The sequence below is a fragment of the Fundulus heteroclitus genome, chromosome 16 (assembly GCF_011125445.2).
Source record: "Fundulus heteroclitus isolate FHET01 chromosome 16, MU-UCD_Fhet_4.1, whole genome shotgun sequence".
Taxonomy (NCBI): Eukaryota; Metazoa; Chordata; class Actinopteri; order Cyprinodontiformes; family Fundulidae; genus Fundulus; species Fundulus heteroclitus.
In genome coordinates this window covers 27183641-27327407 of record NC_046376.1, presented here as the reverse complement: position 1 = coordinate 27327407, position 143767 = coordinate 27183641, and the positions used below count along the sequence as shown (strand labels likewise).

General features: G+C 41.7%; 7 protein-coding genes across 11 annotated transcripts in view; 3 read left to right on the top strand and 4 right to left on the bottom strand.

Moving 5' to 3' along the window:
* Positions 1 to 6090, bottom strand: part of wipi2 (WD repeat domain, phosphoinositide interacting 2) — an 11669-nt gene extending 5579 nt beyond the window's left edge. The window contains exons 1-8 of one of the 2 annotated variants that reach the window (XM_012850373.3): positions 5850 to 6090; positions 5090 to 5172; positions 3646 to 3815; positions 3472 to 3568; positions 2035 to 2132; positions 1782 to 1874; positions 1599 to 1669; positions 1360 to 1473 (exon numbers count right to left, since the gene is read on the bottom strand). In XM_012850373.3, coding sequence (XP_012705827.1) covers positions 1360 to 1473; positions 1599 to 1669; positions 1782 to 1874; positions 2035 to 2132; positions 3472 to 3568; positions 3646 to 3815; positions 5090 to 5172; positions 5850 to 5923 — 800 coding nt within the window. In that variant the 5' untranslated portion in view covers positions 5924 to 6090. The remainder of the gene's footprint in view (positions 1 to 1359; positions 1474 to 1598; positions 1670 to 1781; positions 1875 to 2034; positions 2133 to 3471; positions 3569 to 3645; positions 3816 to 5089; positions 5173 to 5849) is intronic. The other variant, XM_012850374.3, reaches the window with a different exon arrangement.
* A 15949-nt stretch (positions 6091 to 22039) lies between these two features.
* mmd2a (monocyte to macrophage differentiation-associated 2a) lies at positions 22040 to 31441 on the top strand. The gene is made up of 7 exons (XM_012850383.3): positions 22040 to 22386; positions 27865 to 27946; positions 28579 to 28739; positions 29320 to 29394; positions 29772 to 29873; positions 29977 to 30046; positions 30952 to 31441. The coding sequence occupies exons 1-7, from the start codon at positions 22358 to 22360 to the stop codon at positions 31150 to 31152; spliced, it is 720 nt and encodes a 239-aa protein (XP_012705837.2). The 5' UTR covers positions 22040 to 22357; the 3' UTR covers positions 31153 to 31441.
* Positions 31442 to 34437: 2996 nt separating this feature from the next.
* ap5z1 (adaptor related protein complex 5 subunit zeta 1) lies at positions 34438 to 52926 on the bottom strand. The gene is made up of 18 exons (XM_012850378.3): positions 52795 to 52926; positions 50913 to 51050; positions 47148 to 47328; positions 46921 to 47071; positions 46703 to 46815; positions 46437 to 46611; positions 44996 to 45043; positions 43858 to 43998; positions 43729 to 43766; positions 41664 to 41826; positions 40430 to 40608; positions 40209 to 40351; positions 39996 to 40114; positions 37387 to 37514; positions 37215 to 37312; positions 36983 to 37115; positions 35164 to 35378; positions 34438 to 35056 (listed from the first exon to the last, which is right to left on the bottom strand). The coding sequence occupies exons 1-18, from the start codon at positions 52833 to 52835 to the stop codon at positions 34804 to 34806; spliced, it is 2457 nt and encodes an 818-aa protein (XP_012705832.2). The 5' UTR covers positions 52836 to 52926; the 3' UTR covers positions 34438 to 34803.
* An 8613-nt stretch (positions 52927 to 61539) lies between these two features.
* On the top strand, positions 61540 to 105283 carry card11 (caspase recruitment domain family, member 11). 2 transcript variants are annotated; one of them, XM_012850376.3, is made up of 25 exons: positions 61540 to 62120; positions 77021 to 77220; positions 77910 to 78047; positions 80339 to 80515; positions 81066 to 81214; positions 81957 to 82136; positions 82421 to 82567; positions 83179 to 83304; positions 83405 to 83599; positions 85478 to 85618; positions 85881 to 85950; positions 86045 to 86241; positions 86766 to 86872; positions 87000 to 87040; positions 87180 to 87288; positions 87393 to 87594; positions 88774 to 88900; positions 90367 to 90610; positions 91573 to 91657; positions 92344 to 92439; positions 93600 to 93717; positions 98560 to 98742; positions 99430 to 99551; positions 103077 to 103192; positions 104869 to 105283. In XM_012850376.3, the coding sequence occupies exons 2-25, from the start codon at positions 77031 to 77033 to the stop codon at positions 105071 to 105073; spliced, it is 3465 nt and encodes a 1154-aa protein (XP_012705830.2). In that variant the 5' UTR covers positions 61540 to 62120; positions 77021 to 77030; the 3' UTR covers positions 105074 to 105283. The 2 variants fall into 2 exon arrangements, with proteins under 2 accessions (XP_012705830.2, XP_012705829.2); XM_012850375.3 differs by having other exon boundaries at positions 87177 to 87288.
* A 1771-nt stretch (positions 105284 to 107054) lies between these two features.
* Positions 107055 to 120156, top strand: chst12a (carbohydrate (chondroitin 4) sulfotransferase 12a). Of its 2 annotated transcripts, none has more exons than XM_036148326.1 (5): positions 107055 to 107210; positions 111364 to 112002; positions 113222 to 113374; positions 114037 to 114190; positions 117152 to 117700. In XM_036148326.1, the coding sequence occupies exons 2-5, from the start codon at positions 111637 to 111639 to the stop codon at positions 117577 to 117579; spliced, it is 1101 nt and encodes a 366-aa protein (XP_036004219.1). In that variant the 5' UTR covers positions 107055 to 107210; positions 111364 to 111636; the 3' UTR covers positions 117580 to 117700. The 2 variants fall into 2 exon arrangements, with proteins under 2 accessions (XP_036004219.1, XP_012705839.2); XM_012850385.3 differs by having other exon boundaries at positions 107064 to 107210; positions 114037 to 114216; positions 117152 to 120156.
* Positions 120157 to 122249: 2093 nt separating this feature from the next.
* Positions 122250 to 132433, bottom strand: c1qtnf6a (C1q and TNF related 6a). Of its 2 annotated transcripts, none has more exons than XM_021309441.2 (3): positions 132288 to 132433; positions 127847 to 128068; positions 122250 to 123699 (listed from the first exon to the last, which is right to left on the bottom strand). In XM_021309441.2, the coding sequence occupies exons 2-3, from the start codon at positions 128031 to 128033 to the stop codon at positions 123152 to 123154; spliced, it is 735 nt and encodes a 244-aa protein (XP_021165116.2). In that variant the 5' UTR covers positions 128034 to 128068; positions 132288 to 132433; the 3' UTR covers positions 122250 to 123151. The 2 variants fall into 2 exon arrangements, with proteins under 2 accessions (XP_021165116.2, XP_021165117.2); XM_021309442.2 differs by having other exon boundaries at positions 127847 to 128047.
* A 9042-nt stretch (positions 132434 to 141475) lies between these two features.
* The window catches only part of il2rb (interleukin 2 receptor, beta), an 8192-nt gene continuing 5900 nt past the window's right edge, over positions 141476 to 143767 (bottom strand). Inside the window, exon 9 of the mRNA XM_012850384.3 lies at positions 141476 to 143473. Coding sequence (XP_012705838.2) covers positions 142718 to 143473 — 756 coding nt within the window. The 3' untranslated portion in view covers positions 141476 to 142717. The remainder of the gene's footprint in view (positions 143474 to 143767) is intronic.

Here is a 143767-nt window from a genome sequence, read left to right as displayed (position 1 = left end):
TTGCGTGGGCTCTTTGTACAAACCAGAAAAACCCACAACCGTTCTCCACAAAGGCAGATTTTGGTGCTCCTCCTTGTTTTACGGACGCTAACGTAAGCCACGCCCGCCTCCCATCAACCACCTGAAACCACTTTTCGCGTCGCCGTCACTAACGACTTGTGTTAAAAGCAAAGATGCCCGAACGTCACGCTCGTGTCAACCGCTCCGTTGTTGGTCGCTGAAATAAAACGTTTTCAGTTTGCCTGCATTTGTGGACCAAACTAGCAGCAGAATGAGTTCATCTCTGATAACGATGCTCCGGTGATTCCAACAATCAGGGACTCATCTGCAGTGCAGTCATCTGCAGTGTTGTGTAACTTTTTACCTGTTGTGTAAGAGACCGGGAAAACGATAGTAAACGCTAATGCTGCTAACGTGACATCCCCATTTGTAGCGTTTGGTGTTTAAAACCCCATTTCAACGCTTTGCTATTCATTGATTTTCTGCCGGCTCTGCACCAATGTTTGGTTTTTGTGTCCTTTGACAACCACTCAGCATAGCTTTCTATGGCAAGCCGTGCATCCTGAAATTTGCCTTTTCCAGGCATGGCATCACGTGCAGACCTGATGAGTCTGACTCAACGTGACTGCCGATTCACAGATTCACCTGCGCCGATACAGGCGCTGATAATTACGTTGACAGGAAACCCCAGCATGCCGAGTCAAACAAACAATAAATAATGACATCGGTCGTGATCCATGGGAAATCACTGACCCCAAAAAACACATTCAAGGACATATAGACCCGCGTATATGTACGTATTTTTTCAAATTCACAAACTTTCAGGGATTTCAAGGACTGGTGGGAATCTTTTAATCTCAGTATGACTCCGGCTGTTCTGTGAAGGCCTCAGAGGTTTGTTGGAGAACCTTAGAGAACAAACAGCATCGTGGAGACCAAGAAACGCAGCAGAAAGCAACGAAACAAGGGCAGAGGTTCACCTTCCAGCAGACGACGACTCGGAACATACAAGCAGCGTTTAGATCAAAGCATGTTCATGTGTTGAACTGGCCTAGTCAAAGTCCTGAACTAAATCCAATTGAGAATAGAGGCAAGACTTGAAAGTTGATGTTTAGAGATGCTCCGCATCTTCTGCAAAGAAGCACAGGCAAATGTCCGTCTGTGCAAAGCTCAGAGATATAACCCCAAAGGGAACAAGTCTACACTACAATTTGAGATTTTATTTGATTAAAAGAAAGAAAAAAAGGCTAATTTTTCTCTCACTACACAGTGATGCGCTACATTCTATAACAGCAGACACTCTATTCTCTAGGATTAACACAAATGGACAGAGAAAGGAGGAAGAAAGAAGGCACTTACACATACTTCTCCTTCTGCGTCTCTAATTTGAAGATGTGGACCGTCTCCGTGTTGCTGGAGGCAGACAGGTACAGGCCTTCCATGCTGAACGCCAACGAACAGATGCTCACGCACCTAAGGCGAGACCCACACGTGTACAAGGGAGCTGCAGAATCCAGCGTTCAGCACGTACTAACACGCACGGACACAAAATAAACACTCGACTCCTCGCTCATTTCCTAACGTCGGTCCTCTCCTACCTCTTGACGCCCCGCCGGAACTCAAACAGCTTCTGTCCCTCGGGGATGGAGAAGACGCGGATGACCGTGCCCTGGGAGGAAGTGAAGCACACGAGACGCGGGCTGAGAAAAAGGAAGCGGACACGAGGAAGCCTCCGCGCTCCGGGCGGAAATGGGCCACAAGGACAATGAGTGGGAGGATACCTTCTCTGAAGCGGTGGCCAGTTTGGTGCCGCTGGCGTCGAACGCCAAAGCCGCTAAGGGGCTGTCGTGAGCTGGAATCATGTTGGCCGCCCGCTGAGGAAAACACCACAGTTTACGTCAGACTGTGCGAGATAACAAAACGACAACCAGACAGAATTCCAGCTAAATTGCTGCAGAGGAGAGCGTGTCGATAATTCAGCCATAGAGTGGATCAGAGAGCAGCACAGCTGGAACTGCGTTATCGTTTTCCTACCAGGTTGACCGTGTCGAACACCTGGACCTCGCCTATCGTCGCGCTGCCGGGATACGCCAGGTAACAGTTATCGTTGCTGATGGAGAGAGCACAAAGTCCTGTGGAGAAGCACAAAATACAATAAACTACAGAAAAAAACTGAAGCTCCGTGACATTTCAGATCTAAAGCTGCAAGAACAGGAAAGCTGAAGGCGGAATGAGTGAATGTAGAGGAACAAAATGAATTCAAATATCCTCAAATTGGGAACTTCTATCAATAATTTAGTTTTACGGAGCTAAATTCAACGGATTTATTACACAAGGTCAGGGAGTGATGAATGTCAAGCGTTAATTTTGATGAGTTAACTGCAAAAGAAAACCCCATATCCGGTTTTGAAAAAATCTTGAGTCTTATTGAAGACTGATAAAAAAGACGCTCTATTCAGAGATGTTATGTCCATGTTACGGCCTGAGTTGGCAGATGTCTGCAGACAGACTCAAAGTCTCCATAAGGAGGCTAAAAATGGTCACTGCTAAAAAAGCTGGCTGTTTAATGAGTGCCGTATTAGAGCATAACAACGGATCAATGGATCAATGTGTGCTTCTGTGCTTTTTTGTCTCTCTTGTTGTGTCTCTGTTCTGTCTTCTCTAACCCCTAGTCGGTCGAGGCAGATGACCGTTCATACTGAGCCCGGTTCTGCCGGAGGTTTTTCCTTCCCGTTAATGGGGAGTTTTTCTTCCCACTGTCGCTTCATGCTTGCTCAGTATGAGGGATTGCTGCAAAGCCATGTACAATGCAGACGACTCTCCCTGTAGCTCTACGCTTCTCCAGGAGTGAATGCTGCTTGTCAAGACGATGCAATCAACTGGTTTCCTTATATAGGACATTTTTGACCAATCTGTATAATCTGACCCAATCTGTATAATATGATTGAACTTGACTTTGTAAAGTGCCTTGAGATGACATGTGTCATGAATTGGCGCTATATAAATAAAATTGAATTGAACATGCGGGTCACTTTGGAGCCGCAAACTGTTCACACTGGAAACCCCAGAATTTTAAAAGTAATGAGAAGGGCCTACGAAAAAACATCAGATTTCAGAAAAATAAAAATGAGAATTGAGCATTAAGACTTGCAGTGGGAACGCAGCCTTAGACGCGACTCTGCTCTGCGTTTTGTCAGGAACTGATTTTTGTGGTTTTCATTAGCTGTGCTCCATAATCATTAAAAACAACTTGAAACGCGTCACTGTGTGCGTAATGAATCTACAGACATAAACACACAAATTTCACTTTTCTATCCAAGTTAAATTAGTATTCAAATTTACTGAGATGCACCAATATTCTTCTAGTACATGTTCTTGTGGAGAAAAAGTGACCCATTTTTTTTTAATTCTGCTGTAAACAAAATGAATGACATCATCTTTTTTTTAACCTGGTTTCTTCTAGGAACTGACCTGACGGGTTAGGCGGAGTCTCTCTGATAGTGTGCAGCACTTTCATGTCTCGGATGTTGTGAATGTAAAGCGACTCTTCCAGACACACAATCAGCCTCTGCAGGAGAACAACGTCAACGTGAACGGACGAGCCAAGCATTCGGCGGCAGAATGTTCTCGCCGGCCTCCACCTACCTGTCTGTTAAGTTTCACAGCCAGTATGGTGTTGGAATACGAGTAGTTGCAGATCTCGGTTCCCTTCTTGAAGTGACAGACTTTGAGCTTCCTGGGCGCCTTCAGGCTCACGATGGCCACCAGGCTGCTGGAGAACAGACGCTCCACAATGCAGACGTCCTCCGTGTCAGCTGCAGAGATGCAACAGTCGGCTCAGTGGCGTGGCAACGGAAACTATCGGCCCGACGTTGATGCATCTTTGCACCTTTAAGTCTGAAATCATCCATACTCCTTGAAACTTTTTTCCCCCCACTTTGTCACATTCCTACAACAACTTTGATATGTTTTGTTGGGATTTTATGCAGGGGAAAAACCAACACAAAGTAGTACGTAATTATAAAAGTGTAAGGAAAAATTGTATGTTTTTCATGGATTTGAACAAAATCTGAAGAATAAAGCATCCCCCACAGCATGACGCTGCCACCAGCAGGCATTATGCTGGTGTCCAAATATCTGTTATAGTCACTCTATGGGTTTCCTTAGATAGGAAGCTTTTTAACCAATCTGTATAATCTTATTGAATTTGACTTTGGAAAGCGCCTTGAGATGACATGTATGATGAATTGGTGCTATGTAAATAAAATTAAACTCAATATGGCTTATGCCAAACTGGAAACTGGACTTCTTATGGCTTCTTTTTTGCCACTCCTCCTTTTTCACCCAGGCTGTAGAGTCCACAACCAGCAGCTGTCCTGTCACAGGAGTCTCCACCCTGAGCTGTGGGTCTCCACTGCTCCTTCAGAGATAACCTAGGCTCCTTGGCCCACCAGTTGTGCCACGGTTTCCGTTTTCTAGTAACGGATTAATCCATGCCTCATGAGATGTTCAAAGCGTGGGGCGTGGTTGCACAACCGACCCTGTACTCCGTTTGTTTAACGATTCTCTCTGACAACCTTCTGAAACCTTCAAAGAGGTGACTTGCGAAGCCATTTACCTGCACTGGACTTTATCCCGCTGCACAGGAGTAAACAGGGCTTGCACACACACATCGGTTTTATTTGTAGGAAGTATTTAGTAAAGCCATATCTAAGTTCTCTCCCACTTTTCAGCCTCGCTATGCTTTGTGTTGGTTTTATTGCCTGACATCCAGGTAAAACTCCATGACAGGTTTTGGCTGTGGTGTGACAAAATGTGAAAAAGTATGAGGGGTGTGAATGCTTTTATGGGACACGGCGGCTTGCCATAGGTAAACGGATAAAAAAAAAAATGCAAAAGAGAACAGGAAGGATTTGCCAGCCTAGAGGTCCAAGAGGAAGTGCTAGTGATATTTGATATTTTAGATAAAAAAAACAAAACATCCAGTCTAAACAAACTGCATTACATACAACCATTGAAACACGTGACTGTGGGTTAGGGTGTGTGATGCCTGATGACCTGCTGGGGAGAAAAAAAAGACAATACTTACTACATTCATATATCTGCTCCAGTTTGTCCACAGAGGACAAGGAGAAAAACTTGTATCCTGATTTGGTGCCGACAGCCAAGGACCTGCGGAAACACCGGGAGGAGAGGGAAAAAAGGGACAGCTGTAGTGTGTGAGGGTTGCATCAGCGGCTTCCAGCCCTCACACCGGGGCTGCATGGAGCTGCCCTGTCTCCGTGTCACCGGATCCGCCTGCCACGCTGCGGCATTTAGCCACACGGCCGAGCTGGTTCAGCCAGAACCCCGGGCCTGTCCACGGCATACCACAGCACCTAAATGCAGTGGGCATGTTGGGCTTTTACCACTTTTAAACAGCTGTGAAGCTAGCTAGCCCCCTGAATCCCACCGACATGTCAGTCAGTCCGCACAGCGACGCTACACGGCTACGACTTCTGACGCTTTAGCATAAAACACTCAGTAACCTAAACCCAACACCACAATAAGCCCAGTAGAGGCTAACTTAAGATGGCTAAAGTTAGCCCCCGACATCGCAGCATCACGTTAGCTAAAAAAAACCGCTAAGCTAGTCTCTGGTGAATTAAACCCTAAATGACCGCTTTGCTTAACAACCTGTCTGGCGTTTATTTTCATTTTGACAAACAGAAACTTGGTCCTGCGTGTTTCACATGAGCACCTGTCACCCGGTTAGGAGCCCTGGGAGGTACAAGCTAAGCTAACAGCAGCTAGCCTGGAAGCCCCCACAGGCCGCTGCATCCCCGGACTCTCTCCCGGCCCAGCCTTACGTGTTGTCCTGGTTAAAGTTGGCGAAGAGAAGCTGGCTTCCGCCAGCATCCCCGCTCAGACTGGCCAGGTTCATGGACTCGACGCCGTCGACATATAAAGTTTGTGGTAAAATAGCAGCGGGACTTGAAATGTTTACGGGGAAAAGAAGTAAAAGTGTTGCGTTTTTCACGGGGCCATCTCTGTTTCCAGCCCCGCAGTTCGGATTGTTGTTGTTTTTCACTGGGGGATGTTGCGCACCCTCTGCGCGCATGCTCAGTGTGAGGCAGCGTTTAAAGGGCCAGCCTCACACAAAGCGGCAAAACATGTAATAACCTCACAAATGTCAGAATGCACGATTGTGTTGTGCCACTGAAAAGGGGACAGAGAAAGAATTATAGATTATACTCTACTGAAAATACAATAATGCAAAAATAACTAGTGATTGAATCTACCAGCGCCTTCTTCAGTCACTTAAAATATATTTTTTTCAGGATGGATTGCGATTAATACCAGTACGTCCAACATTACGGCAAGGGACGGCAGCAAGAAATTTGACATTTAAAGTCAGCTGATGAGCATTTAGACTTTTAAATTAATTCGTCTGGTGTCTAAACTGGCTTTAATTGACTTTAATTCATTTAAAAAGAACCAATTTACCACAACAGGGGATCTCGTGGCGCTTTACGGACAAACAATAAAATATCAAATTTGGACAACAAACATATCTATTAAGTCAAATCATACCAGCAAATTCATAGTCAATTACATGCATTCCAATTTGAATATTGAGTGCAACATTTTTTTGTTCTTTGTGCCAGTCAGAACCCCCCCTTCGACCCTGCAGGCCCAGGAATCAAGCCCGGCTTTCCCCAGGGATGTGTGCTGAGCCTCCTACTCTGTCCCCTCTACACCCATGCTTCAAATCATCACAGCAACACCAGCATAAAGTTTGCTGATAAGAACGCAGAAGTATAGCTTCTTAGTTCACTGCTTTATTCATGAGATACAAGGCCAATGAACAAAAAACAAATATACAACATGTAGTCAGAACTGCAGTATCATGGCCTCCCTTTTCAAGACGGTTTAGGCATTGGCAGAACAAATCCATGCATTCTAAGGTGAAACCATCCTGATTCTCACCAGATTTAAAACACTGAATCAGAAAGTAGATCAAAACAAGATGCACAGCAGACTGTATAACACTCCTGACATGTTTGAGAAGATTTGTTGGCCTGTGTAAAACATATCTCTTGATAAGGTGTAGCATGGTAATAATAAATCGTGCAGGATGGAAGTTTGTTTCCAGTTTGTCTTCGAACATGGTGATAAATCTAATGTTGAGAACGAGAATCCAGCAGAGGGCAGCATTTTGTTAAAAACTTTTTCACCTGGTCTGGTTTTAACTCCAAGCATAGAACTAAGCACATCCTGTTAATTACCAGCTCAGAGGACCGTCTGTGGCACCAAGAACTATAGGTGGTTTTATCTAGATGATGCTTTACAACTTGGCTTTGTTTCTGGTCCCTTAAAGTCCCACTACAGCACCTCAACCGAGCTGAGGTCCATGCTTTGACCGGCTCATTGCAGCAACTCCGTTCTATTGATTAAAAAAAAAAAACTCTGCAACTTCTGGTGTATTTGTAATCATTATTCTGTTGCAGACCCAGTTTGGGACAGCTCTTTGGCTGCTGGACAGATTGCCCATGTCCACCAGCAGACTACCGCCATATTTAGGAGTTCAGGGTCAACTCAGTCCCAGCTAGGTACACAGATCCTGTGGCAACAAAACAAACACAAACCATCAACGCTCTATCACCATGGTAGATAGTTAAAATACGATGTATGTGCTGATATGCTATGCTCGTGTTTTGTCTATCCAAATAAACCTTTCCTGGTGTGTTGAGGTTCATTCAGATGCAACTGTGCAAACCTAGGTTTTATGCCATGTTCCCTTTAGAGACCGCCGGGTTTCTGCATCTGAACAAGTCAGTCTTGTTTATTGATTTTTTTTAATGTTCTGTCATGAACTTTTAGATTTAAATTACTGAAGTGGGTGTGTAGAGTTTAAAACAGCACTCTTGATTTTTTAATTTTTTATTTCTGTACATTGACCAGTCTGAAACCCTGGCTGAATTTACTGGTACTTCCACTCCAGGGAGCACATACTGTGTGGATTGTCTTACGTTGATAGAGTGATATGGAATAGGGGCCTTCAGATTGTTGGAAAATGGTCTCACCAACCAGGCTTTCATAGCTAATTTACTGTATATCCTGGCATTGTGTTGGCAAATATGGCAGCAAAATGTGAAAACTCCTGCTTTTATCGAGATAGTTGTACTGGTGATCAGTTAATAAAGCGGACACGGGTCACCAGCACCCTACTGATAGGTTTCCTTTTGAAATACTCTGGATGTTTGAGGATGTACTAAGTTTTGGACTGCCAGTCAACATCCCATATCTTGCTCAGGTCTTTCATAAACAGTGTGAGTTTACTGTCTGCGCATCACATTACTCCAGCCACAAGATGGAAGCCTGTCAATGAGCAATTCTCACTTCTGATTTAAGTTAACCTTGAGACTGTTATAGCAGCATAAATATGTAATGTCAGTCAAGGGAATTTAGAGTGATATATTCTGGTGCGTATGAAAACCTCAGATAACAAACTCTTGCATACTCTGACTTTTTTCAAAACACGTTTATCATAATCTTGGTCAATTTTCCCTCCTAATCACGCCTGTTTGTAAAACGTTGCCAAGCTTTTGATGTCTGTCACTACAAAGGTGTCCTTTAAACTAAATTATCTCTTTCTGGTAGTTTTATAACCAAGACAGCTTTCAAAACAATTCATAATTAACTAAATATTATGTTTATACACGGAGAACCCATTTCTAATCATAGAATAATCCATAAAATCAAGATCTGATCCTTGCTTCTTGATGTCTAATAAGTCATACATATATATATATATATATATATATATATATATATATATATATATATATATATATATATATATATATGTATATATGTGTGTGTATTAAAAATTAAAATTTTCCTCAACATTCTTCTTATGTTCAGCAGAATTGAAGGGGAATCTAGGATGGTAAGCTTGCCAGGTGCAGCTGCAGGAAGCCAGGCACATCCACCTCCATACTTTGCAATTATTGGTATGAGGTTCTTTTAACAGAAGGCTGAGAACATATCCTTTATTCTGGTGTTCAGGTAAATGTCCGTACTCACTGAATTAACTTTATTCAAGATGTCCTGGTCTTTGTCTGTGTTCTCTCTGGTATACTACAGCCTGTTCTTCAAGTTTTTCTCAGAGAGCAAAGCTTTTCTCCGTTGCCACATCCCACAGCAGTTGAGCTGACATGGGAAATACAGTCATGCCCTTTCACATTAACATTATAACGCCTGACTGGGTCCAGTGAGGACATTTTTGTAATATTCTGGTTTCTGTTCGGGTTTTATTTTTGAGTCATTTTACTCTCCTGCTTTAGGTTCTCTGCTTTCTTTGAGTTTTTGTCCTGTCTAGGTTTTTATTTACTGTTAGGTTATCTGGTTTTGTCATCTGTTTTAGTCTAAGCTTTATTTTCTGTTTTTAGGTTTTTTCTTTAGAGTGATTTTGTTTCTTTGTAAGTTGTGTGTGTGTGTAGTTTGTTTCTGTCCACTTGTCTTGTCAGCTATTTATATTTGTCTGTTCTTGTTTTGAGCCTCAGCACTGATGTCTGGTCTAATTACTTCTTCTTCTTCTTCTTTTCTATTATGGCGGGTCGCAATCAACTTTGAGGTGCATACCGCCACCTACTGTACACGAGTGTGTAGCAACTGTATTCTACATCAGTCATATTCTATTTTTTAATTTTGTGTTATGAAGAAAAATAAATAACGCTTTTCTTATCATACAAATATCCATTATATTTCCATCATTTCCCAATATTCCTTTCAAACTCCATTCTTGATCTGTCTTTCCAACTATTCTTCTCAATTTCTCCCTTTCACGTTCATATGTTTTACAGTTCAATAGTATATGTTCTACATTTTCTTTCTCTCCACATTTTTCGCATTTATCATTATTTTTCTTCCCTATTAAATATAAAGTATCATTTAAATATGTGTGCCCTACTCTCAATCTACTCATTATTATTTCTTCCCTTCTATTTCTCTCCTTAACATTTCTACTAAATATTGACTTCTGTATTTTATATAATTTCCTTCCTTTCTTATCTTCATTCCATCTTTTTTGCCATATTTCCATTTCTTTATTCTTAATAATTGATTTCCCTTCCCCTTTGCCAATAGGTATTTTAATCGTTATTGCCTGATCTAAAGCCCTTTTTGCTAATTTATCTGCCCTTTCATTGCCTTTTACACCTTGATGTGCTGGTACCCAACAGAACCAAACATCAATGCCACCTCTGTATAATCTAAATAAGCTATGTTGAATTTCTAGTACTAGATCTTTCCTATTGTTTCCTTCTCCTTGAATACTTTCTATGACTGCTCTGGAATCTGTGCAAATTACTACTCTTTCTGGTCGCACCTCCTCTACCCACTGCAAACTGATGATAACTGCCACCATTTCTGCCGTAAATACAGACAGTTGATCAGATAGTCTTTTAGATATGTCAATTTTAAACTCAGATATATAAATTCCTATTCCCACACATCCTTTTGAATTCTTAGAACCATCTGAATATATTTTAACATAATTATAATATGAGTTTCTTAAGTATATATCGGTTTTTACCCCTATTTCTTTTAAATACCAATCGTTTTTCATTTTAAGTAGTTTTATGTCTACATTTACTGCCGGAAATATCCATGAAGGGCTAACGTTAATTGGATTAAATTGAGCTATTTCTTTATCTTCTAATTCATATATTTTAATCCATTTGTTTATGATCCATCCAAATCCATTACTATGGAACTTTGAATATTCCCAACAATATTTTAATATTGTTGCATTTACATTTTCATCTTTTTTACTTTTTATTTTCATCCAGTATGTCAAAGCTAATTTTATTCTTCTTATTTCTAGTGGAATCTCTCCAGTCTCTACTAGAAGGGCATTAATAGGTGTCGATTTTACTGCTCCTGTACATATACGTAAAGCCCTATTCTGTAAAGTATCTATTTTTTGTAATGTTGTTTTAGCTGCTACTCCATATATAAAACTACCGTAATCTATTGTTGATCTCATGAGAGCCCTATATATGTTTAATAATGACTGTCTATCTGCACCCCAGTTATTTCCAGCCACAGCCTTTAATAGATTTATCACTTTCTTACATTTAGTTTCCAGATTCTTTGTATGCGTTTTCCATGTATATGATTGATCCAACCATATTCCCAGATATTTAAATTCTGCTACCCTTTCCAATGGTTGTTCATATAATGTTATTGTACCTATGTCTATGTTTTTCTTATTTGTAAAAATCATATAACAAGATTTACTTGTTGATAATTTAAAACCCCATTCAAAGGACCATTTTTCTACTTTATTAATCGCTTTCTTAATTTTACCTATAACAAATCTTGTATTCTTTCCTCTCATCCATAAAACTCCATCATCAGCATATAATGCAGATTTTATACATTCTTCTGTTTCAGAAAAGATATCATTTATCATAATATTAAATAGTATTGGGCTAATTGCACTACCTTGTGGAATTCCATTTTCAATATTCAATTCTTTTGAGTAATCATTTCCAATCTTAACTTTTATTTTTCTATCCTTCAAAAAATTTGCTATCCAATTAAACATTTTCCCTCCTATTCCCATCTGTTTCATTTTTATAAGTAATCCTTCTCTCCATAATGAATCATACGCTTTTTCTATGTCAAAAAATACTACAATCATAATTTCTTTCATTTTTAAAGCTTTCTCTATATCATTACTAACTCTAGTTATTGCGTCCATTGTTGATCTTCCCTTCCTAAATCCGCACTGATTTTCATTGATTAATTTCTTATGATCAAGAATAAATTCTAGTCTATTAATCACTATTTTCTCCATCCACTTACTTAAGTGTGTAGTTAATGCTATTGGTCTGTAATTATTTGGATTTGTAGGATCTTTCCCTGGTTTATTAAACGGTAGAATTATTGCTCTCTTCCATCTATTTGGTATTACACCTTCTTTCCATATTTTATTAAACAGTTTTAATATTAATTCTAATGTTACTTCAGGAATCTGTTTAAACATAGCATAGCATAACTGATCTTCCCCAGGAGCTGAATATCCTGTCCCTTTCAATACTGCTTTAATTTCCTTCATAGTTATATTTATGTCTAATGTTGAATTATATGTTTGACTTTTTCCCAAAATATTTTTATGTTTGCTAATTTTTTGATTCATCTGTTGTCTATGAATGTTTGTAAGATGTTCCCCACTATGTACTGCCGCAAATGCTTCCCCCAACAAATCTGCCTTATCTTTATTTAACACTACTACTTCCTGATCTCTGACTAAGGCTGGTATTTTAATACCACTCCTTTCCCCAATCATTTTCCTAAACATTGACCATACATTTTGCAATTTAATTTCAGATCCTATTGAGGAAGTATATTCTCTCCACGTTTTCTTTTTGGCTTCTTTAATAATTTTTCGAGCTACTGCTCTTTTCTTTTTATAATTAATAAGAGTTTCAAGTGTTAAATTTTTCTGCAGTATTTTAAATGCCCTGTTACGATCTTTAATCGCTTTAGTACATTCATCATTCCACCAAGGGACTACTTTTTTCCTTCCTTTTATTATTGTTTTTGGTATACTTGAATTTGCAGCATTTAAAATATGTTTTGTTATCTGGCTTGTACACTCTTCTATGTTACCTTTTAATGTAACCAAATGTCTGCTTTCCTCACACTTTACTTTAAATTTTTTCCAATCAGCTTTATTAAAACACCATCTTGTGATTATGACATCTTCTTGCCTCTTTATATTATCATTAATTATAGTACTTACTGGAAAATGATCACTCCCTATTGTGGATTCCCTATTGACGTTCCATTCACATGATCCTACAAGACAGTCAGATACTAATGTAATGTCTAGACATGATGTTGTATTTTTATGTACATTAACTCTGGTACCTTTTCCATTGTTAAGACAAACTAGTGACCTTTCATCCATTATTTCTTCTATTATGTTGCCATTTTGATCTGTCTTTTTGCTGCCCCAGAGACTATTATGAGCATTAAAATCACCGCACCATACTTCTCTTCTATGTAATTTCCCAGCCATTTCCTTAAGCTTTTTACAATCAAGATTTTTACATGGATTATAATAGTTTATAATTTTAATATTACCATATTTTCTTACATTAAATATTTCTATAATAACACATTCTAATTCATTATTCATTTGGATTTTCTTATAAGCTATTCCATCTTTAATTAAGGTAGCACATCCTCCTCCATTACAATCACTTCTATCCTGTCTTTCCATGTTATATCCAGGGATCTTAAAATCTAGATTTGGTTTTAACCATGTTTCTTGTATACATATAATATCAGGTATTATTTCTAATTCATAAATATACTTTTTAAATTCTTGTCCATTGGCTATTAAGCTTCGAGCATTCCATTGAAGTATATATAGAACCATTAAAAAGAACACTTGAATCCTAGTCCTGGGTATTTCCTGTAGTTTCAGTGGCACTTAGAATGGTATGTATTTGATCTGCTTGTATTTCTTTCATATCTAAAAATCTTCCAGCTGCTGTAACTATTTCCTTTATTTTATCACTTTTCTTCTTCATTTGCACTGTTACATTAACAATATGGCATATAAATGCTACGAAGTTTTCTTTTTTCACCACCATCGTATCTTCATCCACTCTACATTTATGCAAGCATGCATTTTGGATATTTGGATTTGGAGCCAGTATTTGTCTCTGCCCGTTCTGCACTTGATTTATATTCCAAGCTGAGTTTCTTTGACCTGTTTCTCCCATTCCTCTATTACTGTCTTTCTTTACTCTTTTTAAGGCTTCAGCATATGAAATTCTTTCTGTAATTTTAACTCTTTGAGCTTCCCTAGCTTCCTTTTGTATTTGACATCCACCATAAGCTGCACTATGTTCTCCTCCACAATTACAACATTTGATTTTTGCATCTTTCTCACATTTTCCATATTCATGTGGACCTCCACATCTTGCACACCTGATTTTTCCTTTGCATTCCTTTGCAGTGTGTCCCATTCTTTGACACTTGAAACAGCGGAGGGGTTTAGGGATATACTCTCTAACTTTATAGTTCATGTAACCCAGCTGGATATTTCCAGGCATACTATTTTCAAACTGTAAAATTACTGCCATAGTATCTTTAAGTTCTCCGTCTCTTTTACTTTTAATCCTAGTGGCATCAGTTATTTTCCCTCCTTTGATTTCTGCTTTTACATCTTCCATTGTCATTTCCAGCGGAACTCCTGAAATCACTCCTCTTAGCCTCGCTAACAATCCTGGTATATGAGTTCTAACTCTTTCCCCCATTAGGTTTTTCATTTTCATGATCTTTTGTTGCTGTGATTCGCTGTTAGCATGTATCAACACTCTTCTGTTGTTCATGATTCTAGCCATTTTTATTTTTCCTATTTCTGCCTCTATTGCTTTAGTCAGTTTTATGGGATGTATAGCTCCCCCCTCTTGCTTGAATTCTACCACAACTTTATATTCTGCTTCTAAATTAACTTGACTGTGTTCATCTGAATTCGCCCTTTCATTTGTTTTTGTTCTTTTGCTAATGTCTGCTCTTGTCTCACTTTCTTCTGACCAACTTCTTGCTCTTTCTTGTCTTTTCTTAATTGTTCTTTTCATTCGTGATGATCTAGAAATCATCCATTCCATCTCATTCCCACTATTTCCTCCTGATGTAGAAGCCATGTAGCTACAGTCAATGTACAGTTTATGCTAACCGCCAAAATTCAAATCCTACCGCCTTGTTTGTTCCGTTCACTCTCCGACCAACTCCGCTTCCGTGTGTCTCCACGTCCTGTCGTCTCACACACGTCTAATTACTTATTCTGCACACCTGCCTAACTCCACCCCTGCTGCAATCACTTCTCACCGGTTTCACCTGCTTCCACCTCCATATAAACTGTTGAGACCAGACATCAGTGCCAGGTCGTCTGTTTGAGTATGGGTGAGTCTCCTGCTGCAAGTTTCTGTTCATTGGTTTAATTTTGGATTTGTGACCCCTTGTCTCCAGTTATCTGAGCCATCCTGTTCCTGTCGGTTCCTGTCCTGCCTGCCCCGTTAGTCTGTTTATTTTGGTGCCGTCTTTTGGTTGTGAGGTCTTTTTTGGTTTTTGCCTCAGTCTTTGATTTTTGTTAATAAAGAACCTGATCTGAACCTCTGCTGGTCTGGCTGAATTCTGGGTCCGTTTCCTCTGATCATTACAATTTTAGGATATTTGGGGACTTCTTTTATGATCTTGTGGTGCACTGCAGGGGTAAATGTACTTGAACGGCCAGACCTAGACATGCCGACAGTTGCGAACGTCCTCCATCGATAAACTATTTTCCGTACAGTGGGTCAACGGATTCAAAATTCCTTTGAGACCACGTTTCCAGACACAAATGCCGTAACAATTTTCTTCCTGAAGGCCTCAGACATCTCTTTTGACCCCAGCATGGTCACTCTCACTTCAGCAGTCGGTGAGCACACCAGACTATATGTCCAAGGTTCAAATGAGTCCAACCTCTGTTAAAATGCAGGGTAATGTTTATGATGCTAAAGGTCTGTGTGTATATGGGAACAAATGTGGGAATATTTGAATTTATTCCTCACCAGAAACTGTATTTTGTTTTCATTTCATTCCATTCAAGAGATTTTTAGGTACTTTTTCCAGCTTTTATTCTTTATTTGTATCTGAGGACTTTTCTGCACTGTTTGTGTTAATATTTAACATTCACATGTCTGAATGTGCTAAGGTTACAGGCTGTTGCAGGGTGGCCTATTTTTTCACATGAGTGAGAGCTGATCAATATTAAACGAGAACGACTGCTCGCGGATACATGCATTAATATATTTCCAGAGGCCTGATAATTGCCATCATATGATGTATTTTACACTGTATCTCTGTTTATTTATGTTTTTCAAATGAGCATTACAAGCAAAATGACACATTTAAAGGAACATATGCATCGTGTGAAAACTGCCTTATATCTGCCCCCACTCCCAAACCGTTTTGAATATCCTGACAAATGCAATGAATGAACTCGATTTCACGGCACCTGAATTTATTAGCACTGACATCACCTCTTCCTCATCGGCAGGCAGTCCTGTGCTTACATGCAGTAACTCAACGGGATCTTTTTCATCAAGCCCTGACTTGCCATGAGAACCTGCTGCGCGACCATAATTTGCAGTTTCGCTTTCTGTAGCCGGTAACGAGTAGGGAACATGCGAAGGAAGCAGTGAGTCATGCCAGTGAAATTTCCAGTGTCAGTTTGAACATGTGGGAGGGTGATTGCCAGCGGAGAGAGTATCTGGGAGGAAAGTGAAAAGGGAACTGGCAGCCGGAGGCAGGCTCTGCAGAACGCTGCTCATTCAGTGCGAGGATCTGGCCAAACAAAGGAAGGATGTAGAGCTCAGACACGGTCAGACGACTGGCAGAGGCACAGAGGAAAGAGAGCAACAAATAGGCAACACGGCTGAGGGAGAAAACAAAGCGCCATTGTTGTTTGTGTGAAAAGGCACCTGCAGGGTGTTGCATTTTAAATTACATTTCTCAGAATTACTGGATTCTTAGAGATTAACAAATTCAAAATCAGCAGCTTATTAGCGTGTACATGCAACGGCTTGCGAAAATATTGAAATCCATCAAACTGTTTCCCCATTCTTTCACGTTAGGATTTTATTTGCATTTTTTTTTGTGACAGACCAACACGGTGCATAATTTCGAGGTAAAAAATCTGTGAAAAGTTATTTCATCTGAGGATAAATCCAGTTGTTCTGTAAATGAACTTTTAAAGCACTTTTCCAGTTATACTGACCACTGAAAGTGCTTTACACTATAGCCACATTCATCCAATTGCACTCACTAACGCACACACATTCATACAACAATACAATTTGGGGTTAAGTGCCTTGCCCATGGGCACATCAACATGTGATAGGGGGACAGTACCCATTAAGCCACAGTCTGCAGTCACTTGCGAAAGGCCTCAGAGGTTTATTAGAGAATATTAGAGAACAAACAGAACCACGAAGGCCAAGGAACGCAGCACACGGGTCATAGAGGCAGAGGTAGAGAAGTTTAAAGCAGAGATAGGATATAAAACGACATCCTGAACTTTGACCATCTCACAGAGCTCTGCTCAGGTCTCTGAAAGTTAAAAGAGGATGGCAGGACTGCAAATCTAGCAAGATGTCAGCTAAACTGACAGGCATTAGTCAGAAAAGCAGCCCATGGACTCACGGTAACTCTGGAAGAGCTGCAAAGATCCACTGCTCGGGTGTCAACCCGATGACAGAAACTATCAGTTGTACACTTGACAAACTGGGCCTTTATGGAAAGTGGCAGAAAGAAATAGAACCATCAGAAGCCATGTTTAAAGTTGCAGGAGACACAGCGACACGTGCGGAAGGAAATGTTTGGGTCAGATGAGACCAGAATTGAACTTTTTGTCCTTGCCAATGCGAAAGGCTGTGTGTGGCGGATAACTAACACCACAACATGGTGGTGGCAGTATCATGCTGTGGGGATGCTTTTCTTCAGCAGGAACAGGGACGCTGGCTAGAGTTGACGAGAAGATGGGTGAAGCCACGTTTAGGGCAATTAAGAAAAAAAACTGTAAAAATCCCTGTTTAAAGACACTGCTGCGCATTTGGAATTAACTTAAGATAATTTGCAAAGAAAAACAGGCAAAAAATGTCAGTCTCTAGATGTGTAAAGCTGGTAGAAACATAATTGAGAAAGACCTGGAGCTACAACTTTGGCGAAAGGTGATTCTATAGTATTTATTGTGGATGATCATTACAAATGTACACCACACTTTTCAGATTTTCTATTAGAAAGTTTAGAAAACAACATCATGTTGTCTACCAAGTCACAGTATACCTGACTTTTATTTTAGTCTCTCACACACAATCCCAGTAAAATGCACCAAAGTCAGAGGTTCTGAGGTGAGAAACGTCTCAAAAAGATAAATACGCATACTTTTCCAAGCACCGCAGGTACATTTGGCTTTGCTCTGTTCAACTTCCTTTTGGGATTTCCAGCATTTCTTCATTGTCATCACAATTCAGAGTAAGCGGTTCCTTTCGTCCAGCCTACTGTTTCCAGGGCTAGTGTGGCCTCTGCTGATGTTGAGGTCTGTCAGCACGGGCGCCGGTCCAAACCAGACTGTCCAAACAAACATGATGGACAGCAGCAGAGAAACCAGGGCCTGTGAAACCGTTTTTTTGCCAAGTTGTAAATCAGAAACCCGGCTTCATTTTGTGCCGGACAACGTCCTCGAGGATATAAATGAACTGACTTTCTAAAAGCTTTTTCCACAAGCTGCGCACGTTCCCATCCACCTGCTGCCTCTGACATGCATGTGTGTTTGTTCCTGTATGTAAACCACTCGCCGTGAACCTCCATACATCATGGGCCTGCCCCCTTTGTACCGGTGGGAGTGTTATTTGCCCTGAATATTTGGTTGCTTGACCACAACCACTGATACTGAATCTTATCTTTAAACACAGCGTGGGGTGAAACGTGTCACGTGTTCTGCCTGAGCTCTGGAAAACGTGTTTGGATCTTCATGTGTGTTTGCATATTGTTTCTGTGTTGTTTTTCTCGCAGCTGCCGAGCTCTGCCTCGACCGGCTTCTGCTGGCTGCGGTTGCCACGGGATAGTTTAATTTTCCATCCACTGTCAGAGCGTGCGTGAGGGTGTGTTTGAGGACAGGCATGAGCGGATCTGCACAAAAGATTAACTACTGATGATATTTTTTTCAGCACGGATGAAGAACAAAAAGACGGGCACCATGATGAACGATCCTCCCCTTCTTGTGTACATTTCTACTCAGGATACACATTCCCTCATCATTTGCATTTGTTGGTGTTGCGATTTTAATGCTCTATTATTGGGAGGTGGAACAACACTCCTCCTCACAGAACTGGTGTAGCTCTGCCCACAACCTTCCTATGGGACTGAGAACAGGGCTTTATGGTGGCCACTCCGAAACATTGACTTTGTTGTTTTTAAAGCCACTTTGCAGCCAATTAGGTGGCCTTCTTGGAGTACTTGGAGGAACTGTTTGAGCTTGAGCTTTAACTTCCTGGCTCATGTCTTGAGATGTTCTTATCTGATGATGCCTCCTTGTTTTGTGATGTGTAACACTCCTTCGTGCAGCAAAAGTCTCTCAACATGAGGCTTCACAGCTGAGATGGTGCACTCAGACTCACAAGGGGCCTAAGGCCTCAATTATAGTTTTAACAGACCGCAGGTAATGTCACCTAAAATTCAGATCTTGCCCCTGAATGGATGACTAAACTGTAATCTGTTTTTAGCGATGCTCATGTGATGGCCTCTTCCTTGCTGAGCGGCCTTTCAGCCCCTATCAGAACTGGACTTGTCTCAATGTGGATTATGGCAGCATCTTCAGTCAGAACCCCCCCCCCCCCCACCCCCTTTTGCTTTTGCTTTTGCTTTTGGGAAATTTCCCACAAGAGCCCGTTCATATCTGGGACACAGAACCAGTCTCACTCCTGATGACAACGTTACGATGGCTGGACATCCTCATGGTGCTCACACTTTTACACATGACAGTTTGAAAAGATGTATGAGGAACCTTTGTGCATTTGGAATCTGTCCACGAGGATGAACAGAACTTATTATCTTTCTGATATCTTTGCTGATTCTATTTGATATTCTTGTGATGTCACTAAACGAAGGGATTCAGCCTAAAAATATATCAACATATATGCCTCCATTTAACTTAAATGTTGGGAATTAAGAAGCTTAACAAGCCATGACACTATTTGGGCTACTCCAAATTGCTTAAAATAATTAAAACGACTCGTTTTGGCAGAGGTGGTAGAAGTCACCTACACTGGTTGGGTTATTTGCTCTGATCTCTATGCACTGTCACCAAACCTTTTCATAGGACTGAGCTGGTGGTTCTGTGAATGCCTGTTGGGTGACTTAATGTCAGCCTGTTTTATCCATTCAATAAAATGATTTTGCATGACTTGACTTTATTTTTTGTCCTTAAAAGTTTTTCTATATCAATTATGAATATAGAATTTTAATATAGTATATAATATAGTATATAATTTTAATATCTAGGATTCTATATTAATATAGAATAACACAGAATTGTATTAATTATTATTAATAAAAAACAGACTATTGTCTGTTTTTTTTTGCATCTCCAAAAAAATGCAAAACCAGAAAACAGACTGCGACAGACTGGCGACCTGTCCAGGGTGTACCCCGCCTCTCGCCCAGTGAACGCTGGAGATAGGCACCAGCAACCCCCGCGACCCCATGAGGGATAAAGCAGTTTGGAAAATGGATGGATGGATGGGATGGCAGATAACTCAAGAATAATTGACAAAAGGCATTAAACACTAATAATGATTTTTGAGCTCATTAGCAAAAGACTTTTTCTGAATAAATTTTACTATAGCATAATTTTTCAATCTTAAAATGCAAAAATAAGCAAAAGTTGGAACAGGATCCTTCTGTGATAAACTAAAAAGAGCTACACATCATGTCCATAGTTTGGAGGCATGTGAAGATGAAGGTAGTGCTCAAATTAAATCGTTAGCATTCCATTTAGTTGGTGAGGAGACAGTTTGGTTTAAAGGGATTTTCATTCTTGATAAATGCTTTAATCACTCAAGGGTTCTCAGTCTTATGTACATTTCTGTCTCTGCCGACTTTTTATGATGTTTACTCTGGAGGCCATGGCAAAAAAGTACTTGCTCGGGCCTGTCCAAGTTCGTTAATGATTAAAATCTGGTTTAAGGAAGCAAGATGTCACTCTCAGCGGGTTTTTTTTTTTTCAGATGGGAAGTTTCTGCGTAGAAAGTTGTGGTTTTCATTGGAATGCTTTCTTCTTTGCGTTGCCTTTGGCTGTAACTCAAACCCATATCATGAACTACCCGCCTTTTTAGGAAGGTGTGTTTTCACTGAAGGTCTGCATCATTTCTACACCAGAAATATCACAGTTTATGACAGCATGTGTGTCTGATTATCTCTAAATGGGTTTTCCTTGGTTTTTATTCGTTTAAACCTATTATCCTAAGCCTTGGTTCCAAGACGTTTTACGCTAACTCTGCCATGGGGATGATATGTGTATGTGGTGCAGCGATGCACAATGACATCACAGGGACTGCTAAATCGGCAGCACGCAACATCTAGCCTTGACATTACCTTTTTCTGTCATTCCTATATGTGGTTATATCAATGCCCCAGGGAAGCGGATCAAAGTCCAACATAATCTACATATGCAATTTTACATGCATCGTGACTGCATGGTGCCGTTTTTCCTGCTTCCACTGAATAAAAGGAACGTTGGATATTAGCAACAATGTTTCTCCAATGTTTTTTGTCCTAAAATTTTGAAAAAGGACGATTTTTTAAAAATTTTATTAAGACCCGAACTTTTTTGTCCAAATATATACTTTCAGACCTTTATGGTCTAGCAGTCAAAATATTATGGAGGGAACGGATCTGCACAAGAATCCTGCAACCTCTGATTCAGTTGTTGAGGAGATATACCAAAAAATCTAGTAAATGCTTTGCTCCAAGTTTCCCTCTTTATTCAAACTTCTTCAAACATGTCTGTATTTTGTCTCTTTGCATTTACTAAAGGTAACTGGTAACCGATTCTTGCGCCTACTGTGACGTCATTGGCTTAGATCCGTGCAAAGCAGGGCTAGACTTTTTTATGTAAGATTTTGTGAAAAATTGTAGTGGAAATCCACGTTTCATTACCCAGGTACAGTTTTATTGTTAGTGTACATGTGATAGTGAAAAGAAGCCACAAAAGCACTGGATAGTATCTTTAAGCTGTTGCCATGTGTTTGCATAACAGAACCCGTCTGGATGTGTTGCGTTAATGTCCCACCAGGCTCTCTGTTCACATGCGGGCAATGTGCAGCGCAGCGAGGAGGAGCTGCTCGCTGCTGATGCGTTATCACCAGGAGAGGAGAAAGAGGAGGGGAGGGGAGGGCTCACAAGCCCAGTTCCGGGGAACATCCTGCCAACAAGTCCGGGAGTCGAAACCAAACTCCGCGCAGTTTTCCCCCTCGCAGCGCCTCGCTCTCTCCGTGCTCGTGTCGGGATGCCTCTCCGTTTGGAGGAAGTCTCAGCGCCTCGGCTCTAGCCGTCCCATCCCGCAGGTCGGGTTTCTCTGCTGGACCTATGAGTGTGCGCCGTTTTATTAATATCATCTCCGCACGCACGGCGGTGGGACATCCGGCATGGGGAATCCGTAGTCGGAGGAGGAGGAGGAGACCACGGTGGGTGCTGGTTTGAGAGCGAGAGCGCACCGACGCACGCGCCCGCTTGGCCTGCGCGCGAGATGGACTTCAAGAAGACAAAATTTGGGAGGTAATCATGTCTGAATAAAAAAAAAGAAAAAAAAAAGGTTTGTGCTCATACTGAAACCAGAATCTCTCACAGCGACAGATGTTGTGCATCCAGGCGCACTGACTCACCAGCGCGAGGACAAGAGTGATGTTCTAGATTAGTGAAGGCGCGCGTGCGTGTGCGCGAGCAATCGTTTCAAACTTTAGTCTTTCTTTCGGTACCGTCGTACTTTTTTTGAAACTTTTGTTTTTGTAATATAGAAACTACGAGCCTCATTAAATTTTACCTGGCTTTGATGTGTAGACCAACACTAAAGGCCATAATGTTGGAACAACACAAGATTTTCATCATATTTATTATTATTATTATTATTATTATTATTATTATTATTATTATTATTATTATTATTATTATTATTAATAATAATAATAATAATAATAATAATAATAATAATAAAAACAGGAAGAAAACGTTGCGTGGATTAACACTCTGCTCCCTTCAGTCAATACTTTCTGAAACCACCTCTGGCTGCATCTACTGAAAGTCTTTCGCAGAGAGGTTGGGCCACATTACTTAAAAAAAAAAGAAAAAAAAAAGCAACAACCCAAAAACAAAACATATAGATCAGTCAAATTCGATGTAAACAATCTGTAAACATCAATATTCAAATTTTAGGCATGGACTATAACTAGGCCATTGTTACACATGAAGATATCTCCACCATGTCATTCCGTTGCCCCGTCTCACACGTACAACCTGAACGGCAGTCGCAGACCTGAACTATTTTTTTCAGGATTGCTCTGTATCGCTGTCCCTGCTGGAGAAAAACATTCCCACAGCATAATGCTGTCACCACCAGTTCTGGGTGATGTGCAGTATCTTGCCACATAAAGTCGATCCAGAGCTGCGTGCTGCTCTGATTAATGCCCTCTTTGCTGGGCCTGTCAGTTTAAACGTCCTGGTAGGTCAGCAGCTGTGCCATGTTCTGTTTATTCTGGGTTTTTGGATTGAAAGGTTCTCCTTAAGAAGCTCCAAGCTCGGGAAATTATTGTGCACCCAAACCTTACTTTAAACTTCTGCATAACTTTAACCCTGATGTGTTCCCTGGTCTTTATGCAGGCCCGTATTAAGACAATGTGGTGCCCCTGGGCACTATACCTCAAAGCCCCCCCCCCCCCCCCCCCCCCCTTACCCGTGCTGTCCTCCGGTCAAAAACATCAGACATAATCAAGGGGATTTCTGTAATGTAATTTACTATTTACTAACTTACACAACTACATGTAGGCATATGAGCAGTGAGCAATATTCAAATATCTCATTTTAAAATGTTGAAATAAAAAAATCTTTATTTATCATTTATTATTATTTTGACATCAGTGTTCACAAAACGAATAATGCATGGTCTTTAAACAATTTCAAGTAAATAATATAACAATTTCTGAAAAATATATTTTTAAAGCGTGTGTCATGTGGTGCCCCCCCATGGTTGGTGCCCCTGGGCACTGGCCCACTGGCCCTTATGGATAATCCGGCCCTGCTTTATGATGTTTGTTTGCCAGAGTTTTCCGAGAAAAGCCACTAAAATTAAACTACCCACATGCAGGTAGACTGATTAGGCTCTTCATCAAGGTAAGATGTTGCCCCGGGTTTTGTTTAGGGGTATACATCAAAGATGGCTGGGAAAAAAAAAAAATAAAAAACTGTATTCTTTTTCTTCCGTCACAACTATCTCCTACTTTGTGTTGATCTATCAAACACAAAAAAGGTGTTAGGGCTGCAAATCTGTTTCTTAGTCCCCCGATGCGGGTCATAGTGCGGTGCCGCAGAGTTTGTGACACCAGGTCACAGTGTGTCAGGCGCAGTCCTGCCCCAGGACGTTCGTGGTGTGTCAGCGGGCGCTTGTACTCGTGTTGGACTGGGAGCTGGCTATAATCGTGAGAACCAGAGTTGGACTCCCAGAGGGAGATTAACTTGATCTCTGCAGTGAAAGGAATAGCCTTGGAGTTACACGCGCGCGCGGATTCCTGCCACGGCACACACTGGAAACCCAGAGGCTCTGATCCTTACATTATTACGTACAGCTGATCCTATTCATGCGCGCTATGTGGCGCAACGGGCTCTCTCCGTGAGGTGAGAGCTGGCGTCCCGCACACAAACACGTGGGAGCGTTTAGCCAGCATGTGAAGCCCGTCTGGTCAAAGAAGAAGAATCAAGTGTTTTGTGGAAAGGGAGAATCTGAATAGAAGACAGATTACGCTGCCATCCTCTCAGATCAGCCCCCCCCCTTTTTTCCAGTTGATTACACACACTCTCTCTCACACACACACACACACTCAGAGGTCTGTCATAACTGATTAGAGGACAGCAGAGCGCCACATAAAGCCACAACACAGCAACAGTGCTGAGGAAAATACCGCTCTCTTGTTGTGTGTTCTTGGCACGGCCTGAAGAGACGGAGGGCGGTGGCAGCTCCTCAAAACCTCGGACGTTATCTCACTAATTGTTTCTGTATCCTCCCCTCCAAAGTTTGACAGTAAAAGCGTTGAGTTTATTCCACGGTTTCAGTGTTGGGAGTTCTGCTGGTTCTGTCTTCATGTTATGTAATTGAGAAAGAAAGTCCAGCGAGGCAATAAAGCAGGACGAGCCAGTTTAGATCACACTGTGTTGAATACAAACAGACACAGACGGACTTACAGGAGAGTAAGGGCGCTGAGGTGATAAAGAGATCCGTCCTTTCAGAACCCTGATGCCCACATCCACTGACTAGACCCATAACAGATAGACGCACCTCCACAAACAGAGCTGTTCTGTGGTGGAGAGGGTAGGCGTGAAGGACGGATGATGCCTAATTGTTACTGTATACGCTCCTGATCTAAACCGTTTCCTGTTTGAATGCAGCCCAGCTAAAGCCACATGCAAACGATCCGATAAATCAATCCGTCCCAGCGTGACATTGGCCCGGCTGACAAGCAGCTCAGCGTCACGCTTTACAACCGCGGCCGCGTAATTTCAAACGTCCCAACCATAAGGCTCCGTTAAATTTATCGCATTTGCATATTTTGGATCATCACAAACAATTCTAACGAAAGACCGACGACCCTGAATTACAGTTTCTCTCGACTGCTTTGACCTTATTAAAGAAACTGGGATCCGCTCGGTGTCCGTCATCTCCACCTCAGCAGGAGCAGGAGGCACCTCTTGAAAAATGCGTTCACCCCTGCTCTCGTTGGATTGACACGTCTTCCCCACCCTTTTGCGAAACAGTTAACACAGCTGTCGTCCAAACTTTAAAGTTTTAGCGATGGCGACCAAACAGAAATCCCCCCCTCCATGACTGTTAGAAGCTGCTCAGCATTAAAATTACTGAGGCGCGTGTTTGACGCTCCTCCACACACATCCTCTATGAGTCTGCAGGCTTACTGCAAAAGGCTAACCTGACTCCGCCAGATAGATTTGCTCCGCATATCCATCTGGAAACCTTCCGTTGAAATAATTTTGGGAAGGGGCGAAAATACTGGTTAGCTGATTGGCCTATGTTGGTGATAGACGGGCCAAATAAACCAATCAGATCAACGAAGCATATGACGTACTAACAGCGACGACGAAAACACAACCACAAGCTCTTGCCGAAACCAGTCGGGAGAAGAGCAAAAACATCTTTTCCTCTGAGAAAAGCCTCCAGAGCAGTGTTTTGCTCTTCCTTCAGTGAAGAAATACTCTGTAATTCCGATAAAACTTGCTGGATAGCCACGCTAACGCTAGTTTCATCGGCTGAAGCCGCCATGTTCTTTAGACTGAACTGTCGCGCTTCTCGTTGCGTCACACCTCAACCCGCCTCAAAGCCAACGCTGATTGGACGTTCGTTTGGTGAACGGCTCCAAATTTTCTTTAACGGAGAGTAGCCAGACTGATCTGCGAGTGAAACCTTGAAAGCTCGCGAGATCAGGATGGTCTCACGAGGCTAGCAAAAGGCGCCACGTCTGGGTTGTTCTTTACCAGCGTGGGCGGAGGAGGTGAAACATAATCCACCTTGGAACAAACCTCTGGTCCACCAGAAGAAAAGCGTCCCCTGAGCATGATGCTGCCACCACCATGCAGTTGTTGTGCTCCTTTGTTTTTGCGGCAAACATATGTAATGTCATCATGGCCCAGAAGTTTCGGTCGGATCCCATCAGAGCCTAAGACTTTCTCCCACAAGGTTTTGGAAGAGTTTAGCCAGTCCTGGCCCTGCTCCATAGTCCAGAATTACGGAGAATAGCGATTTTTTTTTGTCACCCTTAAAACACAATCAACACGAAACACAATCTCCCTGCCCAGTTCCAGTCTTGTGTTTTAATCCGTTTTTAGAGAAATGTCCCATTTTTTTTTGTCCCAGTTATTGGTGACTACCTTCATTGTGCCAGGGGGTATAAATAAATCAATGTTCTCGATTCAGTCTTCTCCTGACTGATCCCTTTGCACGGTTTGATCCCTTGGATCCTATCTAACCCTTTTTTTTGGGAAATCTGCTTTTAGCCAAAGGTTGAAAATGAGCTAACATCAGGTAAATCCTACTCAAACAGCTGAACTTTGTTTACAGTGACTCAGATTCCCCATAACAGATGGCAGCTGTAAGGTCAAGAAACCCAAAAGGTCCTAGAACAAGATAAGCAGCAAGGTTATTGCAGGTTGTTATTTTTCATACCTATTTTCCCCCGATAAATGTTTTTGTTCCTCGCTCAGGACATGTGAAACTAAATGTGTAAAAAAAAAGGAAAGGGAAAAAAAAAGAAATGATTTATAATCACAGAAACTTGGCATTTTAACATGGACGTGTACACTTATGAGAGCCGCTGTGTGCATATGTTTCTATGTGAGCGCCTTTGTTGTGCATTCTTTTTTAATCAGGAGTAAATCCCTCCATCCCAGCTTATTGGTGTGTGTGTGTATGTGTGTGTGTGTGTGTGTGGGGCGCATCTGGAGATGTTATGAAACCACGTTTTACACTCTCACAGACAAACACAGTGACGTGAGAGCAGCCCGTCTCGCGCGGGGGCCACAGGTGCCTCCACAGCGCTTTCTGACTACGTATGTAGGCCACGGGCTCATTATCACGCGTACCTACCTCTTATTGCTGCTTGGTTTAATGGTTCAGCCAGAAAGCGCACTTAGGAGCAGGCCAAGCAGAAGAAAAAACACACAAGGGGAAGGTTAATGTTTTGTTTGAGCCTCAGCTGCATGCCCACCTAAAAGACTCTGTCGTTGAGGCGCCCGACATTATTTTACGAGTCTTAAAGGAGAATGGTTGGATTTTGTGGAAGAAACTAAAACTCAGACAACGGGTCGTGGAGAGCTGCAGCTCCTCCAAGAATGGCCGTATCGCTTGCACCAATGTACCACCTGATGTCATTACTCAAGCTCTTTTTTTTCTTTTTTCTGGAACCAGTAAAGAGACGGATAAAGCCGGCCGGCCTCTAAATGCCTGCTCACGCTTTCTCTCCCCTCTGCCTTCACGTTCAGGTACATGAACTGCAGGGTGCCGGCCAATAAGAGATACCAGCCCACTGAGTACGAACATGCAGCCAACTGTGCAACACACGCGGTAAGGCAACCACCGTGTGTGTGTGTGTGTGTGTGTGTGTGTGTGTGTGAGAGAAAGTATCTGAATAGATGTAGAGACTCTGGTAAATGATGCAGAATAAAGAGGATATTTTATTTATTTTTTTGGCTGTGTGACAGGAGGCAATAATCTGTGAGTTTCATTTAATCTGCCGTAATCCCTGCAGCCTCACAGAGACTGGATGAAACAGACGGATGCAGACATGGGAGGAAACATGGGAATATGTGGCTATGAAGGCTGAGACGTGTTTAGGCTTCGGAGATTTTATCTCCAGCCGCAACGTATGAACCTTAAGCATGTTCACACCTGCCGCAAAGGCCACTTACGCCTACACATCTCTCAGCTCTTCCTCTTTAAAAAAAAAAAAACGCCTCAGCCTCCATTCAGTCCCAATGGTTTACCTTTAACAGCCGAGGACAGGCATGTTAGCGTTACTTTATATATATATATATATATATATATATATATATATATATATATATATATATATATATAGCAATTAAATAAATAATTTCTGTTCTGTTCATCCTCCTGTTAAAGAATTAAAAAGAAGAAAACTTGAAGCTCTCTGAGTTAAATTCAATGATGATTTATGACATTTTGATCTTTTATAGCTCTGGATTCTTCCCAGCATGCTGGGTGGGTCTGTGCTTTACTTCCTGTCTGGGGACAAATGGCACCGAGTCGCTGCCTTGCTCTATGGGAGTGGTCTCACCGGCCTCTTCCTCACCTCGACGCTCTTCCACACCGCTGCCTGGAAGATCAGCCATCTCCGGTGGGTGCTTGCATGTCTGCGCAGCTCAGCAGTTCTTCTACATTTCCAAGTCACTAAAAGTGCCCGAATATCACCTTGACAGTAGGAGAACAATACTGGGAAGCAATCTGGTCAAATATTGGCAAAATTAAAGCTGGAGGCTAGTCGTCTGCAAGGGCAATGGAAGACTGCTGACAGAGGGAGAAAAAGTTAATATTTATCATAGGAAAGACTTTCCAGTGGTTTAGTAGTGTTTGCCATTAGTTAAGCATTACTAATTAATGCTGCCATTTAGATTTTTGCATAGTTGAACAAATGCAAATCTATTTATTTGTAACAGGTATCTCTACATAATCTAGTAAATTGTTGTAAAAAGTGGAGTCCGTTATTAAGGGAGTGATTACTTTAGTTTCTAACTCTTTTAACTTTTTCATAATTAGCATTTAACTGGTCACCTGCACAAACAATGGAAAACAGCTGTATTAACCGTCACTTGGTTTTCAACATGTTTTTTTTAACTTGTAGCAAATACAAAATCAGTTAATTTTAATATCCACCCAAAGTACAAATGCTTGAGTGATCTTTGTGCGTTACTTTATAGGAAGGTGGAGGAACGTTTCCACATGTGTGACCGGATGGCCATCTACTTCTTCATCGCCGCCTCCTATTCTCCCTGGTGGGTCACGTTACTTTATGGTTCTATAAAAAATCAATAAATAAAATCACACGCAGTCTTATCTGATTAGTTTGTGGGCCACACAACTGAATCTCTGAAGGTTTCAGATAGTTTACGTCTTCTTCTGTCTTGATGCAGCTTGATCTCAGTGCTGCAGGTTGACAGGTTGATCACTGCGTACTGGCTGATGACTCTGTGGTGCCAGGCTAAATTGGTTCTGATTTACTAATAAAACCAATCTATCTATCTATCTATCTATCTATCTATCTATCTATCTATCTATCTATCTATCTATCTATCTATCTATCTATCTATCTATCTATCTATCTATCTATCTATCTATCTATCTATCTATCTATCTATCTATCCATCCTCAGGTTGATGCTGAGGGAGCTGGGACCTTGGACGTACCACATGCGCTGGCTGATTTGGGTCATGGCCTGCATAGGGTCCATGTACGTCTTTTTTTTCCACGAGAGGTAAGAAAGAGTCCGTCGTGAGTTTTGACTCTTTGTCTAAACGAGTTGACTGAAACACCAGCTCCAGCCCTCGTGTGTTCAGATGAAACATGTTGTTCTGCAGGTACAAACTGGTAGAGCTGCTGGGCTACGTGACGATGGGGGCTGTTCCTGCTTTGGTCATTCTGTCCATGGTGAGCAGTAAAAAGCAAGATCTAATTGTTGTCTTTTTTAGCTTATAAATAGCACTTCCTTCCATTGTGATTGAGCCAAACGGTCTCTATAGAGTCAAGCTGAGAACTTTGTTTTAAGCATATTTCCTCCGAGCACATCGTCTCGCTTTAATATTACTGCTAGTGTAACAAATGCAGACGTTGCGCATTAAACTCCTTCTCTTCTGAATAGTGGAGGTTAGACCTCATTGGTAGGTCCTAATGTGCGCACGCTAAGGCCCTGGATGTTGAATCGGCTCTCCTAAAATCTCCTCCCTGTCTCGTCGCTTTGAGTTTAAAGGTCCCAAGCTGAACGGCTCAATCTTTAAATCTGATCATGTTTTTTTTTAGAAAAGATTAAAAGACTTTGCAAAAGCAGCTTTTGCGTTTATTTGAAACGTTGCTGAAAATGGAGCAAGGAGGTTGTAACAGATATCACTGGTGGTGTTTCGCCCTGCTGCCATTTAGGTCACATTTGTGGCATCAACAGATGCTCTGTCCTTGGGAATAAGATTGGCAAACTGGAGAAACATATAAAAAAGTAAATATTCAATGCAGTTTAGATATTACAATTTTGACAGATTGGACACTTAATTCTTCTCTAGTAATCAGAGACCGTTTTAGTGAGTGGGGATGAGAACCACAAACAGTGTAGGCAGGATTTAGTTTCTATGCTCCTTAGCTCTGGAACAAACTCCCTGAAAACCTGAGATATTCCCGTTTACTGTAGTTTTTTGTAGGCTAAATATTACTTATCAGTTCACTTTAATATTTTTTCTTCTAAATTTGCATTCCACCATCTCGTCTCTTTCTGTAATGTTTAAATGTCCCCGCTGTGAAAGGTGCCCCACACCTTCTTCACTGACACGTCTCCTGCTCTGTCTCAGGTGGACCACGGCGGCGTGCGTGAGCTGGCTCTGGGGGGCGTCTTCTACGCGGTGGGCGTGGTCTTCTTTAAGAGCGACGGACTCATCCCGTTCGCCCACGCCATCTGGCATCTTTTCGTGGCGGTCGGAGCGGGCATTCATTATTACGCCATCTGGAGGTACCTGTACGTCGTGGGACCCCAGCTGCAGATCTCGAGGTGACGGGCTGCTTCCGCCCGACATTATGGACTCTAAATGCTGAAAGCTACTGATTGGAAACGCCCTAGACGCCTACTAAGAGGTCGCACTTAAATGGACCACAGTGGTTCTTCTTCGTGACATCAAGGTTGGTGACACATGCCGGGTTGATGCTGACGAAAGACCATTTTAGGGACCAAACACCTAATCAAAGCCAGTAAAGTATGATAAATGTACAACATCTATCTTTAAGGGACCTTACACCGATAAATAATTGTAATCCTGCTGTTAAAGCCCTAATTAAGCACATTGTTAGGAATTGTTATTGATTCTCAATCTTGAGGACTGATAAGGCTTTATTTGGTTTTGGTCACTTGAGATGTTTTAAGGTCTGAAGCATTCAGATCCTGCAGAACCATAGAAAGAGAAGGAGATTGCGACAGCAGTCTGCATATTTTAAATACAAGTCTTGGAGGTAATACAGTCAGCTGGATTAAAAGAAATTCTTATGTAACAAAAAAAAAAAAAAAAAAACTCCAAACATTGATCAAACAAATGTGAGTTTTTTTGTTGTTGTTGCTGTTAAACATACTGAAATATTTCCAGTACAATAATTGACAGTTTATGGTGGCAAAAGTGTTCATACCCCATGGAAATTGTTCACATCACGTTACAACCACCAACATCAATTCATTTTACTGTAGTTTAATGTGATAACCCGACACAAGAATTGTGCATAACTGTGAAGTGGAAGAATAACGATCCTTCGCCTCGTTTACTCTGATACCCCTACGTAAAACACGGTGGTGGCAGCATTATGCTGTGGGGGTGGTGCTGTTCTTTAGCAGGCACAGAGAAGCTGGTCAGAGTTGATGTACAGATGGTGGACTGAGGAGGGTTGGATAAATAAATGCTCCCCAAACTTTTCAGATTTTCACTGGTAAAAGGGGTTTAAAACCCATAAATGCCTTTTCTTCCACGTCACAATCATATCACTTAAAATCCCGTTAAACTACATTGAAGTTTATGGTTGTAACATGAGAAAATATTAACAAGTTTAAGTGATTTTTGCAAAGAACCGTTACTGGACAGAATTATTAAAATAAGTGTGCATACTGGGCACGGCTGCAGTGTGAGATAAGGAAATTTCCTCACAACCGACTCTAAAGCTAAACGAAGATCCCGGCCTGCTGCCCGCTCATTGTTTTTGTTCAGTTCAAGTACTGACAGCATATTTTGCCGTGTTGAAGACAAGGGAGAAGCATCAGGCTTTAAAAAAAAAACAAAGCGATCGATAGCAGATGAGCCGTAACACAAAGACAGACAGACACCACGATACATCATCCTTTAGCTGAACTCGAGCTCTATGCCCAGTTTTAGGATAACGGCTCTTTGGGAGTCACCAAATCTGAGCTAAAATGTTATTTTCCATCTCTCCAACTTTGCCGTTTATTAGCTCCGACTAAAGAAATCGAAGCAATTAGCCTCTTTGCAACAGGCCGCTGGTTACAAAGTGCCTAAAAATCCTGTTTAAAATGGGCTCTTTGCTCAGTTGGGTTGTGTTTGTTTACACCCAGCACTAATTCATCCATCTGCAGCCTTTTTTTCTTTAACATTTCCTGAATAATTTATAGGGCAGCCTTAGCTGACTCGATGAACAACAAAACGTCAGCCACTGGACTGAAAATGACAAGAAATTAGAGATGACTCAAGACTTTTGCACAGCGCTGTAGCAGTAGTTTGCTAATCCAGTCTTTCCTAAAACCTTCATTGGTGCTAACCATCCCGTTTAATCACTGATTTTATCCCAAACCGGGAGGTTTTTTTTTTAAGGGGGTGAATTTTTTGGGTTTTGCTAAGAGTTTTTGGCTTTGCAAGAAAGTGCACTCATCAGGTGGACCGAGATAGGGGGAAGCAACGAAGACAGTCTGTTGTGGATCAACAGCTTCTCCCGGGATAAATGTCCTCGGCCAACATGTGGTCCAGATTGTAATGTTAAAAGATTTTCATCTGTTGTGGAGCTGTCACCGATTCATTTCACATGATTTACTATAAATACATGAATGGGAAAACACCCTCTACCTGGGGTCATCACAGAGCACAGTCAAATGGAGAGGTTTTCAAAAGGAGAGGCTAATCCAAGACAGATCAGTGGTTTCTGTGATGCAAATTAATGGAGAAGATAATTACAAAGTCTTCTTCCAAATTTAATGTGGTTTATGTCCCGTACAACTGAATTTCAAACTAAGCTGCATATTCGGGTTGCGCGAGTGTGCACCCTTTAATATCTGTAAGATTTTGTCCTCTATTGTGGAAGTCATTCAGCATCCCACATCTCATCTTCAGATCTGTCAGATTGAGGACGTCGGTCTGTTAGCCTCCCTGATCAGTTTTCTGCTCCTCTTTCCATCCAGTTCTGGTAATCTCACTGTTTTTCCTTGTGGGACTTTTAGGTACTCCTCTCCTGACAGATACCTTTGCACAGTGAGATCATTTTAAAGCCAGGTTAGCCGTCTACAAGCCATTGCTTCACTGCTAAAACGGAACTAAAAATAAGTAAAATGTTCTTAAAATCAGTGTTTTTGTCATAGATTTGAGCAGGTAAATAAGATTATCTGCCAATAGAATGAGTATTTTGATCCCTAAAATAAGATAATTAGATATACTGCACTTGAAATAAGATGATGTAGATAAATTGTTTCTATTTTAAGTGCAAAAATCTTATTCTATTGGCAGATCATCTTGTTTACCTGCTCAACTCAAGGAAAAATACACAAATTTTAAGCACATTTTACTTAATTTTAGCTCCGTTTTTGCAGTGTTTACCTAAAGGATGTAAACGAGCGAATGTTGAGAAAATCCTACTGGAAGAGCTGGTTCATCAGATCAAGAAAACTGAACGCTGAAATCAAAGTATCCGATAAATTGTTGTCCTCATTTATGCAACCAGGTTTTTGCAGCTTTTTTATTATTTTTTTTATTCCTGCTTTGTTTTTCAGTTGAACTGCGCTAAAATGGGAGAAAAGTCTTGGAAATTATTTTTAACGGTGTATTTTTTTTTTCATTGTATCTGAAACACCTGGCATTTTAACAGAAAGTTGCACACTTTGCAGAGCCACTGCATTCAGGGTCTTTGTGTACTCTGGACCACGAAGGCCAGTTATTTAGTTAATGTGATGCACTTATAGTCACAAGCACTTTTCAATGAACACATGTGACATTTAATGTACAATTTTATCCAGCCTATTACACAAGGTAGACATAAAGATGTTAAACAGTTTGGTTATTCATGCAAATGTTGATTTTTATCGATGACGCCTAAATAAGGATGGGTAGGACCTCAAAAGAGAGGATTTTGCTACCGTTTTAAAGGCACCACTTACTACTTAATCACTCAGGAGATGAAGAGTTGTGTTTTTTTTTATATATCAGAGGTATTTTTTGTAAAAATGTTGTATTTCAGTGAAATCAATGCAATAAATAAGAAACTTTAAAGCACGGTTAAGATTTTTCTTTTTTCTTTTTTACTGATCAGCCACATCATTAAATTACAAGTGAATCATCTCATTTATTTACAAAAGAATGGGCAAGAATCCCAAAAATTTTTCAGACGAAGGTGTTAATTGTTCAGCGGCTGCATCTTCAGCCAGTGCAGGACGACAGTGCGTGTTGTTGTCACTTGGGTTGTGTGAGCCTGGTGAGGAGGCGAAGCTGCAGCGGCACCGCCAGGTTTGTGTCCCTGTGCCACCGCGGCGTGATGACGTGAGGGGGCGGGGTCAGGACGCTCTGAGCCACACCGGGGGCTTTTAGCAGGGACCATAACTCCTCCCCGCGCGTTACTATGGCAACGAGGTCATCTTCGTCGGAGCACCAGGCGACAGGCCCGCTTCTGGCTGCAGTTCTTAGCTTGGAGAAGAAAAGGGACACCCTAAAAAGAGACAGAAATAAACAAACACATTAAATCATTGATATAATATGATCAAATTGTATGATTCTGTTAACAGCTCAAAAAGAACAACAAGAAAAGTTATTCACCTCGGAATGAGATCATGTGATCGCGACGCCAGCTTGGCCAGCGCGCTCATCAAGGTGGTAATGACTTTAGGGGCGGGGCACACGGTGTCGGGGGGCGGGGCAGACGAGGTGATCTCAAACAGGACGGCCTCCAGAGTTTCAAAACAGGAAGTGATGAGCGTCACGGAGCAGCGCGAGTCAGACGACACTGACAGGTACTCCCCCAGCACCCACACCTGAACAGACCAAGAACAGCACAGCGTTTTTTCTGTTGGTGTGTTTCCTGTAGGCTTGTTATGCATTTCAACACGATGAATGGGATTCAGATTACTGTCAAATTCAGTTTATAATTCCAGTTATCTATTTATTAAGGCCCAGCTGATTGAAACAGTCACTGACTGCAGCAATTCCTCATGCTGAACAAGGATGTGGCGACAGTGGAAAGAAATGACTCCTTTTTTACAGGTCAGAAACGTAACCGGACACGGCCATCCAACAAACCGGCAGACCAGGTGAGGCAGCATCATGCTGCGGGGATACTTTTCATGCCTGGGGACAGTGAAGCTGGTCAGAGTTGAATACTGGAAGAGAACCTGCCAGAGGCTGCAAAACACTTGAGCCAGGCATGGCGGTTCTAACCTGACTCTCGCCAGCTGTATTTCGCTCCGCCTAGCTTCACTCACATCCATCTGGGACCTCTCCATAGGGATTGCCTTTTTTGAAGGCTGGGCCTTATCAAAAATCCTTACATATGATTGGATAAGCCACTTGTCCGTCATCTTTATCGACGTGCTATTTCAACCACTCACACCGAAGCTAACCCGTGACGCTGTGAGAGCGACGCAGGAAAAAACAAAACTTTTTTTTTTTTTTTAATGTGTTTGCGGCTCTAGTGGCACATATTTTATTGACAGTGAGCTGACAGGAAGAGGGGGGAAGACAGGCGGCAAAGCGCCGCGGGTCGGAGTCGATCCCGAGCCGACCTCGTCGAGGACTAAAGGCCTCCTTATATGGTTACCGCTAACCACTAACCGCTCCGCCACGGACGCGCCCCGGAAAACAAAACTAGACAAATCCGGTCGGGAGAAGGGCGAAAACATTGTTTCCACCAACAAAAGCCTTTAGAGACGTTCTCTGATGTTCTTTTAATGAAACAATATTAGGTAGATTGGACAACACGGAAGAAATAGCAGCATCAATGTTAACGCTTGCTTCCTCGATGCGAGCCGCCATTGCTGTCTGAATCAACACAGTCTCACGTCACGGTCGCTTCTCCACTACGTCACATCTATGAAACTCCAGCCCTGCGTCCTGATTGGCTGGACAATAAAATTGGTTGGAGAAATCACTCTCTATGGGAGATGTCCCAGATGGATGTGAGTGAGGCTAGGCGGAGTGATATCAATCTGGCTAGGGTCAGGTTATGGCGGTTCACCTCCCAGAGAAGAACGAGCCGAAACATGCAGCCAGAGTTACAACAAAAATGCCTTAGATCAAAGCATATCTATATGTTAGAATGGTCAGTCCAGACGTGACTGAGAATCTCTTGGAAAGCGATGGTCACAGACACTCTGTATCCAAAGACTGGCCTCTGCAGCAATAGGTGGTTCTACAAATTATCAACTGAGGAAAGCTGAACACAAAAGGATACGACAGCTTTCATTTGCAGAAAACAAACACAAGAAAACTACTTAAGAACCACAAATCATTTCTTTCCACTTCCCAGTTATCTGTTGCTTTGTTTCGCTCTACCACACAAAGGCCACATAATACACCGCAGTGTGGGGTCTCAGTGGGAGGGGGGGGGGGTCCACCTCTAACCCACACAGATCTTCATTACCACATGAGTGTAGACTTCTTTCCTGCTGTAGACGTTGGCTGTGGTCCCAGCAAACTCCAGCAGCTCATGTGACTGGTCCACAACCAGAGAGGGGCGGAGCTTGCACAGCCTCAGCAGGTGGCAGCTGAACACCCTGCAGGGACAATGAGAGAGAGAGAAAAGGGGGGGGGGGGTGAGAAACGAAGCCAGAAACTGTATGGAGGACAGCAGGGCGGGATGTCTTCAGGAGTACCTGTGGATCTCTGCGCTGTATTTGGGGATGGCGAGGAGGAGACTGCTCCTCTCCAGCATCACCAGAACCAGGTGGGCTAGCAGCTTCTCATCGGCCACCTAAAATCCAAACATCACGTTATTCAGTCTGTGCTGCCGCTCGTTAAAGCCCGGCGTGTTGTTTCTGTCCCTACCGTAACGACTGTGTTGAAATAAATGTGCAGCAGCACCGGCACAGTCTGGGCACAGCGGACCACTCTGGGCCAATCAGCAGCCTCGGCCAGCAGATCATGGAGCGTGCTTAGCCGGTCGATTGTGTGGCCTAAAGACAGAAGCAAGATCAGCGAGGTTCCACTGAATAACTTAATATTAATACAAGGCACTGGTGTAAAAAAAAAAGAAAAGAAAAAAGAACGAAGAAAAAAAAGGCCTCAAAAGAGTCTAGGAAACAACAGATGAAACAGCTTTCACGCCTACCCCACCCAGCGCTTTCTGAGAAGCTTCAGAAAGGGAGCTACTACTGAGCCGCATCAAAAACGTTTCAGCTTCTACCTAAAAACATTCTCCGCATCACAAATAAAGATCTAGAGATAAAAATAAACGGGCAGAGTTTTTAGTTTGAGGTGTCTTCAACAGAAGCTACAACGCCTGGCTGTAGTATTCACTCTAGAGGTGGCCGTTTATATAAAAAAAAAAAAGAAAGAAAGAAAATTCTCATTGTGATGAGAAAATGGATTTATCATGAAACCCCCAAAATTGTCGGAGTTTTAAAGGATTTCCCGATTAGAGCATCGATAAAAGTTCCAAAATGTGATTAAATGCAGCTAGTGTGTGTAGTTCGGTGATAAAAACCCACTTCATTATGTAACTGGTGTCCTGAAGTAACCTTTTTCAAGATAAGTTGGTATTTTGACAGCAGTGTTTCTATCAGGACTGGACTTGGACCAAAGAGGCATTTTTAGCCATGGAGGCCCAGCATGATTAATTATATAATCTGTGAAGACACGGGACATACCCAAAGAAAAAGCAAAAGAGCAGGAATCAATTAAGGTACAGTTTAAATAATCTAATCCTACAAAATAATATAATATAATAATTTATACCCAAAATTGTTCCAAAGAGTAGCACTACCACTAGAATACTAAGAGTGTTTTTTTTACTCAAGTAAAAGTAAAAAGTAACCATTACTAAAAGGGGAAAAAAGTATTTGGTGAAAAGGCTCCTTAAGTACTGAGTAACTGATCATAAAATCTGATTTGTTATTTTAAAGTTATGTAATCAAACACACAGAATATAAAGTTGAAAACAAATTCAGGTATTTTAAAGACTAAAATGAAAAAAGATGCAAAAAACAAAACAAATTTGTGCAGAAGATTTTTTTTTCTTAATCATTATTTTCTAAATAAAACCAATAGCTAGTTACAGCAGGTAATTTTGGTACTGTGCATATACTTGATCTCTGCATGGCTCTCTAGATAGAAAATAAAGCTTGTGTTCAAACAGGAAGTCTCACTCTGACATAAATGTAGGTGTGCCTCTGGTGCACTTTTGGTTAAAACAGTCACTTCTTCATTCAGTGAAGTAATTCATGGTGGGTAGAGCAACCAGAACTTTTACTCTAGTAAGAGTAGCGATACTTTACAATATTATTGCTCAAGTAAAAGTAGAAAGTACACTGAAGTAAACTAAAAAGTAGGTACCAGCCCAGGCCTGGTACCTATGATTGCTGTGATATGCGGTCAGAGCCACACAGTAACTTAAAAAACTTTTAATAATCCGTTTTATCATTATCAAAACAAATACTACAATATATTGTGATAAGATCTGAAGTCATTATCACCTATCCCTAATTCACACCCTTCTTCTAAGTTCTCATCATTTTGTCCTGTTATATCCACAATCTAGTGTATTTTATTGGGACTTTACGTAATAGATAAACACAGTAGCGCAAAGTCTCAAGCGGAAGGCAAGGTATAAAAAAAAGTTTTACATTTTTTTTCTTACAAATGAAAATCTGTGAAATGTGAATTTGTATTCAGTCTGCCTGAGTCAATACTTTGCAGAAACACATTTTGATGCAGTCACAGCTGCAAGTCTGCTGGGGTTTGCCTCTAGCAGATTTTCACATCTAAAGACTGACACAGACGAGCTCAAGTGCAGTCCGACTGCCGGGTTTAGGTCTGGACTTTGACTAGGCCATTCCATCTAATTAACATTCTTTGATCTAAAAACCTGTTCTACTGTAGCCTGCATATTTAGGGTCATCGTCCTCCTGGAAGGCGAGCTGTTGCCCCACGTGATATAACAACTTTTTCCTCCACGATTATTAAAACCATCCATCTTTGCATCAACTCTGACCGTCTTCCATGTTAGTGCTTAAAAGCGTCTCTGCATGATGATGCTGCTGCCACCACCATGCTTCAGTATGGAGTGATGTGCAAACTTAGTTGTTTTTCTTTTTTAGTTTTGCACGTGATCCAAACAGTTCAGTTATTGCCTCATATGACCAGAGTATAGTCCTACACATGTGTGCAGAGCATCTAATTTAGGTCTATGAGAGTAAACAAGCTTTATTGTAATAAAATCTGAAAACGGTGCATTATTTTCCTTCCACTTCACAACTATGTGCCACTTTGTGTTGCTGTATCATATACTGCACATCCCAGTAAGATATACTAGTTGAAACGTGACCAAATGTAAAAAAAGCTGAAGGTGCGTGAATACTTTTGCAAGACACTATCTGCTCAGACACACGTCCATCCAATATGTGGGTGATATTAGGATATTTTGAGCCCGTCGCTACCTGAGCCCGTCTCCACCCGAAGCAGAAAGAGGAAAAGTCCTCTGAAAGAAGGGTTTCGAAACGCGTCCAGCGACAGCAGGCCCCGGCTGCTCGGCTCCGAGATGGGCGACGACATGGACCTGCGGCGTGCAGACACACACACACAGACTCTGTGAGATGGCGGCAAACCACCGCCGCTGCATGAGTTCGTGGCGCGCTCACGTGTCGGTGTACCTGAGCTGCAAGACGAGCGTGGCGGAAAGGCACGGCAGGTCCAGCAGAGTGTGAAGCATCTCCACGGCCGTTCCTTCAGTAACCAGGGAGGGCAGGAGATCCACAAAGTCGTCCACTACTGCTGCACTATCCCACGCTAGAAACTTCACACAAACAGGGGCACAAGGTAAGCGGGAATCCACGCGGCGGTTCACAGCACGCCCGTTTCTTTTGCTTTTCACCTTCAGGAGGTTTGGGAGGAAGCGTGTAAACTCAGGCGCTCGAAGCTTCAGACTGTCCAGGTCCTGGCGAAGGAAGCGCAGCAGCTCGTGGGCCAGGAAGGGGTCGTTGAAGAGCTCCGCGGGGAAGCGGCCCAAGACCAGCTTCCACACGCTCTCACAGTCCACGGCTGCCATCTCGCCTGCACACATTCACGTCCACGTTCCCCTTTAATCTGCCCGTACTCCATAAGGCACTTCACAGCTGAGAAACAATAGACATTCTGACATCGTACAGATGGGATAACGTTGTGAAATACAGGGAACTCTCAAGTAGGGAGGGTGAAAGTCATCTCGTTAAGAGAGAAAAAAACAGCCTTAAACAGAGGAGGAGGACTTGGGTTCCAACTCTCAAAATCTTACAATACAGCTATAAGGTTGATTCCTCCCCATTATCACCTCAATCCTCACCTCCATACAGGTGATCAAAACATCGCTCTGGTGAACCAGGCCAATAACGACCCTAACGACTCCCCATTACTAAGGTGGTGGACCTGTTTTGGTTTAATCTGTAAGCCATTACAAGAGCTTTGTTGGGCAGTACTATAAAGCTTGCTACTCCACATTACTCCAGACTTTTTGAATTGAGAAAGCTTCCTGGATAGGAAGCGAAACGTCTTCAAACTTCGGCAAAAAGTCCAGTTGTTTTGTTTTTGAACTTTTTTGGAATGACCATGACCTGGATGACTGAGAATCTTCACCAACACATGTCATCTCTGAGGAAAACAGGGAGAAGAAATAAACACAACATCTCTCCCACTGTTAAGCACGGGAGTGGTTGGATCATAATATGGGTTTCTGGTGCAGCCATAACAGAATATTTCTTCAAAAAAAATAAAAATAAAAAATCAAAGACTGAATTCAGTTTAACCCTTATTGGAAAGTCAAGTGGCGTCTCTTTGGTGGCATAAATGCTGAAATTGGAGCTCAAACTACTCAGACAGGAATAATGTGCTTTAACAAACGTCTGACTACACAATAGACATCATATACTGTGTGGTGATCAGCTGTAGACAAATCCCCGAAAATCACAGAAAAAATGCGAAATACTAAGAATCTTGCAGACCTAGAAATTGTTATTGATCCATCATTCTCCAGTTGGTGCCCATTAACATGCGACACATGAAGCAATAACACTCATACGTACAGGATCCGTAATGTGCGGTAATTGTTAGCCAGAGATTGCTTCATCACCCACCATGGTGGAGGTAGAACTGCGCTATGGGCAGCAGGACCCTGGCGAACGACAGGTCCGAGCTCAGCCGGCCGAACAGAGCCTTGACAGACGGGAAGGCACGGAAGACCATGGAGGGGTCCTCTGTGCACACGCAGTCCAGGATGCAGACCGCCTCCACCATGCACTAACAAAAAAGGACAGAGTCAGAACAAACTCCAGCAGCAGCACAACATGTGTCTTCTTGCAGTAGGGTGTGAATATTTCTCTAAATGCATCTTGTTATTTTTATTTTAACCGTTTTGAAAATTATTTCAGTTATTAAAAGGAGAAAAAATCTATACAAACCAACCAGATCCTATCTTAAAATACGACTGCTATGCTTGATTAATTATGAATAAACCGATTAGTTCAGTTTCACCAACTATGAGCAGGCCTAATTACCACCAGGCCAGTAGCATCACAACGTCCCTAAGATGGAACCTGTCTGACAACATGAAGTAGGCTAAAAGATCTCAAAAAGCAACACATCTTGCTCCGATCTGAAAAAAAAAAGAAAAGGCAAAAAGAGATGAGAAACAATGTGACTTTCATTTATCAGTCTGGAAAGGGTTACAAAGCCACTTCTAAGGGTTCTGGGCTCCAGCAAAATAGTCGTTAGCCCACAGAGAAAACATGGAGCAGTGGTCCATCAAGAGTGGGCGGTCAAACTAAATTCCTCCAGGAGTGCATTAGTAAGTCATCCAGGAGGTCATAAAAAAAGGACGGCTTTCAACAAGCACCTTACTTTCCTCAGTTATGGTCAGAGTTCATGATTCAACAACAGGAAAGAGCCTGGGCATAAATGACACCCATCGGAGAGTTACAAGGTAAAACCACTGCTGAGAGAAAAAATTATAAGTAACCCCATTTCACATTTGCCAAAAGATGACAGGGCGACAGATGAGACATATAGGGAACTTTGTGGAAAGTGTGTGCCGTGTTTCGTCTGCCATTATCACTATCAGCATTTCAGAAGAAAAATCATATCAAGTCCAACCGAGCGGTGGAACCAAGATTTTCTCCTGCAGCAGAAAATCCTGAAGGAAAACGTCCAGCGACCGGTTTGTGAGCCTCAAATCAAAAACTTGGATTAAGCAGTGGGACAATATTCCAAAAACGACAAAAGAAAGGCCAGCTCTGAAATGCTCAAAAAAACACAAGATTTCAGAGTGGCCTAGTCCAAGTCCTGATTTAAACCCTCCAGTGATGTATAAAAACTAACTTAAACAGTTGTTACAAATGTTTAAGGTCTAGTAGGGAATAAAGTTTTGCCACACTGGACCAGGTTGGTTTGGATTGATTGCTTTAACTTTAATGACATAAAATAATGATAGTAAAATCTGTGAAATCTGTCAACTATCTTTGGCAGCTCTGTAGTTTAGTGGTCAACAGCAGTGGAATAGTAACAGGAAGGGGGAAAAAATGGGAACATCCCTCTTAAAACCCTGAATAACTTGTTGGTAGAAACAAATCCCAAGTTTTATAAAACTGTGTGATAGACTGACTGAAACTCTAAAGGAAATATAGTTATTAGAGGTTTTCTTTTGCTCATAGTGCTGAACAAAGTCACTCAGATTCAGCCCCCTATTTCCTTGTAGGGGTCTGCAACCTTTACAATTCAAAGAGCCATTTTTACCCCCATCCCAGCTGAATAAAACTCATTTAGATCCGCAGATGTTAGATGACCGGCGGAAAAGATCAAGCATTATTATTACTGATAAATATCTACCAGAGAAAAGAGCCATAATTTTATTTCTATTTATATCTTACTTTATTTCTATTTCTGTTTTAAAATAAAGAAAAATCAGAAACTTTTACAATAAAAGAGGATGTATACAAGCAAGGTTTCCAAACTAATGACAAAAAATGTACTTTTAGTGTTATTCTGTTGTACTAATTCTGTGCAAAATCTGGTAAAAACTGCATTAGCCAAAGTTTTTACGAGCAATTGTGGAAGGTCCACAGAGCAAAGATGCAGACTTAATGGATCCTTTTCTTTTTGCATGGTTTTATTTCTACAACCACAGATAATACGACGCAATCTCACCGCTTTTTGCAGCTCTGTGTCTGCCTTCTTCTGCGCCTCTGATGGAAAGAGAGTAATTCACATCAGCGTTTACCATCACACGGTCTAAAAGGCGGCGGACGTCCCAGTCTCACACACACACACACTCACTGCGGTCACACTGCTCGATCAGGCGCTGGCTGTACTGGAACGCTTTCTCTCTCAGACGCTCCTTCGGAGGAAGAAGACGGCTGGAGGAGGAAGTAGCTGAAACCATGGAGACCACTGATCCGTCCACCTCCGATCGATCATCTGCAGCGAAGCAAGGTGTGTGAGGTCAAAGTTCGGCCTGGACCGCTTCACGTCAAGAAGTTAGCACAGATCGCGGTCCGGAAAAATTATTTTAATTTAGTAAAACAGAAGATAGGGATGGAAATGAAAAGGCAAACAAAATGCTTTACAGTTTCAAGCGAATCAGAAGAATATTGGTGTTATTTTAAATATTTCACGTTAACAGAAAGAGACAAAAAAAAAAAGGCATGTAATGATATCCTGAAAGATTTCAATTTTATTTAATTTCCTTCATGAGGACAACTTTTACTTTAGGTGAAACACTTAATAAAAAGCTGCTTTTTTTTTTTTACATTTTGAATAAGAATTATAAAAATAATACAAAAACCGCTGAGACTCCTGGACAGCTGAAGGTGAAAAAAAAAGCTTCCATTAACGCAATAATTTCATTTATTTTCATTCAATTATGTTTAAACTAATAGTCACCAATAATCACAACCTTTCAAAAAAGTCTTTAGTAAATTCCACTTTTTTAAAGGTAAATTGAACGAACATCTTGTTTGTTAAATGCCGTAGGTACAACCCTGCGTAAAAGTGAAACTTCAAAAGCATAAATTTGCATTTCTGACAAAGAAAAGGGAACGAGTTGGACTTAAACGTGGTTATATAACATAAGTGGCGTCAGGGTTGTAGCGCGGTTAGTACGCCATTCTCTGAGAGAGACTGCAATCACAGCAGAGGATCAAATACGCTGTACATATCAGCAGTGTTAAGAGAGAGAGAACCGTGCCCACAGCAGAGACCGAGGTGGTTAAAGGTGAGCGGGTTCTAGTCAGAGGTGTGGTTAGGGATTGTTAAGGTCAGGTGCAGCTGGGAGGCACAATCATCGCTTCTAAAGTGGTCAGCTGCCTTGTGCTGATCCTGATTCAAACAGAAGACGTAGGAGTTTAGTTGGGTTAATCTTAACCGATCTGAACGAATGCATGCACCAGAGATCCACGAGATCCTCGTGTCTTACCGTTGGAAAAGGAGTGGGAGAGGGAGAGGCTGAGCTGTAGCCTGCTGGCTGGAGATGACGAAAACAAAAAAGCAGGTTGATTCAGTCGAGCCAAGGTGTGAAGGTGGAGCAGTCTCTGTGATTCATGGGTTGAAGAGGCTGTTTCTTAAAGACCAAACGCCCTGTTTGCTCACCAAAGGTCTGTTCTTCAGGGTTTAGATGTTGAGCAGTGAGAGCTCAGTGAGGCTCCTTTGATGAGATTCTTATGTTGCTTATCTATAATCTTTTCCCCATTTTGTCCCTTTACAAACCCTGACTAAAATAGATTTTATGAAGGATTTATGTGACAGACCACCACCAAGAGGTTCATAATTAGGAAGTGGATTGTTGTCTCTAAAACATCATAGTAGCTCTGACTGAACAGTGTGATTTAATCCATTTAAAAACTCCATTATTTTCCGGACCCAGTCGTCTATAGATGGTTTAGGCAGTTTTTTTTTTAGGACACATGAATTCAAACTTTCACCTAGCTGGGCTTTCCTGTTTGTTCTCTTCCACAGATCATGATTAAAAAAACAAACAAAAAAAAAACACGTTTAAGCAGGCTGCTGATTCAGCAGTCGCTCCTTTTTGGCATCCGGTCAAACTTTGATCCCTAAAAATGTCTGTAATACTTAGAACGCTCTGAACCAGATTAAATTGGATTAAATACAGATCCTGCAAATCTTCATTTCCCAGAATAAGAAGTACCTTGGGTACAGTTTTAAACTCAGAAGTGGATGTGGAGGCCAAAACAGCAGGGATTTCTAGAATGAGGGGGTACTGCATTGGTTAGAAACTCAAGCTAAAACGATCTATGACTCAGAAACTAAACATGTTATGTGAGAAACTCAAACTAGAGACCTAATTTTTCCAGAAATTTTGATTTTTATCTTTTAGCTAATAGGATAAGATATAAATTCAAGAAGCTTAAACTTTTTTTCCCCCCAAACTTATTTTCATCTTCTTTCTGATCCAGATTCGGTAAAAGACGAAATCCGATCTAAAACTTTAGCAGACTTTCAGGACTGCGCGGGAACTGCGGTTCAGGGTTTGTCATCGTGCTCGGAGGAGAAGATCCACCCTAGTCTCAAATCTTTTTGCAGTTTCTAACAGTTGTGTTTTTATACAGGCTCAATTTGTGTTTATCTGCATCCATCTTTCATCACCTATGACCAGCTTCCCTGTTGCTGCTGTAGGAAAGCATCACATCCCCTCAGCATGATGCAGCTGCTACCATGTTTCACAGCTGCTCTCAATTGCTGCAAATTATTGGATTTAGGGGTTGAGTTATTTTATTTTGTAACAAATAAAATAAATAAAATCCACTAATTACTCTACTTTGCATTGCTCCAAGATCTGGACTTCAGTTTATCCCTATGAAACACACAAATGCTGGTAAGGTGACAGATTGTGTTCATACCGGCGTCCATTGTGCAGTTGCCGCTGGAAACGGAGTGGCAGCTGAGGAGCCAGTGACGCAGCATGGAAAACGAATAGACGTTCATCCACTGGTCCTCTGTGAAGCCCTGTCCCATACAGAGGACGGTGAAGAAGTCTCCTGACACCGACCCGTCCAGCTCTGCTGTAGGCAAAGGCTGAAAGACACAAAAACAAAAACCCACACTAACTTAAATAAGATATGTTAAACCAGTTTTGCGGGTGGATTGTCAGGTCCAGATTGCTCACTTGGCGGGACCTGGGTCCTGTGAAGAACCCTCCTGAAGAGGCTCCCCCTCCCTGCACAATGCTGGCATAGCGCAGCCAGTCGACGAGCTTCTTACTCACTGCGGTCACGTGTTCTGCACACGAAAAGTAAAGTCTGGGTGAAAAGTTCTGGTGTTCTCATAAAAAGGCACGAAAGAGACCCGACAGAGTCACGTCCAGCTGTTTCAGCCCGTTGTTACCTTCAGTGAGGCAGTCTGGGCTGAGTGAGAGGACGCTTCGGAGGACCGGCAGGGTGAACATGAGCGAGCGAGACGGCCCTTCGGACGGCCGGACTTCCAGTCCACGGATGAGCTGCGCACAGAGATCGGACAGGTCGGCCCTGGACCCGGCCTGTTGCAGAGAAACACACCGGAATCACTCACGTACGAAACCACGCTGGGAACGTGCGTGAGGTCTGGCTGCAAACCTGCGAGATGAGCAGAGCTGCAGCGTGAGTGTTCAGCTGACTGACGTTCTCCTGGATGGTGTTCAGCTCTTCGCCAGAAGAGGGCAGCGTCTCCCTGAGCACGGCATAGCTCAGCACCTGAAGCTGCTCCGAGGGGGAGGAGAGGAGCAGCAGCAGCCTCTTCTGGAGGTCGAGGGGTAGCCTTTTGTTGAAGACAACAAAGTAGAGCAGTGAGAATAAAACCCCGTAGTGCAAGTTAAATACTTTAAACTTCAAGGGCCAGTCATCTTCAGGAGACGGATTTCTAAAGCTGTCTACAAGAAGAGACAGAGCAGACTGGACTTGTTGAGAAAGCTTAGGTCTTTCAGATTTATCAACAAGATGCTCTGGCTCTTACAAGCCTGCTGTGAAGACCGTGATCTCTTCTGCCATCGTCTGTTGGGGTGGCAGCATCAGAGCAATTGCCTTAAAGAAGCTCAACAAGCTGGTAAAGTGTATGGTTTTGTTCTGGGGACTCCCTGAGAACCTACAAAGATTCTTCACACATGAAGAACATTATGGACAACCCTGAGCATCCTCTTCATCAGACTGTCAGACAACAACAGAGAATCCTCAGTCAGAGGCTTCTTCAGAGCCGCTGTAAGACAGACCGCTACAGGAGACCCTTCCTGCCTGCAGCCTTCAGCATCTACGACAACTCATTGACCAACAGTTAATTTCCCTTAAGAGTTAATAAACTATTGAATTGAACTGAATAGAGTTGACCTGTGTGTAATTTCATCTCGCGTTTTCTGGCCGTGCGTGTGGGCATGACGAGCTGCGCGCTCTCGTCGACGTAGCTACTTTGTTGAGTCTCCGCCACCATTGACGCATTAGCGAGAGAACACAGGCAAACTTGAATATTTCTAACTTTCTTTCCTCAGAAGACATTACGGCTCTAAACAAAAGACCTGTGCAGTCGCGGCGGCAGATGCTTTTCCTCTTCTCCCATGCACGTACACAACACTGGTGTCATTTCAACTTGTCTCCAGAGGGGGCAGGCGTCTGCAAAAACCCTGAACCTTACCCTGTGCTCCTTTAAACTGACAGTATTAATCACAGAAGTCTAATAATAATAATAATAATAATAATAATAAGTATTTGTTCAGCAAATATGCGGAAGAAAGGGATCTGGTCAGATGAGCCCAAAAGGGAACATCTTTGGCCTACATGCAAAATGGCACATGACCCCAAACATATTGTCCGTGTGGTAACACATGGTGCTGGCAGCATCATGTTATGGGGATCAGTTCATTCAACTAAAGTCCTTTAATTCCCATCCATTCCCCGTCATAATGGATGGGAACTAGGCGTGCCCTGGTAGGGGTCCCCTGACCTGGGAGCCCTACTTTTTATTAATTACCTTCTTACCCGGCAATGGCAATATGTTTCAGATATTTAACATCCCTTTTCAGTGCCAGGCAGATGACACCTTGCTCTATTTATCTAGAAAGCCAGGTTATTTTGGATTGGCAGGAAGTGAGGGAGGAGGGTTGGAGTATATAACTTGGCTTACTAGATAAATAGAGCTAGGCGTCATCTGCGTAGCACTGAAAATGAATGTTAAACATCTGAAAAATCTTTATTCAGCACTTGGTTCGTCTACTGTAGCGCATTTTTCTTTGGCCTTTCTTAAAAATCCCGCCATAAGCTACAAGTAGTTCAGAATTCAGCTGCTCACATTATTTCCAAAACCCCTTAATTTCACCATGTCACCCCAGCAGCTCCACTGGCTCCTGCTTAGATTTCAGAATATGATTCTAAATCTTTCTGTGAACATTCAAGGCCATCCATCTTTGCAACTTTCCTGTGGGGTTGAGAGCCTCAGCATGTTAAATAATGTTATTAAAAGTAATAATAGTAATTATAGCATTATTCTTTAATAGTCCATATTTGACCTATATACAGGTTTTCTATGTTCAACCAGTAATGGTATTAGGTGAAAGGTGGCAGTGGTCCACTTTTATTACATTTAACAGAATTTATTTGCATCCTGCACTAATTTCCAGGAAAATCCATTAAAGAGGTTTCAGAAAAGATTCAAGCTCAAAGTCTTTTTCTAACCCCATCAAGGAAAAACCAAGAATAATCCAATAAAATCAAACTACTCTTTAGAAATGTATATTTACTTCAACAAGCTATTACAACTATGCCCCAAAATATGGAATCTTCTTGTACTATCTATTGCATGTTATCCTGTCTGTCTCTGAAAAACTAAAGTAGTTTCTATCAACCACACTAAACCACCTGACCAAAAGAAGAACCACTTCTCTAAACTAAAGAACCAGATGTACTTCTTCCTGTGATGCTGGATCCACCAAACTCCTGGCAGATCATGTTTCTGTACAGCTTTACTTTATGGACATCACAGACAACTACATAGTCTTTGTAGGGCCATGGTATCCTACAGCCAAGTCTTTAACCACTTTAGGGTACTGAATCTCCTCTCAGCTTTACATGAAGACACAGGCACCATCAAAGTCCTGATGAGAACCTCAGCCTGATCGAACAAGGCCTGCACCTCCACTGGCCGTCCCCTGAGAGCCTCTGCTGCCTCCACCCAGCTGATACTTGGGGATTTGTTGTAAAAGAGGGGCAACTTCAAAAACAAAGAAGCTCTGTTCAGGTCAGAGAACTGATCAAGTAAATCATCTAACTCCCCAGCGAGGAGGCCACTCTCTACCTTTAGCAGAATCTTTGGACTTTCCTGGTCAACGTTCACCAAGCTGAGCCTCCATGTATCCAACACTTTGAAAAACTCTCCCCTGTGCTGATCCACTGCTTTGTGCATGTGTCAAACCAAACATCTAAGTCACGTGATAACTAGTAGTAGCCTACAAAACATAATCAAAACTCTCACCTCAAACTTAAATTAAGAAAACATAATCTGGATAACAAATCTAAAATGCCAGTAAAATATAAATTAGGCTTATATCAAAAACCCTGTCCTCTTTATTTCCTCTCCCCTTTTCCCATTACTTTTTTCCTCTGTGCATTCTGGGATTTGGAGTTTTTACCGGTCTCTTATTTTCTTTGGCTGGTGCAGTTCAGACTTTTTGTTCAGGCATGTGATAAAGGTGCCTCCTGGCTGTCTCCCTTTGCAGGGAAGACCCAGAACTCGCTGGAGGGACTATACATGGTATCTGGCTGGGAAGACCTTGAGATCCCCCAGAATGAGCTGGAGGATGTCAGCAGGGGTGTCTGGGGTTACTTCCTGGTCCTGTTGCCCCAAGAACCGATCTCCAATAAGTGGAAGATGGTTATACAGATGTTTTAGTTTTGTTTTTTTATTAGATTTTTTATTTTTTTTGCTAGTGATCCCGTTTAATCTTATGATTATGGCTCATGTGACAAAAAGTTTGGACACCACTGAGATAAGATGTAAAGCAAACAAAACAAAAAAAACATATTAGTAAGATTATATTTTGTCATTTAATACAATACAATGTGCTTTAGGGTAGGTTGGGTGTCTGTTCACCCCCTAACGAAGTAAACACGCAGCGCTTTCATCTAACAGATCAAAGTGCCGAATGTAAACTCAGCAAACAGAGAAAAAACCAGGCCTGAGGCAACATCACGAGACATCTCGGGTTTCTATTCAGTAAAACGTAAAAACAAACAAAAAAAAAAAACATTCACTCTTAACAAGCTGGTTTACACTAAAAATCATTAGAAAATATCAATCCCATCAAAGCAATTAGAACAAGCGTTTGTAAAAAGAACAAGATCGTGAGCAGGGCCTCTTACGTTCTGGCATATTTATTAGTGGACAGGATGAGGTGCAGCTTCTGCAGCGAGTCCAGCGTCTCATGACCGAGCTCCTTGACCTGAAGCAGCTTCACAAGCCGGCTGTAAAACTTCTGCAGCTCAGACTCCTGAATCTCCCTGGAAACAGAAAAGCACACAAGGCTTCATCTCTTTTAAGGCTCCTTGTTAGTTTCTATCAGATTAGTACGAAAAGGTTGTAAATCATGTCCAGTTTCTTTGCGTTTACCAAGACGAGCAGCGGCATTTATACAGAGGTTCAGAGGTTTTCTGAAGCGTCCATTCTCACTCATTTTAGTCCAGTAACTGATCATTTCCAAAATTATATTTTCTAAATTATTATTCTTAAGACACTTAACTCACAGACCTAAGACTTGCCTGGGCATAAAACTGTTCATAATAAGAGTTTAAGCAGTACTCTGTCTTAATATAGCAGATGACACCAGCTGAATACCAAAACACAAAATGAAGATTAATTTAAATCTAAATCCTAATTTTAAATCTTCACTTCTTTAATTTAATTATGTAACGAAGTTTCCATTTGATTACATTCTAATCTGCTGAGATGTATCGTTACAACGTTACACAACGAAGCTTTTCAGTGTTTTAGGAAAGACCAAATAAAGTAACAAAAACTGGTAAATTATTTGACAAACTCTACAAATGATTGTTTATTAGATCACATCTTTCTGACGGATTCTGTGTAAAACAAAATTTTAATACATTCGCAAACTGCAACTTTGACAACCCTAACAGCCATTTCTGCCTTTTGTCCAAAAAACAAAAACAAAATTTGTTTAGCACCATAAAAGCTACCTGGCCTAATATAGGCTATAATATAGGAAATTTGGTTGTTTTTTTATTTAAGGAAGACATTATAAGTCTCTTTTTAGGTTTTAAAATTAGGAAAATCAACCTTTTGCAAGAAAGGTAATACATACATTTTCTTTAATGCAATATTTTTTTTTTTCTAGAAAATTATCTTTAAAAACAGTTTAAAGCCATAGGGAAAAATATATAATAATTCACAAAACAATTGCTTAGTTTGCTTGATTATGAACAAATTCAAAACATGTATTTTAGGTGCAGCCATTTTATACTGTCGCTTAGCGACCAATTTTTAGATAAGGAACACAAAGAAACACTGAATTCAAAAACAACACTTTATTCAACAAACTTTTCACCAAACCTGCAAGTTTTCTAAAACGTAAAAAAAGAATGGGCTCTCCGAGCTCTTTAAAGGGGGCGGAGCTTGGTGACGGAGCGTTCCTGGATCTGCGTTGTGATTGGTTGGGAGGATGTAATGACTGTAATATGAACCTACATGATAGGATAGAATGCATAAGGAAGGAAAACTGTTATTCTGTTTTTATTAACCTTTTTTTTTATCTAACATCGATAAATGTCTATCGATCGATATATATTGTTATTGAATCATCGTCCAGCCCTTCTTGATTCTTTATAATTTTTTAGTAAGAGGCCCAGTGGAGCGTCTAAAGAGCCACTCACGGCTCTGGGGCCCCAGGTTGCAGACCCCTGATCTAGTTAATAATGCACTGATTCCCATATTAGTAACAGCATGGCTGTTCATTTAAACATCGTCTTATAGAGGAAAATAAGGAAGGGGACTAATCATTGTTGCTCCGAGGCACAGCTTCAGCACTTTAGTAAATAAAAACATGATAATGTTTGCATGTCAAGGTTTAGCAGCGATAATGATAGAAAACGTAAAGAAACTTTTGAGAAAAAAGAAGTTTGTGTAAGAAAAGGAAGTTACGTCAGGCTGAATGGTTTTTAGCATCGTCAGCAAAGTAGGGAAAGAGCACAAGGTTTTCATTCAGATCCCCCCTTTTCGCGTCCTTACCTCGCTTGTTTTATCAAACTCTCGGAACCGTGAGAGTACATTCTTCACCGCAGTCAGACTGTTTGCTGCTCACATCCGCGCTGCGGCGGAACGTAAACAGTACGGCCGCTAATCAGGTCCGGGCTGCACCGGCGTCACATGATTTCAGTTCCGCTTTCGATCCAGCGGAGGAGCGGCAGCGTTTGACTCAGCAAATCAACTATCTCGCAAAAATAAAACACACACTCATTCATTTTCAGCAATATGTAATTTATTCTGCTGCCAGCAATCCAACACGTCACAGCAAGAGATCCACATGGGTTTCTTCCTCACTGCGAAATCCCAGCACTTTCATGCCATGTACCCTTCAGGAGGCTTCATACATGGTGCAGCTTATTTGTATTTTTGACCCCGATAAAGATGTATGAAACCCTTTAAATAAATGAATCCTTATTGCCATAGCTTGATCTCACAAAAAGTAAACTGCAATAACGACACCTCTTAAAATGGAGGGGGTGCCAGTCTCTCGAACTGATTTCTAAACAAAATTTGCACAACCATTCTTTTGCCAACATGATGGCACCGTGTTTTCCTATCTACAAGGTTGGAGCATACAGAGGGAGGGATAAAGCTTGCGAAATCTCTGTGGATCGCTTGAGGCCTAACTATTCTCTTATACTCCCCTCTTTTCAGAAAACTACACAGCATTCCTATAAGGATTAGAAGAACAGAATCAAATAGACACATCGTTGATTGTTCCACAGCGGGGAAATTCAGGTGTCCATGCAGCAAAGTTAAAGTCAAATGTAGCATGCAGATGCGCACAAAGATAAAAAGTATACAAAACAAAAAAAATTAGAATAAATGACCATAAGGGGAAAGCAACCCAGGAAAAGTTGCAGTTGTTAAAATAGCATGCTGGGATTAAAGAAATGTGCGGCTGAATATGGCAAATAAGGCATGTGTATCTATGCTTAAAACAACAACAGACTATTTACAAGAAACTGTGCAAAACAGTAGCTACGTAAACACTTATTGAGTTTGTTGCTGGCAAAGATGTTATGAAGTCTAACAGCTGCTGGGAGGAGGGATCTGTGATTGTGCATATATAGGTACCAGCAGTCTGACCCTGAATGAGCTCTCCAGCTCTGCCACAGGTTCATACAGGGGCGGGAGCCATTGTCCAACAGTGATGTCCCGCTGTTTCCCGTCCCCGAAGGTGGTTAAGGTGACATCGCAGGTTAGAGCGGGCCTTCCTGACTGCTTTTTCTCTAAGTTGTAGATAAGCTGCTGCTCCAACAAACCACACCTCAGAAGATGTCGGATGCTGCCGCAGACTCAAAAAAGGTCTTGAGGAGCTCCTCCTTCCAGTAAAGAGCATCAAAGTCCAGTTACTCTTCAGGTGAACACCTTATAAAAGTCCCCTATTTCAATGTCAGTTCCCTGGATGTTTACCGGTGTCAATATGGTGGCTCTACTCCTGTAGACATTTACCACCAGCTCAATGGTTTTCTCTGCATTGATTAGGAGATGGTTCTGCTGGCACCAGTCCACAAAGTACCGTGTCCACTGAGTTGTCCTCACACCTGATGAGGCTGACTATGGCAGTCATCTGAGAACCTCCTTTTTTTACCCTAGGAAGTAGATGGAGAAGTCTGCAGTGTGGAGATTAAAGAGGAACATTGCCACTACAGTTCCCTATAGGACTCACGTCCTTCAGACCGGCCTGTCGGAGACACAGCCCTGTTTCTTCGTATACTGCGGGTGGCCAGTAAGTTAGACCAGTGTCCCCCTGGATAGATGATAGTCCTGTCCAGCTTGTCTAACAGAAGCCCAACTGGATGGTATTTAAAAAACATGATTCTCACAGGACTTCAAGGCTTCTTCCAATGGGTTGGAGCTCAGTGCAGGAGGCAGATAATCCCATCATCTACGCAGATGCCAGCCTGGTAGGCAAAATGAACGAAAACCTCAGCAGGACGGGAAGATGGTTGTGGACCCAACCTCTGAAGAGTCATCATCAGATGTGAGGTCAGTTGTACCAGTAACTTATAAAGTTACTGCTCAGATGCGTTGCCTTCTGCGATGGTACTGGAGTGGTACCTTTCGCAGCTTCGGGCTCATGTTGAACGTATATCCCATGATGCCAAACAGTTTATCTGCGCAGCTCCTGAGTAGCGTGGAGCTGCAGTCTTTCGCATATTTTGGAGCTCATGCCTCACCTAAAGTGTTGAAAGCATTGTGTGTGTGTGTGTGTGTGTGTGTGTGTGTGTGTGTGTGTGTGTGTGTGTGTGTGTGTGTGTGAGAGTGAGTGTATTTGTGAGAAAGAAGCAGAGGGGAGATGAGACTGTCTGATCTGCTCCAAAATTTGCCTTACGAAGTTAAAACTTTATGAGGATGTTTTTGCCTCAGCCATGGGGGGAACAATGAGAGGGACCGCAGACTTTTCACCGCAGTGAAATTATTTTAATACATTGGACATTGCATGTACATGCTGAGTGATCTTTGGTGAAAGGAATGGGCAGCTCCACCAGCTGCTATCAGCCTTGTCCCGAGCGAGAAGGCTGAGAGGAGTGGGGAAAGGCAGAGCTGCTAGCCACGGTGATTGGATCTGCAGCCATTTTTCTTGAACCAAACACTCTACAGAGACAGAACTCTAATAGCTTTCGGTGGGCGTAAAATTAGAGAAAGCTTCAGTAAGTCCTCGGATCTGATTCAGCACGCTCATCTGCATTTATATGAGGACCATTTATATGAGGACACATTATATATCTGATGCACCTTTTCCTACTTTTGGCACCTTCTTCTGATTATTGACTACTGAGGCGATGTGTCAAGTGAATTTCTCCAATGTAAGATCAATAAAGCCTATCTTATCTTATTTAGTAAGCTGAAGTGTCCTTTATCTTTTCCTCTTTTTTCTCCTTCAGGTTTGTAAATAGTAAAATTATATTTCATTGTTTGAACCACTCCGTTCATAGTGGTCCTTAACATTAATGTTCTTTACGCTTCAGCTTTTCCTGGACTTCCTTGGAGAAAACCCAAATCGTTTCTCCTCGCCTCTCGGTCAATCACTGAAAGCAGTGTGTTCAACGTCAAAACTCCTCTTTGGTACACTCGGTTTGACCTTGCTCCTGAGCAGGGCAGCAGAAACTCAGGCAGTGCCTGTTGATGAAATGCTTGCCAAACCGAGACGGTGGAAAGGGAGCTCTATTGCTCATCTCTGACCAAAGCATGCAGTTCCAGTTAAAGTCCCGCTACACGTTTTTCTTTTCTGATTGTGCATTACTTACCAGGTTCAGAATCCAAATCGAAGAACCTCCAGGATATCCGAACCCAAAGCTGGAGAGGCCGCAGCCACTGTATGAAAGTAACCTTTGTTGGTTTTCTGAAAAGGGCAGACCTGTGTCCAAATGTGAATATTATGTCCCGTGTCGCACCACAGCAGGCAATTTTCTCTATGATGCCGATTCAAGGCCCAGGGTATGTCACATTAAAACCTTGACTTTTTTTATCTTAAAACTACGTCATAAAACTACGTCATAAAACTACGTCATAAAACTCACTTAGAATCTTATCAATTATTTCCTTCCAGACATCTGAAATTAGACATACACTTTCCCTTTTTAAAGGCAGACGAATACTCAGCAAGAACAGATAAATCTGATCCGTTACCCGAGGAAGGTAGGAACAAAAGTAACATTGTTTCTGGCCAGCGCTTTTCCTCCTTCACGAGAAATTTGGTCTAGAACTCTCGGTAAGTTTCTCATACGTCCTGTACACCTCCCCGGATGACGGCATTCTGCTCTTGCAACCCTGGAAGACAGAGCTAGTAAACAGTAATTTTTAAAAGTAAACAGTCATTTTTAATTGACAAGATTTTTCTCGCTATAGCTTCAATAAAGGGATTTCTTTTTGTGTTTCAGTAAATGTCAGGACTGGCGGCATGTACAGGGTGGACCGCTGGAGATAGGCACCAAATGATTACTTGTATTTCTATTCTATTCTATTCTGTTCTAGAGACTTACTGGTGAGTGAGAGCCAGTGGGACCGATCAGTTTATGGACAATGAAATCCATCAATCTGACGAAGAGTTTGTAAAATTTGTCAAGCTCTGAGAATTGTCCAAAGGCCTTGGCTCTAGAAACACCAACGGTTAGTAGAAAATGAGGGACATGTTACTGTTAGAATTAACCTTTTGTGGTTAATTGTGTTTATAGCTATATCAGTTATTTACTTGTTATTAGCTCTGTTTGAATTGATATTAGACATATACTGGTTAGTCTGTGTGATGGCAATTATTTTATTTGGTTTATGATATTTCATGGAAACCTCCTTTGTATTCAACATTATATTCTTTTGTGCTAAAACACTCTTCATAGGGCTGAGGACTAGCGTAGGAATGTTCAAGGTCTTCTCTTTATCTACGGATAGAGTCCACCGCTAGACAACTCTACACGTGGCTAAAATAAATGAGACTTTGGCTTCTGAGAACTTAAGACTCTGACTCCTTTCCTCTGACTGCCAACAAAAGAACTGGGTAATAGATAAAGCTAAAATTACCTTTGCAGATGGTTTTTTTTTTTGCCTTCGATATACCTCACCATTTTAGTATTTGATGACAGAGGTCATATCAGGGAATTATCACACCAATTAGCCATTTTTAACTTAGCATCTTCCGCATTTAGTTTAGGTTGCAGAGGACTTTGTCTTCACAGCGAGTTACTGTCCAAGCTTTACACAAAAGAGATTCATCTTAATCTAGACAAATTACAGACACACAGCAGCAGCCAAGAGAATGTCGCCTTTAATAGGTTTTTCAAGGTGTTGCCAACTAGACAGGATTAATATGTTGGGAAGGATTTCTTTGTGAGAGCTTTCCTCAAAGTGTTTTAATGGAGGATTAATAGCAGTAGGCTGGCAAAACTCCTGCTGCTGATCCGGAACTCGTTATCAAACTTTGTTGGTTTATAGGATTATTTCCCACTCAATGGACAGTTACCAAAATACTTTACTGCATGACTCATACTTCGCTAAAATATCAGTTTTTTCTACAATTAGTGATCCGACAGTCAGAGCCAAATTCTTGTTTTACCTTTGGCCATATCTGGCGTAGATTTTGCGTTTTGTGGCTTCAGCATTTTGTGGACAATTGTCTTTGTATTGCCAGGCTGGGCTGCTTTTATGTGAACTATTAGCACAAAAGTGGATTGAAGTCAAGCCTTTTATTTTTGGGGAAAATTTTACTAACTCAAGAGTGAAGATAACTTGCAATTGTTGAGTTTAATTTAGGATACGGTTTATTGCACCCAGAGTGTTCTTGCAGGAGCCACTGGTCTGAACTGGCCTGATCTCGTCGGGGGACCCATATTGACGGGAGCCAGAGGTTTGCTGTACGATGGTGAATATTTGGTTCTTGTCTTATGTGAATTGTGGGGGTTGCTGGTTACAGGTGGTGGGAAAGGAGGGGAAGACATGGCTGAGGTGCATCTGAGCGAGCGATGTTCAGAGGTTCCACAGCCAAAGATGAAAATCAGGTGCTAAATGACAGCCAGGCTGGTCTGTTTAAACCTGCTTGTTAGATGTAACTTTAAAATCAATCAGTCTCACATGTTTTAAAAATGAACAAAAAAAAAAAAAGTTTTTCAGTTACTTCTCTATTTGATTCTAAATGAACATTTAACCAAACCAGCTGTTTACCCCCACAGCAACAATTCAGCCACAACACAACACAAATGGAAGCTGAGCAGGACCCGGGCGGAGTCGAATGGCCTGATTCAATTGTAAAGCACTAACGACGCATAAGGGCAGGATGTGCGCTGAGAAGGATCACCAGGGTGGGTCCAGCAGAACCAGTTAGCCCAACCATACCTCCGATTCAAACATGGCTTAAAAACTGCTTTTGGCACCAGCTGTGGAGGGGGTGTGGGGTGGAATAATGATTAATTAAATTGTAAACGCCTTAGTTCTGAGTCAATAACAGTTCATGTTGGATCTTGAGCAAGTTTTGCATTTGTTATTGAAGGCTCTGTCAGCAGGGCTTAAACCTTGTATGTGTACCTGTACCTGGCAAATAAAGTTAATTCTGATTGTCCTGCAGCGATTCACTAAACCTTTATTCTGTTGTGCAAAAATAAATATTACTTTCGCAGAACTAAATGAGGTATTACTGCCAGACAATGGCATTTTTGAATGGAGTCAGAAACAAATGTATTCTAGTTCAAAGTCTGAAGATGATGAGCGTCCATCGTGGACAGTGGATCACATTCTGGTCCACTCATATGAAGTTGAACCCTTTGCAGCTGGATGGCCTGTTGTGTCTGATCGCCACCACTGTCCACCATCTGAGCTGTACGCTTGAAGGAACAAGTTTGTCCGACTGGAGGTAAGCGTCTACCAAAATGTGCTCATTCTCAAAGTCAAATCTTGTTTCAGTCCCAGTTTTTAAAATAAAAATTGAATGCCCTTCCTGCCATCTAGAGTCAGTCATTGCTAACCCCTCTGACACCAGTAACCCAGATGTTAACCGTGCAGAAACAATAGCTTTGCTTTTTAAATACTTTGCGTATTTTTCATCACACGGTTGGTAAAAAAATGTAATGCTTCTCAGGCCATTTCATTGAAGCTGTGATATAACGAGATTAGATAGAAATAGATAAGTAGTGTGGCAGGATCAGCCCAGCCCACCGGCAGAATCTTTAGCTCAGGAACAAAACATACTGGGGAAGGAGGGACATAGAAATACACACAATGACCCAAGGAGCATGAGAGCTGATACTCTTGTATCTGTGTTCAGGCATTTTTTATAAGACAGCAGAAGCCGTCTGCTCGGCTCTCCAGCAGTTAGGGGTCTAACCCTGGGTAGCCCTCCTCCACACTCCCCAGACAAAGCACATTCTGCATAAAATATTAGACTTTTTTGTTATGTATATTTCCAAGGTGGTCATAATGTTAAGAAAGGCAGTGAAGATTTTTTTTTAACAAGTGGAATAAATAAGTACAAAACTGTGTTTTGAAGAATCTATTGAATGCAGGATAGCCCATCTCTGATTTAACCACTTTAGGTATTATAGATATTGGGGATGATCAAATTAAGACCAGACACAAAAATTAAAATAAACAATAAACTGAAATAGCAATTTAATTTAGCATGTGATTGGAAACTATACATCAGAAACCAACTTCTGGATAAGCGACTGGACATGCAAACGAGCAATAAAAAAGAAATGTTGAAATGTTGCTTAGTTGCTCTTGTGGTGCCTCCTAGACCATGCCGCCCTGGGCATTAAGCCATATCCCTAAACTTAGGTTGTTCAGAAACTGTTCTACTTCCTGTTAGATACTGACTTTACATAATCTCCCCACTGATCTTTATTGCAAAAAGAAAAAAAACACACGTTGACCATCCCTCTAATTTCAGAATCAGCCATATAGGCTAAGTTTGTTTATAGTGATTATAGTTTTGACTTCGGCTGCCTGCTCTCAGACTTCAAACACTTAAATATACATATATTGAAGCGTTCAAGGAGAAACATCAAGAAAAATATGTGAACATTGAGGTCTATAGTTATATTTCTCTCTCTCTCTCTGTCTCTCTCTCTATGTATATATATATATATATATATATATATATATATATATATATATATATATATATATATATATATATATATATATATATATATATATATATATATATATATATATATATATATATTAGTGTATGATGGATTGGTCACCTTCAAACTGCAGATGGGACGTTGCTCCAGGAAAACACTCTGCTGAGAAAGAACAGAGGATTGTTTTCATTCAACCACAAAATACAATTCTGTGCTTAATTCTGGAGGAATCTCAGATGAATAGTAGGACATTTCCTAAAGAACTATGGACACAAGGCCTTCTCATAAACCTCTCAGACAATACACGGGCCTCCTAAATCTGGTTTCTGTTATCACTCAACAAGAAACAGCTCTGACATATAGGACCATGTCTCAGTCATTTTGGACCTCTGGATGTTTGTCACCGAGAGTAATATCCTCCAGAGCAGGTCAGACCTGCACCTCCTTGCTTGGACATATTATTTTGTTGAAGGCCTCATGAATTAACAAAGCACTGTGTCTCCTAAAAGCAGTCCAACATCTGGTTTTTTGCCCAAACACAAACTCCCTGTTCGTTTGGGCTGAATTTGTGATGAACTGAATGAAGGATGAAAACAGGTCAATCCATCATTTATGGCATTTATGACACAACAGAAGATTTATTTCCTTTTAACTGAGGCTGATTTTGACATTCATGTCTGCTGCCAAACAGGACCTTTGGTCAGAGGGGCCTATACTACCAGTTCCACACATCCCTTATGAGGCTCTATAGTAGATGTAATAAAGCTAATTAATCGCAGTTAATTATGCAACAGTGATTTCTAAACTATATTGTGATCAGTCGCAGGCTACAGAAACAGTTTTGAATGATTCTGCACTAACCCTGTGTTAGATTTTCTTGGGTTTTCACCCAAACCCTTGCACGACTAAAGGCAGCCACTTGAAAAAAAAAAAAAAAAAAAAAAAACGACAAAAGGTTGTAGTGATAGTGAAAAGCAGACTTTAGTCACGATTCAGAAAGTGATTCAGTTCAACCATTTTCTAGATAACACTTCTGCTTGTTTTGCCCTCACTCTGCGCGCTATAATTGGATCATTGCTCATTCTTTGTGAGCTTGTGGTTGGTTGGAACCGTTGTTTGCCTCAGAAGAAGTGAACCGTGGGACCAGAGCAGCAAGATGGAAATGATCAAGAGCCACCTCCTTATGGACACGGCGCAGCTGAGGGGGTAAACACGGTATTTTGGGGAATCCGGGAGAAAAAAAAAACGTCTCTGATTTGGCCGGTAGCTAAGCTTGAAGGTGGAGGTGAGCAGTCATTGGAGGCTGTCCGTATCTGATCACAGCCGCCGCTGCACCAGCGGAGCTGCGCTCTTCCTTGCGCAGCAGCAGCAGCAGCAGCAGCAGCAGAAAGTTTATTTCCATCTGAGCTCAACCCGCCCACCTCCGCTCTCTGTCTGCCTCTCCGAGCCTCGGTTTCGCTCCGTTTCAGTCTGCCTCCACCTCAAGCTGCGGCTCAGGGGGGCCACAGCCGCCGAGCTCGGCCAGCTTTATTCCCACAGCCGCTCCTCCTGTCGGACACATGGAGACAACCTGAGCGTAAAGACCTCTCTTCATCCAGCGGACCACAGGCGCCTCGCTGGTTTTATTTTATTTTTTTAAAAAGAAGAAGAACAACAACAACAAAGCGCAAGAGTACCAGCACATCTGTTGATTTTCGCCGGACTTTTTGGATTCCTGCCGCATCTCAGGTAAGAAACGTGGCCCCGGCCACCTGTCGGTCTCAAGGTGTGTCCGTCGCCGGGTTGAAATGCTACAAGGCGGCCTCATGAGTGGAAAAACAGGGCGCACGGGCTCCCACGCCTTGTGATGCCACAGCCAAAAACGCGTCCTGTGTCATCAAAGGTAAAGCAACGAGTGCACATAAAGTAAGACTGCCCCACTTGTTAGAACTGTAACTACATTCAGTTGCTCCTTATGCGCGTAAGGACAAGAAACTGCGTTAGTCCGGCTCTGTTCCTTTGCCTCTGACACGCTCTCGGCTCATTCCCGAGGAGAGATTTTATTTTTGTTGTCATCGCTGAGTCTTTATCAGGCCTCAGAAGAATGTTAGGGATTTCAAACATTTGGGGATGTTTGGTTGGGAGCAGCAGGTGCAGAGGACAATGGGAACCAGCAAGACAGGGAATCAGAGAGAGAGAGGAATTAGACAACCTTCAGAGACATTTTGGCACTCTCTACCTTATTTAATTGGGCTATGATGTGACCGGCGGCAGCACAAAGTGATCCATATTAGCGCAGGAAGGAAAATGATGCATGGCTTTTCAACATATTCAAAATGTGAGAAGTCCGACATGTGTTTGGATAGTCTCCCCCCCCCTCAGTCAGTATTTTGTAGACCCACCCTTTAGCTGCTCTTACAGCTGCAAGTCTTGCGGTGTTTGCCTCCACCAGCTTTGCATATCTAGACTGAAATATCTCAAGCTCGGTCAGATTGGACGGAGAGCGTCAGAAAACAGCAGTTAATAATTTGGATTCAGGCCTGGACTTTGACTGGGCCTTTACGACACACACATTTGCTTTTCTTTAAAGCTATGCCTCCATTTCCTCCAAGAGTATCTCACATCTAACCCAATTTACCAACTCTTACCAGTTCCCCCCCCCCCCAGCCAAACATAGCATTTTTGGATGCCCAGGGTAACTTGTTCCATGGGTTACATTTGTGTTTCTAACAAAACACGTAGGCCTTCAACAGAATATTTGTTTGATTTCAAGATGGTTAAAAAAACGTTGCCACCCATGTTTAAATTTCCGTCCACTTTGCATTTGTGCGCTGCTTTCTGTTTCTCTGACATATATAAAATCCCAATAAACGATGTTGAAGTTCACGGCCCGTAAAACGAGAAAAGGTTTAGCACCTTTAGCATTGCACCGCTGAAAAAAAAAATGTGTGCAGGAGGGAATGGTGCATCTTCTGAAAGCTGAGTCCATCCTGCTGGTCCAAATCTTGTAGCTTTTCTGCAATTATGGCAGCGTTGAGCCAAAGCTGTGCTGTGGTCTAGGTGGCACCAGCCTCCTGTTTTACTGTTTTGGTAAAATTATGCAAATGATTTGAACAATTTCAAACAATGGTTATCAGTGCTGGACCTTTGGCCCCCTTTTTTGCTGTGTTTCTCCTCTTTCAGTCTGCACAATGAGAACACATGGATCAAGTTCCAACAGGCTCTTCAGCCGGACAATGAGGCCTTTATGACAGTTTGTTAACCTGAACCAATCATATCTACCGGTATCGGAGCACGAGATCAGGAGGTTCAGCTGTGGTCTGAGCTGCCGACAATTACCATTTTGATTAACAACCCGACGTTTGGCAATTTACCAGGGATAAAAATAGGATTTAGTTCCACGTTTGATTGCACAATGCACAAGTCAGCGGGGACAATGTTATAGGCAGCTCTCATTTAGAATGATGAAACAGACAAAACAGATGCAAATCGGACGTACGGTAAAGTATCCTCATGTCAGGCTTCTGAGTTGCTGTGTAGCAATAAAATGAGTAAAAGTGTGAGAAAAGGATTTATGAAATCAATTTGTTTAGAGCTTGTCAAGAATGCAGCTGCCTCAGCCGCTTTGGTTACAGAAATCACGACTAACATTTAGTCATTTGGTTGGTTTTCTAAAAGGGGGTGGGGGTGGGGGGCTGTGAAGAGCAGTGGTGCAACAAAGGAGGCAACTAATCCCTGCTTATTTACACCTTTGTGACTGATGAGCACTTGACACGTCTTTAAAGTGCCTCAAGTAAAAAAATAATGTGCAAAATCCTCCTCCGAAAGGTTCAATAGTATAAATGCGTAATACAGAGAAACGTGTTATAAAGACTGAAATCTATCCCAAATTTTCTTTGCTCTTGTAAATTTATGAGATGAGACGGCCTGTCTCCAAAAATATGTTAAATTCTCTAGAGAGTTTCTGAAGTATTTATGCCGATGACGATAACAGTAATAATGGAAAGAAACGATTAGATTCATAGAGATTAGCTGTACGGTATCTCTGTCTATAATCTTTAGAACCTCTTGCCTTAAGACTAAAGTTTACCCATCATCACTTTACCAACTCTGCTTAGTACTCCAACTGTGCTGCTAAGCAGGGAGAGCTGCAGTCGCTGCCGAGCTGCCCCCGAGGTCTCCGATAAATTCCTGAATTTGAATACAGATAGTAGATTGCTTTAATTTGTTTTTTTGAGGATGGGAATATTGCTACATTTGATTTGACGTTACAGAATTTCTAACAAATGTAAATGAAAGATTTAAAGGAATAGACAAGGTTACTTTTTAAAAGTGCAAAGAATATTCTTCATTGATTGTTGTTTTAATATAGATCAAATCTGATGATACAATCTTTTTGTTTTTGTTTTTAAATGTATTTGAGAACATATTTCACAAATAAATGTCTTTTTTTGTTTGTTATTGATGTTAAGCTCTCCCGGATTTCCCCACACCGGTATTAAAACCTGAAGCCTCATTCAGCCTTAGGCCAGCTCTGTAAAACGTACGCAAGGATTGGTTATGTCATGTTTTGAAAGTAGCATTAAACCAATCATGGAAAAATAGTTCGACCTGGAAGAGAAACAGTCCCAATTACACATATGGTTTGGGGAGTTTTCAAAAATTTTTAATTAAAGTTTATTTTTATTGTCCCCAATTCTTGTCAGAACATTGTTTCCTAGGTGAAACCATTTCTATGTAAAATAACAAAAAGGGAAATCCAGATTTCCCCCCAAAACATTGCTTAAACCTCATCTCCCCTCTACATGTGAGCTAAATGTATTGTTATATTCCTGGTACACGATACACACTATGATGTTGTTCTTTCCAAGAGAAAAAAAACAACAAATGAGCAAATAATCGAATTAAATAACATAGACGTAATTACATTACATAAAGGTAACTGTACCAAAGCGTAAAAAAACAACTAAAAACTCAATCTACCATCCCTGTCATGTATGTAATAAAACTGATAATTGGGTGGGATACCCATATAATCAAATAACCTTGATTAATGTAAGTAAAGGTTTAATGGGATCATGGTGGACATACAATAATTTATGTACCACTTGACAATAAGGCTCTCTTTATAGGTGGCTAATAAGCTATTTATAGATATGTTATTAATTAATCTGTAAACACGTTTTAACTCATTCATAATTAATTAAGGTTGAACATGAGACCAAACTGTACTTATAAGGTAGTAACTTAGTCTAAAATGTTTAATATAAAAAGCTCTAGATAAAATATATATAATTGAACAGATTAGGCTCACTATACGGCAAGAAACCGGTCTGTTTTATCTCTAATAAATGCATAATAAACATTTATAAATGGGTTAAGAAAGTTTACAGATTAATAAATACATAAACTATTCATCAGCCATATATAAGGGGAGCCTTATTGTAAAGTGGTACTAGAATTTAAACAGAATCTAATTGAAAAACAAGTAGTTAATCCTAATACTGCTAAGAAAAAGTGCTATTATGATACATTGATTCTTCCAGCCATCATAATCTACATTCTGCTTATTTACTGTATACTTTTATTTTAAAATATAGACTTCTGCAGGGTGATTAAGTTAAAGCTGGTTAGATATTTTGGCCATCTCACTGGGTACCTAACCTGCAGTCTGTTGTTTGTAGCTTGACAGCTGTAGTTGTAAAACTGTGTTGTTCTATTACGCACTGTTTTAAGTTATTTAATGTTTAATTAATAACTCACTGTCTGTTGGGCTGATATTCACCAAACAATACCTAAGCTGATATCAGGACAATAGTTGAAAGGAATTATTCGATCACTGGCGTTCCTTTAACACCAAACTCTGCACACATATAGAATAAATGAGTGACAACTTCTTTTCAAGTTCAAGAATTTATTAACAGAAATAAATGAACATCCAGAGAACATCACTATAGAATGCTGTTTATCTGAATAACACTATATTTCAATCAACAAATCCTCTCTACTTGGCTAGTGAAACTTAAATAAAATCCATCCATCCATTTTCCAAACCGCTTTATCCCTCATGGTGTCGCGGGGGTTGCTGGTGCCTATCTCCAGCGTTCACTGGGCGAGAGGCAGGGTACACCCTGGACAGGTCAACTTAAATAAAATACTAAGCAAAAATAAGATAAATAGAAGCTAAGGAACTATGTACACACAAAATAAACAAAGGACAAATAAAATAGTTGAAAACTATCATTAGAATGATTCAGTGAATCCTGGTTCACTGCAGATCCAAGTTAGAGAACTAAAGTTAATCTTAAAGAACATGGAATGAGGTTAAATTAGCTTAACTAATTTAGAACAACATCTGGCACGTGTTTCAACCTATTCACAATGCAAATCATGAGTTAAACAAAACATTATTTGAGAAAATAACATGTTAAAGAATGATTTGCTCAGTAAAATCGATACCTTTAGGACCCTTGATTTTATTAATGCGATTTTTTTTTTTTTGTCCAGGAAATAATTCGACTTTAATCGGTAGCTAGGCGCTGTAGCAGACGACGAGCGGAAATGACGTGTGTCGGAGCGCGTCCTGGTCGTGTTTACCGTATCTTGAGCTTCCTTTAAAGTTACACACCATTTGATTGACATCAATGCTCCTTATTATTGCTATAATAACGATCATAGCACTATCAAATGATGGCGTAGCTAAACGAACAAACATGTTTAAAAAGGAAGCTTAGTTGCATTTACTAGGGCCGTAGCACTAATGTTACCTCGGAAGCTAATAGCGCTAATTCTAGCGAACATTCAGCACTAATTTAAAGGACTTTTCGGTTCTAATTGGTTTTAATGAGTGGACCGGACAACACAAACATTAATATCCCATCTGTGTTTAAAACTCTTCTCGGAATAAAGTTTGTTATAACCGTAAATCATACTCAAACACATCCGCAAAGCTGGTATCCAGAATGCTAGTGGAAGCTAGCCTAAATGTTCCAGGACCTTTTACTTCGGTCAAAGCTTAAATCTAAACAGTAAAACACATTTTAAATAAACCATTTGACTTTCCCTGCCTAACTCTGCCAAAGCCCGTGCCTCTGTGTCAATTCGGTTGACTTTGGGCATCCAATTGGAAGAAGTCAGGCCAGGGTGATGGCTAGTTATCTGAGCAGCGAGCAGGCAGCTAGCTCGAAGGGGGAAACCGCCGTCATTTGGGAAACAGGGACTGGGCAAGCTGTATACAGCTCCAGGGAGGGGTGCGTTCGGGCTGTGGAAGCGGGGACCTCCGCTCAGCCTTCCTAGCATAGCTGCTTCTTGTGAGGGCCTGTGCAGGTTGCAGCGGGCGACTTCAGATCAGGTTTCCTCTTGGCTTAGTCTGGCCGGCACTGCAAATGTTCGTGGGTTTCCGAACCCATACGGACCTGGGAGAGCAGAGTTTGTTCCCTGATGCTGCTAAGCAGTGGGCAAAAGAGAGCGTTTGTCCGTGGCCAGGCGGGTTTATACAGTGGCCCCCCAGCTGTGAGAACAGTCCCACGAGGGCCTGTAAGAGTTTGATATTTCAGTAGCTTTAAACTTTGTTCTGATTTTATTCCTCATGGCTTGGTTGCACAGCAACAGGGTTGCCCTAATAACAGTGATTACTGTTTGTGTGTGTTTTTTTAAAAACTGGTAACGTCTCTAAAAAGCCAAAATTTGTCTTGGTGTGAGTTAGGGGAAAGGTGAGGCTGCTTTCTACAAGCGAGATGACTGGCAATGCGCAGCAACAGGTGGAGGAGGGGGCAACGTTGTTCTGCTCTATGCTCCAGACAGACACAGAGAACAGAAAACGTTTTAGAAACTAACTCGGTACACCTTGATACCAGGACCCTGGCTACAATGTGTTCATCTCCTGTTGTTTTTCTCTTTTTAAAGTCATACTGATCATTAATACCAGTTTACACATATTCTATTTTACTGGCTGTTCAGAGTTTTGTATTTCTCATAAAACAAATGCTGCATATTCACTTAATTGGTCTAATTGGTTACTCAAACATGAAAGACAGGCGGTTTGTCCACATGCCAGACGTCATAGAGTAACATGTTTGAGAACCGAGAGAATCAGTCTTCGCCTCATTTCTGTTCATGAATGATCTGTGTGATAGTCATTAGTGGAGTAAGAGAAATTTAACCTGTGTGCTCTATGTGGTTGTTCATCGCACCGATTTGATAGTGCAAGGTGAAATCGGCACGTTTTATTGCGTCTCCATCTTTATTTGATCTATGGAGTAATATTGTCACTTATAAAGCACATGCAAAAAGTAAACGGCTCATATAGAAATGAGGACGGACAAAATCCAAATTGCTCACTCTGAATCTTTCGTTTTAGAGTTTAACAAAAGGAGTTCATGAAAAGCGACCACGTAGATGCCACAATATACTGTTAATTAGTAACTCTGTACATTATAAAAACACAAAATATGTAAAATGACTTCTCGCTTTTTTTCACCCAGACTTGTGCTCACGTCGATATGCATAGGAAAAGAAAATTCCATTCAGTAAAGTGAGAACATGTACTGTGACTTCCCCAAAATTGAAAAAAAAAAAAAATCTATATTTAATCTCTTGTTACGTTTATTCAAGGTCACTTAGGAGATTCAAAGCCAAAGTGACGTCGAAGTAGACCGGGTTATGAGAAAAGGGAGTGGAAACAATGAGTTTGGTTAGTGCATCCTGCATGTTACCCTCCCGTATTGCTGCGTGCGTCTTTGATGAAAAGAGGGCTAAACATGAAAGGTTTCGACTGTATGTGTTGGCCTTAGAGGACCACAGCACTACAAAACACAGTTTGAGTGACCCAGCTAAATAAGAATAGAGGAAGAGCATGAGCCGCGACACACATCTGGTTTGAAAAGGAGGAAGCAAGGATCAGTTTTCTCGGTAATGAAGTCCAAAATAAGAGAACAGAGAAGAGGAAACATGTGGTTACTTAAGGGGGTCTGTGTTGCGATGTGTTCATGCATAGTTGTGCATGTGCAGAAACTGCACTTGGCTGCGAGTTGGTCTGAGTGTTTTGTGGTTTCATCATTTGCAGTGACACCGCCTGCAAGACTTGCAAAGTACAAACAATGGTCTACGAACGGCGGGGTCGCGGGGGCCGACCCCCCCCCCCCCCCCCCATGTAAAGAAGCGACGACAAATCAGGTGCAGCCTCTGGCACTGTGTAGCCTCAGTTTAAACCAGGATGTGCCATTCAAATGCAGCACGAAAACAGAAGCCGGAGCTCCTTCGTGTGCCGTCCACGGCTGTGAGAGTGTGTGATTGTGTGTGTTTACCTGCGCGGTGACATCAGGCGGCCTCGATTTGCCTAACTGTTGGCAGCAGGTCACAAAGCAGGATTGTGGAGTAACACCTACAAACCCGAGGGCATGCAAATGCTTCGATATGCACGCGGGGTGTGTTGGTGTTGACATGTGTGTGTGTGTGTGTGTGACGGGGGAGGGGAGAGTAGGAAGAAGTGAAAGGTTTTGTGTTAAAGGCTTAAATAATCGCTTGAAGTTTGTGTTGTTATGCTTCACGGTTCCGTCTTGGGTTTTTACGTGTCATGAAATAACAAGAGCGACCTGGTCTTTGATGGTTTGGCATTGTTTCCATTCAGCCTTAGTGGGTACAAAATAGCAATACATTTAGCTCAATAGCGCCGATTCCGCACTATTGTTAATTAGCTGGCCAAAATGGCAAAAGGGGAATTGTGGAAAAAGGTAAATCCAAGGTTGTTGCATTGTTTTCGAGCAGGAAATTAGCAGCCAATTGCTACTGTTCGTTTGCTTTTCCTCATTGCTTATGAGTAAGCGTGAGCGCCTGCATAACAGCAAAGGCACTGGCAGACTGCTGCTCTGGAGCATACGGGTGTGTGTCAACACGATGCCAAGAGGCAACGGCATCAACGCTGATCTTAGAAAAGCGATTCACTTAGGAAGGGTTGTAAAACCATTTCCAGCCTCATCAGAGACTCTATTAACCTGACTCCGCCAGATAGATTTGCTCCGCATATCCATCTGGAAACCTTCCGTTGAAGTAATTTTGGGAAGGGGCGAAAATACTGGTTAGCTGATTGGCCTATGTTGGTGATAGACGGGCCAAATAAACCAATCAGATCAACGAAGCATATGACGTACTCGTCAACATGCTTTGTCGTCGCTCTGTTACGAGCAACGACGAAAACACAACCACAAGCCAAGCTACTCTTGCTGCTGCAGGTAAAGGCTCGTTAGCTCAGCAAAGAAATGCTCTGTAATGCCGATAAAACTTGCTCGATAGCCACGCTAACGCTAGTTTCATCGGCTGAAGCTGCCATGTTCTTTAGACTGTGTCGCGCTTCTCGTTGCGTCAAACCTCAACCCGCCTCAAAGCCAACGCTGATTGGACGTTTGTTTGGTGAACGGCTCCAAATTTTCTTTAACGGAAAGTAGCCAGACTGATCTGCGAGTGAAACCTTGAAAGCTCGCGAGATCAGGAGGTTAAGTCTCACGAGGCTAAGACTCTACGGGCTTCGATTAGCGTGTTAAGGATTGCCAGAAAGAGACAGAACAAGCATGGCGGTGGCGAGGTGAGGATTTGGACTTATTTTGGAGCAGCATAACACGGACACCTTGCAGATGTTGACTCGACCGATTTGTTCCAGAGTAAAAGGTCCAGATAAAGTGGGTCTTCAACAGGACGACCGCCTCAGGGACAGCAGCGAATCCACGACAACGCGTTGGCAACGCCTCAGGCGAGTGGAAACACTGTGCCAGGACGTTAGAGAGTTGTGGACGAGACGAATGAATCACAGCATCACTCAACGGAAGCCATGTTGCAAAGAACAGTGGGCAAAAAAAAAAATCCTTCACAATGATGTGAGAATCTGTAGTTACCCCCCCCCCCCCCAAACCACCCCCCATAGCTCCCACTTGTTTTTGTTTTTTCCAATAACGACAGTGTGGCATTTGTTTTCTTCACCTGGCGTTCGATTTAAACGATTTCAGAACCCGGTAAAGACCTGATGTTCTATTTTTGAATTCCCTGTTCTTTTCGCCGTGACTGTAGACGTCTGTCCTTATTGTGAAACTGTTGATAGCCACGTCTGGCGTAAAAAAAGCGAAGACCAAACAGATCTTACTCAGCTGTGTCTGCTTATTGGTGGGCTGCTTTTGGCAGCGGCGGATATTTCAGTGGGATCTGGCCCTGGGCGGTCTGACAGGAAGACCAGAGCGTGGAAATGGACCACGGTCTGAACGACGACGTTTAGCTTTAGAAAGAAAAACCGTTACACTGGAAATTTAGAGGCAACACTTTTAAAGCCTTGCAGGTGGAAACTCAAGTCTCACACATGGATGTTTTTGCTTTATGTCAGGTCGCTGCTTACTTCATGGTTTACACTTTCCAAATTAGTCAGAAACACATGTGTTGGTTGATTGGTGGTTGCTCTGCAGACAATCACATCAAAAAGCCAGAGTCTGAGTCCCGTTACACTCAAATGTCAGGTTTCAGTACGAGTTGGCTTGGTCTTTCTCCTCTGAGTCTACACGATGTTGATGTTGTGATTTATTTATATCTCCTGGCCTGGTTTAAATTTGCTCTTTTCTGACGCTTACCTGCATATTCTTGTCCTACTCGTTTTGCTTCCTGTTTTTATTATGTTAAATATTCACGCTTACATCAGAGGTCCGTGTGTTTGGGAAAATGGACATGCTGACAGGATGCAGCAGCGCTTCTGGCTCACTGGATTCTTCTGACTTTCCTTTTTATTAGGAATCTTGAGATTATCTTGAGGAAAGAACTTCAGATTTGACAGACAGATCAGTGTCGTGGTGGTCCGTTTTTAATCGTCTGTGTCTTATTAGCAAAGTCAGGCCTTATCTTCCTCATGACGCACTTGATGCTTTAATATTTTCTTAACTGGGTACTGGAACTTACTTTGCAGTGCGGTTGACCAAGTCTCTCCTCTGCCACCTCCAGCTGCTCCAAAAATTCAGCTGCCCTCCGATGAACCCAGACGTGTGAGCTCGTTCCCCAAATATGGCGCACTGTGGCCGCCTGCGTTTCAACCTCCCTGAGTTGTTTTCCACGTTTTTGGCTCTTGGGTTTTAAGTGTTTAAATAGTCTGGCACTTCCTCGTCACTCTGAGCTCCTACATGGTTATCGTCCTTGTAGAGCTCGATGATCTAAAGATCGAATGCTCTCGGCGGTTCCAGGACTCGACTTGTGACTAGGGGAGACAGAGGCTCTTCAGCTGCAGCTACTAAACCCTGGAACGTTTTTTTCTGAGGTCTGTCAGAACTTTTAATGAATTTAAATATCATTTAACAATGCATCTTTTTACACTGGCCTTTAACTCCAGAGAGAATGATCAGTAGGGCATCCATCTTTTGCCTTATAGTGTAAATTATATTGTTTTTGTTGTCTTCTTCTTGCTTACTGTTTTTATTATTAGGATTTTATCTTGTATTTTCTATTCACCTGTGCAGCACTATAGTTACCTAATGGTACAGATAGATAGATAAACTTTATTCTGGACTCATGGTCAAATAAATACATAACAAAAATGTATGATAAAGCGTTTTACAAATAAGTTTGGTTTGATTTGATCCTTAGGTCTCTGTTGTTTTCCACATTCATGTTGTTTCCCAGATCTCTCCACCTCAGTCCCACCTTTCCTTTGGCGGAGAGGGGGGAGGAAAGGGAAAATCTCTGTTTTCTGTTCTGTACTACGAATATTCAGGAGCAAATATTAAAGCTTGAAGGATTGTAAGAAACTAAAAGTGTTAAGCTACAATAACAATAATTTTAGTTTCACTTCTACATGTCACGGGGAGCCATTTCAGGGAGGCAAACATTGGTATAATATGATCTCTTGAAGACAGGGGTGTGCAAACGTTTTGTCAGGCCAAATTTCTCAAGGCGAAAGGACTTAGATGTAAAAAAAAAATCTAATGAAAAAAAATAAAGTAAAATGATCAAACACTTATATTGTGACTTTTTTCTACCTGCTCCACATAAGAAGAGCATCCAATATTTGAATTAAACAAATTAGTCAGATTTTCTGTAGGAAGGGGAATGTGTAAATCGTGGTAGATCCAAAACCTAAAAAATTCTTTGGACATATGGCTTATTAAAAGAAAGTTAATCCAGGTTGCTCATTCTTTTGGGCTCAATTGAGAACAATTTTAATTTATTTTTGGTCTTTTCTCAGCAATAAGAACATTATTTGAGTTGTTTTTTTCTCTGAAAACTCTTCCTGTGTTTAGCCAATTTTAACAAATGAATCAAAAGCATATTTCAGTGCACAAAGCCTGCAGTTGTATTGGATCGATGTACCCCCATTAACTATGAAGTGAAAGATAATATAAACATTGTGGTTATTAAAAGGCTAATACTTTGTGTTGTAGTGAATATGTTTAATTGTAAGAAGAATTTAACTTGTGTGTTAAATTTATTCTATAATAAATCTGAATTTGCATGGCTGGTGGGCCAAATCCTTGAATTAAGGTTGATTGTTGCAGAAAATTCCAGCAGCTGCAAATAGCAGCACTTTAGATATCCATGAGCTATGTTCTTATATATACTTGTATGTACTTGATGTTCGTTCACAATTTTTCTAGCTTCAATCTGGGATAGGATGTTTTTAATTCTGGTTTTAAAAGACTATTAGTTGAGCTTTTTGGGAGATTTGTGAGATCGTTTGTCCCGGCCGCCATTAGACAGTTTAATGCCTCTTGAAGGACTGCGTTTTTAATTTATTTATCGGGCAGATGAATTTCCCCTATCGGGCATCAATAAAGTCATTTTCTATCTTGATTTCAGTTGTCAAAGATGAGTTGAAGATTTATTTAAAAGCCTCTGTCACATTTTTCTTTAGAAATGTACATTAAAGAAAGATTAGACTTGGTCCAAAGCAGAAAGCATGTGGAATGCAACACAAGGAAAGTATAAAGTTATGCTGGTATTTGATGAAGGCGCCTTAAAATAGAACACTATCAGACATCTGTTGCCACTACTTTGTTGCTTTCTGAGCAACCAACTTCCTGGGTAGCTCAACCAAACCTCTAAACCGTGATGACTCTCGTGACGTTACAATTTTGGGCGATTGAGAGCAACAAGTAATTTATTGCAATTTCCGAAGTGGGGTTTGTGTTGTCCAGAGAATGTATCGACCAATGATCTGCTTCATCTTCCTTTAGAAGTGTTAGGTCAAACAACAACGAGCAGGGTAGCAACACCTGTCTTATCTCCTTGTATGACATCAGTGGGACTTCTTGGACACTGATGTGTTTTCCCCAGCCCGCGTTCAGTCTCCATGGTAACCGGCGATTACAACTACGGTACGTACCACAGCATGAGGACATGTGTTTGTCACCGTTGTGTGGCATGAACATAGAGACGTTAACGTCGTGCAGCCCTCTGATGTGTGGGATTCAGAGACGTGACTGCACAGACAGTCTAAACCACGAACACTGCTGTCGCTTCCGCGTGGATGTGGACGCTTCATGTGCATCTGTGGCTTTAAAAGAAAACCCATCCTGTTGTCCGAGCGGCGAAGATCAGCCGGAAAAGGCAGCGGTTTCCTGCGGGTCAGCTTTAAGCTGGGCTCCGGTACCGGTTCTGTCCGTCCTCGTTCAGGCAGCTTGGCCAGCTGGTTTCCACCTCAGCAGACGCTCACGCAGCTTCTCCTCCACGTCACGCCGTCTATCGTCTCCCATATGTCATCAACGGCTTTCCTTTTTCCACTCTCTAAGCATGTAACAATAAAGAATAAAATGTTATATATTCTGCGAACTGTTAGTGTTGAATAAACAAATCTTGTTGCACTTCATGATTTCCTAAATAAGTTCAGAAATGTAATTTTTTAAACAGGGTGCTTTTGCTGCAGCAGCACTCCGGATATCAAATGATATGAAAGACACAATAGGCACTGACAGCTGATTAATACATTTTAAAGCTTCATTGGAACTTAAATGAAAGATGTATTGTGTTTGAAGTCACCACACATTACCCACTGGTTTGTTTGAAATTAGCATTTCTATGTGGGTCATCTATGCTTAAGAGCTTTCCGTACTTTTTCTCTCAGAACTTTTGTCGTCTGGTTGCATGTGAAGAGCTTCCACAGACTTCCTGGTATTTTCCCACCTAATCCAAGCACAGGCATGCTTATTCTACAGTGAGATAAAGATCTGGCTGATTTTCAAGCTGCGGGTTGTCAAATTAAAAAGGTTGAAAATTGTACGGCTCATTTAGTTCGGTGAATTGCAACGGTCTCCTCACTACATAAGTGTTTTTTGAACTTATCATGAAATCCAATAAGGATGTGGTTTGAATCAGTGTGTTGAACAGAACAGCACAACACCCCCTTAGATTCCTGCCGCTGTCATAGATAAGGTAATATCAGATGGAATACTGTGATCAAAATCGAAACTGTGACGTAAAGACCTGCTGCATCCTCCAAGCATGCTCAGCACTTCTACAACCAAACAATAGTGATTACCTAATGGAGCTTTACGTATTAACACGAGAACGTTTCATTTTTACATCCGTTAGGATAGTATTTATCAATTTAAACTTGATGATCCGGTTTTAGAAAACAGACATTCTCGCAGTCAAGAGGAGATTTTTTGATAGGACCGAGATGGCTCCCCACCCAGGGCGGCACAGCCTGGAGCATGGGAGGGCGACTGACACAAATAAAGCACCGCAACCTGTTTTCTGTTGTATATTTGCACATCTCCTTTATGGGGAGTGGGTACTGCAGGGTAATCCCTTTTAATAGAAGCACTGTCTCACGTTGGTGTTGATTTAACCCCTTTTGTTGACTTGCTTTGTGAATCTGCCTCAAACCACCACACAGCCAAGACGTTACACCACTAACCCCTTTTTAAGGCTATTCAGGACTTACATATACCAAAGAAGTTACTGAAAGCACTTTGCTGCCATATAGTGGTCGGAAATATGTGTTTTAATTCCCCAGGTTTTCTTGCTAAATACCCAAATCTTTCTGTTGCATGTGTTGTGTTCAAATTAAAGGAGCACGGCGCAAGTTCAAAGGTTAAATGTTACCATTTGTTCTTCCCCATACATGTCCTTACAGTTGCCTAACGTGCAAAACGACTTTTCCTCTATTTACCGCCGCTGCCTCCATAGGCTCCATTAGTCGGTGCAGGAGAGGGTGATTTGGGTCGTATTCTCTGGCCGTGCGCGCGGCTGCTGCATGAGAACATGAGCGAACTTGATTGTTTATAACTTTCTTACCTCAGAGGACAGTGGCCGATGCTTTTCCTCTTTTCCTATGCGCGTGTCTTTTCTTGTGGCCAGAGGGGGGCAGGCTTCTGCAAAAACTCGTGAACTTGCGCCATGCTCCTTTAAATGTTTCTTATTAATTTAGAAAGTTTTGGACAGCAAAAATGCAAGAGAATATTTTTATATACTTTTTAATGAAAGATTATTTTTCTTAAACTCCCTCAAAACAGAAAGAGCCCATTTGTGAAACCTTTACTCTCAGGATGATTTGTGACGCAGTTCTTAGTGGGTGTTGAGGACTCAAAAGGAGGAGTGTGCCCTGTACATGCAAGAACTGCCTCTGATCGTAGTCACAGGCCAAGAACCGAGCAAAGCGAACAGTTCCTGTTGGTTTTGTCGTTGGCCAGGCTGTGAGACATGGAGAACGGGACGTTGGAGGACATGGATGCACTGTGGGAGAAGGTGGAGTGCAAGCGCTACGAGCTGTGTCGCAACATCACGCCGGCCAAGCTCACCCCCTACCTCCGTCAGTGCAAAGTGCTGGACGAGCAGGACGAGGACGAGATTCTCAACTCCCTGCTGCTCCAGGCGAAGGCAAACCGCACAAGTGAGTAAGAACATGCATGCTGATTCGTAGAGGCAAGCCCTCCCTTATCTCAGACGTGTCGAAACATTTGAACTGGAAGTCAAATGATGTTCAGACGCTGATTTGGAACCTTTTGAAATGAAAGCGCCTGTGGGCCTATTTTTTTTAAACCAAATATTAAGGAAGCTTATTACAAAGACATTAAAAAAAATACTAGACCTGAACAAGATAAACCAAAACTGTGATTGCCTGTGATTTAGAGATTCAGGCACGGAGACACATTTCCACCCGCCTCACAACAAAAGACGTTTGGAGCGTAAAGTTATTCATATTGTGTCTCTTACATGTCCTTAAATCCAATTACTATTTAAGGCTCTGAAACACATGAAATAAAAGTTTGCTATTTTAAAATAAAAATGAATTATTCCAGTGAGCTTCTTTCAGGGTCTTCCAGAGGCCTTAAAACACCCACGAAGGCCTCATCAGGTCTTCCTTATTGTGATGGATTGGAAAAATGGGAAGAAGTGTTCCTAGATATTCTTGTTCATCTCTAATATAACAAAGGAGTTTTAGCATTCGTTTGATTCTCTTCTTAAAAATGCGGATAGAGCAACATGTTGTTGGTATATATTTAACAGAGGGCAGGAGCATTGTATTTGACGTAGCTGAACTTAAAAAGAAACAAAATCCTTTCTTTTGACTTCTTTCAGGTCGTCTACTCGACATCCTTCGCACTAAAGGAGAGCGGGGCTATGTGGCCTTCCTGGAGAGTCTGGAGTTTTATTACCCTGAACTTTACAAGTCGGTCACAGGGAAAGATCCCACAAGACGCTTCTCCACCATCGTAGGTGAGATACAGACCCACTGAGATGCAGAAAGCCCCTGCAGCACCTGCCAGAAGTTTGGATTCCTTCTGAACCTTTTCAAATTTTCTCACATTGTACATATACATAACAAAAACCCACTGAAATGCTTTATACGTTTATGATATTTTATATGTGAATGACCAACAGGGAAGTGTGTTTTAATGGTGAAGTGGAAGGAAAACGCTACGTTTCAAAAAGAGATGGGCTGTGATTTTATTTTCAGCACTCTTTACTCTGATGTCCCTGCTTGAACTTACAGAACTGTGACAAAAAAGTCAAAAGAAATCATTGTTGAAAGCAAGCAGCTAAAAGTCTTGTTTAAAGTTAACCACAAGCCGTGTTGAGGACACTCGTGGAGTGTCAACAGACACCAACATCAATCTTTTTCACTTTTATGCAAAACGCCGTCACTGTATTTCACTGTAAACGCAGCTTTGCATCAGCGACTTATGGCGGCAGCAGCAGCGCCTTGCTGTCGGGATGCTTTTCCTCAAACAAGGACAGGGGACCAGGTCAGAGTTTATTCAATTCAGTTTTATTTACATAGCGCCATTTCCCAACACGCATCATCTCAAGGCACTTTACAAATCCAACTCGATCAAATCATACAGACAGAATGGTCAATGGTCTACATCTGTGGATGCACCACAGACACAGATTACTTTCCTGCTAGCTAGAGACACACACACAGAGGATTTATTCCTGAATCAGTGTGGGACATGTCAACCATTTCCATCATCACAGATTTAGAACCCCAGCCCGCTGTGACATCTGTTTGGCCCCGGATGCTGATCGCCCGTTTTTCTAGCTAACAAAGCTAGAAGCTGGATGAAAATCACCTTTGTCAGAGCTGCCAACATCAACAAGAACATGGCGTCCTAGAGACTGCCTGATCGGCCGGTCCTACACATCTGTTTTAGAGAGAATGTTTTGTCTTTATCGGTCTGGTACGTTTTATTCTTGCCCCCCTGGAGAAAACAATGGGATTTTCATTCCAATATGCGGAGATTTCGCCAAAACATCTTCCCTCTTATGCCAAAAGCCGCATCACCAGCCCAAGCACGGCCTGCAGCTAGCGAGCACCTGCGCCGAGGGTTAGATAACGCTCTGTCTGGGCATCTGTAAAACCCTCCCCATGGCCGACTCAAAGGACCTTTTTCTCCGCTTCGGGAGACGTTGCTCAGGTTACTGTAATACCCTGGATGTGAGATCGACGTAAGTCTTTAGTCACACAGGTGGGATGGTTTATATCACTGACCAGCGTGAGATTCACGGCAACTAAACATTCCTGAATGGACCATGACCCTCTTTCCTCGTTTCCCCATCCTTTTAGTTCTAGATCGGTGATCAAAAACACAAGATGTTCCCACACAGAGTTGAGGAAAACAAATTCACAGCTCTGAGAGCTTGAGTTGGTTGACTGGTAAACAAAGATTAGTTTATTATTTTAGAAATAGTGCTTTAAACTCTGATCACTGGACATAGAATATTTATCTTTGTTGTCTTTGTTAGTCCATTTTTGTTACTCGTCCCATCAGTCATTACCTGTAAATATAGACTGGTTTGATACGAATTTACGCTTTTAATCATGCAGTTGCATTTGAGTTTTTCTCTTCAAGATCGACATCTTTTTATCTCCATTACAAACAAGCCACGGCGCAGAGAAAAGGTTATCTCCTCTGCTGTTTTTCCGATATAGAACGACTGATCGTTGGGTGGAAAAGGAAAATAATTAATTCCAGATTAATAACTAGATTATTAATTGATGGGGAAATAAATCAGACTGATTTAACCTTATGCATCGTATGGTGGTATGACTTAAAAATAGAGCTAGTAGTTCTACAAAGTATTGCTTCAGAGGGGCAGAATACAAGCGGAAACCGCAGTCATCAGGGTTTTGTTTGTGAACAAAAGTGAAAACCGTGTACGATTTCCCTCCCACTCCACAATTATGCACCACTTGCTGTTGGTCTAAACTAGCACAAAGTTTCTCGAAACCCCTTAAGATTTATGGTTTCAGCATGAAATATGGCACAGCTGCTGTCTTTGTCTGGAAATGTTCTGAAGTGAGCAAAACCAGACCGACGACAACAACACAGCTTTAGGCTCTGTCGGGGCAAAGCCAGCCCCACCTTCCTGGTTTTGCTTTATTGTTTGCGGTTTTAGAACCAGAGCGGTGTATGTACAACGCTTGTGTTGTAATGCGTTTGCAATGTCATGGCACATGATTTCTCCCCTCTTTTATTTTTTTTTTCTTCTCCCACGCACATTAGTTGAGGAGGGTCAGGAGGGTTTGACCCAGTTCCTGATGAACGAAGTGATGAAACTCCAGAAGAACACCAAAGTCAAGACCCTGCAGAACACAGAGCTCAGCAGAAGGACCCGCACGCTGGAGGATGAGTACAAGAAGCTACGCTTGGCTAACCAGGAGCTTCAAGCCTTTCAGCAGAGTAAACATGAATCGTATTCTACCTACGCCGACAACATTCACTGTTTTACCCTCTTGTATGGATGAACAGCTGAGCTTTTATGCAGAAAACGCTAACCCCATCACTGGCGCTCGGTTTACCTCCCTCGGTGCGCCACAATTTTAGCTTAGCAATGATTTTTTTTTTTATCACAGTGTCTAGCAAAAGGCTGCTTTTGAATCTAGGGCACCGTGGTCATTGTTATCATATCCTGTGCAGTTAACCTCTGCAGCTGGCACACTGAGGCACCTTCAAACAAGTTCTAAAAATACAGAGATAAAGCTGTTTAGGGTGGCTAAATTCAACTTCACTTCATGCAGCCAACAACTCTTTGTACTTCAAGCCTAAGTTAGCTTGGAGGAAATGACGCTGAGGTTTCACTGCCAGACTGCGATGGAAAAACATTGCGCATGACTTCTTTTTTTTTTTTTTTTTTAATCTGCACATCTAATTTCTGCATAAAACGCTATAAATGTAACACGGTGCACTGAAAATAGGCTCCCTTCAATTGCGTCTGTGGTTGTCTGGTCAGGATACAACAAGCTAAGGGAGGAGAGGAACACCTACAGCGACGAGCTGCTGAGGGTAAAGGACGAGAACTATAAGCTGGCCATGAGGTACGCCACGCTGAGCGAGGAGAAGAACATGGCCGTGATGAGGAGCCGCGACCTGCAGCTTGAGGTTCCCCCCCCACCCCACGTGAACGCATTCACACAAACAAACAAACGTGCAGCGCCTTGCAAAAGTACCCGTACACCCTTTCGCTTTTGTTCCTTTGGTCACATTACAGCCACAAACGTTCACTTGACAGACCAGGACAGTGTGCTGCATAACGATGAGGTTAATGGGAATATGATACATGTTTTAAATCTCAGTAAAAAAAAACAAAAACAGAACTAACCCAGAATGAAATGCAGTGCAACCACATATCTTCAGAAGTCACCTGACTGGTAAAAAAAAAAAAAAAGAGTCTGTGTGGGTAATTTATGGCCCATCCACCTAAACTAACGGGCTGGACAGGGCTTGACTTACTCATAGAAACAGCTAAGTGCTCCGGGAGACTCTGGAGGAGCTGCAAAGATGCACTGCTCAGGTGGAAGGGTCTGCTCCATCAATTTGGCCTTCATGAAGCATTTTTGAATAGAAACACCGATCAGTTCTGTTTTCAGTGGTGGAAAGCAAACTCTGCAAAGGCATCATCATGGTGAAACAAACAGCAGTTCAGAGATATTTTTATTAGAAAAACACCAAACATAAGCTGAAAACCTTCAACTGTAATATTCATGATTTGACCGCATAATAACTTTGTGTCGGTCCAACGCATAAAATCCATTGAGATGCGCGGCTGTTACGTTGCAAGGCGCTGCACGGGCTCCCTGAGGTTTAGGAATGCGTTTTGAATGCATTCTCTTTGTTTTTATAGATCGATCAGCTGAAGCACAAGCTGAACAAAGTGGAGGAGGAGTGCAGGATGGAGAGGAGGCAGAGTCTCAAGCTGAAGAACGACATCGAGAACCGACCGAAGAGAGAGCAGATCTTTGAGCTGGAGAGGGAGAACGAAATGCTCAAGATCAAACTGCAGGAACTTCAGTCCATCATACAGGTTGGGGACTAGTTTGCATAACAGGGGCCCAGTCTATTGGCCTTTATAAAGCTTAGCCAAAGGATCCACAGAAGTATAAATGAACCCAATATGAGGTTTTAAATATTTGACCCGAGCGGCCTGCTGCTCAGTCGGAGCGGAGTGTGAGACAAAATGTGCTGTATGGTGAAATAATAGCGCTCTTAATCACTTTATTTCCCACTGCTTATCAGACATCTCAAGGAGGAGGGAAAAAAAAAAAGTGCTAGCCCTTGTAATAACTGTGGCGTGTAATTTCTTCTCAGCCCGGCCCCTTACCTGCGTCAGACAAGGCCATCCTCGACATTTTGGAGCACGACAGACAGGAAGCTCTCGAAGACAGACAGGATCTGGTCAACCGCCTCTACAACCTGCACGAAGAAGTTCGACAGGCGGAGGAACTGCGAGATAAGGTCACAGCTCCACACAACACACCCCTCCCACTGTTTGCATTGTAAGATGGTCATGTGGTTCAGTGGTTACTGATTTAAATGTGGCTTTTTTTTTTTTTTTTTTTTTCATGCAAGCTAGTCCGCTTCTTGTCTCCCTTTTTGTCTTTCACTTCACCGGTGCACGCCTTTTCCATGCTTTGTGTATTTCTGGCCATAGAAGCTATTTTTGATACTCGGATGATGTTCTAAATTATATAATTTCAAAACGTAGACAGAGACTGATCTTAATTTTGCCAAAGCAAGACGATTGTTGTACCAGACTGATATATTTTTTGCTAGCTAGCCTGCGTTCAGCTGCTTGTGTCTAACAAACTTATTGAGCGCGATGAGCGGCACTCCTTTTGTTTCCACGCTACGACTGATCATGCTCTCATGATTGGCTGAATGGCTTTTGTGAACGAGAGAGAAATTGCGGTACCCTTCTTTCAGTCAGCTGACTGTCAGTGTGCAGCAACAATATGCGTTCATGTTGGATTACTTGCTTGATTTCCTTTGTTTTGTGGTGAAATTCATGTCGCGCTTCCGAACGTTTAAATAACGCCGGCGCTGCCTGCGTTGGTTTTTCTGTGTAGTACCTGGAGGAGAAGGAGGAGCTTGAGCTGAAGTGCTCCACCCTTCAGAAGGACTGCGAGATGTATCGCAACCGCATAGACACCATCTCCACACAGCTGGACGAGGTGGAGAAGGAGAGGGACCAGGTGAAAGCCCCGCGTCGCACAGCCGGCCACACATTCAGGTGTCTGTCAACTTGGCGTGAAAAACGACATCCTTCCCACTTTGTTTCATTGACCGCCGCAGGCATTCAGGGCCAGAGACGAGGCCCAGCACCATTTCTCCCAGAGCCTCATCGACAAAGACAAATACCGCAAGCAGATCAGGGAGCTGGAGGAGAAGAGCGACGAGCTGCACATCGAGATCGTTCGCAAGGAAGCCAAGCTGGTGACGCTAGAGAGCCGCCTGCGGAGGTTGTCCAAGGACATTCCCCTGGACCAGGTCAGAAATGAGCGCGTCGTCACTACTGACCTACTATCCTGACGAGCATGTGTGTGTTTTACTGTAAATGAGGAAAAAACGCTTTAATGTCCCCCTGCATCACTGCACTTCATCTGGCCGGAATATTGTGAATAAACTACACATGTATACAGCAGTGTTGTAGTACTCGAGTCCGAGACTCGAACTCGAGTCCGAGTCATTAGCTAAATTTAGAGACTCGTGACTTGACTTGGACTTGAGCACTGATGACTCAAACTTGGACTCGGACTCCTACAATCAGATCATTCTGACTCGGAAATTGAGAAAAAGACTCGACTTTTTTTATATCATTAGGCTATAATTTTAATATGTCATTAGAATATTATTTGGTATATGATTTTAATATCTAAATTATTAGTGCAATGTGGTGGAGTTTGGATTTTTTTTTTAGTTTAAAAACATGTAGGCTATGCTTACTTTAGTGCGGAACTTGGACTCGACTTGATCAATAAGGGCTCGACTTGGACTTGACTCGGATGAGTAGTGGACTTGACTCGGATTTTTTTTAATGACTTGGACTTGACTCGGACTTGAACACTGGAGACTCGAACCTGGACTCGGACTCGAGGCATAGTGACTTGACTACAACACTGGTATACAGTACACATTACTAGTGAAGAGGAGTAAAAAGCCTCAAAATATATTCGTCTTTTATCAGAGTTATATAATATAACAATGAGAAATAATAATAATAATAATAATAATAATAATAATAATAATAATAATAATAATAATAATGAAAACAATCCAACATATTATTCTGGTACATTCATTCAGTGGGAAAATGTAAAATTAGAAAATATAAAATGATGTGCTGAAAATCTCCTAGCATTTCAAACAGTTTGCGATGCCTTTGGTTGACAAATAGGCCCACAGTGTGAAAAGGTCCTCCACTGCACCCGACGGCTAGCCTGTGGTTTAGTCTTTTTGCTGATTATTATCTAAAGGGTAGCTTATCCCCATTCTGGAGCATTTGCTCCGCCCACATCTAATAAAAGGTGCCTAAAAGAGGCGCCGTCCAGCTGACCAGGGAAGATGTGAGGGTGAGGACTGGGTGTGGTCAGGGCCACTAGAACAAGCTAAATGAATGCTAAATAAACAAACTCAAATTTAAGCTAATAAATCACTAACCTGAAAAATTGATAGAAAGATCGCTATTCCAACTCCAACTCAATACGAAGGCTAATACAAGACTGAGACGCTTTTATATCCCACGGTGGTCGAGCTACTGACGTCAGTTTCTCAGACATTACTAAAAACTCTGAAGAAGCTAACTAAAAATAAAGTATGAATTCAGCGACATTTATTTTGGATTTAAGGATTGTAAGGGTCAACCAAAACTTACTAAAAACAAATATTTCTTAGGTTATTTCTTAGGTGAACAGGATTTTTGAAAACAATTTGCAGTGACGGCTCTATTTACAACAATAAAAAAAAAAGTTTTTTTAAAAGGTTTTTATGCACATCTTCCCAAGGAGGGGAGGGGGTCAATAAATATGGCAAGCTCTGCACATACATGTGTGTTCATGCATGCTTTAGGTCCTTATTTGTGTTATTGAATAGACAAGCTCATTCTGCAAACCCTGATAAACCGTTGTCACACTAGCCATGGTTAGCCGCCCAAAGTTGGTTATTGGCATAAACACACGAAAAAGTGTTACTTTAGTTTTAAAATAATTGCTCTAAGGAGTTGCAGCAATGTTCTTTTCTAACTTCCTGTCGTAGCTAGCTGTGCTGCGGTTCTAACACTCGCTTGTATGTGAACCATGAGCAGCATGTGGTTTAAAATCACAAGTTAGCTTTTTGTGTATACGTTTAAACTGTACTTTGTTTTTGCAGAGCTTACCAAGGGACATGCCTCTACCCATCATCTCTCACGCGGCTGAGGATAAACAAGACTGGTCCAGCGACGAGTCACACGAGGAGAAGTCCCAGTCCGAGGAGCCACGGCTAAAACGTCGGCTCAACCTCAAAGCGGGGGTGAGCTCTACCTTCGCTTCATTTAAAGCCGCTTGGCTCTTTGGACATCCAGGTCGCTCGTTTGAAAAGTATAGTGAGAATGTTTCGTGGGGAAAAATACACACATACAAGTTAAATTCTGAAGCTATTGTAAATCTATTTGATAATTTCAGTGTACCCAATAGTTGTGCTAGGTGTTAATATCGCTCGCTCTTGCTTTCATACGCTTAATAAAAGGAGGTCTGCATGATAGTCTCTGGTTATAAAGGATTTTCTCATTTAGATCCGAGCTAAATCTCCAGTTTCGGTGCTCAAAGACCTTCACATTAACTCAGATGCCAGCCAGCGTGCAGGTACGGTGGCCATTATTCAACCTTACGATGCGTTTACCAGTGACAACACCAGTGCTTTGGTGTAGCCTAACCTCCTCCTACCCCCGCCGTTCAGCCTCAGCCACCATGAACGGCGGAGAGTTCCTGGATATTCAGACGCCGAACATCAACGGCAACAACAACTCTCTCCCTCCCTCGCCGAGCTACCCAGTGTCCCCTACGTACCCTTCGCCCTCGGCCCTGCCAGCCCTGCCAGCCCTGCCAGCCCTGCCACAGGCATGCAACAGTGTGGAGCAGGCCCGGCAAAATATGGTGAGGAGGACTTTCCTGAGCATGCGTTGATATAATTTGATTTTTCTGATTTTTATCTGTCATTATTCAATCAACATTGTTGGAATTTAAATTATTTTAACGAAATAAAATGATTTGAAATGAAAGAAAATGAAACATAAATTATTTCTAATGGACTTAAATTAAGTTTTGTAAGATTCAGATTATTTTACATTGAAATTGGTAAATTAAATGATTGTGAAATTGCATTAGATTAGATTTTAATTACTTTTAAAAGAAATCATTTTATTAAATTTAGATTATTTTAATTTGATTTTTCCTAATTTCCTCTAGCTGATTGTTTGAAAATAATTTGGATTGTTTTATTTTAATTCTTTTTATTTTTACTTATCAGTAGCATTTTATTTGATTGAAATTATTGGAATCCAAGTCATTTAAGAATTTTTTTTCCCTCTGAAATTAAATGAAACGACCTCAAAGTTAATTCAATTATGCCCCCTAGTCTGAATTATTATTTTTTTTTCTCCTGTCTGCTGAAACTTCAGCTGCGTTTCCGTAATGGCAGCATCCTGTCCATCGTCCCTGAGCCTCCTGAGAAGGCATCGCTGTATCGCAGAGAGAGGGAGAACGAACACGACTTCCAGCCACGCAGGTAAAACATTTATTTCAGCTAGGCGTTTCTCATTCTGATGTCTCCCTTCTTTCATGGATTTGGTTTATCTTTAATATCCTGGAACGAGTTAGCACAAAAAAGGCCTAATTTTCTGTTGTCTTTGTAGCCTTTCGGACTTTGATAGCGACAACATGGAAATGGAGTGTGGTAATGTGCTTTTATATAACCCCCAGAAATAATATGAACGATAAATTTGGTCGTTTTGATTTTGAGCTGTTGCCCAAATGAGTGTCTTGATTGATCTGTGTGTGTGTGGTTGTTGCCTTTCGTCGTTTTGCCTCAGAAGATGGCCCTCCCTCCGTGATCTCCTCCTCCTCCTCCCATCAATCAGAGGGAATGGACACATACGATCTGGAGCAGGTCAACAACATCTTCAGGAAATTCTCCTTGGAGAGGTATTCTACAACTTTCCGCCTTCCCAGTTAAAGAACAGCGACGTCTTTACGAGCGCGTTCCACTGATAACAGATTCTTGGTGTTTCGTGGGAATTGGCGCGCAGGCCGTTCCGCCCGTCTTTGTCCTCCTTCTCCAGAATCAGCGCCACCATAAAGCCGGTGCAGGAGCTGTCGTTGCATGGCGACAACCTGCTGAAGGACATCACGCTGGTCGGCGGCAACGAGAGCGGGATCTTCATCTCGTCGGTTCAGTCCGGATCCAACGCCGAGAGGGCAGGGCTGCGGGAAGGCCAGCACCTCTTGCTGGTAAGGAGTTAACCTTCTGCAGGTTCATCCTGAGAGTTAAATGAGTCAAATATCAGGTAAATGTGAGAGGCCACACATATAAATGATGGGAGCTGATTACATGCTTTGATGCAGGGGTCTGCAACATGTGGCTCTGAAGCTGCAAGTGGCTCTTTGGACCTTCCACAGTGGCTCTTGATAACTTTGGCTACAAATTATACTTTTATTATGGTATTTAAATGTAATAATGATAAATAATGCAAGTTTTAGCAGGTTTTTCTTGGAATAATTGCTTTTAATTTTCACAACAGAATGATGCTAAGAGTGCCAGTAATATTTAATGTTATGCGGGAAACTATGATTCTTTTTTTACATCATTATCCACAAATATCAACATCCCATCCATCCTCTTTTTTAAACCTCAAAATAGACATAAAAGAGCGTTTCTACATATGTATGTATGTATAAATGTATACAATGTATATGCACATATATACACGTAGGTACTTATGTATGTAGGCGCATATATATATATATATATATATATATATATATATATATATATATATATATATATATATATATATATATATATATATATATATATATATATATATATAGTATATATGTTTATATATATATATGTTATATATATATATATATATATATATATATATATATATATATATATATATATATATATATATATATATATATATATAGACCACTATGAATGTAAATAAGACACCATATGCCCATTCCCATCTCCTTTTTTTGTATCTTTTGGTATTCTTTTTGATCCATTGTATATATGAAGACTCACTGTATATAACTGAATGCACCTTTCCTACTCTGCACCTTCTTGTATGAGCCGATGTGACGAGTGAATTTCTCCATTGTGAGATCAATAGAGACTATCTTATCTTCTTTAACAATGACAACATATTTCCTACTGTAGATCTTTATCACAAATTATACCTTGTCTTTTTTCAAAAGGCCAGGCAACATTTACGACTCTGAAGGAGTTTAATTCAAGTGGACTGTAGGCAAAATGCCTCTTTATACTGTAAAGGTTGCTGGCCCCTGCTTTGATGTGACAGATCTATGCAGTCGTCATATAGTTATCTAGATACATAACGAACGTCTCCGGTGACAGTGATGAGTTTCTAAATCGTGTTTACTCTGCGGTTGACCAACCAGCTTGAGGGGTGCATACGAGGGGAAAGCCAAAGCATTGCACTGGATACCAGTACCCAGGAAGAGGCCCACTGGACGTTGCAGCACTGCTCTGGACCAATCAAGCTACACTATCGAGCCAGCACTGCTTGTAAGTAAATTTTTTTTTGGTAGATTTGTTGAAGCTTAAATAAACGCCAACTGGCTTGAACGAGGTGTCTGATAATGTACGTCTAAATAATTACGTCGGACCGACACGGCACTGGCCTCCCTCAAGCAGTCCGACAATGAATACGTCAGAGACAGCCCATGGCACTTCAAATTCAGAAGAGGCTGCATATGCGTTTCTGTTGGTACATGTTATATTTTCAATCATAGTCAATAAAGTTATCATCTAAAGCACTCCACACCAAACTAATGCAAGGATAGCTGCTAGTAAGGACGCGCAGGAGACTGAAGGCTGGATTGCTTGTTTGGGTTTCAGGTCATGTGGTAGCAGTGAAAAAAATATAATAGTCTCCCTATGGCAAGCTATTTGCGCATTTAATATAAATCCCCAATGTGTGGCGTGATTTTTATTACGCAAACTACCATGAACCAAGAGACACTAAATCAAAGTAACTTGGCTCTTAAGATGCACCACCAAGTGTTCAAACATCAGTTGAAAACATCAGTTTTCTTAAAAGAGAAAAGAGTTTTTCAGTTAAAGAAAGACGGCGTCGTTGTATGTTTGATGTAACGACCTGTTTGTGATGTTTAACCTAGGCGCGGGGTTATTCGCTCGTAAGCCATGTCATGGTTTTGCAATTTTCTCCTGCCTGTCGCCATTTTGTTTGCTCTCTTTCAGAGGAGGTTTTACCCAGGCAACGTTTGTGCGTCGTCGCCTTTGAGAACCCAGCACTTATCGTTATTTCCCATGTTCTTGCTGATGATGTGTCTGCCTGCGTGACTGCAATAATTCTTAGCCATCAGCAGGAGGTCGCTCAGGCTAAATCTGTCGTGTCTTAAGGGAGTCAGCAGCCCCAAACCGCGATCAGACCCACAATCAAATGAATTCATACATGGCATTTGATCATTTTAAAGATTATCTACATAGTGACTCAAAATACTTAACTGCTGACAGAATGGAACCCATGATACCCATACTCAAGTACCAGGGTTACAAATTGGCTTGTGTAGCGTATAAGACGGGTAGGAAGCGCCAAAATAGCAAGGCGTAGATAAAGAATGGCGTTACATGACGAACTGACCCGGAATCATTTAGTTTATCTGGATGAAAATATTGAAATTATTTAACGTTACATGGAATGTTACACATATCCTGCTACCTTAGACCCCCTCCTCCCTCTCCATGATGGGATATTTCTCAGTCCCTGCTTTTGTCAGGGTTATTTTTTTGACTGAAAGAAGTGAAAACAAACCTACCAAGCATTTGGCTGCTGTTTAGGTTTATTTGGCTTTGGCCAGAACACTGAGGAACATACTAAAGCATGTACTTTTTCTTGCCGGTGCTGTCTAGAGGCTCTTCAGATCAAGCCTTAAAGTGACATAATTTAGTGCTTTACATACATTTGCTGCATTTTTATACATGAATTAAACTGTGCTCACATTTTGCAGCATATCACCGGCTCCAGAGTAATCTGTCTGACGGCACGCAGGCGTCAGGGGACTCCTTTTACATCCGAGTCAACCTCAACATCTGTGGGCAGTCAGACAGCTGCTCCTTGAGCGTGCGCTGCGACGAAGTGGTGCACGTCCTGGACACCAGGTACCAGGGCCGCTGCGAGTGGCTGTGCGCCCGAGTGGACCCCTACACCGGCTCGGACCTGGCCGAGCGCGGCACCATACCTAGCAACTCCCGGTAAGGTTTTTAGATTTAAATTCGGTTCTGTGGAGTTGTTGATCAAAGCTTTTTGATGTGTTCTCGTTCTAAATAAATTGATCTCATTATCCGTTCTATCAAAATGCTGCATCGGGAATTGATGGTTTATTGATAAATATTTTTGCCCATTAAAGATTTCTTCTTTTTGAATTCACTGAGGTTGTATAATGATCCAAAACATTTAGGTGTAATGAAAAAAACAAAAAAAAAAAGCATTTTTCTAATGATTTAAAATGATATGACAATATATAGGCTTCCTTTCTTAAATCACAAACAAATAGTGGTTTAATATGTTTCTTTGGTTGAGTTTCACGGGCTACACCCAGACCAGAAATAGAACCTGTATGACAACATAAGTAAGCTGGATTATCTCTAAAAGCAACACGTTGTACCTCAATCTACAGAAATTGAGGAACAGATCAGAGACTCGTTGACCTCTAGCAGTCTGGATTGGGTTACTAAACCATTTCCAGAAAGAACCATTGAAAGAAACAAAAGAAAAAAAAAACTAAAAAGCTAAATGGAGGTTTTTCAGTGGCCTAGTCAAAGTCCAGAATCAAATCCAATTGAAATGATGTGAAGTGACGTTAAACAGGCCACAATTCCTCCTAGGTAAAGTAGAAGTTAGCTTTTCTAATACTGGATAGCAAATATTCCTGCCTTTGTGGAACCTTCTTAGGTTTTTATGGGCAAGTAACCTTTTGATTACCTTTAATAAAGTAAATCTTAATTTTAAAACAGCATCATGTTTTTACTCTGGTTATTTCTGTCTGATATTAACATTTGCTTAATCTGAAACATTTTAGTTTGACCAAAAAAGGAAACAAACAAAAAAAAATTAAGATATCTATAAGTGGTGCAAATATTTTTTCACAGCTCTGAAGTATTTTCAGCGCTGATTTAAATTTGAGTGTCTCATGAGTGTTTGTGTGTGACTGCAGAGCTCAGCAGCTGCTCCTGGTAAAGATTCAGAAGTTCGTGTGTCGAGGTGGGAAAGAAGAAAATGAAGGCAACCGAAACAGCAGAGTAAGGATCTTTCAAATTACTTGGATTTGTTGAGGCTTTTGCTCAGTGAAAACAACAACTTCGCAAATGCTTCATGAAGCTTGAGAAGCTGTTTTTAAGCACTTTGTTAGGTCAATTCGTCAATAGTTTCCCGTGGAGTTCCTTCAATATAGGGGGGACAAAGACTAAGCAGATTTCGCAGTCTAGGGTAAAGAACTCCCAAATAATCTAAATAAAACAGATGTTAAAATAACAATTTTCTTCTATTTTTCAATAAATCAGATACGGCTATAAGATTTATGCCTGTTTTTTCTATTTTAGGCATTATTTAAAAGAAAGTAGTAATATAGATTTTGTTGGATATACTTGATAACTGACGGATCCCAACTTGATGGAAAGCTGAAGTTGAATTACAGAGATTTCCAACTTTCTGCTGAGATTCAGGCAAAAGTTGAATTGTTCACCAAGAAAAACCCAAAGTGCGTTATTAAATGTAGTGCCAGTGTGGAAGAGCATGTTAAAATGGAAAGGAAACATTTGCATACCTTTTAAAAATGACCAACTTGTGATACCACGTACGGGTTCCGACCGAACACCGAAAAGCTGTAATAGCCTTATTAAAAGCTGTTTTGCCATTACATTTACAGTGACTGTGCATATAGCGAATATTATCTGTATTTTATCATATCGTGATCCTGTCTCCCCAGACCAGTTTACAGCCAGAAGAGGCCGGCTCTCCTCCGGACCCGAAGGCCAGCCCTCGTTTGTCCAGAGCCAGCATCTTCCTCAGTCAGATCCTGCAGGTAATAAACCTCCAAACACGTCATGTACTCACAGCAGCAGGGAGCTCAAGCTACAGTGGCGTGCAAAATGCTTGACAGCCTTTGAACTCCCCTCCCCGCCCTTTGTCACGTCACACCCGCATTCAACACACTTTGTTCATGCAATTTCGTGTGGCAGACAGACAGAAATTTGTACGCACACAGTGAAGTGGAAGAAAATGATTCATGGTTTTCCATGATTTTTAACAAGCAAAAATCATTGTGTGCAATTTCATTCATCTTATGAGAACACATTCTTTATTAACAATTTGTAGCACTAGCTGCCTTAATTCAGCCATCAGACGGGAAACAGGCAGACGAGCATCAAATGCCCTGAGGTCAGCAGCATTGAGGATAAATAGGCCACTCCGCCACGCCACCCTCTGATCACCAGTTTAGACGTTTTACTGGAGGTTCTCAGATTTAGGTCTGTACTTTGACCGGGCCGGTCAAATATGTAAACGCACTTTGATCTTAACCATAGTGGGAGTGGTGGTCTAGTGGTCAGAGCTGGGTGTTTGCATCTTGGAGAGGCCCCAAAGGTCAGTGGTTTGAAGCTCACTTCACCACGTCGGGTCCCTGAGCAAGACCATTGACCACAGATTGCGTAACCGCACGGTAAGAGGTCATTTTCTTGCTGGAGATTGAACTTCCGCCCCAGTCTCGTTTCCTTTTCGGCCTCTGACGGGTTTTTAGAGAAGAACTGTCAAGGGTTTAGCTCCATCTATCTTTCCATCAACTCAGGCCCGCTCCCCTGTCCCCGCTGGAAAAAAAAAAAAAAAAAAAGCAACCCTATCAACCCATGAAGCTTCCACCATGGTGTTTTACCGGCAGGAGTGTGTTGTCGTAGAGGTGTGCGGTCTTAGTTTTGACATTTGCACGTCATCGGAAAAGCTTGCGCTCGTCTGGCCAGGGCAGGTTCTTCCACATGTTTGCTGAGTCCCGTGGACTTCATGACAGCGACATGCTGTCTTGAGCCTGAGGTAAAATCACACAACCTGTGTGCACTGTGTTGGCATCAAAGTGATGAAGCGCCTTTTTTATGATTATGTATCTGCAACTTGGTTTTCTGTAAAAATCGACACGTTGAACCAAACACTGCGCTGATGATGAGCTTCTCTCCCGGTTTCCTCTCATCCTAGTTTGTCAGCAGGGTGGATATCAAGTACAAGCGGCTGAACAGCAACGAGCGCGTGAGGATCATCAACTCTGGCAGCGCAACACTAGCAAGGCAAAGCTTCGAGCTGCTCAGACAAGAAGGTGGGCACAGCGTTTTACAGATGAATCAACAGCGACCATAAGAATAGGGACAAAGTTCTAAAGACTTATGCTGAAGCAGTTTAAATTGAAATCAAAGCCACTGTTTAGGATCAGATGCCAAAAAGAGGCGCGTTAAAAGTTAGAACCATGAAAATAAGCTGAAGTAGGAATTTATGCGTTGGATTTATTTATTTTTTGTCACTTGACATGAGAAGGCAACAGATCTCCCTGAAAGATGAGATCTGATAGGGGTAGAGAAATAAAAAAGGAAGTGGAAGTGCAGCAGGGGCGCATATACAGAAACATAATGTCAGCTGAGGCCTGAGCTTTCAAAGCAAGTTGGCGTTTACACCGAACGGAAAGTTAAAGCTGTTCGAAAGTCCAAATGTGTCACCCTATGAGGGTTATGAAGTGTAAGGAATGAAAAGAAAAAATAAGTTAAACTGTGAAAGATGCAGACTTGTCAGAAGGTCTGAACTCGGTCCGTTGGAGGCCCGTGAAATGAGCGCCGTGTCACGGAGTCAGTGAAAGCGGAACTCTCACAATATTCAGAGGATTGAAAAGAGTTGTGAAAATAGCACGACACCAAAGCTGTGATAGCAGAAACTCGCAGCAGAGGTGGAGCCAAGCTGCCTCCTCTCTTGACTGTAAGAACTCAGAGGAACTGGTGTCAGAGAAGCGGAGGAGGGTCGAAATGGAGGCAGGGATGTGAGAGCTCTGCAAATCTTTGAGCAATAGCAGCGAAGTGGTGGGATATTTAGAAAAATATCAAAGATATCCTGGATATTAAATGTTGTGAAAGACATTTTAATATCTCTAGCAAGTCATTTAAGTAAGGTTACTGTTACTGAAAGGGAAGTAAGACAAATGTTGTCTATATGATGTAATTTACTTCAATTTGTGAAATACTTATTTTACAAAATGAGGTTTCAACAACAAAAACAAATGATTAATTGTCCTGTTGGAAACGTTGAGTCCAAGTTTTGACCAATTCAGAGCTGGCCCCCCCCTCTTTATACATCTATTTAAAAAATAGCCCCACAGCATGATGCTGCCATTACCATGCTCAACAGCTAGTGCAGAGTTAGTAGATTTGAAAGGGTCAAATAGGTCAAACTTTTCCCAGAAGGGATTTATTTAGTCCATGTTGTGTCATTGGCTGATTTTAAATTACATTTATATTATATTTCTTTAACTTGGTTTAAAGCACACATGTCTGACATCAAAGGTGATTTTGTGTCCGTATGGGTGTCAAACGTCCTTCACTGTGCACATTGATGCTGGTGTTCCAACAGTTTCCAGTTTAGGATAAGAGTTTAACTTCCTGTTTGCTATTTATTGATTGATCTCAATCTAAGCTATTTATTTTTCCCACTTTAGCGGGATGGTTTGGGTCAAATGGTTGAGAGGTTGAGATGGGTTTCCCAAAGAGGACAATGATGTAAATCACACATCAGAACTGATTTGGGAACAGAATAAAGCAAGCTACAGTATTATTAAGCCTCTGGAAAAGCCCCAATACTCTACAGACTCAAAAACTCTATAGAAAATGTGTTGTCTATGTTTAAAAGTCAACAACCAGCAAGTACTGAGCTTATGGCTACAAAAAGCATGAGGTTTATCCACGTCTTGACCATTTTTAGATTGAAGACAATTCAGATCAAATTTTATCTTGAGCAGTTTGAATTTGTGTCTTTAATTATTAGATTATTCCGGATCAGGCATCTGATATGATCAGTTACTTTTAAAATACTGTACTGAGCAACAAATGTAACTGAAAGCCAGGTTAGAAATGCTGTTATGCAAACTTGCTGTAACAAAGACTGTAAGACTGAATAAAAAATAAAAAAACAATCAAGAACTTTTGCTAAAATTAAACGAGAAGCAGGAAGAGGTGTCACTTGCATAGAATATGACTGAACAGAGCTAAACGTATAAGGGTTAATGAAAATAACCACACAAAAAATACAAAAGTAGTACATTTTAATTTCAGAATATGTGAAGGACACAGAATACAATCAATTTCTTTAATCGGAAAAAACAAAACACACTCTTGACACAAAGCTGTAAATACCAAATATTATCAAAGAATAGAAACAAAAAGACAGCCAAGATCAGAACAGCAGTGAATGTCCTGACCTTACAGTGAAGCACAGGTGTGGTGGTTTCATGACATGGGCCGCAAGAGTGCAGACATTGTGGGAGAGGGCATTTATCGTGGTACCATTAAAAACCCGAGTAACATTTAAATTTGGTCTGACAACATGACTTTCAGTTTGCAAAGTAATAATTAGGCTTATTTAAATAAATAAATAAATAAATAAAACAAAACAAAAAATCTGTGGTATGCTCAACTATGCTACATGACTAGATCTACAAAAATGCCAGAACAATGATCCTGATCCCTTTTCAAATTCTTAAACTGCTTATATAATTTCTTTTAACAATTTTCTTTTTCAACCATGATTAAGCTTGTGTCTTAATTTTACTGCCATTCAGAATAAACATGTAAAAGGTTTGAAGGGAGGAAGGCTGGCACAAGGCAGCAGATCAAGCTGTGGAAGGCTGCCAAAGAGTGATAGCGCTATGAAAAGAACATCAAACCCACATGAACACCTAACACAATGACCACACACAGACAAAAGTGAGTTGTTATGTTCCCAGCTCGAATGTGAGTTTATAGGGCAAAGATCAAAATAGCGATTTCTTCATTGAGTAGAGGAAGTGAGGTGACAGTGTATCTGACAGCATTGTTGTTTCAGACGCTACTGAGCAAAGACAAGCGTGCTCTGTCTCTAAAGTCTACCTGTTATCCAGCAATGTCGAGAAACTAATGAATCAAAACATACACTCTCAGTATTTAGAGAGACGCTGGAATATCACTGCTGCTCCAAACAGGAGCAGAAATTACAAGGTTTGTCAGCAACCCAACTCATTCCCAATAAGTGTCACCATAATAGCCCATTTTGTGTTGTGTTAAACGCAGCAGTGAATGGAAGCAGCTGAAAGTCACGTTTCCGCACAGTGTAGTTTTTTTTTATGTGCGAGAGTTTAACTGTGCTAAAGTATATAGAGAACATCGGTTGTCCCACTTAAACTTTATAAATCAGTCCACAGTGAATCTTCTCACAACAACATCTCACATGTCATGTGGTCCTTAAAAGTCACTTTAATTCGATCCTGTGGTGGATAGAAGGGACTTTAGGGTAATGATATGCTCTCTGTCATTTATTTGGGTCAGACAAGTTGCTACTACAGCGCAATCATCATGGATAAATATGTTCTTGATTTAATTTAATAAAATAGGGGAGTGTTGACCTAGTGGTTAGAGCAGCGTGCTTGCGCTCTGAGAAGGTTGCAAGTTAACGGTCCGATCCCCAGTGCCTGCACTCTGGGTCCCTGAGCAAGACCCTTAACCCCCGATTGCTCCCCGGGCGCCGCACATGGCAGCCCACTGCTCCCCGAGGGGATGGGTTAAGACGCAGAAGTGAATTTCTCCATTGTGAGATCAATAAAGTGTCAATTATTATTAATTATTATTAAAACACTTCTTGGACACCGGACACTTTGTACTGCCAGACTACACAAAAAAGCAAAAAAACAAAACAGTTAAACGTCTGGTTTTCTGATCTGAAGAGATTAATGCTCATAAACAACACTCCACACGGTTACTGTGTTGCTATGGCTGCTGAATTAGCTCAAGCTATCTGTCATGGTCATGGCATGAAGTGTGATGTGTCCTCGTCCATCACGCTTGGGTTGTGCTGTCCTCTGAAGATACGTCACCCACTGTGAGACGCCATATGTCGGGCTAACGGACATTGTTTTGGTGGAAGAAGTAGAAATATACCCTCTTCACTTTCACAAGTCCCGCCCACTTTTCCTGCTAAACAGGAATATTTGGGGAGTGCATGAGGGCTCACGCAGTCCTTCCCTGTCACAGCGATGATATAGTAATTTGAGTTTGACACATCAAATCATCGTTTAAAGGTTTTAACCAACCATGAATCGTTTCAAGAAAAGAACCGGTTACACTTTATTTGAAGGGGTGTACATAAGACTGACATTACACTGTCATAAACATGATATAACACCTCTTATGAACATAAATGACTCTTTATGAATGTTTAGGACTGTTGTCATTAATTGTCATTTGGTAAATTATGACACTATTAAAGCCAAGTTGACATTGTTTAAAATGTCTTTGTTATGACAATTTGACATTAACAGAGACAAGGTTAAGTTTAGGGCTTGACTTGGGATTAGGTTAAGTGTAGGTCTTGATTTGGGATTAGGTTAAATTAAGGTCTTGATTTGGGATTAGGTTAAATTAAGGTCTTGATTTGGGATTAGGTTAAATTAAGGGCTTGATTTGGGATTTGGTTAAATTAAGGGCTTGACTTGGGGTTTTGTTAAGTTAAGGGCTTGTCATAACAAAGACATTTTAAACAATGTCAACTTTGCTTTAATAGTGTCATAATTTACCAAATGACAATTAATGACAACAGTCCTAAAGTGCTGCCACTGCACTGCATTGTGATTATTGCTGTTAGAAAGCAAATTGTTTTTGTCAGGAAAACGACACGTCTTCTGATAGGCAGTCACACCATGCTGTGCCACAGGGCGCCTACATCTGTATATGGTGGTGCTATTTCGTTTTTAAAAAGGTGTGACTGCAAGAATTTCCTTTTCACGTCAGAGATGTTTGCTTTAAAATCACGCATCAGTTTAAAAAAAACAGAAAAATGCTAAAACGAACGTGATCGTAAACATTTTGTCTTTCTGACCGTCGAGTGTTTAATTGCACGCCTCGCTTCATACTTGCGTGTCGTCTATAAACAGATGTGGCTGAACCAGACAACGAGCTGAGCAGAAGCTTGAACCTGATCCCTTACAGTCCCGTCACCCCTCAGCGGACCCAAAGGCGAAGACCGGTTCTGTTCACTCCGGCGGCGCTGGCCAAGACCATTATCCAGAAAATACTGAACATGGGCGCAGCCATGGAGTTTAATATCTGCAAACCAGGTAAGTGGATGATGAACAGCACACGTTACAGGTCTATGTAAGAAATGCCATTTCATTGCCTGTGCATGGATTTTCTTTCCCTACTTTGCGTGTGATTGCAGTGGGTTGTTGGCAGTATAATGCGATGGGTAAGAAATAGTTAAGTGGGTGAGGGCTAGAGAAAAACAAGCCACCATGGGGATCTAAGTCGGGTTTTGTACTCTACTGTGGGGGAAAACGTTAAGAAGCGTAACCAGAGATACAATGAAGTCAACGCAGAAGATGGCCTGGTTGATAAGCAGCGTGACGATTCGCTGGGAGAACAATGACACAGATATTTTAGATAACACACTAAGCTAAATTGAACCGACGTTAGTCACGGTAAAAATGTCGCTAACCCTTAGAGGATTCGTGCCCCGGTCCCCAGAGACATCGTCTTTGTCCTGCCAGAGGAGGGGGGCGTCAAACAAGTTCCTGGTATAAGCTGAACATCTGGCAAGTCAAGAGTCTGTTTTGTGACTTTCCGACATGGAGGGTCCCCAGGGCAAAAGCCTTGAGTTTCTGTTCCTTGTGATAAAGCGGGCTGTGGCGTACCTGTTGGTGTACGGTTTGAATCTCGCCCTTTCAGTGCCACAACTTAACGAGACGTCTGACATTTAATCCGCCTTTCCACCCTTCGCCTTTTCTTTTTTTTTCTTTCTGGTCCAGATACCCTGTCTAAGGAGGAGTTTCATCTGAAACAGAACGTGGAGCCCTTCATTCACTACAAGGAGAAACAGGCCACATTCGAATGCATCACCCGGGAAAACATCGAAGCGGTCGCAGCCAAAGTACGTTTTTAATCCCGCCTCCATTTATTGCCCTCGCCAAGTAGGCGGAGATCACCAATGTCATTGCTGTACATCATTGCTTTTTTAGGTACATCTAAAAAAAATGTAATATTGAGTAAAACCGCAATAGTTTTTCCCCATCATTTCAGAGAGTGTTATTTTATAGAGATTCGTTACACATTTTATTCTTTACACACGCTTTTATTTCTTGTATTTTTGGTGATCATGGCTTACAGTTAAAGAAAACCTCAAATTCAGTGTCTCAGAAAATCTGAATATCACAGCAGACCAATCAAAAAAGGATGTTTTACACTGCAAAAATGGATCTTAAAACACGTAAAATGTTTTTAAAGTTAGTGTATTTGTCCTTGATTTGAGCAGGTGAATAAGATTATTTGCCAATGGAATGAGTATTTTGACCCCTAAAATAAGATAATTAGACATCCTGCACTTGAAATAAGATGATGGAGATAAATTGTTCCTATTTTAAGTGCATAAATCTTATTCCATTGGCAAATCATCTTATTTACCAGCTCAAATCAAGGACAAATACACTCATTTTAAGAACATTTTACCTATTTTAAGTTCCGTTTTTGCAGTGTAAGCACAAATGTCATGCTTCTCAAAAGTATGTCCATTTCTTTACACTGAATACTTGACTGGGCCTCCGCTTGCGTGAATTACTGCGTCATTGCGGCGTGGCATAGAGGCGATCAGCCTGTGGCGCTGCTCTGGTATCATGGAAGCCCAGATTGCTTTCACAGCTGTCTTCAAGTCATGTACCTTGCTGGATTTGGTATCTTTCATCTTCCTCTTGCCAACAACCCAGAGGTTTTCTCTGGGGTTCAGGTCAGGGGAGTTTGCTGGCCGATCAGGAACAGGATCACCAGTCATTGGATCAGCTTTTGCTACCTTTGGCGGTGTGGGCCGGTGCCACGTCCTGCTGGAGAATAAAATCAGCATCTCTATACAGCTGGTCAGCAGCAGGGAGCATGAAGTCCTCTAGAGTTTCCTGGTAGACGGCTGCATTGACTGTGGACTTCAGAAAACCCAGTGGATCTAAACCAGCAGATGACATGATACCCCAAACCATCTCTGTCTGTGGAAAATTCACACTGGAGTTCAGGCAACGTGGATTCTGTGTCTCTCCACTCTTCCTCCAGGCTCGGGAACCTTGATTTCCAAATGAAATGCAGAATTTACTTTTATCTGAAAACTTTTGATCACTGTGCAACAGTCCAGTTTCTTTTCTCTTTAGCCCAGGTACGACACTTCTGACATCTCTGGTGCAGTAGTGGCTTGACATGAGGAATGCAACATTTACATCCCACGTTTCGTATTCGTCTGTGTGTGCTTAATGCACAGCCTCCAGCCTCAGTTTACTCCTTGTGAAGTGGTTCTCCCTGTTGCTGGTGCACCTTATCCTACCACACTTTGTCCTTCCACTCACTTTTCTGTCAACATGCCTGGATAGAGAACTCTGTGATCTACCAGCTTCTTCAGCAATGACCTCTTGTGGCTCCCCCTCCTTGTGAAGGGAGTCAGTGACTGTCTTCAAATCTGTCCAATCAGCAGTCTTCCTCATGGCTGTGTCGCCTACTGACTCAGAGTGTGAGGATGTTTGAAGGCTCAGGAAACCTTTGCAGGTGTTTTGAATTGATTAGCTGGTTAGGGTGCAACACCGTGAGTTTCAAATAAGGAACTTTTCACAGCATTCTAATTTTATGAGACGCTGCATTTTGAGTTTTCATTACCTATGAGCCAAAATCATCACAATTACAAGAAACAAGGGCTTGGCACATATCGCTGTATGTGTAATGATTCTATATAATGAGTTTCACTTTCTGAGATGACTGACAAAAACACATTACACTTTTACCCAATATTATTTTTTTTTTAAATGTAGCTGTATGTTTCCAGGCAGGCTTACATATATAAAACAAAATGATAGAAATAAAGTTGGGCATCAACGATGTGTTTGGCGGTTATACTACCTGTTGTATGTATGTATGTAACTTGGAAACATTTTTCAGGTCTAATCAGAAGAGGTTCTTTGATTCTTTAAATAAGTGAAACCTGAAAGCAGCCAGTAACAACTATTCTGGGACACCTCACAGTGTGTAACGGAAACAGGTTACAATTCAAAGAAATGAAACATTCTCTCAACACAAGAGCCCAATACTAAGTTTGGGAAGAAAACAGAAATAGTAAGAACGAGTTTCTTCTTTTTGTAGCTCAAATTGAGCCACCATTTGTTTGGTCCAACCAGAGCGAAAGCCCAGTTTCAGCAGTGAAGCACAGAAGTGGCACTATCATGGTATGGGCTGCATGAGCGCAAACATTGTGCGCTCATGCAGCTTCCAAGAGTTCATATAAAAAGTGATATTTTTCAGGATACGCATTTTTATTTTGGTCAAAATGCAATCCAGACATTCACAGCAAAAAAGGCCTCAGTTTAGTGATGCTCAAAAATATCTCTCTCAATCAATCAATCAATCAATCAATCAATCAATCAATCAATCAATCAATCAATCAATCAATCAATCAATCAATCTTACGTTTTTTTTATGGAGCACTTTTCATTCAATCAAATGTAACAGAAGAAGGAGGCATGCAAACTGCTGTCAGCACGCAGCAAAACTCAAGGCAAGAAACTAGATAAAAAGATAAATGATGTAAAGCCTTTAAGCTGAATCTTAACCTGAATTTTAGCAATAACAACACCAACATGTCAGAAACCCGTTAAGACATACACATTCAGGACCAGTGGTGGATATGGGTGATGTGGCTCAGAGTCCAGGGTGGCATGACCACACCAAAAACAAAAAGGGTTGAATGACTTTTCTAAATTTTTCTTACACGTCCGGTCAGTGTGACGTGGGCGGCCCCCTGTGTTGTAAACGGCATATGCACTGTAAGACGATATAAACATAGTGGCTAGCTAACAGCGTGGACATTGGTATGTGTTTTGAGGATTTCTATTTGGCACTAAATTAAAGGGCTGCTTCACAGTTTCGGTGTAATGGGAGCAGCATTTGATCCGCTGTTAAGCTTAGAATCAAGCACCACGACTAGGGTGAACTGCAACAACTCAGGACTACATTTGGGTGGCCAAGTCTTATCGGCTTATAGCTGATGTCATACTGGTCTAAAGGTTCAAAGCAAATCCTTTTTTTTTAAGCTGGCAAACATCTTTTCCGCCGTCTTAAATAAAACCAGGGTTTTTTTCAGAGCAAATGTCAAACACTTTGTTGTGGCTGATTCAAATCAGGAGACGACCCGGCAAACAGGAAGGAAGATCATTTATGAGTAATTACTTGGCACCATGGCACAGTGCACTTTTCTGTTGAAGAAAACGCAAACGTTCACACCTACAGCATGTGCTCGCGGACCTCTGTGCGAAACTGTAAACCAGCACCTCCCGACGTCTAAGGCAGTCAGACCCCATGGCTGCACGTTGTCGGCTGGCAGTGCCGTAGACCTGCACTTGTCCTGATGAGTGGTGTCCTCTCTGCCCGTCCGCAGGGTAAACACTGCCTGCTGGAGGCCGAGCTGAGCTGCGTCAAGGACCTACTACGCAGAGAAATCTACCCCATCATCATTTATGTCAAGATCTGTGAGAGACATGTCAAGAAGCTAAGGTAAGTCCAACCCAAACTACCCGTTGAGTGAAAGCACACAGCTGCAGACCACGCCTCTTTTTTCAAATCCAAACGCATGATGGTTCTCATCAGTGCCGGATTATCCATAAGGGCCAGTGGGCCAGTGCCCAGGGGCACCAACCATGGGGGGGCACCACATGACACATGCTTTAAAAATATATTTTTCACAAATTGTTATATTCAGGGTTCCCACGGGTCCTTGAAATCCTTGAAAGTTTGTGAATCTGAAAAAATAAATTCAAGGCCCTTGAAAGTTCTTGAAAACAGCCAAAAAAACACCTTGTTCATGAAAGTCCTTGAATTTTTTTGTGGGGTTGAAAGTTCACACGGATGACGACTCATGTCATTATTTTACTACCACACGATCTTTTAAAATTATGTTGATTCCGCAGACTTTTAATTTGCAAAAGTATGTTCGCTCTTCTTCGTTAGTTGCTAGGCTACGGTTTAGGCCTACGTGCGTCCAATAGGTTACATTCACGCATTGTTGCCAACTTAGCGACTTTGTCGCTATATTTAGCGACTTTTCAGAGTCAAAGTCAAAAACTAGCTTAATCAAAGATGAAAGTAAGTGAAACAAATTGATATAATTCTGAACATCTCAATGCTGCACTTTTTTCCATAAAATTCCATGAAACAGTAGGCTAATGTACATCTTATATGTAATGTAGTATGGCATAGCCATGTACTGTGGATATAAATGTAGGCTATGAATGTGATGAATATCAATGTAGGCTATAAATTAAGTCCACTTTCTTGCATTGCTTCTGACCCAACAACTTCTATGCCTGTTTAGTCTTTTATTGAATTAGCATTGCATTATAATATGATAACCTATTCAGCGGTCACAGTAGGTAAATGCCGCCACGTGTGGTCCTTGAATTTGAGGAAATTGGTCCTGGAAAGTCCTTGAAAGGTCCTTGAATTTGATGTTCACCAAGGTGTGGGAACCCTGTATATTATTTACTTGAAATTGTTGAAAGACCATGCATTATTCGTTTTGTGAACACTGATGTCACAATAATAATAAATGATAAATAAATCAAGATTTTTTTTTTATTTCAACATTTTAAAATGAGATATTTGAATATTGCTCACTGCTCATATGCCTACATGTAGTTGTGTAAGTTAGTAAATAGTAAATTACATTACAGAATTCCCCTTGATTATGTCTGATGTTTTTGACAGGAGGACAACATGGGTAAGGGGGGGGGGGGCTTTGAGGTATAGTGTGCCCAGGGGCACCACATTGTCTTAATACGGGCCTGGTTCTCATAATAAACTTATGTTTCCAGTCTGAAATTAGACAGAACTAGCAGCGTTCGACAAGTGTGCTGTGTTGTTCTATTTTTTGGGCTAATTCAAAGGTTAGGTAGATTAAACTAATGGCCAAATGCAACCCATTCTAAAAATACAACGTGTCAGGGTCCGTTTCGCGGTCCTGCTGTTTCTAACTAAAGACTGTCAAAAAATCCAGAGGGCTGACGTATCTCTGGGTTTATTCTGTGACGTCTTTGAGGACTGAGCTGCCTGCGCTGCAGTCGGGCCGCTGCACAACAGCGTCTACACGATCTCAGCATCAGAGATACTGGGTTCCAAACGTCACCGCACTCACCACCGCAACGCTGTTTCCTTCCTGTTTCCTGTCCACACAGGAAGCTGCCGCTGCGCGTGGAGTCAGAGGACGACTTTGTGAGACTGTGTCGGGCGAAGGAGAAGGAGCTGGAGGCCCTCCCTTGCCTGTACGCGACCCTGGAGCCTGACTCCTGGACGAGCATGGAGGACCTGATCAAGGTCATCAAAGACAGAATTCTGGAGGAGCAGAAGAAGACCATCTGGGTGGAGCAGGACCTGTTGTAGGCATCCTTTTGTGTCCCAGTCTGTACATTTGAATACGTGTGTAGCTAAATGCAGTAACCCACAAAACTTGTAAATCTACTGTAGCTCTCATTTTATATTTATAGTCAGACTCAAAAGGGCATGTCACGGAGACCCAAATGTATGCATTATGTATTTTGTAAAATTGTATCTCAGTTTTCTAAAAAATAAACTGATTCAAAAACCTTAAAATGAGGATTTCCTTTAAAAAAAAAACTCTTAACACAAGTGATGCAGGCAATATTTTTTTTTTAACTAACGCTTGCAATCGAAAGGAGCGTTTAACAGAGACTAGGCTGTCCTCTGGTGGCAAAGATTGGGTATTACAGAATCTACGATTAAACGGTCCCAGATAACATTTAGGACGCAGCCGTGATATTTAATATTTAAGAATATAATTGAAACGTTCCTGAATAAAACTCCTGGTAGTTAAAATTACAGTTAATCAAAACAGAACATTTTAAATTAGAATATGACGTTGGACCAATACAGAACATTTTATGTACGGAATGCTTACTGAGAAGAATATACCTTACCTGCATAAAGGTTCTTATTTTCAAAAGATACTTTTAATCTTACAAACAATCCTCACAGGAACGCATATTGTTCTGATTTATTGAATATGACAGTATTTCACATTTTGTGACGTCAGAACAACAAATTCAGTGTTTTATTTGGCTTCACTGTGACAGACCAACACAAAGTACTGCATGACTGTGAGGTGGACGGAAAGTGATGCATGGTTTTCAAAAGTTTTTACGGATAATATTCTGAAATGATATCCTTCAGTACAAGACTTTGATTTTTGATTGATTATTTTCCGTGTGTCCTCTCCATGAAGTTCAGGCATTTCGTATGTAAACTAGTTGCCTACATTCGCCAGGGCAACAAAAAATATATCTCAAGATGGATTTCTAACTCTCTGACTGATTTGAATGTAGACAGGCCACATAAAGGAAACTATTAGAATGTGAGTGAGTGTGAGTAAGGGGTTGTGTGGGTGTCTGTTTGTAGAATAGGTGTGTGTATAAATTTGTCACATGAAGGTGCAAAGTTGTCAGATTAGTGAGAAGGGCAGAGATCCTTCAACACTAGATGAGCGAAGCAGCGCAGGGCAAGTGACTTGTGCTTCTGAAGGCCGCAGCGGCCCCAGCAGGTAGAGAGACGACGCGGACAGCATAGCCAGACAGTACGGGCAGAGATGCAGGTCCCCTGACTTTTTTTTACCCATTCTTTTTAAAATGACTCAATCTGATTGAAATTCTCTGATCCCAGACAGATCATGGGTAGAAAAAAAGAAACTGTCTCATATTTAGGAACAAAATTATGTGTTTAATTAAATTCAGGTTGGAGTCAAATGTTTACAAAATAATCCACCCCCCACCCCCACAAATTAAACAAATAAAAATAAAGATTAACTATGTCAGCAGGGTGGAAGACAATGCTTTATTTTTCAAGGAGTTGCCAACCCTAGTCATAGGTAACAATGTAAATCAGCTACTCCCTGCCTGATATTGCCTACTCAGGATGGTAATAACATTGGTCTAAGCGACAAAACCCCAGTTCTTTTTGTGTTTTTTATTTTTTTATTTATTTATTCAGGACAGTGCACATTAATGAACAATCTTATACTAATGTACAGATTGTAAATGAGCCAGATTACAGCATAGTTGCTAATTTACATCTGTCGTCCTGAGGCAGGAAAAATAAAAAAACAACACAAGATCACAAAATCGCTCTCAATTGCTCTCATTCTTGTAAAAAAAAAATATATATATATAAAATTTGACATTTAATTATGCATTCAGGTTTAAAAAGAGTTATTTTTAACCTTCTCTTCCCGTGGGCGGGAGGGGAACTGAGAGTCTACATGAATCATCCCAAATCAGAGAAATGTCATGACGGAACTGACCCAGAAAAGCGAATTCCGTCTTCGCCACCCTCATGAGATCACGTTGCAGAAACCTCGGGCCGTGAACTCTCGCGGTGTTTTGCTCCGCGATCCCGCTCCATCTCCCGGAGGGGGGAAAAAAACAGCGGCGCTCTCTCTTCACTCGGAGCGCCGACAGGGCAGCAGGCTCGGCGGGAGCGACGGGAAGCAAAGGAGAGGCGGGGAGAGGTGAGAGGAGCGTTTAATTTTAAACGTCTTTGTTCTTATTACATAAAAACACAGCAGATAACGGGATATTTTGGAGCACAGCGCTCCTGCTCCTACACCTTTGCCCCAGCGCTTCGGGCTTGCCGGACACCGTTAGGTAGACTGTCAGCGGGATAAAGCCGCCGTGGGAAGGGGACACTCGGCGTGTTTCGTCCTTTATGTCCACCTAAACGCACCGCACACGACGCCGTAACCAACAGAGCCCCGGGCGGGATGGGGTTAGGGAGCTCCAGGCGTGAGGGAACAGCCTCTTCCCGCAGCGCTGCTCCTCCATCAAAGGCTGCATTGTGTCCGGTCTGGCATCCGCCGGCGGCTGCTGCGGACAGGACGGAGGGGTCTGTGTCCGCCCCAGCGGGCTCCTGTCCGGGCTGCGTGTGCAGGGAGCACCCGGGGCTTCGCACCGGCTGCGACGTGCTGGGAAAATTAAATGAACGCAGGCAGTAATCAAGGGGACTGTCACAACCTAAAACTTCCCAGCGATCATTGTGAGTGATCTGAGGTCAACACTTAAATTATACCGACGCTCGATTTCAGTAGAAAGGGTCTAAAGCGATGCAATTCAGTTTTTACAAGAGATAAAATCCAAATAAACCAACTGACTGTAGTACATTTGTTATATTTCTGTAATATTTCAGGGATTAATTATTAAGCAAACACGTCAGTAGCAGAAATCAGCACAATACATTTATTTGCATATATATATATATATATATATATATATATATATATATATATATATATATATATATATATATATATATATGCAAATATATAACATGAAATCCCAATATTATTGTTGAATATAGCAATATTGATAGCAATTGTCCCTCATTTCCCATACTAGTCCCCTTCTTTTTCATCCATCATCAGGATGACCCCACCACAACTTTTTTTGTGTCAGACAATCTGACCACAATAACACAGACAGACCATTTTGTCTAGCCTTAATTCAAATGTAATGAGCACGGGCCATAGAATCAAAGAAGTGCTAGAAGATGTAGTAGCTGAATGAAACAGGACAAAATAAAGAGCTAGCAAGATGATCCCCATCCATGCATCAGCAAGTTTATATCCATTACCGTTGTCTTGTTTTCACTAAACCTGGAACAAATTGCATTGTGTTAATGCAATTGGATAATTTGGGTTATTTAACTATTACACTGGAAAAAAGAAAAAAAAAAAACAGAAAATATAAGTGGAGGAATAATATCGATTGTTCCGAACGTGACCCGCTGTACGCTCGGAGCCGGTCAATGGAGAGTGGATCTAGGCTCAGTTAATTGAAGCTGCACTATTTAATAGCATTCAATCTGCACCGACAGTGTCTCGCAAAGCCTGAATCTTCTTTTCTCTGCTGCGGCTTCACGCTCTGTGTTATCGTCAGTGGCGACGATCAACAATCCAACGTGATGATGTGTGCGGTAGGACATCAGCTGATATGATGGTGTCTGGAGGGAGAGGGAGAGGAGGGAGAGAGAGACGTCTGCTGCCTCCTGAAAGGCGTTTCTGTGTCAGCAGTTTCCTCTCGGCTTCAGGGAAGGAGGAAGCGCAGAAATATGGAAGCGTGACAGCTCCAAGTTTAGAAGGGAGCTGAAACGGAAGCGCCACGCTCAGCGACTTTTTCGTCCAAGCAGGGAGGAAGGAAGGAGAGGCCTGAGCTTCGTTATCCCAGAGACGGCGAGGACTTGCAGGCAGAAGAGACACTGCGTCCACTTCAGACCCTTCCAAGCTAATTAGTGGGAGAGCACAGGGAGCAGCTGTGTGCCTCGCTCATGCAGCAGGCACCGTGGTCAGCCTGTGAAGCCTTTTTATAAGCGCCCTCCTTCAAAGGTGCCTCACACTGGCACTTTTATTATCTGAGGAGGGCGCGGCGTGTCAAAGCCAACGCTGCTGTGGCTGCAACATATGGCTCTTTGGTAAAGCTGGGACCCCCTGACCTAAAAATATTTGACAAGCATTTGAGATTTTTACTGCTGGGAGGGGGGTTGGGCGTGCTAAATCGCGCTGCCATAAATCACGCCTCACACTTCCCTCAGAAACCCAGTGTAGCGACTACGATCTCAAATTATATTCGTTTACACACATCAATTAGCATCGTAATCTATCAAACAATCTGCCTGAAGGATTTCTTTAGGTTCCGATTGTGCAATCTGTTCTGATCGGAGGAAGAATAAAGAAATGTTGGTTTATCTCTCAGGGTTGGCCTTTAGTATTCAACAACCAAAGGTTATCAGAAGAGTCAACAAGAATGAATCACCAACATCAATATCGACTGTTGTGTTAAGGCGCGGTCTGGGCCACTGGAGAAACATGGGTTTGGTTGGGCTAAGATAAACAGAACTAAATCTGGCAGCGACATCATGCAGGGTATAATGCCCACAGAAAAAAAAAACAAAAAAACAGGTTAATTCAGGCAGATCTCCAAAACTCACCAATCCTCTCTGGTGTCATCACGAAGCACTGATCAACCAATCAGAAGAAGACTTGAGGTAGAGTATGACACATTATATGGTCAATGACAAATGGGTTCAATCAATCAGTCAATCAGCTTTATTTCTAAAGCACATTTAAAAAAAAAAACACATGGGTGACCAAAGTGCTGTACATTAAAACAAGAAAAGGTAAAAAAAAAAAAAAAAACTTACACAACATCAAAAGCTAAAATCCAGGTTCACAGCTAGAGCTTTTTAAAATGCCATACACGACAAGATCACAGTGTATTAAAAGCCAGGAAGTAAATAGCGTTTCTAAAAGAGGTTTAAAAACAGGAAAAGAGGAGGCCGGTCTGATTCTCAGTGGTAAGTAAGGAGTCAGGAGCAGCAGCAGCAAATGCTCCGTCACCTCTGAGCTTCGGCCTGGTTTTAGGGACTGATCTAAGGGATCGGGGTGGGCAGTAAGGCTGAATTAATTCACATAAATAAGGTGGATCAAGGTTGTTCAAACATTTAAAAACAATTAACAAAAGCTTACAATTAATTCTGTAGCGCACAGGGAGCCAGTGACGGGACGCTAGGGTGGGAGTGATATGCTCGTGCCTACTGGTCTGAGTTAACAGACGAGCAGCAAAGTTGTGCACAAGCTGCAGACGGACTAGAGAGGGCATTACAGTAGTGAGGACGAACTGTGAGAAAAGTGTGGGCTAGTCAAAAGTCAGGCTAAGATTGATTTCACCTTTGCTATTTGACAAAGTTGATAAAAACTTTTCTGAACAACACTGCTGATCTGTTTCTCAGAGTCAAACTTTACCCCCAGATTGGTGACAGTCGGCGAGATAAAATGACAGCGAGACAAGATCTACGTTTTGGGGAGGGAGGGCAACTCGGTTCAAACAACATAACTTCTCATTTACGCTAAATTTACGCTAAGGAAGTTCAGACAAAGCCGTGCTTTGACGTCCTCCGTGCAGTGTGTAATTGGCTGGACAGTGTTGTTTTGTGCCAAGGGGAAATAGATCTGGCAATCATCGGCATAACAGTTAAATGAAACGCCATATTTCCTAAAAACAGAATATCAATTTTATTGTCTGATTTCGTTGATGGTCAGCAACAAATTATACTTAGACTTAGACAACTTTATTTGTCATTTTGTAACGAAATTTCGTTCCATACAGCTTGTAAATTGCAGTAAAATTAAATTACAGTATAAGGTGCAGCAGTGAATTTAAAAGTAAAGCAATTGAAATGTAAACAATGCAGGAGAAAGTCACAGTGTACAGGTGAGTATTTAAAAAAAAAAAACATTTGTATGTACAGAATTTGACTGTGCAAAGGGCATTTGTGCAAGAATGCATTTAAAAACTAAGAGTTCGGCAGCATTTGTAATGCTAGATGGAGATGCAGTGATGCAAAAATGTGCAAATATGCAAACGTTGTGCAGAGTTTATGGGTTATAGTTCAGCAGCGGTTCAGCAGTCTGATGGCTTTAAGGACAAAGCTTTTGCAGAACCTGGTGGACCGCTGGTGGATTATCCACCAGCAGTCCACCAGGTTCTGGTGAAGATCCACCTGACACCTAATCTTAGGTGTAATTAAAAAAAGCTAAACGTGAAGCAACCAGCAAGGTGTTGAATCCCTTTTCTTACATGTAGGTGTGTTTTCTGTCCGTTTCTCTGCAGGAGCGCAGCATAGGCCCCTGAGTGTCCAGGCTTACTGTACAGCCATGACGTTTGGCCTGATCCCAGCAGGGTCTGCTGAAGCCGGCGTGTCCGTAAACACGGAGCCCGTGTTTTCTTTCTAAGCCCCGCCGACCCAAACTTCCTGTCCCCGGTGGATGCGTAGGAAACGAGCCAGGTATCTGTTAGAAACCGCCGCCATGGCAACGCCGTGGAGACACCCTGCAAAATCCTAGGTCTGTTGCTATGGTGACTCGGTAGCGAGCGGCCGTCGCCATGGGAACGTCCAGGATGTTCCGCATCTTCGTGGTCCTGGGCTCGGCGTTCATGATCCTCCTCATCATCATCTACTGGGACGACGTGGGGGCCTCCCACCTCTACCTGCACGCCCCCGTGTCCCCGGGCCCCAGGGTCCCTCGCCCGCCCCCCCAGCCCAAGCCCCGCGCCACCCGGACCCCGTCCTTCCTGAACGACATCGACGCCTTCGTCAACCAGTTCCTGGAGCCGGGGACCGGCGAGCCCACCGACACGGTGCCGGTGGACTCCGGCAACCAGTCGGAGAAGTCGGAGGAGCGCTACGTCCCCCGGAGGGAGTGGAAGATCCACCTGACTCCGGTGGCGGCTGAGCTCCGAGAGAGACAGGTGAGCCGGGCTGTTAGGAGTCGGTGTTAGGAGGAGGCGCTGCTTGGGTCGGGGATGGAAAATGGGACCCGATGTGTGTGGAGCTAACAGGTCACAGTTGTAGATAGCCTGCATAAATGTGCCTTTTTGTTTTGATAGCTAGTAATCGTTAATTATACATGTTTCAAATGTAAAACTGTCCCATCCTACAAGGTTAGTTAAAGTTTATTATCAATAATCCCTTTCTCACTTGTTGCTTTTGCCACGACACTTTGCAGCGGCACCTCTTCTGCATATAAAAGCACAATTATTGGTCCCGAAAGGAACATGAGACGTTTTCTGCTGATGATCTTTTAGGCAGAGAGAAAAAAAAGAAGTATTTCTTTTAATCAAATCAGAAGCCATAGCGGAAACTTCCTGCTTGGCTTGTATTAAAGTAGGGCTGAACAATTAATCGCATTTTCAATATAATCGCGATTTAAAAAAAACGCAATTTCCAAATCGCAAAGTCTGCAATTTTTGGCTATGTAACAATTAGGGAATTAGAGACGTCCATTAGTTGTCAGTAAAATGTTTAAAGTGGGTTTGCCTCCACATGGAAGGGAAGACAGTTGCAGCAGTGAGATAATCTAATTTTATTACTTGTTTTAGAGTTTATATAATCAAACATAGCATTAAGTACAGGTCAATCAGTTTAATACATAGACTTGATTGTTGGTTGCACTTTATGTTCAACAAGGATTGATGTCAAAATCAATTAAAAACTGTTCTCTTGAATAATATTCTGATTAATAGAAACATTAAAAGTTCTTGTTTTAAATAGGCCTTCTTTACGAACATCTTTATTTAGAGAACATTTTTGTTGCTTGTGGTTAATGCAGAGAAAAGTCAAAATTGCAATTATGGTTGAAATATATTGTAGTCAGAACGTAATCATTTCTGCTCTGAGTTTAGATGCTGTGGGTCTTTTAGCAACTAATCTGCACAGCGAGGAAACAAAATGATTTGTTGTTTGTATATGTTTAAAAAGACATGATAAATTAAACTGGAAAAAAAATTTGCATTAAATCGCAATATTAAGAAAAAAAATCGCAATTAGATTATTTTCCAAAATCGTTCAGCCCTATATTAAAGCCATTTCTGTAAGAGCATGAATGCATGATGATGATGATGATGATGATGATGATGGTGATGATGATGGTGATGATAGCGTCATCGTTTCTCCGACCGGAACAATCAGGAAAAGAGGCGGCGGTTGCTCCAGGAGGTTTGCGCCAACGACAGCGTGGCGTTTCCGGGCAAGAACCGTTCATTTGACGACATCCCCAACAAAGAGTTGGACCACCTCATCGTGGATGACAGGCACGGCATCATCTACTGCTACGTTCCCAAGGTAAGCGACGTGTTTATGCCTCCGGCGCCTTGCAAGCGTATTCATTAGCTCTTCAAGCTTTGGACGTTTTCTCACATTATGACCACATGTTTTAATGGAATTTAGAAAGTAGTGCATATGTGAACTGGAAAGAAAAATCAGACATGTTTTTTTTGTCTTTCCTCTATAAATGACAATCTGAAAAGTGCGGTGTGCTTTGGTCTTCAATCCAATTTTTTTCTGAATATAACCCAGTCCGTCCAATAGCCTTCAGAAGTCACCTAATCAGTAATTTAATCTCTGTATAAACCCAGCTGTTCTGTAAAGGCCTCCAAGGTTGGTGCTCTGGTTAGATGGGACCAAAGTGTAACTTTTTGGCCTGCATGCGAAATGCTCTAGAAACAGAAATGCACTCTCCAGATTTTATTTCTAAAGCTAACGTAATTTTCCTTCCACTTCACAAATGTGCACCTGAATGTACTTTGCTGCTGGTGTACCACGTAAAGCCCAGTGAAATACATTTAACATGACGGTTGCAAGATCAGAAAATAAGGAAAAACACAAGGGAATGAACCCAGTAAACAATAATATATGCTGCTTTTGTTGAGCAGGTGCGTCAGCGTCCCACACAGCTACTGTTCCTCTAATACGGGGTCGGTCTGTTTCTCTGCTTCCAACTCCAGGTAGCGTGCAGCAACTGGAAGCGCATCATGATCGTCCTCAGCGAGAGCCTGCAGCAGGAGGGCGCGCCCCAGAGAGACCCTCTGGCCATCCCCAGGGACCTGGTCCACAACAGCAGCATGCACTTTACCTTTAACAAGTTCTGGAAGCGCTACGGCAAGTTTGCAAGGCACCTGATGAAGGTCCGTTCTGGGAAACACCGCTAACTTAACTTTATGCCTGGACGGCTTTATTTGGAGGGTTAAGAACACAATGAAGTCAAATGTGCTGCTGGTTTTCTTTCTGAGCAGTGGGTATGAGGCAGCGAGCTGCTGCTCTGTCTGTACACGCATAGAAAGTAATATTAGCCCGATAGAAAACTAAAAGGTTATTAGTGCTGGGTATCATCTAGGATGAGCCGATTCCATATGATTCTCTGTATAGCTCAGCTTGATTTGATTGATTTGATTTAACTCCAGTATTGATATTTATTACTTTTAAATTAATGCTTCAAGTCGTTCAATCAACAAAACCAGCCAAATCTTATATTTATGTGAAATTTGTTGAACACTAATATATTAACAGGAAAATAAAGTGCATTTGGCTCAATGCATTTAACATATCACAGAAACCAAAAATCAACCCAAATGTCTCATTTTAGGGATGAAGGCGCTGCTAAAATCCTGTCGGCCATTCTGCAAATTCGTCTCACTTGCACTTCCTCTCTGCGAACAGTAATCGCCCCAAGGGGTTGGGAGGTATATCAATATTGAAAGCCAGAATATCGATATTAAACCTTTTTTAAAAACATTGATATTAATCTTTGTACTGATTTTTATGCACAGCCTTAAAGTCTAACTCTTGGACTGAAAAAAAAATCCTGAAAACCGTTGAATGACTTCCAGAACAAGGTAAACTTTGAATAGTCGTGTATCAAAAGTGTTCAAATGAAGTTTAAATATGAAATATTGCGCATTTTTTACACCGATTATGGTATTCCGCGTTTGAGTGCTGCCTCCGTTTACGATTGAACTGTGACGTCAGTTCAAGAACACCGAGAATGCGCGAAGCGAACTTGCATAGAAACACACAGGCGTTTACGTTGTACAACCGGTACGGCGAACAAGGATATATGCATGTTTCCAGTATCTTCTTTCACACACCAAATCTGCTGATCCACGTCTACTTTGAGCAAGCGCTTTTAAAAAAAATCGCCAAACTAAGTCCACAATAAAATGCCTTTTTTATTGTGGTCAGTGGGATGTAGCTCACGGTTGATCCGGTTGAAGGACTTCGATTTCGGCTAGCGTGTCTCAGCTGCTCCCTTCTCCCATACGCGGTGAGACCGTCAACAAATCTGATTTGATTTTTGTCAGTGCTCCGCTGACTCCGCGGAGCTTGAATGTCCATGTCAAGCCAACTTCACCGCGGTCTAGTGCGAGCCAGAAAGTAGCGCTACATACTTGGCCGAATGATTAAAAGGTCCGAAAGAAATGGGATAAATTCGTAAAAGAAACGCGAAAGGACTGGATTGCCGGCAGTGACAAAAGTGTTTTATGCAATTCACACTTCACGAGCGAGAATTTTGAGGGGTACTTACAATGGAGCATGGGCTCTATGTCTTGGGCAGCGTTAGATATTGTCTCCTCAGGTTCACCTTGTTCAAACTCCGTTTCTTCGTATATATATTTGGTATCGGAGTCGCCGATGCTTGAAGTGGAGTTTGTAGATGTATCAGACATTTTTTTTTTATACATTTTTTGTGCGTAGAGTAAGAGTTATTAATTAAATTTAATAAATCGGTTGTGAAAGTCATAGTGTTAGCAGCCGGTTTGCACTAGTTCTGTTTGTGACGTCGCATTCCGAAACAACCCGATTGAAGAATGTTCAAGCTCTTTCGCTTATACAGCAAGTTTTATCGAAATTACTTCCAAACGGCGCACATAATTCACATATAATATACATTTCTTTATTCTGGTGACTATTTGAATGCATCTGGCAAAAAATGCATTCAGTCCAAGAGTTAGACTTTAAAGGTTATCATAACGTGTTATATCACAGTATATCTGATCTCCACGTTTCTATATTTAATGCTTTAACTTTATTTAGCTTTTACAAAGCCCTTTGCTGTGTGCTTATAATAACAAAAATAACTCAGGAGTTTAATTTAAGAGCTGATATCCAGCCGTGTATGATGGTTTTCTTGATAATAATCACTTAAGTTCTCACGTCAATAGCTGTGACATTTTACTGCCAAACACAGCTTTTAGGCATTCTATGTTTTCTGTTTTCTTGTCTGTTTTATTCACACCATACACATAGGAGTCAGTACTTGGTTGCATATCCATTGTTTCTAATGACTGCAGCCAAGAAATTGAAGAAAACAAGGCTGGTCTAAGAAATTTTCCCCAGCCCAATACATGCTCTGTATTAGGGCTGCAACAACGATACAATCGATAAAAATCAACAATTAAAAGTGTTGGCAACAAATTTCAACATCGATTGGTTGTGTAGCGCGATTAACGAGTCATCAATGCTGGCTGGGTGACTGCAGAGCGATGTAAACGAAGCTAAGAAACGAAAATGGAGCGGAGGCGCCATTTCTAAATGCTGCTTTTTTTGTAGTAAATTCTACAAATGACAACACAGAGAAAACGACTCCAACCAAGTCCCCAAAAGATGAGGAGCACGTCAAGCTTCACAAAACCAAAGAATAAGTAACCTGAGAGATTTGACATGGCACGAGAGCTCCACAGTAAGTGATACAGTCGCTGAAACAACACGGAGCTGGTTTACATGCAGCGTTCCCTGAACGGAAAGAAAGTATTCCTGAAGCGCCGTTTATACGGGCTGAAAATCAAATAATTCGATCAGGACGTGCGTTAAATTGCACTAAGCTTTATTCAAAGTAGTGTCCTGGGAAGATAAATATGTGGAAGGACAAATGTAGCATGTAGTAATTTACATAAAATGCAGCTTGTGCTGAAACAGTGTGAAATGGGCTGGTGGTTTATTTGACTGTCAGAAGTGGTGTTTTTTCACTGATTGCATTGTTATGCATGTGAATCATGTTTGCCCTGCCTGTCGAGGTTTTCTGGCCCTAAAATGTAATGCTCCTTAAAATCAAACTGTTCACAGGTGAAGCTGAAGAAGTACACAAAGTTCCTGTTCGTGCGGGACCCGTTCGTGCGTCTCATCTCTGCCTACAGGAACAAATTCGAGATGCGCAACGAGGACTTCTACCGGCGCTTCGCACAAGTCATGCTGCGGCGCTACGCCAACCAGCCGACGCCTCCCGCCTCCGTGGACGAGGCGTTCGCTCTGGGCGTCCAGCCGTCCTTCTCCCACTTCACCCAGTACCTCCTGGACCCTCAGACCGAGAGGGACGCGCCCTTCAACGAGCACTGGCGGCAAGTGTATCGCCTCTGCCACCCGTGCCAGATCCAGTACGACTTCGTGGGCCACCTGGAAACGGCGGAGGAGGACGCCGAGCACCTGCTGCGCCTGCTGCGGGTGGACAACGTGGTGGACTTCCCCGGCTCGCAAAGGAACCTGACGGCGAGTAGCTGGGAGACGGACTGGTTCGGCGCCGTGCCTGTGGAGGCACGCCGGCAACTCTACAAGCTCTACGAGCCCGACTTCAGGCTCTTTGGTTACGACAGGCCCGAGTCCATCCTCAACGAGTGATTCCCACAGAGCTAATGCGCACACAGGCCAAATGCAGCTTTGAGTGACGGAGGGACGCCACCCCCCCCCCGACAGCAGCGAGAAAGGCCTCCGGGTGCTTCCCACACATCTTCTCACTAATCCTGCACATGGTTATGAAACTGCGTCACAACGGTCTTCACTCTTTTCCCTCGTAAAGGCCACAAAAACGGACAAAAGAAGCATGCGGTTAGATTGAGGTGTGCGTCCTCCCCTCCTGAAGGATTGTTGACCTCCGTGTTTTTACGTGATGCCATCGGTGCCCACAGCTGTGACTGAAACAACATACTTTGGTAGCACTCCGTCTGAAGAAACGATGCACAGAGGCCATTTTGGATGTGATTGCACGCTTCGGAATTTTTTTTTATTTTTTTCGTGTGTGTTACTGGATCAGTTTTAATTATTGCTGCACTATCAGTGGTTACCTGGTTTATTTCACATTGTTTAAGTGCAATACTTCAAAGCACGAAGGGACCTTTATGTTGAAACGGACCCATAGAGGCTGAGAGCAGCGTAGACGCGTCGCGTTTTTACCTCATCAAGCAGACGTGCAGGGCGTGTTTTCTCACGCAGCCAATGGGGCTGATTACTTCAGATCGGCTCTAGGGTCAGCGGCTCACGTTTGGCCAGTCTGAAAGCCAAAAGCCACGATGTAGCCTCAGCAGGCAGCACACCAGCCGGGGATCTGGGTCTGTCCCGGCTTGTTTTACAGACATTAAACTGGACTTTTAGCATTCTTAGTCACTAGCGCACAGATGTGCCTCTGCTTGTTTTACAAAAGAGGGAATTTCAGAGGGAAATCTCTGTTGCTTCTTGTTCTTGCCGTCAGTATTTGATCTTCTGTGTCTTTATTTTTTACACGCCTTTGATTTTGAACGGCCCTGGGTCACCTCGCCCCTCCATCGTTTTGTGCCGTGTTATACATGATATGAAACTACTTAGAGCCTTGCATAAAACCTACTTTAAAGGGATATTGTTAAAGATTTTATGCTACACCCTATTTCCATCGATCGTGGTGTTAGTTTCCAGTTCAGAAGAGCTCATGAGGCCTGATTGAATCAAATGGACTTTGAGCGCCCCCTGCTGGTAGGTATGATTTATTGGTAAACGCGCTAGGAGTTGAATGTAGATTGTACAAAAGCACATGAAAAACAGGTGATAACAGCATCTGCTTGGTTTAATCAAACAAGAAGAAGCTATTTATTTGCAAATAACATAGCATATTTATTATGACACTAACAATAATGCCTATAATGTAGATTTAGGCAAAAAAAAAAAAAAAAAAAGATGTAGCAGAAGAAAAAAAAATCCAATATTTAGCAGTATTTTTCTTATATAAATGTTTACCAATTCCAGCCAATAGTTTTAAAACAACGCCACCGCTAGTTTCACGCCGTGGCTGCGTCTACTTGTAAACGCCGGCATTCCTCGACACTGAGAGGTGGCACATGCCGTGTAAATGATTGAGTATATGCAAAAGCAGGTACGAAAACCTCTGAGATCTCTTTAAAAGGACTTTAACTCAGAGGAATACGTTGAAGCTGCAACTTTCATACGAAAAAATGCAGTGCATTGTCTTTGTAGCATTACTTTGAGCTTTGAGGAAGGCTTTGTCACAATACGCCTGCACATCCGTACGCTGGCGCAAAATGAAGACCCTTCAGCTTTAGTTGGCGAGAGTGTCTAATCATAGAGGCTGGAGCTGGGGTCCAGATCACACCATGGGTCCGGGTGGTCCGGGTTAGGGGATGGAAGTGTGAGGAAGAAGACAGTGCCTTTGGTTGCTAAAGTTTACACAGCAAAAAAAAAAAAAAAAAGAAGTATTTTTGTAGGACTTCCTTTTTACTAAAATCACTGATTCACAAAAAGGAATATTTGATATGCTGGAGCGCGTTGATCTCTCAACTTCATTTAGGGACCAAAAGAAGAACAAATCTTTTTGGCTTAGCCGTCAATGTGGGAACTTGACTTGGTTTCTCCTGCGTTGTGCTCCTGTTTCTCCTGTTTCTCGTTGTTTCTCCTGTTCTCAGCGCGTCAGCCTCCATCCTGGGTCCGGCCGTTGTTGGGACCCGGCACCGACGCGTTGCTGTTTCTCCTTTATGTGTGCTTTGTTTTTAAATCTGGGCTCATTATGCAGAGCCGTTTCTGGGAGAGAGAGAGAAAAAAAACGCGTGTTTTGTCTTCATCGTGTGGTGTTATGCCGTCGGTGTGGATGTATTCCACCTCCGCTGTGTTTGTACTGTAAGTCCTGTCGTGTCGCCATACCCTTCTTGATTTGTGTTCTTTGTTGCTGTTTGCTACTTAAGATTACGACTTGCTTTTTTTCTCTCAATGTGCAAGCAAACAAAAAAAAAAAAAACAACAACTATTGAAGCAGAAATGTTTGCAGGTCAAAAAAGAAACCATTTGATTTTGGTTCAAATAAAACAAGTAAATATCAGTATGGGCTGTTTTTGCTGTTTTCACATCACAGGCCTGCTGGACAGCTGAGAACGGCATCTCAGCGTCTGTCGTCATAAGAAGAAAAAACATTTTAAGGCTTTTACACACGACTTTATCAGGGGTGCCGATTATCATGGAAGCAGAGACTGAAAGTCCTGCTGTCCAGGCGGTCCTCTCCTACCAGGAGCTGTTTGGTCTCCTGACCTCTGAGGGAAGACAACTTCATCCATATCCAGTTCTTTAGGCAAGAGAAACACGATTCCATTTGATTTAATAGTGTTTAATAGAAGAGTACAAATGAACGACTTGTTCTTGGTTGATGTCACATTGTTTTTGGCTTTGGAAACATTAACTCCAAGTCACATACATAAACCAAAAAAAAGTTACTTAAATATAATAATAAATCATAATTATAAACTGTCTATATCTTAATCATGATGAGTACAATTCATAAAGATCTTTTATTCAAGTTGGAGCTCATGCCCTTATATATTCTGTCACTCAAGCTTAAACACATATAGGTAATTAATAGAACTGTTTTGATTATAATTTTTCTTAATTTACATGTCTGCTAAGCAGTTTAGGTGCAAGAGCCCCGGGCTTCATGTCTCTGAAGTTGTCATCCACAAGACAACAGGTTTATATTTCAAGGGCCTGTTATATGTTATACACATAATAAACTGGAACAAAGTCGTTTCAAGGTACATACACGTTGGTTATTACAGATTTTTATTTTTTTTTGTTTTGGCAATATGAAACTTTCATTTTAGGCCCTTGATCTGTGAATCGTTCATAAAGAAAAATGCAGGTAACCTGATAAATGAGCCCGCCGACTTAGCAAAGACCATATTTTAAACCCGGACAGTTAGATTAGACCGTTTGTTTTTTCTACCAGCAGAAATGCACAAATTATACATTTCCTTATTCCCTTGCCTTCATCGACATACGGAAAGACTTCCATACAGCCTCAAAGCAAACGTTCAACAGAGAGTAGTTTGCATATATCAAAATGAACGAGGGCTGGCTGAGGGTGTTTGTTAACCATCCTGTACATCTTTCACTATGCGACACATTTTCCTGAGGTTGTACTGAAATGTCTGCAATGAGCCTTGGTCAAAACGCCCCAGAGACAAAGCGTGTACCGGCTCCCTTTCCTGACATGAATTTACAGCTCGGGGTTGCATTTCCTCCAGACGATGTGGTCGTGCTGCGTTCAGCGGCTTCTCCACTTCGGTAAGGTTTCCCAAATAAATGCAACGCTGTAGTCATGCTGTCTTTACAGACATTTTAGTCTAAAGGCACAAATAACAAGTGAATCTAGGATTCAGCATCCCAGAATAATGTTGGCAGTTGCAGGCTGGAGAAAGAGCTTATAAACTACAGAGGAAGAATGCAACAGTCAACCCATTTCAGTTTTTTTAATCTGGATGGATGGACCACCAGCACCACCCACTCTGTGTCCTAAAACCACGCTGAGATTTCAACAGAACCCCGGAAAAAGCATAAACATAATATTTCCTTCAACTTTTGTTACATTTTGTTTAGTCTCTACTTCATAATTGCCCCCATGAAACAGAAAAACAGTGTGCTGCAAAGGTTTTCACGCCCTTTGGCTCATTTTGATTATGGGATGAGCCAACATAAGAGGGAATTAGATAGGAGACAGTTTAGAAAAAAAATTTAAATGAAAATTTGAAAGTATAGTCTAATTTTGAATTTACGCCCTTTACTTTGTTCCCCTAAAACAGGGGAGTCAAACTCATTTCTACATGGAGCCACTTTGGCATCATGAAGTCACTAAAAGGGCCGGTTGCACCTGTATAGATGATACTTTTCATTTCATTTCAGTTTACATAGAAATATAAAAGTAGCACCTTAGGTTGATATCGGGGTGAGTTACACTTTAAACTCATCATTCTGCATCATTTTCTTTCTCTTTTTGGACATTTCTGGGTTGTTTTAATGTGTAAACTGACATCTAGTGGCAGGATGCTGTTACTACATAGTTAAAAGAAAATCAACATTCTCTACAGGAGGCAAAGTTTTAGCCACTTTATACAATTTAAAAGGATATATGCCTCTACTTTACGACATTATATGCCTTTTTTGGCTCTTGAGGGCCGGATAAATTGCCTTGATGGGCCGGATTTGGCCCGCGGGCCCTGAGTTTGACACTTGTGCCCTAAAGCCACTTTGTGAAGGCTATAGAGGTTTGTTGAAGGACATCAGTGAACAAACAGCATCATGGAGACCAAGGAGCACAGCAGACGGATCAGGGAGAAAGATGCAGCGAGCCGGATCTCTTGACAACAGATCAACTTGCACTTTACATTTATCCTACATTTTTACAGTCTATAAGCGAAAGTCCTGGGCTGTCTGGAGAAGTTTATTAACGTTTCCTAAATGCTGCATCTATTTTCCACAGTGATTACCTTTGTTAAAAGTGACAAAAAACAGAAACAAAATTTCTAATACCATTCTGATAGAGTCCAACCTGTTCTTTAGATTGGAAGATACTAAAATATAATAAATATGGCAGCTTCATTGTTTAGCAGTGTCAAAAAGAAACCCATAAAAAGTCGTCTTTGCAGTTTGCCCTCAGCCAAGTTAGGGACACAGCAAACCTTGTGGGAGGAGATGCTTTGCTGAGAAACGATGAAAATGTAGATTTCTGGAACATGTGCAAAATGCTGTGGTGGAAAACTAACACTGCACATCGCCCTGAAGAGGCGGTCACCGTGGTGACGCACGGTGGAGGCAGCATCATGCTGTGGCGACGCAGGGAAGATGGTAAGGAGTTTATGTCTAAGACGTACAAAGCTTGTTGATTAAGGTGGTTTGAGAAACCTTGACTGGACGTTGTGTCGGTTTATCACCAAATGAATTAACCTTTGTGGTTCTTCCTTTGTGAAAACTTTTGGAAATTACTGGGAGTCCCATTTATTTTCCAAACAGCCATCTGCTCCCATCAGCCTTCCCCTCTTTGTTTCCTCATTCCCCGCTGGGTTGGATGAGGTATCCGTTAAAGGTGATGTAAACGTCCACGTCGTCGCTGTAGATGGCGTTCTCCCGGTCCCTCTTGAACAGGCGGATCCACACAGCGTCGCCCGGCTGCAGCTCCAGCATCACGCTCTGGCTCTGCATGATGGAGCGGTCGCTGGGCTGGGCGTACACTATCGCCCGCTCCGTCTCGTTCTGCATGATGTGCAGGTACGTCTCCTTGAAGTTCCACGTGTGGATGTTGACGTTGAAGAAGTAGACGCCGGCGACGCGGCAGAGGAACTCGCCCCGGAACATGTCGAAGGCGCCGTCCAGGTTGACGAAGACCGTGTCGAATATCACCGCCTGGTCAGCGTCGTCGCTGTGAAGAGACTTACGACGGGCGACGGAGAAGGCGGAGTACTGATGTTTGCAGGGGTCTCCTGGGGGCCCCGCCTGACCCTTACTGCCCTTAGACCCTGCTACGCCTTGGGCCCCCTCAGGGCCTTGGTGTCCGACTTTTCCTGGGGTTCCTCTATCCCCACGATCTCCTTTGTCCCCTGAGTGAGGTGGGGGGAAAAAGACGCTTTATTAGAGAAAAAAATCTTCATTTCAAAACTAGGGGTGCAAAATGCATGGCAATACAAAGTGACTACCATGCTTTCTATCAGCTCCATATCTTTTCATTTCTGAAAAAAAAAGTGTTTCTGAGACCATCTGCTCAAAAGTAGAACTGAACCTGAACATTGCTGCAAGAGAACGAGCCAAGGTGTAATAAGAAATCCACAAGGAATGGCTGAGAATGGACAAATCGTGCTGTGGGAGGCTTTCAAATGAGGCAGTGCATCCAAGAAAACCCACAAACATCCTGTAGCAGGGGGAGGGTGGGGGGGATTCAAGCTAGAGCGGTCTTACATTTTGGCGAACTATCAGTAAGCTGTGAGAAATTCCACAAAACTCTTGCAAAAGGTTATTTCTGAGTGGGGACCCATCAGCACTTTTTTTTAACGTATATTCCTCACTCTGAAGATTCATTATTAAATAGTTCAGATTTCAGTTTGAATAATCCAAATACTTTCCAGTACTTTCCTGGTACTTTTCAGTCAGGTTTCCGTGCTCACCACAGTACAGAGACCGCCCTTATCAAGGTGTTTAATGACATCCATATAAATACAGACTGTGGAAGAACCACTGTGCTGGTTCTATTGGACCTCAGTGCAGCATTTGATACTGTCGATCACTCCATCCTGTTAGAACGCCTGGAGAACTGGGTCGGCCTCTCTGATACAGCTCTTCACTGGTTTAAATCCTACTTAAAGGACAGGGACTTTTTTGTATCAGTAGGTAACTTTACGTCAGAGATGACAAAAATTACATGTGGGGTTCCCCAAGGGTCCATCCTGGGTCCCCTCCTCTTCAATATCTACATGCTCCCTCTAGCTCAGATAATAAAAAACAACATTATCAGCTACCATAACTATGCAGACGACACACAGCTCTACATCACCATGTCACCAGGTGACTATAAACCAGTTCAGGCACTGAGTAAATGCCTAGAAGAAATCAATGCATGGATGTGCCAAAATTTTCTTCAATTGAATAAAAACAAAACAGAAGTAATAATCTTTGGACCAATAGAGGAAAGATCAAAGGTTAGGACACAGCTTCAGCTGCTTCAGCTAAAAAACACTGATCAGGCCCGAAATCTGGGAGTAGTGATGGACTCAGACCTGAACCTTCAAAAGCATCTAAAGACAATTACAAGGTCGGCTTTCTATCACCTGAGGAACATTTCCAGGATTAAAGGACTGATGTCTCAGAAGGATCTGGAAAAACTAATCCATGCGTTTATTTTTAGTAGAATTGATTACTGCAACGGTGTTTTCACAGGTCTGCCTAAAAAGTGGATCAGACAGCTGCAGCTGATCCAGAACGCTGCTGACCGCGTCCTCACCAAGACTAAGAAAGTAGAGAACATCACCCCAGTTCTAAAGTCCTTACACTGGCTCCCTGTATCTCAGAGAATAGACTTAAAGGTATACTATGCAACCGGGGTTGATTTTCCAGCGAGGCTCCCCCCAGAGGGCGAAAGTAAAAGTGCACTGTCATAAAGATGCTCAGCTGTTCTGGTTTCTCCGTCAAGCCAGGCGCGGTTGTTTTGAGCTTAGCAGACAGGCGAACGCAACGAAAAGTGGAAAAAACGGCAGTACAAACAATGACTAACACAGTGAAGGTATGAACATCAAGCTTCCCGCAGCGCTATCGGCGGCCGCCTCGCCAAGCCGCAGCCGCCGCGTGCATATAGTGAATGGCAGGGCAAAAACACATGGAGTTCTCGCCGTAAAGCGAGACTTCTGTGTGTGCGGGCCGTGAGCTCTTGCAATTGCAAGTACGGTATTTCCCCCACAGACCACCAGGGCGGCCGAGAAAACCTTTGTTCGACCTGGAATGACTCATTTAATCATCCAAAACGGTATGGAACACATTAATTAACTGAAAAATGTTGCATAGTATGCCTTTAAAATCCTTCTGTTAGTCTATAAATCCCTGAATGGCTTAGCACCTAAATACATCACAGACTTGTTATCAGTGTATCAACCCTCCAGACCACTAAGGTCCTCTGGCTCCAGCCTACTCTGCATACCTAGAACCAGAACTAAACACGGAGAAGCAGCATTTAGTTCCTATGCTCCACTTATCTGGAACAAACTTCCAGAAAACTGTAAAAGCGCTGAAAGCCTGAGTTCCTTTAAATCAAGATTAAAAACACATTTGTTTAGGATTACCTTCGACTGTTCTAGTTAAACTGTTTTTACTGAAACATCATTGGTTCAAGTTTGTAGTCCAACTGTTTTTAATGTTTGCTTTTAGTTTCTATTTTGCCATGTTTTATTTTGTTTCTACATTTTATTCCAACTTACTTTTATTCTGTTTTTTCCCCCTATATTTTAATCATGTAAAGCACTTTGCATTGTCTTTGTACTGAAATGTGCTATGAAAATAAATTTGCCTTCGCCTTTTAAAAAAACAAACAAACATGCTTTCTCATATGAATGTACATAACAGAAAGAACAGAGAGTACAACTTCGTCCCTGCTGTAAAAATACTTATATAATACATATAAAATTACAGCTTCATCAAACTCTGCCTTGTAAAAATACTCACACCCCTTTCTCACTTTTTGACAAACTTCATTATTTGATTAGGATTTTACGTGACGGACCAACAGCGAGTGACACATGATCATGAAGTGGAAGAAGCCTGATTGATGGATCTTGTTTGGTTTTACAAGGGAACATCTAAAGGTCTTTCTTGGTGCATGTGTGTTTTCTGCAGGTATTTTGGGGGTATGTCCCTACCAGCTTTGCACATCTAGACACAGAAGTTTTGGCCCGCACCTCTTTGTAAAATGCCTCAAGCTCAGTCAGAAGAGTGCATCTGAAGAGCCTCGGCAGGGACTCTGAGTAGGTTAGGTCTGTACTTCATCCTGGGAGGTGAATCTCTACGCAGTTCTCTAACCTTTTACTGCTTCAGAGATCGCTCTATATTTGTGGTGGGGTTTTTTTTCACTCCGAAGCTAAATTTGCAGAGAAAGAAAAACTCCTAATTCCTACTGGCGATCTTTTTTGGTATCCAAGATGGCGGCGCACATGTTAAATCCTGCCGATGAAACAGATAGAAAACATTCATCCGAGGTTCTGACTGTATATCTTTAATCTAGTTGGGGCAAAAAGTAGTGTAAAATTTTTGGTGGTGCCTCAACAAATACATTTCAGAGTTTAGGTTAGCCACCACAACAATGAGCAAATCCCCCTGTTATTTTCTGACTCAAAAAGAAAGCTCTCAACTCGGGTGTGACGTTGCTCCAAGCTCCTACTTTCAAATGAATCGCACCATCAGCTCCATCGATCTGCCCAATTAACTCTGATCAGCTTTGTGTTGAGAAAACCAACAGCATGGTGCTGCCACCACCACCACCAGCACCACGTTTCACCCTCTGAACGGTGTCTTTGATTCGACGTGCAGTTGGCGGTCAAGCAAGTCTGCAGCTGTGGAATGCTCTTTCCTTTATTTGCATCATGGATTAAACAGAGCTCTGTGAGATGTTCAAAGCTTGGGGTATTGTTTTATAACTTAACCCTGGTTAAAACCTCTCCACAACGTTCTCCCTGACCTGTCTGCTGTGTTCCTTGGTCTCCCTGATCTGCTCACTGATCTTCTCTCACAAACCTCCGAAGCATCCGCAGAACTGCTGTAGATCAATTTGCACACCCTGCTAATCCAGACTTCGGTAAAGTTAGAAAGATATTCTTTCTAACTTTACTGAAGTCTAATCCAGTAAGGGGCGTGTAAAGGCGATTGGTCTGGGTTTTATTTCAGAGTACTGGAGCAAACGGTGTTGTATTACATCACACACACCATGCTTTTTAGGTATTTATTTGCAAAAGATGTCAAAAATCAGATTTCATTTTCCTTCCAATTCCCAGTTATGTACCTCTATGCATCTGTTTCTCACATAAAAACGTACTGAATGACAAAAATGCTGTGACTGTATCCCCCAAAAATGTGAAGGATATGAGAATAATAAGTGGAACATTTTGCGTTATAATAATCCTTCCTTACCCAGTTTCCTTGAATAGGTTTCCTTTGATCATGCCATTAAAAAACAACATTTGCCATAAATCTCAGGAGTAGGACGAGAATCACCTTTCAGTATGGTCATGTTGATGTAGGTGCGGATCTCTGGGACGTGGCTGAACTGGCCCACTGGTGGATGATCTCCGCTGCCCTCTTCTGGCGACAAGTGGTCACAGCATTTCCTGCAGGGAGCGTTGGGAGGAGGCACCATGACCACAGGGGAGGAGAAGGAGAGGAGGAGGACGACAGCCAGCATAACTCTCCTTATAGCTGCAGAGATCTATATTATTACTGCAAACCCATCAGAGTGTCAGATACTTTATTAATCTTTCAGTTTGTTAAGTTACATTCAAACATAGAACATTACATGAATGAATAATAAATAATGTAAAAAAAATGCATTATAACCATAAAGGTATGCTGTTCAAGTAATAAAATAACTGTATGCTAACAGACAATAACAGGGCATGGGATGGTAACCCCCCGAAGAGCGCTGACTCGTGGAAAAGTACCACCCGACCGTTTGTGATCAGAGATCTTTGTGGTCTAACTAAACGCGCGCTGTCGTTTATCTACTCATCTGAACGCAGAGAGACCCTTTTAAGCAGAGGCTTGCATGTGCATGGATGCCTTCAATCTGGGCCTGTAATGATTTATTTCAACCATTCATTTTGCAGGATGTGATGAGTTTTTAAAAAGGAACCGGATGGACAAGTTTGTGCTTTTGCTGATTAATTAGGTTCAAAATTATACACAGGAGCTCAAAAGCATCCATGCATTCACCTTTTCTTTATAAGCAACACTCCATTTTCTGGAATCATTCTCAACGTGACACAAAAGACCAGTTTCCTCTCAGTAGTGATAAAGGCTCACTGCAGTGGGTAGTCTTTGCCAGCATAGAAATCCTCCGTTTATCAGGGAAGCTTTTCGGCACCATTTCCTAAACAACTATTCCAAGATCATCAGTTTAAAACAATCAAATACGTGTTATTTAGATGTATCTCCATTTCCCCAGGAAAAGTAAGAAGACTCAAAACTGTCAGACTCAGAGGAGAGGGAACTGGCCAGAGTATCAAGGAACAACTCGGGAACCAGAGAAACTCAAAAGTGCCGTGACGGTAAACTACAAAGTGAATTTTATCACATAGACCAAGGCTGTTGACAGTTTGGTTAAGGGCAATACAGAACATTTTGATGTTGAGGGTTTCCACAGTTAAAGGCTTACTTGTTTGGAAACATCTATAGCAGGGGTCAGCAACAAGGTGCCCACGGACACCAAGTATCCCCCGAGGACCACATGTGGAGCTCATCAGTATATTCTAAAAACAGCAGAGTCCACCAGTGAGCTGCATCGAAAACTTTATTTTATTCCAATACTATTCCTGTTTATTCACACTTGCATTTATATAGAGTTCAAAATGACAATATCTATAACAAAGCATGAAAAATGTGTTTATTTTACATAAAGTTAAGGTGAACTCTGACTCTTCTAGTTCAAAGGTACTGGTAGCCGTTCTTATGACACAACACCAGTGAAGTAGCTTTCAGTTTCAAAAAGGTTGGTGACCCCTGATCTACAGAGAACCTTTCCATTTGTGCATGACCATCAGTTAAAATAGTGACAGAAGACTTTGGATATATGAGAACGAATTTGTGTCTTGTGTTGCAACCCTGGCTATAACTATCTGCCCAGGGTGGCACACCGCATGGGGGACACCACAGGACCAATAAATAAATAAATAAATAACGATGTCACGTGTGGACTGCAATGGTTCTCTATTGCTTATTTGCATGTGGAGTCATTGGGACTGACTTGTGTTGTATGCCGTGTTAAGTACCGTTAGAAAATGTGGATGCAAAACATCGCCGGTTGACGATGCTGAAGTTAGTATCAGATTCCCCCAGATTTGGTGCTACATTAAAGGGCTATTCTCGCAGGTCTACCTGGAACCCTGAGGGGTTACTAAATAGCAGCAGCTGCTATTTTCTCTTTTTTTTTTTTTTTTTTACTTGAGCCACAAACACCGGATGTGACATCAACACACTTGTCTTAAGTCTCCCATATTAAGTCCATTTTCTTTTTAGCAGGAATTTGGTACTTGCTACTCCATTCATTCTGTAACTGTGATGGCAAGTTAACACAACATTAAGAATCAGTTGTCCAAATTATTGTTAATTTTGCGTTCAACAAATGATTTTTGCATTTTTAAAATCTATGTAGTGTTTTTATTTTCCCTTCTGCTTTGCTCTGTGGACAGGTTGTTTGAAAACCTAGCCACTGTTGTTCTTTGTTACCTTTCAGAGCCAACCTTGGTGACATCACTGTATCGCTTTATTGGTTTCAGTTTTATTCTTAGTTTTTCCTTTTTACTATTTTATTCTTTTCCTTTTTAACCAGCTTGGTTGAATTTTACTAGCGTAGTTAAAAAGCTTCTTCACTCAATTGTTTTAACTCGAGGTTGAAGCAATTAGGTTAATCAATCCTTTTATTTTAGAGAAAAGTTGATGTGTTTATCACTTGTCTCTCCTTCCTAGAAGTCACTGACTGAGCAGCTGGTTCTATCATCTATGTGTGCTGGCTGTTTAGTTCTACTTCTTTCCTGGTAAAAGCAATTGATGTAGTTATTGGTGCCAGTATTTTGTTTTAGTGTTCATTTTTTTACAGGCAGAAACTGCAATCTGCTAAAGGTCTGCAATCTGTTCAGAGTGTGAAAAAATAAAAGGACCAACGAGTCGAAGCTGGAGTTACAGACCAACTTTGACTGTATTGACGGGAGTCTTTTTAAAGGCTGCAGCCCAACCTAGACGAACTGACGTTGTAATATCATACATCAGTAAAACTAAAACAACTAAAAACCCTGGTTTTGGTCCCGATGGTGTGTCACCATTCTGCCTGAAAATCTGCCCAGACTAGTCGGCCCCCATTTTCACACTGATCTTCAACAGATCCCTGGAGCTGTGTGAATTTCCCTCCTGCTTCAAATGCTCTACAATAATCCTGTTCCCTAAAAAAACTGGACTAAATTATTTTAGACATGTTTTCTTTACATTTGTAGCGGTGAAGTGCTTTGAAAGACTGGTGCTGGCCCACATAAAAGGCATCACAGGACCCTTGTTGGAGCCCCTGCAGTTAGCTTGCAAGGCCTGGAGGTCAGTGGATGATGCAGTCTACTTGGGAATGTGTACAGATCTGTCCGCTGGATCTGATGGATCGGTGTGGTTTGGCCTTTAGGATGGGGAATTTCCCATCCGTTTACTCATATCAGGTAAGCACCAGAACTAATAAACTCAGAAACAGCTTCTTTTCAAGAGCTGTGAGGGCTATCGCCCTCTGCTGAGAAGTGTGTGGCTCATCGTGTTACAGTCACACTTCTGCTGTTGCCTATTTGCACACTCTTATTCTCAGGAATACCAAATTGCACTTTTCTGTAAATGAAGCCTGAAGATCGCTGCACAAAAATGACCTCATTACTTGAGATTCATGAAGGAGGGACTGATCTATATAACATGGCTCATATCACTCGTTAAGGGACTGATATCAGAGCTCTCGGACTCTGCTACATACTGTTTTTTTTTATCCTTTGCATGCACCAATATGTGGAAAAAAAAAACTGTAAATAATAAGTCTGTTGTGCTTGTGTGCCATGTTACTTGTCATTTCTTTTTTCTTTCAGTACGTCCTAAGCCGGTGTCTGCCTCAAAGGCAATTTCACCATTGTAACACATGTTGACAATGAAGAGTTCTTGATCCTTCATTCTAGGAGGAGGGATTGCTGTAAAGCCAACTACTTAATGCAATCCATTAGACTTCCTTAGATAGATGACTCTTTTACCAATTTGACTTGAATTCATCACCAGAACTGAGCTGAACTGAATTCCTGACATGAAGCGGTCGTTTGATTTGAAGCAGATAAGAAGACCATACAGACACGTGAAAACATGGACCACCTGCTTATTCAAAATTGTGAATACTTTTGAAAATGTTTTTGTGATTGTGGAAGACATGCACAGACACATTAGATGAGCTACTTTTTATGGGCAAAGGGCAAACCCTTAAATACAGGATGAAGGCTTTGGTTTGGATCGTTGGTTAGAGCTGTAAATTACATGTTTATGCGCTGATCCATAAAACACAGGTTTGAATATGTTCCTGGCTGCAGTCTGTTCAAACACAATGACCCAGCTGGTCCCAGAGATGTTGTCTCTCTTTTCTCGTTGGCCACATAAATCTTGTGTGGAGATTCTCTGAAACACAGATGGTTCCTCCGGCGTGTTTATTATGGCTCATTCACTGACCGAGCACATTACATAACAGGAAGAGTTGTTTTTTCCCCCTGAAAGCCCCTCCTTAACAGCAGCCTTTGTTTAACCAATCCTATATTTGCAGCTACGTTACAGAACTAGCATGAAAAGTTTAAACAAGCAATCTCCTACAGGTCGCCTCTCTTTCTGTCCTCCAGTAAACTTTTCGATGCAATGATCATGCCAGTTTCATGCAGCAGCCACTCACCAGACGTTCTGCAGACTGATAAGCGCGATGTGAATGATCCTCACGAAGGCAGGTTCCTGAGTCTGCGGCTTTCGCCCGCTCCCTCTGTGTTTCTGGAAGGGAAGTGGAGTTTCCTGAGCGAAAATCCCACTTTTTCTTGATCCCTCCTTCGTTTGGGCCATGACCCGTTACGCAACAGTAACATCCAGCTGCTGATCAAAGCTCCCGCTTGTCTGTATAAGATTTGCTGACCCCTGATTTAAAGAATGCACAACAGCCTTGTGCATATGCAAAAACTAAACACACAGGGAAGGAGTTTGCTAGATTAATGGTTTTAAATCAGTCACAAAGTGCACAGTCTGATGGGAAAGTGTAATTTTAACTGATGCTTTGGTTTAATAATGCCTTGACAAACAATTACTGGATTAGACACAGGAAACTCTTCATCATTCCTTCGAAGGGTCCGCCCTTCTTCTGTGCTGAATTCCTTGCAAACTCCCGGTGGCCCAGCTGCATGGAACGTGGGATTATGTTGGAAAGAAGAAGAAAAAAAAACAAAAGCAAAAGGAATGAGTTGCTCTGATTTGGTTTGAAGTCAAGTTTGGCGATTAGCAACTCAGAAGTTGGAAAAGGACCACCTACTCACTGCATATGACACACTTCAGAAACTAAAATGCAGAGTGAATAACATATATGCACCTGAACCCAGGTATTTAAAGTTAGTGCTTTAAAAAAATTCCATTTAATGTTTTCTATTTGTCGGACATTAAATAAGACTACAAGCTCCCTGGTTTATATCAGTTAGGATTACCAAAATTATTTAAATTTAACAGAAGATTAGAGAGAAGATTTCTTTTTATTTTCTTCAGATTCAGAAGTTTGAATGCTCTAAAACGGCCTTTAAACAATTTGAGGCAGTCTGGTGATGATGTCACGGCTCTGCAAGCTTCACCTAGGTTGATTCACAATGTTTGACTTCATCAGAGTTGCATCTCTGGATCTATCTTTTGGAAAAAACTCAAACATGCTGCTAAGATTCTGATTGGTTAAACCACAGAATCTGAGAAAAAGACTTATGGGTGTCTCCCTGTGTACACTTTCCAGATTTCTGAAGGAACCATGATCATTTGTTCAAACAATTATAGGCAAGTATCATTCTTAGGGTTAGGGTTCAATCCTGCTATTCTTCTTAGCAGGGAAACAGAGAAGGCACACACAAGGTGCTTGTTCAGGTGCCGCTCAGGTGAGCTAATACTCTGACGCTTTCTTTTCGTCCCCAGTCGCCTTAAATGCTCCTTCTGATTGGTGGGAAACACCTGCGGCTGCCGTCAGCCTGGCTGCACCAGACCACATATCTGACAGTTTTCAAACCCGTAGTTTGGTTCATTGGGTCCAAATCAGTTGACAAGTTAATAAACTTGTTCTGGTGGTTTGGTTTTGTTACGAACAGAGAAAACCACGCAATCCCAAACTTGGATCACTTTCCCACCAATGACAAACCACTTTAGTGTTCATTTGGTGCCCAGACCGTTTGGTGGAGGTGGTCTTGGTACAGTTGTTTTGGTCTGGACCCTGGTGCACTCTGGTGTAATTGCTGTGTTCATATCTACACAGACAACCCGCATCAAATGGGGAAATGAACCAGATCTAGTTTTTAACAGACTACACACTCCATGTATGAAAAGAGCCATATGTTTGTCATTGGTCTCCATCTGGTCACTGCTTTGAAAAGCTTCCGGAAACGTCCCTGCCTGGTTTAGTCAACAAACTATACACTCAAGTCACCTGATGACACACAAAAGCATAAAATCACCACAGTGCCAAGGGAGCTTAGGTTTGTAACATCACTACAAACCTAAGCTCCTCACAACCACTATTGAGCATTTTTCTCATGGAAACTTTATATAAAGACAAACACCCACAGGTGTCTGGATCCAAGTACTTACATATACACTTCTATACAGGTAAACCCTAAATGTAGCTTTGGCTGCTACTAAATACATCTTATATTAAATAATACTGTGTATTTTCAGTGATGTTATCACAGCCCTTAATCGTTTTGTGCTTCTTTCTATATCCCTATCAGCAGGTGTAGAAGCAGACTCCGAGGATGTCGTCTCATACTCTCTTTTTCCTCTGCTCTATTTTTGTTACCTTCTCTCTCTTTTAACGGTTTGCCTCTCCTTTCTCTCTTCCTTTCTTTCTCTTTTGCCTTTCCCTTTCTGTGTCCATTGAACTTGAAATAATCCCAAAATAATGTCCAATAACGTTTTTTTTTGCATATGTACCAAGTGGAGCACTATGGCAGGAGCAGTAATGCTCCACTTGTGAAAGTTGGGCTCTCTTTGGCATTAAGACACCAATTCTTAACGCCACACTGCCGGACAGGACGCATTAAAAAAAGAAAAGAAAAGGACGGGGGTAAAGCAGCGTGACATGAGCTTAGCATGGCTGCGTACCCTGCGGGTTGGAACTTCTTAGACTTGCATGCCGTCACGTCATTCCAGGCTACATAACTAATTCATCTGTCACACGTGAAACTACCTGTTATCCTTTGAAATCTTCAGGAGAGACTTCCTAACTTTGCAGCGCTGCTTCTAATTCCTCATTGTGTGTAGTCCTATTATTAGTAATTCTCCTCAAAGTGCTCCTCTTTGTTGTGGCACAGCTTTTAAGTCCCAGCTGCATACTGCCTTAAGATGCCGTCCTCAGCACTCTTCAGTTTTTTCTCAGTCCCTAAGCACCTGGCGTAGTGAAAGAGCTTCCTAAACGCTCACCTTGCAAGGAAGCATTTTCTTCTCATAACTGCAGACCACAGCAGAATCTGTGGAAGCTCTTGCAATTGAAAGAAGAAACGAAGCAAAACTAGAAACTGCGGTTAAAAGCGGATCAGATATTTGCTCTCTTCTGTTCGTCTCAAGGGTTAGAGATTTTTTGTGGTGAAATAAAGATATTTTTCTCTCTCTCTCTCTCCCCCTCCCCCCCTCCCCCCGCGACCGCAACCCCACTCTCATTTTTATTCACAATATGTTGTTTTGCTTTGACATAATGAAAAGGGAAGTGCTTTCAAACAGAGAAAAAGTAGAGGTGAATTTTAAACTTCAGACCTCAAAGCATTATTGTGGTTCAGCTCAGGAAAAAAAAACAAAAGAGCCGGTAAGAAAGTTATGTCTGGCTCCTCGGCTTGCAAGCACACGCATTTCGAAGATGCACGAGGAAACAAGTTTGTATTTTTGTCATGCTAAACTATGTTGCAAGCGGGAATGTTTTTTTGCAAAACTGTTATTGACATGTTGGGTGTTCTTGAGAAACTGCTTGTCCCCTGTGGTCGCTGCGGTCCCTCCACAGACAAACAGGTGGAGCTCATGTCCGGCTCCACGCTCACGCTCTGCCATTACACTCTGGGTTATAGGTCCAAAACAAGCCTCAAGCTCTTTATCAACATTCACGGCTCCGATCTACTCTGTCGCCTAGTACACGTGCCCAGCTAACCCTATCGAAACAAATTTAGTCACATTTCAGTCTGAGACATTTGACCAGATCCACATGCACACGTGAAAGCCTACACTGCAGCTCTGTCTGCACGTTTAGAGTGATCGTACTGCTGAAAGCTACCTAGTCTTAATCTTTTGCAGCTTTTAACAGTTTTTTTCCCCATCAGCTCTGACCAGGCTCCCTCTCCCTGTTGTAGAGATGCTCAGGACGCTGTGCCACAGGTCTGACCTCACCAGAACATGACTTGTGACAATTTCAAACTGGGACCTCTCATGGCTTTTCTCGCTTCTTGCCACTTTTCACAAAGAGCAGATTTGCAGAGTGTGCAACCACTATACCCCCGGCAGATTTTTTTTTCTACCTGAGCTCTAGATCTCTGTAGCTCCTCCAGCATGAGCACAAGCCTCTTTTGCGTGCTGCGTCACTGACTTGTGCTCTTACTCCCCGTTTTTAACATTGGCTCGATTTGAACTTTTACCCAACTTTCTCCCTGACCCCGTCCTCTGTGCTTCTTGGTCTTCATGAGGCTGTCTGTTCTCTAGTGTTCTCTAGCGAACCTCTGGGACCTCCTTAGAACAGCTGCATTTGAACTGAGATTAACAACCAGATGAACTCTATTTACAAAGTAATTTGTGTCTGAAAGACGATTTGTTATTTTATTCAGGGATTTCAGAATAAAGAAAGCTAAAAACGAAATCACTTTTAAGTAATTGAACACCTTTAATTAAGATGTATCCCTTTTCTTCTACTACACAAGTATAATGCACCGGTTTGTGTTGGACTGTCACATAAAATCTAAATGTCGCTGTAATGTGACAAAATGCAAAAAATAAATATGGGGCATAAATATATTTTCAAGACACTGCAGAATAAAACAAACATACTGTAGGTATGATTGAGGTACACCTGGACATATCAGCACAATTCTGGCTTACAATGTAAAAGCTTTATAGGTGTCAAAATTTCACCTTGGTTTTAAATAATCAGGCAAAACTAAACATGCAATGATTTTTCATGGTTATACTAACAGAATGAAGTAATTTGTATGTATGTATATATATATATATATATATATATATATATATATATATCCCTATTTTGGTTATTTAATCTGTGGCAGGGATCCCCCTTGTATGACTATTTAAATCTATGAAACTATGGAGGCAATTTAACAGAAAATGTAGAGACAGGCTAAAAAAAACAACTTGCTCTCAGTTTAACCAGTGAACCAGTGATTTTCAGACTGAATTGCATTATTTTTTTCCTTAACATTAGTAAAGTTGAGTAAATGCTTAAATAATCAAAATAGCAAATGTGAAAAAAAATCCAGCATATCTAAGCAGGGCGATTCAGTCCTAAAAACTGGTTAAGGACACATTTAGTGTGGTGGAGTGTTGCGCAAAACAAAACAAATAAAAAAACAAAACGGAATGGTAGAAATGTTGATGTAAAGCAACTTGTCTAGTGTTTTCGTACCTGCATGGCTAAATACGATAAGCTGTCTGTGGAGTGAGCGGATGTCGCTGGTTGTGTCAGAGACTTAAATGTCAAACCACACTCTAATACGTACGCTTACTCACACATACACCGCCAGGACCACCTGACAGGACATGTAAACACACACACACACACACACACACACACACACACACACACACACACACACACACACACACACACACACACACACACACACACACACACACACACACAGCTCTCCCACACTCGCTCTCAACACATGCCCACCCCTCAGCCCTCATTCCACAACGACACAGGAAGTCACAGGGTGACCCATTTCCAGCGCAGCTTCTATTTTGTTTGGTCTCTGTACAGATGTCATCACGAACAACGGAAACACGCTGTATGTGTAGAGAGGAGCCGTGAAAACAAATATATGACTGACCTTAGCGACTTGCTAAAAATGAGCCGTTCTTGAAGGAATCTGCTGACCTGAGTTTACTGATGCGAGGAGGCACTAAAGGAACAATGCACATGGAAAACCACCTGCTCCTGTTGATGCTGAAATGAAATGTTTCCTGAGATTTTTTGTCACAGGGCTGATGTGTAGGTAGTGCAAGTGATAAGACATCACAAGTCTGTCATGACTCAATTCTAGAGCAACACTGTAGTAATCTTGGTATTTACACAATCAAAGCACATTTAAAAGTCACAAATGCGGCAAAAGAAAGACAAAATCTGACATTATTGAACTGTTGAAGGATAATACATTAGATCCTAAAGCTTTACATCCCTTGTAAAATGCCACGTTTTCTCAATGGGAAAAAATATAAAAGAATAATCTAGCTTTTGGTAGTTTTATCACCTTTACTCTGACACAAGCTCTGTACCTGAAAAATAAGCAAATGTTTTATGTGTATATACAGTATATACACTATATATATATATATATATATATATATATATATATATATATATATATATATATATATATATATAAATATATATGCTAAAGCCGCAATATGAGGCACCAAGGGTTGGAAAGATCTAACTGTACACAGGTATCAGACAGGAGAAGAATAGAAAACAACCTTTATAAACAAATTTATTTACCTAGCTTAAATAAATAAATATTACAGCCCAGTACAGATGGTAAAAAAATTATTCAAAACAGGAAAACGATGACACTGAAAAATCTGGACATTTCTCTGGTATTGAATTTGGAAGCTACAAGCATCACTGGGGGAGCTGTGGCCATTTCACACATTTACTGGTTGTTTTCTGCAAGTATTCTGCTCGGACTCAGGGCTGGTTTTAAGACATAAGTGTCATGATCCTAATGTGTGAGTGTGCTTTTGTGCAAGGGCATGAATTCAAGCTCCCTTGAATTTTGTATCTCCTTAAATCTCTTGCTGTTTTATAGGAAGTCTTTATGTTTAGGTTGACCTTCCTCAGCGTGACTGATCTTGTGCTTTTCTCCAGGTTGGAGTTACCACACCTTAATAGGTTTCTTTTGATGAATCGCCTCGACTCTGTTTACCTTCTGGGTATCACTCACACCATGGCCGACTTCTGTAGCTTCATGATCTGCCTGCCCGCTCCTCCAAACCCAGGTTCTTTATTCGTTATTCAGGATCAACGCTCCTCCCTCAACTCAGTCTTCCTACTGCATGCCCATATAAGCCACACTTATTTCTGTTTTTTTCTACATTACAACTGGGCCCCAGTGGTAGCTTTATCAGACGTGATCATTTCCAGAATGTGCCTGAACCCCTGATGAGAGATAGCTGTAAAATATCTGTGACGATATGAAGCAAAAAGAATGAAAGCTAAAAGGGTATCAAACAGGAATAAGCAACCATACTTAAAAACCATGACTTGTCAGATACAACCAGCCACTAAGTAATATGAACTGGCTTTATTAAACATTAGATCTGTTAGGAAAACCATTTTTAATCAATGACTTCATTACTGACCATATGTTATGTTTTTAACTAAAACATGGTGGCATGAATTTAATGAGGCACTTATCCTGATAGAGCCAATGCCTCCAAACTACAGTTTTATATGTGAGAGCAGACAGCACAGGAAAGGCGGAGTGACAACTTTGTTTGTGAAAAGGAGTTTGTTAAGATTACTGTTCTGAGAACCTGATAATTCAGCCAGACAGAGTTACATTTTAAAAGTTTTTTTTTAGAAATGGATGGATAGTGGCTGATGATGCAGGCATGCAGAACCAGACTTGAACAGGTGTACCAGGCAGTGAAAGTCTTGAACTAAAGTTGAAGGCAGGAGCTAACCAGAACAGACGATACGGACCAAGGAACCTCCAGAACGGGCAGAATCGTGGCTGGAACTCACGGAGAGACGGGGCAGACTTGTGCAGCACGCACACACTGTTAGAAAAAAAGAAACAAATACAATTTAAAATGCAATTTCAATTATACAATGCAGTTGAGATCAGCGGGAGAATGCTGGTTTAAACAGAGGAGTTTTGAGCTTGGATTTGAAGTGTGGTAACGAGTCTGTTACAGACTGGGTGCGATTTGCTGGGGGTGATGGGGGGGAATGATGAATGATTTCATGTCACATCATGTTTTATCCCTGGGGGGGATACATTCCTCCACCCCCCCCCCCCCCCCCCCCACCCCCCCCCCCCCCCCCGTCTGAATAAGTAATATTATGGATTTTTATAAATGTATATCAATTAAAGCAGTCAGTTTTAACGCGTTATTAACGGGTTAACTCTGTTAAACCACAACGGCGACATTTTTTTGTCGCCTTTAATCGCGCGTCAAAACACACACACCGTTCCCTAATTATTTTTCCCCGCCGTGCTCTCGGGACTGTGTTTCTTTTACCCTCGGCGCTTTCCGTAGTTTCAAGAGAGCTAGAGACTCTAGCAAAACAGACCCGCGCTCACTGTTGCACAGACTGTTTATTTCATGCGACTTTGGGCTTGTTTTTTTCTAAAGGCGCTTGTAAATTTTATAAGTCACGGGTTGAGGTTTTTTTGGGCAGGTTTCTGAAAGTGAAATCGTTTATTTGGGCTCTAAAATAAGTGAGGAAACAGCGGTTATTAAGAGACGTGCCTTCACTAGACACTTTGTATCCAGCTGAAAAATCCCTCCGCCATAGGAGCCGACGGTAGTAAATGCAGACAGAGCAACTCTGCACGTATTTTCTGTAGTTTACGGTGCAATAACCGGTGATGACTGCTGAAAGTAGATTACTTGGTGCAGATCACCATTCTGAGCAGACATTGGTTCTGAAGATGAGTTTTTAACATGTTGATAACATTGCAGAAACCCAACCCATAAACCGCACTTTCATGCTTATTAATTTGTTTTCTCTGTATTTGACAAACTAAGGCTGAATTACGTTGCCAAACGAAGGACCTGGAGTTACTAAACAGTTGCTAAACAGTCTCATTCAGGGTACTAAGCTCCTGCCCAGTAAGACTGGAATGACCTGGAAATTTAAAACCTTTTTCCAGGCTTAAACTCTATGAATATAGATAGAAACAGCAAGCAAAAATATTCAAAGAAATTATGATTGTTGGTGTTAAATCTCAGAATTAGATGTGTGTGAGAGAGAGTAAAAAAACGAACAATAAAACTTATGACTATCGAAATGTAAAATTTTGATTAATTTATATGTATATACCTAATACCATGTGTATCTTAGTTTAAGAGCCAAAAAAATATATCGGCATGAAAATAAGTATTTATTTACAAATTTATTTACACATTGTGTAAACATCAGGGCGTCATGATTAGTCATTTAGCCATTATAGTCCAGAGTTTAACATTTGGCACCAGGATATTTTCATTCCAATTCTCAAAAGTGCTTGAAAAATAACAAAATAGAAATATTTTTTGTACAAGCATGTATTTTATTAGTGTCATTTATTGCAAAATTGCATATTAAAATGCCCAAACAGGCTATTACACTTTCAGAAATAAAAGGATAAAACGTGCGATTAATTTGCAATTAATCTCGAGTTAACTATCGACATTATGTGATTAATCGATTCAAATTAAAATTTTTAATCATTTGACAGCCCTAATATAAATACATGTCTTGTGTCCTTCACGTTTGTTAATTAATTTTTTTGTTGTCTGTTTTTAAAGAGTATTAATATGTTTTCTGCTCGAAGCAGAGTGACTGAATGCTCTGTAACAAGACGGGCAGTATAAGAAGTTTGAGGTGAACCAGGATTTTATTTCAGGGAGGCAGTCAATGAGGGCTCAGGGTAGCAGTTGGTTGTATACATCTTTATTCAGGATAGACGTTGATAACTAATGCTAAACCATAGGAGATTAAACAATATAGCACAGTTAAAAAAATAGGAGTAGTAGCACAGATTAACTGGTGTTTTCTTCTGTTCACATCTATGCAGCTTCTAGCAGCTAATTAATTAGGTTTCACCAACTTAAAAACTTTATCATAGTATGAGAAAAGCAGTTCAGATCACCTCATCTGTATCATATATTTGAAAAAGCAGCCACAGAAGAAGTTAACGTAATACTTAGGGAGGTCCAGATAAGGATTTTTTTTTTTTACAGTTCTGAGTTCTTCATACATGAATGGCAGTACATATTTCCAGTGTGATACTTCATAAAAATAAAAGACACATTATATTTCATCAATATTACATGGTATACATTAATAATGTGATTGCGTCCCGCTTATCTTACTCACAAAAGATGCTGCAGTCTATGCATTTTTAGAAAGTTACAGGTATTTTGCTCCAACCAGAGTTTCTGTTCCAACATGAGTTAACTTGATACAGAAAACCATAATTTACAAGCAACATATCATCAAGGAAATGCATAACTTTACCTATCTTCTGCCTGTTTTCCATAAACTCACATCTTGCTCATGACGACCATGTTTGTAATGCAGAGATGTTAGCTGTAGTGCAATAGGCTAACATTAGCACGTCTGCTCTGTTTTGATAAGGCTTGCTGACATTATGGCTTGTAACTTGTGTCCATCCAGCAATAGGTAATCATAGGCGGAGAAAACTTACAGAGCAGGTCACATTACATAAACAGAATGGGAGCGGCAGCAGTCAATACAGTCTCTCTTTCACCCGAAACTTTACAGTAAATGGTAAAAAAAAAAAAAAAGAGTGATAGAAACACCTGAGTTAAAACACATAAACTTCACCTCTGCCCTGGTTTCCTTTTTCAAACAGCTCTAAGACACATGATTTTAGAAGTGTCTGTAAAAACAGTCGTTATAGGCTCTAAGGTCGCTCTACCCTCTCGCACAATTGTTTGCAAATTTTCTGTTTAAGACCGATTCTCAAGTCATTTTATCTAATTTGCTATAAAGACTTGCGGACATTAAAGTATATGACCCATTCCCTTACTTCTGTCTTTGAATTTTCTTCACAAGTTTAGCTTTTGGCTGGGATTTTTCCTTAGAAATGTTTCCCGAACTGCTCTAACTGACCAGTCAAGCTCTTAGTTTTTTTACATGGTCAGCTTTTAGATGGATTTATTGCTGAATGTCATCTGTAGCTCTTTAAGCGTCAGATAGCCATTTTTGAAGGGCTCCACGGGCATAGAGGAGGACCTGCACATGGCACCGGCGCCAAGCTGAGCAGCCAAGCCACTGCTGGTATCTGTGTCGGCCACATCCATCGGCTGGCTTTCAGAGGGCTGTGTCAAAGTGGAAGGATGAGCTGATGGAAAAGAAGGAGGGTGACAAGGAAGCTGAAGAGGAAAGAAACGAAGCGGGGAACTTTGATCTTTCAGAACCTCCTCCCCTTCTCCGCAAGTCACTCGTTGTGTCTCTTTGATTTCGTCGTCCTTCATAATGCCAAAACCGGAGTCGGGGCTCTCTGGCTCCCTCTTTAGACTCTCATATTCAGGACATGAAGTGAGAGGATCAGACGGGGAGAGGTGAGGGATGTGGATGTGGGGAAGGTTCTGGAAACTGTCATGATAGGTGAAGTAAGCCGGGTTGGGGTTGGTCCGAGCGGAGCCACCGGAGGAGCTGGACATGAAATAACCCTTGTTTGAGAAGCTGGACAGAGAGGAGGAGTTGTAGATGATGGCGTTGGTGTCTGAGCCGGTGGTGGGGTACCTGTGGAAGTGAAAAAGGGTGCTAGTGGAGGTGGACGTTAGAGAGGGGGAGTGCACACTCTCATTCCAGTCCTCACACACCACAACATGGGAGATCTGGTCGCACGAAGGGGTCACGCAGAACGACTGGGTCTCTGAAAGGGGATTGAGCCATTCCTGCAAAGACAAAGACAGGTTCATTCTTGGGAATCCCCTCTGCTTTACACAAACTGAAGTATCAGAGGTTCAGGGGAGATAAAAGCACATCTATGTGTATTGGTTGTTAAAATATAGTTCTTTGAAATATAACTTTTTTTCCTTTTTTGCTACATTTCATCCCCAAACTTCAACTCGTTTGACTCAGATTTCATGTGATTGCCACTGCATTTTGTATAATTGTTACACATTATCTTTTTGTAAATTATCAGATATAATTTGAAAATTGTTGCATTCAGTCCCATTCAGCCTCCT

Coding starts and splice junctions, on each gene's coding strand:
- card11 (XM_012850375.3), top strand. CDS start 77,031: ATGGAGAACGGGACGTTGGAGGACATGGATGCACTGTGGGAGAAGGTG. Junction 87,289..87,392: donor AGGAAATTCTCCTTGGAGAG/GTATTCTACAAC, acceptor ATTGGCGCGCAG/GCCGTTCCGCCCGTCTTTGT. Junction 93,718..98,559: donor CGAGCTGCTCAGACAAGAAG/GTGGGCACAGCG, acceptor GTCTATAAACAG/ATGTGGCTGAACCAGACAAC.
- ap5z1 (XM_012850378.3), bottom strand. CDS start 52,835: ATGTACTCTCACGGTTCCGAGAGTTTGATAAAACAAGCGAG. Junction 41,827..43,728: donor ACACAGAGCTGCAAAAAGCG/GTGAGATTGCGT, acceptor CTTTTTTGTTAG/TGCATGGTGGAGGCGGTCTG. Junction 40,352..40,429: donor TCCTCCCAAACCTCCTGAAG/GTGAAAAGCAAA, acceptor GTTTGTGTGAAG/TTTCTAGCGTGGGATAGTGC.
- mmd2a (XM_012850383.3), top strand. CDS start 22,358: ATGGACTTCAAGAAGACAAAATTTGGGAG. Junction 28,740..29,319: donor TGGAAGATCAGCCATCTCCG/GTGGGTGCTTGC, acceptor GTTACTTTATAG/GAAGGTGGAGGAACGTTTCC. Junction 29,395..29,771: donor GCCGCCTCCTATTCTCCCTG/GTGGGTCACGTT, acceptor ATCCATCCTCAG/GTTGATGCTGAGGGAGCTGG.
- chst12a (XM_012850385.3), top strand. CDS start 111,637: ATGGGAACGTCCAGGATGTTCCGCATCTTCGTGGTCCTGGGCTCGGCG. Junction 112,003..113,221: donor CTGAGCTCCGAGAGAGACAG/GTGAGCCGGGCT, acceptor CGGAACAATCAG/GAAAAGAGGCGGCGGTTGCT. Junction 113,375..114,036: donor TCTACTGCTACGTTCCCAAG/GTAAGCGACGTG, acceptor TTCCAACTCCAG/GTAGCGTGCAGCAACTGGAA.
- c1qtnf6a (XM_021309441.2), bottom strand. CDS start 128,033: ATGCTGGCTGTCGTCCTCCTCCTCTCCTTCTCCTCCCCTGTGGTCATG. Junction 123,700..127,846: donor CAACATGACCATACTGAAAG/GTGATTCTCGTC, acceptor CACCTCACTCAG/GGGACAAAGGAGATCGTGGG.